This window comes from Bos taurus, chromosome 1 (genome assembly GCF_002263795.3).
Source record: "Bos taurus isolate L1 Dominette 01449 registration number 42190680 breed Hereford chromosome 1, ARS-UCD2.0, whole genome shotgun sequence".
Lineage (NCBI taxonomy): Eukaryota > Metazoa > Chordata > Mammalia > Artiodactyla > Bovidae > Bos > Bos taurus.
In genome coordinates this window covers 119,671,438-119,815,616 of record NC_037328.1, presented here as the reverse complement: position 1 = coordinate 119,815,616, position 144,179 = coordinate 119,671,438, and the positions used below count along the sequence as shown (strand labels likewise).

At 37.9% G+C, this 144,179-nt stretch overlaps 1 protein-coding gene across 1 annotated transcript; it reads right to left on the bottom strand.

Annotated features, from left to right (window-relative positions):
- Positions 1-36,221: 36,221 nt before the first annotated feature.
- LOC104968807 (pre-mRNA-splicing factor SPF27) lies at positions 36,222-95,719 on the bottom strand. The gene is made up of 3 exons (XM_059890658.1): positions 95,692-95,719; positions 46,855-46,980; positions 36,222-36,765 (listed from the first exon to the last, which is right to left on the bottom strand). Exons 1-3 carry the CDS (start codon positions 95,717-95,719, stop codon positions 36,227-36,229), a joined length of 693 nt encoding a protein of 230 aa, XP_059746641.1. The 3' UTR covers positions 36,222-36,226.
- Positions 95,720-144,179: the final 48,460 nt, after the last annotated feature.

The window sequence follows — 144,179 nt, the reverse complement described above, 5'->3', positions numbered from 1 at the left end:
AGAAAAAAAAATACTTTAAAGTTTAATAGGATAAAGTTGCCAATATTCCCTATTTCATTGCTGATGGTATTTTAATTCCCCAAGTTTTCTTTTATCATTTGGACAGATTCTAGGAGTGAGGAAAGGGAGTTCTAATGCAATTATGTTTGGCTCCATCTTTTTGAAAATTTAATTTTGTTTTTCATCTGTTCTGTTCAATGTTTTGGTTCTGTAATGCAGTCAGTTTCTAGGAACTAAACTGTGCTCAGGAAAGCATAGATGAGCTTTCTCTTCTCTTGGAAAAGAAGAAAAATATCTAAGTAATTCATGGTAAATGATTGCAACTCAAAGAAATGAGGTAATTAGAAGCCATATTATCATAAGCTAAAGATTTTTTAGAGATAATGGACATTGTATAAGGATGCAATCTGCTTCTTTTATTGAAAATCAATCCAGTCTCTCTATTTCCAAAGATCATGTGGTAGGAACTCTGGTAAATTCAGGATTGTTTTCAGTGATGAAACCCAGTGAGGAAATTGTTCTGCTGTGAATGGTAACAAATTAAAACTACAAATTAACATGAATTCACAGAAAATATTGAATATGACTTTAACTTCATCATCTAGCTAGCAGTATTCTAAATTATACTGGATTTACAATGGTAGAAATAGGAATAGCCACTGCCATACCTCTTATTGTCTTTACTACTAGAAATAAAAATTGTAGGATTTGGCTTTTGTAATATTTCCACATAAGATGAGTTTCCTCATAAATTCATTTGTAAAAGGAATTTTCATCCATTTAAACAAACTCACAACTTCCAAAAAATGGCTCTTTGAGGATTATCAAACTTAAACGAACATTACACCACATTGCTTTAAATATTAGCATTTTACTTTTCTTAGCTTCCACATTTCATTTGTCACACACACAGAGAGACACACACATATTTTTGCAATGATAGATAATAAAGTTTGTAAGACACACTTTTCATTTTCCCCTAATATATCTACAATTATAAACAAAAAAGATTTTGGCACAAAATTTCAACAGGTTTGAGAGCTAAGCAAGCTATATTATCAATTTTCTCTAAAACTAAGGCTTTTGATTTGTTTTTCAACCTAAAAGCAAGTGAACACCAACATATTTAATAGAAATGCTTCATTCATAGCTGCATATTTTATATAATAGCAAGACTCAAATATATATATCAATGCAATTTATTTCTCCAATCAAAGTTGTACTTGCTATCCTTTCATAGCTCTAAGTATACATGTGTGTCTGTGTGTGTCTCTCTCTTTTCTTAATGTCTTCTGCTCATTCCATCAATTAGTCATATCAATCTAGAATTCTTTAACTTTAGTTACTAATTATTCTACTTATCCTGTGTACTCACCCATTACTCTGCCATTTTACTTAACGTGTATATAGATATAATATATACTTAATTAATTTACATCTATATATATAAAATATGTATGTCTATCCCTCTATAATTATAGCTAATGATTTAAGTTTTACTTGTTTTGACTATGCATTTCACTAAAGATTATATCAGTAGTAGTGTCCATAGCATTTGTTTTTAGATGTCCATTATCAAAGTTAATTATTTGTTTAAGTAAAAAGACCTCTTCTAATTACAAGACTCAGGTAAAGGCAAGTAGTTAGTATTTCACAAGTCTTACATTTCACACCAATAATCCATGTTAATACCTTTGATCTAGGTAGAAGGCCTTAATTAAAATAAATGTATTACGATAAAAGTGTTCACAAAGCACTATTAATGAATCTGTTAATTGGTTTTTACTTTGTTGTGGACACAATAGCATTAGTTCTTATTTGTAAAATAGAGTTCTTAAGGTCAGGCACTCTGTCTTACTCTTTAAAAATTTGTAGCTTCTAGCACAGTGTTTGACATATAGGAGACACACCTCAAGAATGATTAAATTAAATTTTAATGACTCTATAATATAAATACGAAGATCCATCCTGTTTTCTTTGTTAGAATATGAGCTTAAGCATAATGATCATGCTTCCTACTTCCTCTACTACAGTGCTCATTTCCAATAAATAACTGAGTATTTTCAAATAAAATAAATTCTAATTACATTTAGGAGCATTTTAAATCGGGATCTTTAAAAGAAAAAAAGTCAAAAAGAAAAAACAAAGATATAGGCAAACAAAAACAAAAATCTTGATATAAATTTAAATATTAGCAGCTCAGTTTGAGGAATAATATAAAACTGTACCTTATAGTCCAGAGTTCTCACATAGTATATTATTTCTAGTTCATTTCATGACAGAGTAAAGGCATTAAAAACCAATCATCATTACTATTAAGGCAAAGTAGAAACAAAGTTATAACATATAGGCAGAGAATTTAGGAAAAGTTCAAACAAGTAATTTTGAGAATTCCAAGATAAACCTGGACTTTTCCTTTTTTTTTTAACTTAAGCTTTCCAAGCAGATCCAAACTGATTACTGAGGTTGCTCCATGCTTAGGACTTTTATAGAGGGGTTAATGTTATACAGTTAAAACCAGGTATTTAAATTATTTACTAAAATATGACTTATTCTGGATGTTATTGGGATAAGGGATTTGTATTTACAGAAAAAAAAAGAGCAATCCTAAAGTTATTAAACTGCATCTGCAAAATGTGATTTTACCAAGATTAGAACCCATCTGACCTTTTTGAACTGGCTTTAAATCTTTGGGGAATTACATTTGTTTATCCGTAGAAAAATATGACTTCCTGTTTAAGAAGAATGTTTCTAAATAAAAATTCAAAAGGTTTCTTGGAGATCAGGTAGTTAGTGTTAAAAATAACTTTCTCAGGAGCTGTGCATGAATTAATTATAAATATGTGGATTTCATTTCCTCTAAAAATTGTTTCTGATTTTCTCAATAAGAAAAAATCGTGGCAAAATGCCTTTCAAGTTTGCTACACATAACACTGAAAAAAATTTTTTGAAACAGAACACATCCATCAACTATACTTGAAAAAAACATGCAATTCACCTTGAGTAATTGTGGCGTGTCAAAACTACAGTCATACACTAGGGTTACCTAGGATTCTTATAGCTCTAAATTTATGGTGAATGCTCTAGGCTTGTGACATTTGAAAATTTAAAACTCTTAATTTCTACTTTTCCCCACTAATCTGAAAAATCAGTGTCATGCTGTAATTATTAGTTTTGCTAGAGTCAAATGTAAGTCAGGAAATTAGTCCCTGATATCTTCATCTCTATGAAACTTCGTGGTTTTTCTCCTCATCCTCTGACAGCAGCACTCATTTACTTGATTCTCCAGGTAAGAATACTAGAGTGGGTTGACATTTCCTTCTCCATGGATCTTCCCAATCCATGGATTGAACCCAGGTCTCTTACATTGCAGGCAGATTCTTTATCATCTGAGCCACCAGGGAAGTGAAAGATATTTTGTCCTTTAAGAAAAGTGTTCATGAAGAAATACAAGTGTCAGTTGAAAAAAAAATAATAATAAAGAAAAAGTAAATTGTTGTAGGAGAAAATGAACAGGAAACTTCATGACTCTTCACAAGGGGGTTGAAAAAGCTGGGAACCTCTACCAATATTTCCACTTTTGCAAATTTGGAAACAGCTGTTCTTAGGAGGAATTACTCCTGAAAGCCCATGGACTTCTCCCACTTCTTACTTTCTTTGGAAGCAATTGAATGACACTGACATTTCAAATTAGAAGAGATGAATTTAAAATACTGACATTTAAAATGGATCCATTTACCATGAGATAATAACACTAACAGCTGTTTACTATATACTGTGTGCTCACTGAGTTAGAACTTCATATAATCCACATAATAACCTGTAATGCCCCTTATTATACACATGGGAATAAATAGGTTCAAAAAGTTTATAAAGCCTCCTAAGAAAGGTTAAGGTCATCCGAGCTCATCAGCCAAATCTGCTGGATTCCAGTGTTCATGAGTTTTAGTATAAAAAATAGATATTTTAGATATGAGATACAATGATTGTACAAGGCTGAGCTTGATGTACTGGGTTCTATGTGAAATATATTTAGGATGGATGGAAGGCTTAATATTGTTACTGAGTTGACAGTAGGTTAAGTGAGTGGGCTTTGGAAAGTTGAGTAGACAAGCCCTTGGTCCACCTTTTATAGACTGGGTCATTTTGAGTATGTTCCTTATAATCTATGGCTTCAAGTTTCTCACTTGCGGGATGTGGATAATGAAATGGGTACCTCAAGAGTATAGGCACATGGAAAGCACTTAAAATAATGCGTGCCAGATAGGGCTCCATGCTGTTAAGCATTATTACACACAACATATACCATGGTCATAGCTTTGAATCTAATTGATATCTAGTTCTTTTGATATCTAATTCTTTGCTATTGTTTTCCTCACTCTCCCTAGAATTTAATCAATCTGGTTAGCTATGTTGTATGTTGTTCAGTCGCTAAGTCGTGTCTGACTCTTTGTGACCCCATAGACTGCCAGGTCTCCCTGTTCTTCACTATCGCCTGGAGTTTGCCCAATAATTAGCCATGGAAACTTTATATATGGTTAAATATAATAACCAATAAATTAATATCTATTCTGTTAGGTTTAGGGCTTTGTAGAGAAAGATGTATCTTTAAAAGTTTTAGATGTAATTTTGACTACCTATTTGCTGTAATGTTTTCACTGTATATAGCAATATTTATTTTTCAAATTTGTCATAGGCTTACATATGAAAATAAGATTTAAATAAACACCATTAATAAGTTACTGTGAATATAACTGAATTGAAAATAAGTTTTCAAGTTCCACAAAAGGAAGAATCACTCCATTTGATACAATCTGAATTAAGTAATTTGAATCCCTCTTTAAAATGGCATTTAACTAGCAGACAGAGAGACAAGGAAGCTGAGTCAACTTCGAAACTTCCTGTATTTTGCAGCGACGGTGTTGTGATCCTTCAAGGAAAGGGAGATCAGTTTGATGCCATTTTGAGCTCATTGTGCATTGGAGCATAAAAGGAAGAGGTGGGTGGCAGCAAAGCTGAGCCAGGAGCCTACTGAAATGAGACCCGGCAGGAGGCACATGGAGCAGTTAGACAAATGGGTGGATGAAAAGGCCGAGGGCACAGAGGAAGATGTTCAGTGATGACGCAGATAAGAAGGGGGAAAAGGTTATGATGTGACCCAATTACCACAAATAACCAAAGAAATAATAAGTGGGAGAATAGAATGCAAAAGGAAGGATGAGAGATTCACTGGGATCTTTTCTGGAATTCCTTTTGCAGCCCTCCTCAGATGAAGTCACCCAACTATAATTACCTCAGTTGATCTGGCAATTCCTTGCTTGTGTTCATGTATCAGTACAAATAAATAAGGTTATATAGGAATATAATTTTTGCTTCTTTTTAATTGAATTACAAGTTGACAAAGGGCTAAAACTATATCTTTTATTTCAGTATTTTTCCACACTTACATGAGCTTTAAAATTCTGTTACTTGCCAGTAAGAGACAATATTTCAAATACTGATCAGAACTTTTTCATCATTGCGGGTTATTTAAGTTGGATTCAAAGATGAAGAGAAGTAATTTTATACTCTGATATTGCTAAAAATAAATGCATATTTTAGAGACTGCCTTTCTTTGTTCATAATGAATAGTCATATTTTAATAACAATATTTAATATTAATATTAAATAATTAATATCATTATTAGTAGCAGTGATAGAATATGTAGAACACCTGTTGGTATTAAAATTTCAGTCCTTTTATGAACTTATTATTAGACTCCTCATCAAACTTCTCTCACATAAATATTTTTAATGTATATATTTTGCAAATTACCTAGCTAATATACAAATCTTACACACTCAATGTATAATGTTCTGCCAAGGTACTCATGACTCCATGTTTGATATTCAACTTTAGTTTAAAAATTAGATGAAGACACATTTCCAAATTCCTAATACAATAGTTGCATAACTAAACTCAGTGGTCCCCAACTTGTTTGGCACCAGGGACTGGTTTTGTGGAAGACAGATTTTCCATGGACCAAGGTGGGGGGTGAAGGGGACTGGTTTCAGGATGATTCAAGCACATAACTTTTATTGTGCACTTTATTTCTATTATTATCACCTCAGCTCCACCTCAGATCATCAGACCCCAGAAGTTGGGGACTCCTGACTAAACCTCCCTATCTAGTTCATATATTTATTGTCATAATTTAATGATTTTTGTATGTTTGTTTCTTATATTAGACAATGAGATGCCTTAAGGGAAAAGCTGATTTTATTATTTGTAATATAGAGTATATAGGGCCAGGCACATAGTAGTATTCAATAATAATTGGTGAAGAAAAGAAAGAAAGAAAGAGGAGAGTGGAGAGGGGAAGGGAAAGGGAAGGAGGAAGAAAAAAGAAGGAAGTCATTATATGTGAATAAGAAAAAATAAATGATGTTATACAACCTGCTTCCATAATCTATGCAGCAATAATTTTGTGGGACAGGGTTCCATTGAATTTAGTGCTCCATGAGGGGTCAAAAAACAAATACACAAATAGTGTCTTGCATGTATACAGCACTTTATAATTTTGACAGTTCTTTCATATGCTTCAGTTATTTGATCTTCATGGTAACTCCATGAAAGAGAAATCAGTCCTGCCCTCTTTTACAAAAGAAGAAGCTGAAGTTCAGAAAGTTTAAATAACTTGCCCAATTGTACCCAGATAATAAACAGAAGTGTTAAAACCAAAGTAAAAAAATCTTCTAAGGCCACCATCTTCTCAGGAACAAGTTTAATTTTAATTTTATTAAATTAACTGTACACAATGGTACATCTTCCTTGAGAAGATGCTTAATGTTTGTTTTGTAGATACCAAGGAATAATAACGTAATAAAGACAACAACAAAACAGCTAACATATATTGACTGCTTGCTTCTTGCAGAAACTGTTCTTGTGCTGTTGTTTAGTCACTAAGTCATGTCCCAGTCTTTGCAACCTCATGGACTGCAGCAAACCAGGCTTCCTGCCGCTGCTGCTGATGCTAAGTCACTTCAGTCGTGTCCGACTTTGTGGGACCCCATAGATGGCAGCCCACCAGGCTCCCCCGTCCGTAGGAGTGCCCAGGCAAGAACACTGGAGTGGGTTGCCATTTCCTTCTCCAATGCATGAAAGTGAAAAGTGAAAGGGAAGTCGCTCAGTCATGTCCGACTCTTAGCAACCCCATGGACTGCAGCCCATCAGGCTCCTCTATCCATGGGATTTTCCAGGCAAGAGTACTGGAGTGGGGTGCCATTGCCTCTTCTCCTGGAGTTTGCTCAAATTCATGTCCATTGAGTTGGTGATGCTATCTAACCAACTCATCCTTTGCCACCCTCTTCTGCTTTTGCCTTCAATCTTCCCCAGCATCAGGGTCTTTTCCAGTGAGTTGGCTCTTTGTATCAGGTGCCAGAGTATTGGAGCGTCAGCTTCAGCATCAGTCCTTCCGATGAATATTCAGGGTTGATTTCCTTTAGGACTGACTGATTTGATCTTCTTGCTGTCCAAGGGACTCTCAAGAGTCTTCTTCAGCACCACATTTGGAAAGCATCAATTCTTCAGTGCTCAACCTTCTTTATGGTCCAACTCTCACATCCATACATAACTACTGGAAAAACCATAACACTGACTACACATTCCTTTGTTGGGAAAGTAATGCCTTTACTTTTTGATATGCTGTCTAGGTTTGTCATAGCTTTTTTCCCAAGGAGCAAGCCTCTTTCAATTTCATGGCTGCATTCACCATCCACAGTGATTTGGGAGCCCAAGAAAATAAAATCTGTCACTGTTTCCACTTTTTCCCCTTCTATTTGCAATGAAGTGATGGGGCTAGATGCCATAAAAGTGAAAGTGAAAGTCTCTCAGTCATGTCCGACTTTTTGCGACACCATGGAATTCTCCAGGCTAGAATTCTGGAGTGGGTAGCCACTCCCTTCTCCAGGGGTTCTTTCCAACCCAGGCACTGAACCGAGATTTCCCACATTGCAGGTGGATTCTTTAACAGATGAGCCACCAGGGAAGCCTGGATGCCATGATCTTGGTTTTTGAGCGCTGAGTTTTAAGCCAGTTTTTTCCACTCTTGTCTTTTATCCTTATCAAAAGGCTCTTTAGTTCCTCTTCATTTCCTGTGATTAAAATGGTATCATAACTGGACATGGAAAAACAGACTGGTTCCAAATAGGAAAAGGATTACATCAAGGCTGTCTATTGTCACCCTGCTTATTTAACTTATATGCAGAGTACATCATGAGAAATGCTGGACTGGAAAAAACACAAGCTGGAATCAAGATTGCCAGGAGAAATATCAATAACTTCAGATATGCAGATGACACCACCCTTATGGCAGAAAGTTAAGAGGAACTCAAAAGCCTCTTGATGAAAGTGAAAGTGGAGAGTGAAAAAGTTGGGTTAAAGCTCAACATTCAGAAAACGAAGATCATGGCATCTGGTCCCACCACTTCATGGGAAATAGATGAGGAAACAGTGGAAACAGTGTCAGACTTTATTTTGGGGGGCTCCAAAATCACTGCAGATGGTGACTGCAGCCATGAAATTAAAAGACGCTTACTCTTTGGAAGGAAAGTTATGACCAACCTAGACAGCGTATTCAAAAGCAGAGACATTACTTTGCCAACAAAGGTCCATCTAATCAAGGCTATGGTTTTTCCAGTGGTCATATATGGATGTGAGAGTTGGACTGTGAAGAAAGCTGAGTGCCGAAGAATTGATGCTTTTGAACTGTGGTGCTGGAGAAGACTCTTGAGAATCCCTTGCATTGCAAGGAGATCCAACCAGTCCATCCTAAAGGAGATCAGTCCTGGGTGTTTATTGGAAGGACTGATGCTAAAGCTGAAACTCCAGTACTTTGGCCACCTCATGCGAAGAGTTGACTCATTGGAAAAGACTCTGATGCTGCGAGGGATTGGGGGCAGGAGGAGAAGGGGACGACAGAGGATGAGATGGCTGGATGGCATCATAGACTCGATGCACATGAATCTGAGTGAACTCCAGGAGTTGGTGATGGACAGGAAGGCCTGGCATGCTGTGATTCATGGGGTCGCAAAGAGTTGGACATGACTGAGTGACTGAATTGAATTGAACTGAACTGATACTTATTTTATACATGAGAAAAATGAGATGCAAATAAGGTGCAGTGACATATCTAAGGTAAAACAGTAATAGTAAAGTTGAAATCTAGCTATTACTAACTATAGTAAAATGTCTCTATCCTTTATATAGTACATATATGCATTTAAAAAAAGAGAAATCACAGTTAACTCATAATCCAACCTGAAACATTATACCAGTCTTTGAAGAAAGTTAGCTGTGGTTTTTGGCAAAGCACTACACATATTTTGTATCTGCTTCTTACCCATAAAATAAGTTTAAAGGGAATGATGCCCCAGCTACCCCTGAAAATCTAACAGGAAAATCCACACACAATCTTCATAGCACTGCATTAGCAGACCATGAAAGAAGAAATCAGACTGGCAAGTCAGCATATCAATTAAGAAAATGATGAGTCAAGAGGAAGATTAAGTATCAAAAATAAAACATCTATATATTCTATAATTAGATTCTAATATTTATTCTGAAATAATTATCTCTAGCCATGCAGGGTAACTGCTTTTAAGAACATATTTGTGATCTTTTATTTCAACTCTGACTGACTCTAGAAGTTTGGGTCTCAGACCAGAGAGCAGGTCACAATATCAAGTGTCACGAACAGGCAGGAGAGACACATCATGGAGGTCCAAGTGACTTTCAGACACCCTGGGTGAATTGGCTCCACTGCAACTCACCTCATTGTTAGTATTTCATGCTCACTGAAAGATAGCCTCTCTGAAACTACTTTTTCTCACTGGCTTTTGAAGTATAGAATTCCCTTTATTTTTATCTTTCTTATCAACTCCTCTGCTGCTTGTTTTGATTTCTCTTCTCTGATTTCTCCATTTTTAAATCTCATTTTTAAAGATGAGAACCCTCTAAGGTTTAGTTCATGACCCTTTGTCCTTCTTTTGCTTAACTGTTCCCTTGGGAAACTTGCACAATCTAAATGACTGACTAGAATTCATGAGATTTTGAGCCAGATCTCTCCCTGCCTATTTGTCTATTTCAACTGGGTGTTTCAACATCACTCAAGTTAAATAGGTACAAACTCTGAAACAACAATTTTTTTCCAAACCAGTGTTGTGTCTGCAATACCCTAGATGGTTCTGCAACTCATCTTTAACTTCTTCCTCTGCTTTCCACAAGCCAGTCCCTTAATTTTTTTGAAGAATAAAAACTGATGAATGAAATAACAAAGACATTATTTTTATGCTGTATTCTATTGATCTACATAATTATTTACAAATCTTTTGCATTAGGAGACTTGAAGAAAGAACTTATCAAACATTGGCTAAAACTTTTTTGAAAATAAAGGTTCTTAAATAAGGAAAGAATAATTGGAAGAGTAGCTTGCACTGCCTCTCCTGAGTTGTCTCTTGTACATCTACATTGACATTCAAACATAAGGAGGGAGAATGCCTGTCTTAGTTAAAGAGCATTTTTGGAACATATATAAATAAATATATATATATACACACACACGCATATGTGCCTGCTTGTCCAGCTGTTTGCGATTGTATGGACTGCAGCCTATCAGACTCCTCTGTCCATGGGATTCTCCAGGCAAGAATACTGGAGTGGGTTGCCATGCCCTCCTCCAGGGGATCTTCTCAACCCAGGGATCAAACCTGTGTCTCTCTTATATCTCCTGCATTGGTAGGTGGGTTCTTTACCACTAGCACCATCTTGGAAGCCCCGCCCCCAATATATGTATATTTATCTATAAAATATTTATATTCTATGAACATATACATACAAATCTTTATGTTGCTATTTCTCTTTCTTTCTCAGTCTGGCTAGACCAACCCAACTACTGCTTCACATACTTTCAAATTACTGTGATTGTTGAATAACAGTGAAGCTTAAGTGATAGACTTAAACTTAGTTTATAAAATCTAGTTTGAATTGTGCTCACTGCCTCAACTCTATGAAAGGGCTGACATCAGCTTGAGCTCTGCACCCTGAAACTCTTGAGAGAATTTTAAAGTTGAAAAACACACTGGGAATTAGGTATTAGTTCTTGATAGATCACAACTGAGTTTGATGATTCGTTTTTCCAAAGAGTACTAAACTGTATTAGTTTCACTGTTCTCGTGTGTAAACTGGGATGGTGGGTAAAATGACTCCTCATGAATTTATGATTTCTAGGATGATGTGCTTTTCAGTCTGGTTTTCAGACTGATCTTACTGAGAGCAGTGAGTGAATACAAATAAAGGAACTGAATACAAAAAAGTGAGTGAATACAAATAAACGTTGATGTGAAAAGACTATTTTAAATGCTTAAAACATGAATTATAAATAGATATTTAGTGCCTCTCCAGAAGCGACTTTAGAAAGATCAGGTAAGATACATCATTATCTGTAGACTTTTAGAACTGTTCTTGAGTACTCAGTAGGGAGAAAGTACTTAACGTATGTTTAAAAATTTCTCATCAGCTTGAGGATATATTCAGTTAAGGTGTCATGTCTCATCTCAAGTGGAAAAACAAAGGTAAAAAGCCTAGTGGTACAATAGCATTTAACAGCTGACAGTAGTGTTTCTGCTGATTTGGTGTAATTACCCAGATTGAACATGCTCAGCTTCAGAATTATAGGCAACCATTAATTACCTGTTCCCTATCCTAAAGTGTATATATTTTTCATTAGCTTTTAGGGTTAGGAGAGAAAAGGAAGTATAGCAGTTTGTCAACCTTAACTTTAGTTTGTAGCATATTTTACAAGACTTTGGGGAGAAAAATCATTTATAATACAAGACTACTAACTTTATCAAGTACTGGGAAAGAAGAAAAATACCAGCTTAACTCATCAACTCTATAGACTTCAATGATATCTGCAAATGAGAATTTCTATTCTTAAAAATCACAGTGTATTAGAACATTCCTCATCTTCATTTTACATATAAATAAAGCCAATTCCTACAAAAATCTGATGACTTAAATCACTGGGACAGGAAGAAACATTTCTTCCACCTCCACCCATCCGTAGGTATGAAATGTTGAAAGACACACACACACACACACACACACACACACACACACACACACAAATACAATTAAGGAGTTCTGTTATATGGATTCTTTTGAATCAATGCAATTTCTTTTGGCACTTTCTCTAAATAGTACAGTAAAAATTTAAATTTCTGTTCAACTGTTATAAATGCTAGATTCATTTTCACTGAATGTAACAACGATCCAAGACATGGTCACTTGGCTTTATACACATAACACAAAATTTTGAGGTTTCACTAGTTCATACCACACGATCTTCCATGATAGCAGATCCAAAGGTAACATTATAACCTTCAATTCAGGGTCTCTAAGGACAGTGGTGCAGGTTGTACTGTACACAGAGGTACCTTGATAAGGAAATGTGATTTTGGCCCAAGTTTAGCTCTCCAAGTCATGGGTGTGGCATCAAGCTTGAACTACCTGGCATCCCATCCTATAAGGCACAGCTTTCTCTAACATCTCTACCCTGAGAAGGAATCTTTTCCCAATGTTCACCAAGGAACTGTCTGTGAAAGCAAAGGGCCTTGCATCTGTTTTTCTCTAGCATAATTTCCTATCTAAAATTTTTATTAAATTATACACAGCATTAGAAAAGGGATGGTATCACATTTGTTTTTGTTTTCCCATCATTTAGAACAGTGCCAGCTTCTTTGTTTGTTATTAGTAGAATCTGGAGACCAGAAAGTAATTGACTTGGGTTCAAAGCCAAGTCTTTGAACAACTAACTACAGGGTATGCCATGTACATAGAAGGCTATGAATATGACACTCCCTGGAGTTGTGCACAGTCGTATACCTTAAGATGGACTCCCAATTCTATAATGATGTACAGTGACATGATTTTTAATAATCAGTTCAGTTCAGTCACTCAGTCATGTCCAACTCTTTGCAACCCCATGGACTGCAGCACACCAGGCTTCCCTGTCCATCACTAACTCCCAAGGCTTGCTCAAACTCATGTTCATCAAGTCAGTGATGCCATCCAACCATCTAATCCTCTGTTGTCCTCTTCTCCTCCTGCCTTCAATTTTTCCCAGAATCAGGGTCTTTTCCAATGAGTTGGTTCTTTGCATCAGATGTACAATAAGTGCATTAAATTAACATCAGATAAAATAATTTTCATGCACAATATCTCTCATTTATAATTCACATCAAGTAAATACTTTTATCACTATTTTTTAGATTAATTAACTGAGCTTCAGAGAATTAAAATTGGGCTTCCTATGTGGCTCAGTGGTAAAGAATTCACCTGCCAAGGGAGGAGATGCAAGAGATGTGGATTTGATCGCTGGGTCAGAATCCCCTGGAGTAAGAAATGGCAACCCACTCCAGATTCTTGCCTGGGAATCCCATGGACGGAGGAGCCTGGTGGGCTACAGAACATAGAGTCACAAAGAGTCAGACATAATTCAGCAACTGAGTATGTACACATACAGAGAATTAAAATTACTTCTTGCCTAAGATCACACAACAAGTATTTTTCAAAGCCAAAATTCAAACAGATTATTGTGATGACAAGATATACAGATTATAAATTATCCTCTTTTATATAAATATTTGAAAGAATTTTAATGAAAAACATGGTCTATATGTGATTGAGTCCTAAGGGAATAGATTTTTCATGACAATTACTCTAATAATACCAGGAAAGCATTTAAGTAATCATTCAATTAGTAAAATACTGTATCAAATTGTAAAAAATAAAATACACACCAACATATCTTGACTATGACTTTTGGTAAAAACAAAATTAAGTTTTGGATTATTCATTAAAGTTAACGTTCAGCATGGAGCCAAACAAGCAACAAATAACCACTTAAGGTTCATTCATTTTAACTTTGTAAATATTCATTTAGGTAAAGGAAGTAAAGGTTGTGAAAACACAAGAGATTCTGTTAGTATTTTATTACACTAATGGTATAATATTTTAAAAATACCTCTTTCACATTATCCCCTTCATCCCACTTTACAGAAGGTAGAAAATGAAGAGAAGCTCAGTTCCTTCTGAAAGATGATGATGCTACTAAGAGGAACCAATAACAAGACTTGAACACTGGTGGCCTGACTCTAAATGAAGAACAATGCCTATTTCATCAAGAAGAGTTTTGGCTGCTACTGACCATAGAGCAGACTGAACAAATGAAATATGTTTTCTAATACACATTGCTTTTTTTATTAGCAAAGATGCCTACCGAGAGTTAGGCAATCACATCTCTTTAGATTTGACTAGAAATCTTATATTAATCAGGCAAAGCAAATGTTATTATCTTGCTGACTTTTCATGTCTAATGAGGCAGTGGAAGTAACAAAGGTTATATCTGCTATAGATTTAGTAATTATCAAAAACAATTTATTGATGTATTTAAGTGGCAGGAAGCTTACAAATCATCTTGTCACTTTAGCCAAGAAGAGAACCCTAGATCTGGTCTCCCATGCATCTTCAGTTCAGTTCTGTTCAGTTCAGTCACTCAGTCATGTCCGACTCTTTGCGACCCCATGAATCGCAGCACGCCAGGCCTCCCTGTCCATCACCAACTCCCGGAGTTCACTCAGACTCATGTCCATCGAGTCAGTAATGCCATCCAGCCATCTCATCCTCTGTTGTCCCCTTCTCCTCCTGCCCCCAATCCCTCCCAGCATCAGAGTCTTTTCCAATGAGTCAACTCTTCACAAGAGGTGACCAAAGTATTGGAGTTTCAGCTTCAACATCAGTCCTTCCAATGAACACCCAGGACTGGTCTCCTTTAGGATGGACTGGTTGGATCTCCTTGCAGTCCAAGGGACTCTCAAGAGTCTTTTCCAACACCACACTTCAAAAGCGTCAGTTCTTCGGCTCTCAGCTTTCTTCACAGTCCAACTCTCACATCCATATATGACCACTGGAAAAACCATAGCCTTGACTAGACGGACCTTTGTTGGCAAAGTAATATCTCTGCTTTTTAATATGCTATCCAGGTTGGTCATAACTTTCCTTCCAAGGAGTCAGTGTCTTTTAATTTCATGGCTGCAATCACCATCTGCATTGATTTTGGAGCCCCCAAAAATAAAGTCTGACACTGTTTCCACTGTTTCCCCATCTATTTCCCCATGCACCCACGCAACTTAGACTTTAGAAAAATTGATATCCAGAAATGTAGGGGATGAGAAGGCTTATTGTTGTTATCAAATATACTCAGAGACAAGATATTTCAGTTAAAGAGGAAAGGTAATAACGGTCTATGATCCTAATAAGGATAAACCACAGGAGAAGAAGGCATTATTTTAAATTAATTTTAAAATAAAAATTATATATATTTAAGGCATACAAATGATTTGATACACATAGGGAAATGATCATGCAGTCTAGCTAATTAACATATGTGAGGAAAGCACTTGAAATCTACTCTCAGCAAATTTCTAGTATTCAATACAGTGCTATTAACTATAGTCATCATGCTATACATGAAATCTTTAGATTTATTCATCCTACATGACTGCAACTTTGTACCCTTTGACCAATATCGCTCCATTTCCCCTACCTTCTTAACCATCATTCTACTTTTTATCTCTATGTATTTGACTTTTTACATTCCATATATTAGTGAGATTATGTAGTGTTTTCCTTTCTGTGCCTAGTTTATTTCACAGGTACCCAGAGATATTTTTGATGACTTCAGGTAAAGGAAATGTGGATAAGTAGAAGAAGGAACACATTGAAAAGGGGGGAAACCCATAAATTCATGATAGAGATGTTGAAATATATAGAAAGAAAAGATCACTGTGAATAGTCTTTGGATTAAAAAAAAGAAAAAAGTAAAGGTTATTTACAAGTATGCTTAATGCTAGAAAAAGGAGGAGGAAAGAACATTCCCCGGGATTGAAAAAGGCAATGTAATATTATATTTCTATTAGTATAGCATAGTCATATAAGTCCACTGATGGAATTAGGATACACCCATGTATGACAGAAAGTAAGCATGACTTCTGAATGCAACTTTGTTTCTAGTTTTTCTGTTAAGAATGACTTTAAAATCCAAACTGGCACTGTCAGTGGGGTTAATAAGAGAAAATTTCAAATTAAGTAAAGGCTAATGAGCTAGAGTTATACTCTGATGTGAACACAAACTTTAGATTTAAATACTAACACTTCTGCTTATGAGTTGTGAGGTCTTCAATACTCCTTGGAGCTCTCTGTTCTGTGGACTCTTCTATGAAATCAATGGAATCATCCCCATGACACCAAGAGGAAAAAAGGGATATTCAGGAGTCAAACATCTGATAAGTAGTCTTGCAATGCTCAATTCCTTTAACTATTATTATTATGACACAAATTCTTAGCAAGCAAAATCTGTATCTAGTTGTTATAGCCCCGATCCCAACTCTGAACCAAAACACTTCAGGCTTGCATAAATATTTGGTAAACAAACAAGCAAACAAAAAATCAAAATAATACAAAAGCACCAAACTGTTTTAAATGACTTTAAGATCCTGGAATCTAATCAGTTACACTCTAGGACACAAAATCTACATATATGATCATGGAACTACCTGTTAGTAATTATTGAATTGTGACAAATATGACAAGTTCCAGAACAATAGAATAAAGGAAAACTCCAATTTTAAGACATGAGATGAAAGATAGATTCCAGAAACTACCAAACCACAATTTAGACATTGATTTCCAGTATAATTTAGAGTAAAGTGTTGAATACAAGGCTGTGAGCATTTCAGGAAATTGCGTATTCGCTAAAGGAAGCCAAACACTGGAGATAACCAAAAGAAATATAATTGAACTTTAGTTAAAAAACGTGATAATATCTCAAGATATCTTTATAAACACAAGAAAACCTAGACAGGACAATAGAAGTGACAGGGATTCATGGGTGTTTCCATAACAATAAACAGACTGGCTTCATTATATTTTCTTACCAGGAGTGAGCTCTCACATGCTAGCGTACTACCTATGCTCTGCCTTTATAAATGCTTTATTGATGATTAAAGCCATACAAAGATAGAAATCACACACGGACATGACAGACATCCGTCACTATTCCTATCAAGCCCAATCCTATTGTGATGGAATTTTCCATGTCAGACACACAATTGCACTGTCTCTGGCCAAGAGGCACCTATGAAATATTGAATCTCCCCAGTTCTTGGCTTTCCTTTTCTCAAAACTTTATTTTTTATCATTTTTTTCAACTATAGAGCATAATTAAGCTACTGACACAAAAGTGATCCAGAGGTCTTCAAACATTCTGGGGATGGTTAGATCATTTAGAACATGCAGACACGTTGTGGTTGGCCTCTTAGTGTTAATTTCTTTTGTATTTATTGAAACCTATTTCTAAACCTGAAGATAAATGAACATATGGACAGTATAAAAGAGCAGTTTCCTGGATTATACAGTTGGCTGGAGCTGAACTCTTTTTCTTCAATAATAAAAATTGTGTATTTTAATGTAAAAACATATTTCAATTGATCATATTGTTTATGCTCTGTGCATGGCAATAGCTATTAGTGTGATATACTAATTTGTGATCTTCATTCCTCAAATCATAGCTGTTTTAGCTCCACAATCCAGTTTATAGGGAGCAGGAAGGAGAAGGGGGTGTCTCTTCCCTTGAAAGGTATTTGAGGAAGTTGCGTATGCTATCTCAGCTGATATCTCACTTATCAGAACTCAGTCCCATGCCAGTCAATTGTAAAAGATTTGGGGAAATATCCTTAACTCTGGGTGACTATGGCTCAACTAAAAAATGGGCATTCTGTTATTGCAGAAGAAAGGAGAATGAATAACTACAGACAGCTGGCAGCCTCTGACCATGGACCCAAAACCCAGACTAGAATTTAAGTAGGGCTTGGAAGAATGACAAGCTTCCTTCTGCTGGTGAAAGCTGCCAGGAAGATGATTCCCTCTAGGAAGAGCCAGTGCTCACTTAAGAGACATTGTTGGGAAGGATCAGTGAGGTGATTGAGGATGAATGGGAACCTAATAATCAAAGGACAGAAGTTTCTCAGAGAGCACATTTGAAATTTGGGGAGTTGACCAGGGAGAACAGTGGTGGGTTGAGAAAGCTAAAGAGAAAATGGATGATCTAAGGGTCTTACATCTTTAATGATCGCGGGAGGAAATAGGACCATAATTGGGTCAACTTGCTGCAAGCGTGTCAAGATAAAAGAACTGACCTACACCCTCCGCTCTCCGGCTGCATCTTGGAAGGGCACTGAGAATGTGAGATGTGAGAGTCTGTGCATGTCTGAGAAGAGCTCTGCACGGTAGGTCTACTAGAAGCTTAGGAGTGAGGAAAGTCAGGGCAGCTGAAACAACCCAGGTTGTGGCTCAAAGGTATTGAGAAATGTCTCAAGAAAAGTTGACAAAATTGATAGACCCCAACAGAATCTGTAGAATCTAGTTTCTAATTCTCAAACGCGTGGGTAAAGAAAAGTTTGAATTTTCTTACTTCCTGTTAGCAGAAATATCCTCAAACAAAAAAAAAGCAGCATTCCGCACATCTATGGCAATCATGAGCACGATATATAAGCAGATCTAGACTAAATCATGTAGGCTAACAATCTGGTTCCTCTTTTAACAGATGTTGTGTAAATATTGGAAATATTTACTTAGAGAGGCGACTGAGCGTGTCAAGTCAGGTGGAACCAAGGAGGGCTGCTGTTGGAGCTCATCTCACTCTTGCTCTTCTGTCACCATCCTCTTTGGCAAACCTTCCACTGTTGAACATGAGAGCCCTACAATTTAAAAATATTCCTCAGATGGCAATTTGCTGTGGGTGCACGCACGCTCAGTTGCTTCATAGGTTGCTTTGCAACCCTATCTACTATAGCACACCAGGCTCTTCTGTCCATGGCATTCTCCAGGCAAGAATACTGGAGTGGCCTGCCATGTCCTCCTCCAGGGGATCTTCCCAACCCCAGGACTGAACCCATGTTTCTTTTCTCTCCTGGATTGGCAGGAGACTTTTTAACCTTTGAGCCACTAGGGATCTGGTAATTTGCTAGTCATCTATTATTGTTTGAGCATATTCATTGCGATCTAGCTACCCACCCTGAGGACGTATCAATGAAACCCTTCTCATAGAATACAATGGTCTTCCTAAGAGGAAGCAAAATACATTCTTTTCCCCATCCTATTGGCATTCCCAGTGATATCTAAGCACCCATACAGAAGTGGTACTTTAGCACTTGGTATGTAGACATACTGTTGGTTTGTATTTACAGCTCAACTTAACTCCTATAAACACAAAGAATAATATGTGGTGCATTCTCAGAAAATCCAGTTTTCCCCAAATAGATCTTGAGACTGTTTTTCCCTATAATAATATAGCAGTACAGAAATTTATTTCTTTTGTCTGTTTTGTAAATAATCTAAAGTAACCTGCTTTTTAAAAAAAGTACTATTATTTAAGCTAAAGCTTTAAAGTAATTATTTTTGGACATCATACTAAATTTTACTATTCAACCCCATCATTTCTGATGGTTTGTTCACAGTGAGAACTTCTCAGGTGGCTCAGATGGTAAAGAATCTGCCTGCAAGGCAAAGATGAGGGTTTAATCCTGGGTTTAATCAGGAAGATCTCATGAAGGATGAAACAGCAACCCACACCAGTATTCTTGCCTGGGGAGTTTCATGGACAGAGGAGCCTTGCAGGCTGCAGTTCATGGGATTGCAAAGTGTTGGACACAACTGAGTAACTAACACCTTGTTCACATTGAGTATATTTTTTCTTTAGATTGAGTATATTTTTCTTTCTCCAAATTTCCATCCAATATTGTTTGCTGCTTTTCTCCTCTAAAAGAAAGGTTTCTATTTTTCTCTTCCGAATACCATTTTCAGAGTTTTCATCAACTATTCTATTTTTTTTTTAACTTTCCCCTTCTCTCCTCATGGAATTTTGTCATAGGAAAGGTCACTTATAAACTTTTGGAGACTCCAGAGAGAAATTTTCCTAATTGGAAAATATATCTTTTCACCATAAATAAAAGTGACATTAGCAACAATCTTCTAGAAAATACTGTATTTCTCTAAAAGGTAGCATTGGTAGAATTCAGATCAGCAAAATCTTGCTAAATACTCAATAGAAACTTTTCTAGAATGAATTTGTTTATTTCTATAATGTGAAGCAAAAATAATGCCATCTCTAGGCTACTTGGTGAGAGAGAGAGAAAAAAAGTCTTGTTTATAGTTATAATGAGTTGGAACTAATTCTGTTTCTTTGTTTCTGGTTTGCCATACCCAGTCTAATTGTTAGGATATGTGTACCCTTCTAAATACACTGTCTGCTTTGAATAAGATCTGAGTGAGAAAGAGTCTCAGTTCACAGCCTATGGAATCTATTTGCATCTCCAAGGAAATAGTTGTTTACTACTCTGTTGTCATTGGTTCAGGGCACAACACAGAAGTGAATTCCCATCAATATTCATAGTCCTTGTAGCCTCCAGAGGCTCCCTGTGTGATTGTGCTCCATTTAGCTCTAAATCTGTATTCCCATATAGATTTAAACAAGAGAGCTAGGGAAATTTTGAAGTCTTTTGTTCTCAGTCACAGTAATATTTAAACAGTCCACTGGGTATGCAAATATTGCCTATTCCTTTATTGCTTTGTTATATGGCCTACCATAAAAAGAGATCTACCTTAGGGAAACATAACACTTTTTTGCTTTTTTTCATTTCAGATTCTGAAAAATCTTTACCTCTACATTTACTAGTTTATTTGGAAATCAATTTGGTGTCTTAAATTCACACAAGGTCAGGCATATATAGTTCCTTTCAATGCTGAGGTTATATTCTGTAGTTCTACCCTCATTCCAGTGTTCTTAGGCTCACTCAGCAGATTAAACCTGAACTTGCCTATAGACTTATTATTATTAAACACCACAAAATATATGGTATACCTGTGATCAGTCAGTGAAAAATGTATGTAATGAGTTATGATCATCATAAGATTAGAGAAAAACAAATCTAGTATCTGTATCAAGTCAATGAGAAGAGCTTACCTAAAAGTCAGCATTCTGCACTTGTATGTTATTTTGAAGCATAGATTCAGCAAACTCTGTGAACTGTATATGTACATCCAACAGGTGGAGATGTAGACTGCTCCTTTATAGGAGGGAGACATTAAAACCTTTTTTCCTTTCATTGTGCCATTGTTCTTTGTTGCTGTTATTTAGTCACTAAGTCAACTCCTTGCAACCCCATGGACTGTAGCCTGTCAAATTCCTTTATCCATGAGTTTCCCAGGCAAGAATACTCATGTGGATTACCATTTCCTTCTCCAGTAGATCTTTCCACCCAAGGCTCTGACTTGTGTCTACTGCTTGGCAGACAGATTCTTTAACACTGAGCCACCAAGGAAGCCCCTAGTTCTTCTTAAACATGTGTATCTACCTATAAGAATTTTTATTTAAATAGATTAATTCAACTAAAATTCTAAATTTCTCTAAATACTGATCTAACAACTTCTTATATAGAAAATGATATGGTATGCTACAAGTAGGACTAGAGAAAATAACCTTAAAATTGGGTGAAATAAGATAAACTGATTCTTGGTGATAAGATAAAGAAAGCATGAGGCTAAATAATAATACAAGATCAGGAATGTTGTTCTATGAGGGATTTTTTTTTTTTTTCCAAAAAGAATTGTGCCATTTGTCTAGAATTGTTTAGAAAATAGAAACCTAAAAATATGTGGGGGAAAAGAAATACATGAAATAGACGTAAATAATAAATAATCTATTTTAATACAATCTTTTCAATATGCATTTAAGGTTCTGGTACCAGTTGAGATAAAAGTAAAGGTACTTCATCCTCTCTCCAACTGAATACAACTAAAACCTAGACAGATGCATTGAACAGCTATTTGAAGACTCTGAAAAGTTAAAAAGTAGCACATAGAATAAGAAAGAAAACCAGAACTCAAAGTAAGACCAATATAAGAGTGAGTTTCTTTTGCTTTTTCTCTCCAATATCTCCCAACCTGGACTAAAAAGCAGCACAAAAGCCAGAATTGCAATCTGGGTATAGGCAGAAAATGCTCCAAGAGAAGATCTTTATTTCTGATGTGAACACTGGAGAAAGGAGCCCCTGGGGTCAGAGACAATGGGAAAATTCACTGTTTCTGTTTGTTTCATTCTAGTCCCACATAACCCCGTGGCAGTGTGGCAGAGTTGGACAGTGGCAGTTGGGTTGGCCCAGAACTCTGAGGGAAAGGAACCATTCTTTCTAACAGTACTGTTGGGAGTATACAGTCTAGTGGGAAAACTAAAGCCCTAGTTTTCTGGATGGAAGAGAAGGGTGGGACTCTCTGAAAGCCAGAAAGTGTCAAGGAGACTCAATGAGAAGGGGATTCAAGAAAGTGATCCTAAAAAAAAAAAAAAAAAAGTGATCCTATAGAAGTGTGTATAATCTCAACTACACATACATGAATATGACCCTAAACAGTGTAGCAAAGGCTCTGAAAATTGAGGTCTTGGTTAACCATCCTGAAGGTCTCAGACTGAATGGCATAAACATGGGAGAGAGTTGCAATTAGTACTGCAAACTCTTAGAAAAATGAACCAAAATCAGAACCATAGCTCACAGAAGGTAGTTTGGAAATTTCAGCCTCAATCTGTCTAGATCTATTAAGTGATAAAACATGCACACAGAGACATACACACAGAAATCTCTACAATAACTAAACAGACTCAAATTCTCATATTCAGTTCAGTTCAGTCTCTCAGTCATGTCCAACTCTTTGTGACCCCATAAACTGGAGCACGCCAGGCCTCCCTGTCCATCACCAACTCCTGGAGTCCACACAAACCCATGTCCACTGAGTTGGTGATTCCATCCAACCATCGCATCTTCTGTCATCCCCTTCTCCTCCTGCCCTCAATCTTTCCCAGCATCAGGGTCTTTTCCAATGAGTCAGCTCTTTGCATCAGGTGGCCAAAGTACTACAGTTTCAGCTGCAACATCAATCCTTCCCATGAACATCCAGGACTGATCTCCTTTAGGATGGACTGGTTGGATCTCCTCACAGTCCAAGGGACTCTCAAGAGTCTTCTCCAACACCACAGTTCAAAAGCATCAATTCTTTGGTGCTCAGCTTTCTTCACAGTCCAACTCTCACATCTATGCATAACCACTGGAAAAACCATAGCCTTGACTAGATGAACCTTTGTTGACAAAGTAATGTCTCTGCTTTTTAATATGCTGTCTACGTTGGTCATAACTTTCCTTCCAAAGAGTAAGCGTCTTTTAATTTCATGGCTGCAATCACCATCTGCAGTGATTTTGGAGCCCAGAAAAATGAAGTCAGTCACTGTTTCCACTATTTCCTCATCTATTTGCCATGATGATAGGACCGGATACCATGATCTTAGTTTACTGAATGTTGAGCTTTAAGCCAGTTTTTCACTCTCCTCTTTCACTTTCATCAAGAGGCTCTTTAGTTCTTCTTCACTTTCTACCACAAGGGTAGTGTCATCTGCATATCTGAAGTTACTGATATTTCTCCCGGCAATCTTGATTCCAGCTTGTGCTTCTTCCAGCCCAGCGTTTCTCATGATGTACTCTGCATATAAGTTAAATAAGCAGGGTGACAATAGACAGCCTTGATATACTCCTTTTCCTATTTGAAACGAGTCTGTTGTTCCATGTCCAGTTCTAACTGTTGCTTCTTGACCTGCATACAGGTTTCTTAGGAGGCAGGTCAGGTGGTTTGGTATTCCCATCTCTTGAAGAATTTTCCACAGTTTCTTGTCATCCACACAATCAAAGACTTTGGCATAGTCAATAAAGCAGAAATAGATGCTTTTCTGGAACTCTCTTGCTTTTTTGATGATCCATCAGATGTTGGCAATCTGATCTCTTGTTCCTCTGCCTTTCCAAAACCAGCTTGAACATCTGGAAGTTCACAGTTCTCGTATTGCCAAAGCCTAGCTTGAAGAATTTTGAGTATCACTTTACTAGCGTGTGAGATGAGTGCAATTGTGCGGTAGTTTGAGCATTCTTTGGCATTGCCTTTCTTTGGGATTGGCATGAAAACTGACCTTTTCCAGTCCTGTGGCCACTGCTGAGTTTTCCAAATGTGCCGGCATATTGAGTGCAGCACTTTCACAGCATCATCTTCCAGGATTTGAAATAGCTCAACTGGAATTCCAACACCTTCACTAACTTTGTTCATAGTGATGCTTCCTAAGGCCCACTTGACTTCACATTCCAGGATGTCCGGCTCTAGGTGAGTGATCACACCATCTTGGTTATCTGGGTCATGAAGATCTTTTTTGTACAGTTATCCTGTGTATTCTTGCCACCTCTTCTTAGTATCTTCTGCTTCTGTTAGGTCTTGGGTGACCCCACACTGCATGGCTTAGTTTCATTGAGTTAGACAAAGCTGTGGTCTGTGTGATCAGACTGGCTAGTTGTCTGTGATTGTGGTTTCAGTCTGTCTGCCCTCTGATGCCATTCTCTCAGTGCCAACCATCTTACTTGGGTTTCTCTTACCTTTGATGTAGGGTATCTCTTCACAGCTGCTCCAGCAAAGCGCAGCCGCTGCTCCTTACCTCAGACGTAGGGTAGCTCCTCTTGGCCACTGCACCTGACCTCTTGAGAAACCTGTATGCAGGTCAGGAAGCAACAGTTAGAACTGCACATGGAACAACAGACTGGTTCCAAATGGAAAAAGGAGTATGTCAAGGCTGTATTTTGTCACCCTGCTTATTTAACTTATATGCAGAGTACATTATGAGAAACGCTGGGCTGGAAGAAGCACAAGCTGGAATCAGGATTGCCAGGAGAAATATCCATAACCTCAGATATGCAGATGACACCACCCTTATGGTAGAAAGTGAAGAAGAACTAAAGAGCCTCTTGATGAAAGTGAAAGAGAAGAGTGAAAAAGCTGGCTTAAAACTCAACATTAAGGAAATTAAGATCATGGCATCTGGTCCCATCACTTCATGGCAAACAGATGAGGAAACAGTGGAAACAGTGGCTGACTTTATTTTTCTGGGCTCCAAAATCACTGCAGATGGTGATTGCAGCCATGAAATTAAAAGACGCTTACTCCTTGGAAGGAAAGTTATGACCAACCTAGATAGCATATTAAAAAGCAGAGACATTACTTTGTCAACAAAGGTTCATCTAGTCAAGGCTATGGTTTTTCCAGTGGTCATGTATGGATGTGAGAGTTGGACTGTGAAGAAAGCTGAGCACCAAAGAATTGATGCTTTTGAACTGTGGTGTTGGAGAAGACTCTTGAGAGTCCCTTGGACTGCAAAGAGATCCAACCAGTCTGTCCTAAAGGAGATCAGTCCTGGGTGTTCATTGGAAGGACTGATGTTGCAGCTGAAACTCCTATACTTTGGCCACCTGATGAGAAGAGCTGACTCATTGGAAAAGACCTTGATGTTGGGAAAGATTGAGGGCAGGAGGAGAAGGGGACGACAGAGGATAAGATGGCCAGATGGCATCACCGGCTTGATGGACATGAGTTTGGGTAAACCCTGGGAGTTGGTGATGGACAGGAAAGCCTGTTGTGCTGCGATTCATGGGGTTGCAAAGAGTCGGACATGACTGAGGGACTGAACTGAACTGAAAGAATCAAAACCCGAAAAACACATATCATGTGGTTTAATTTCTTTGAAATATCCAGAATAAGTAAATCTATAGAGAAAGAAAGTAAATTTCTGGTTGCTTACGACCTAGGACTAGTGGGAGGTGGGGAAGAAGGATATGGGGTTGATTGTTTAAGGCTGATGGTATGTGGTTTCTTTTAAGGAGGAGTGAAAACTAAATTGTGGTGATGCCTGCACAATGTTTTAAAATATATTTTAAAACATTGAATTGTACATTTTAATAGGTGAATTTTTATGTTAAATGCATCTCAATGAAATTGTTTAAAAACATGTTTGATATTCTACTGTAAAATATATAAATAAATGAAATAATTTCTGTGTCCCCTTAAGTTTTAGAAGTCTAGGCTCAAAGTTATGGCCTTTACATGGAACCTTTAATTCTAACAGAGCCAGTTTGTTGTCATCAGGATCACCCAAAATTCTGAATTATACAAGTCAAAATTGATATGTTGGTAATAAAAGATATGTGTTAATTTTTAAGTTAACGTAGACTATTTAATCCTCCAGTACAAAGAGAGAACATGGAAATGATATATTTAATGCAAAAATATTTTAAGTGACACTTTCATATAGTCATTTCAGCATTGTAACTGAGCAACAAATATTTTTACAGTTAAACTGCTCATGTGCAGGCTATTTACAATACAAACTTTCAGGAAGAGTAAAAGTATAAAGGAATCTAGCATACAGAATAAAAGCCAAACATCATGATCTAGTCTTGCACAATACCGGAAAGAAGACACCCAATATATGTCAAAGATTGGCTTCAGGGATGGATTTAATCTCATAAACAATAGACTTTCTTTTATTCTTTAACATTATTAGTATCATTCTTAGAGAATGCTAGCAAATAAAAAATAATTGACCATCAAGTGACAATGTCTACACATAATAGTGATTGATCCACTAAAGATTAAGGAATCTACAAAATTCAGAATGCTAGATTGTGAAGATTTAGAGGAGAATCAAGGGTACCTGATTACTTCTCTGATTTTCCTTTAATCAGTCTCATACTGCCTAATTTGTTAAGTCCACTGGGTGAAAAAGGAATGTAACTAAACCTTAGCATAACTTTAGAATTGACCCTGTCAGCTATTTTTTCATTGTATGCAGCTGCTTAAATATATTGTCTTCAGCAAAAAAGCAATGTAAGTAATTGCATAGCATAAAAGTAAATGTTAAATTATAATTAAATTATTCTGCAGGCCTATCACACTAAGTTTATGGCCATTTCATCATAGTGCAGCAGCATGCAGAACAACAATTATACAGAAAGAAATGTTCTAAATTGAGATCTCAACTTTCTGAAGATTCGTCTCCTTGAAGGCATCTCCTAACATGGTTTATGTTGTTACTTTTCATTTTAGTTTCTCAACTGTCAGCTTTTCTTTTATAATACATTTATTGTGATCCTTTTTCCTTTAGCAGATAGCCAAACACTGGAAGATTCCAAATTAAATGCCTCTCAGTCTGATTTAGTACAGAAAGGTCCTGATTTATTATTCAAGATTTTCTCAGTGCTTTTCCTTGTCTCAGATTCTTGCAATCATTTATTAGCTTTTCCTGAGGACTATCCTGTGAAGGTCATTTTTAGCACATTTATTTGACAAATGAGAACCCAGACCTTAATTGAGAAAATTATTTTGACTGAGGTGGCAAAAGAAGGCTAGCTCAGAGCTCAGAATAATGTCCAAGGTCATGTTAGCACACTTAGTTTCACATTTTTCCCTCATCTCTCCAATCTTCAACAAAGATGTACAACCTATTCATTCTGTGAACCCCTTTTCTCCCAGATGTTCTTCTTACAGCCCAGACTTTCCACAGGAGCCAGCCAGCACTGTGCAGTGTCTTTGCTGCTACTGCTGCTGCTAAGTCGCTTCGGTCGTGTCCGACTCTGTGTGACCCCAGAGACGGCAGCCCACCAGGCTCCCCCGTCCCTGGGATTCTCCAGGCAAGAACACTGGAGTGGGTTGCCATTTCCTTCTCCAATGCATGAAAGTGAAAAAATAAAGTGAAGTCGCTCAGTCGTGTCCAACTCCTAGCAACCCCATGGACTGCAGCCCTCCAGGCCCCTCCGTCCATGGGATTTTCCAGGCAAGAGTACTGGAGTGGGGTGCCATTGCCTTCTCTGGCAGTGTATTTAACCTCAATAAAATAAAGCTCTGCAAGGTAAACAGAATTGTGAGAGCCATATTTCCTAGAAAGTACATGTGTGTGTGTGTGTGTGTGTGTGTGTGCATGGACATGTGCGTGTGTGTACATAAGTAGGGGGTAATTTATTCAAAATATATTCACTCAAGAATAGTGTTAGAAAGCTACCATGTGACTGCTGCAATATGAGGTTCTGAGGTATTAAGACACAGTTTCTGCCTTAGTGAACAACCTACTGGGGAAATAGAACAATATGGTGATAAGCAAACAATTATATATGTGTTTAAGGAAACAAGCATACTATGTGACAGTAGCATTAAAAGGTACAGGATGTTTACAGGAGTTCAAAGAAGAGGATAGGCCAAAAATCAGTCACATCTTTGGGAAGATGCAGGCATTTCTGTATAGCCATAGGCTGGCATACTTTGTGAGTAAAAATTGTGGCAGAGGAGTGGCTCAGACCATTTCCTCATGCATCTCCTTTCTGTGTTACTGTGCACTAGCAGCATGAAAAGGTGAGGGAATATAAAATAATAGCAGGCATACACGGTGCCCACCTCAAATGTAAAGAGAACAGTAGATTCTCAGTCTTGTCTTCCAGGGTCACCACTGATTGCAAGAAGAGCAAGTGATTTTGTCCTCTAAACACTGAATATCACAAATGAAATGATAAAAAAAGTAAGTGCTAGGAATGGAGTACATATTAACTGCTTAGCATATTGCCAGAAACAAGCCATTGCTTAATAAATGTTAGATACTTTTAGTTACTTTTGATATTGTAACCAATTGTATAAACAGCTCTTTTCAAACTTACTCCATGCTGCCATCTTGATACAAGGAACAGAAGGAGGAAAAAACAAGGAAAACAGCTAGAAAATGTTGGTACTGGTGTTTTAAGTGGGAAAATAACACAAGACAGAATCTATCATTTATATTACCCTATTTTTCTGCCATCTGTGCTAGATACATTGTTTTATTTACTTCTTAAACAATGAAGAAGGTATGTAGACTTAACTCTATTTTATAAGTAAGAAAAATAAGGACATTTCGCTACAAGGTCATATAGATTAGTAGATTTAGTAGTAGGTTAGTAGGTTAGTAGATCCTGGCACCAGGACTGGATCGTCTGTCCAAACTCCAGTTTTTCTATTTTTATACACTCTTTTCTCAAATCAGAAGATAGTAGAACCATGGTTTAATTCAACAAGTATTTTCTGAGTTTCTGAGACAGGAGCCATATTCAAGATACTACAGAAAGAATCATGATGCTTCAGAGGGGTCTCTGACCTGAGATCAGAACAGATCAGATCAGTCCCTCAGTCATGTCCGACTCTTTGCGACCCCATGAATCGCACCACGCCAGGCCTCCCTGTCCATCACCAACTCCCAGAGTTCACTCAGACTCACATCCATCGAGTCAGTGATGCCATCCAGCCATCTCATCCTATGTCGTCCCCTTCTCCTCCTGCCCCCAATCCCTCCCAGCATCAGAGTCTTTTCCAATGAGTCAACTCTTCGCATGAGGTGGCCAAAGTACTGGAGTTTCAGCTTTAGCATCATTCCTTCCAAAGAAATTCCAGGGCTGCTCTCCTTCAGAAGGGACTGGTTGGATCTCCTTGCAGTCCAAGGGACTCTCAAGAGTCTTCTCCAAACACCACAGTTCAAAAGCATCAATTCTTCGGCGCTCAGCCTTCTTCACAGTCCAACTCTCACATCCATACATGACCACAGGAAAAACCATAACCTTGGCTAGATGAATCTTTGTTGTCAAAGTAATGTCTCTGCTTTTGAATATGCTATCTAGATTGGTCATAACCCTCCTTCCAAGGAGTAAGCGTCTTTTAATTTCATGGCTGCAGTCACCATCTGTAGTGATTTTGGAGCCCAGAAAAATAAAGTCTGACACTGTTTCCACTGTTTCCCCATCTATTTCCCATGAAGTGGTGGGACCGGATGCCATGATCTTCATTTTCTGAATGTTGAGCTTTAAGCCAACTTTTTCACTCTCCACTTTCACTTTCATCAAGAGGCTTTTGAGTTCCTCTTCACTTTCTGCCATAAGGGTGGTGTCATCTGCATATCTGAGGTTATTGATATTTCTCCTGGCAATCTTGATTCCAGCTTGTGTTTCTTCCAGTCCAGCGTTTCTCATGATGTACTCTTCATATAAGTTAAATAAGCAGGGTGACAAAATACAGCCTTGACATACTCCTTTTCCTATTTGGAACCAGTCTATTGTTCCATGTCCAGTTCTAACTGTTGCTTCCTGACCTGCATACAGGTTTCTCAAGAGGCAGGTCAGGTGGTCTGGTATTCCCATCTCTTTCAGAATTTTCCACAGTTTGTTGTGATCCACACAGTCAAAGGCTTTGGCATAGTCAATAAAGCAGAAATAGATGTTTTTCTAGAACTCTCTTGCTTTTTCCATGATCCAGCGGATGTTAGCAATTTGGTCTCTGGTTCCTCTGCCTTTTCTAAAACCAGCTTGAACATCAGGAATTCATGGTTCACATATTGCTGAAGCCTGGCTTGGAGAATTTTGAGCATTACTTTACCAGCGTGTGAGATGAATGCAATTGTGCAGTAGTTTGAGCATTCTTTGGCGTTGCCTTTCTGTGGGATTGGAATGAAAACTGACCTTTTCCAGTCCTGTGGCCACTGCTGAGTTTTCCCAATTTGCTGGCATGTTGAGTGCAGCACTTTCATAGCATCATCTTTCAGGATTTGGAATAGCTCAACTAGAATTCCATCACCTCCACTAGCTTTGTTCATAGTGATGCTTTCTAAGGCCCACTTGACTTCACATTCCAGGATGTCTGGCTCTAAGTCAGTGATCACACCATCATGATTATCTGGGTCATGAAGACCTTTTTTGTACAGTTCTTCTGTGTATTCTTGCCATCTCTTCTTAATATCTTCTGCTTCTTTTAGGTCCATACCATTTCTGTCCTTTATCGAGCTCATCTTTGCATGAAATGTTCCCTTGGTATCTCTGATTTTCTTGAAGAGATCCCTAGTCTTTCCCATTCTGTTGTTTTCCTCTATTTCTTTGCATTGATCACTGAAGAAGGCTTTCTTATCTCTTCTTGCTACTCTTTGGAACTCTGCATTCAGATGTTTATATCTTTCCTTTTCTCCTTTGCTTTTCGCTTCTCTTCTTTTCACAGCTATTTGTAAGGCTCCCCAGACAGCCATTTTGCTTTTTTGTATTTCTTTTCTATGGGAATGGTCTTGATCCCTGTCTCCTGTACAATGTCACGAACCTCATTCCATAGTTCATCAGGCATTCTATCTATCAGATCTAGTCCCTTAAATCTATTTCCCACTTCCACTGTATAATCATAAGGGATTTGATTTAGGTCATACCTGAATGGTCTAGTGGTTTTCCCTACTTTCTTCAATTTCAGTCTGAATTTGGCAATAAGGAGTTCATGATCTGAGCCACAGGCAGCTCCTGGTCTTGTTTTTGCTGACTGTATAGAGCTTCTCCATCTTTGGCTGCAAAGAATATAATCAATCTGATTTCAGTGTTGACCATCTGGTGATGTCCATGTATAGAGTCTTCTCTTGTGTTGTTGGAAGAGGGTGTTTGTTATGACCAGCACATTTTTTTGGCAAAACTCTATCAGTCTTTGCCCTGCTTCATTCCATATTCCAAGGCCAAATTTGCCTAGTACTCTAGGTGTTTCTTGACTTCCTACTTTTACATTCCAGTTCCCTATAATGAAAAGGACATCTTTTTGGGGTGTTAGTTCTAAAAGGTCTTGTAGGTCTTCATAGAACCGTTCAACTTCAGCTTCTTCAGCGTTACTGGTTGGGGCATAGACTTGGATTACTGTGATATTGAATGGTTTGCCTTGGAAACGAACAGAGATCATCCTGTCATTTTTGAGATTGCATCCAAGTACTGCATTCCAGACTCTTTTGTTGACCATGATGGCTACTCCATTTCTTCTGAGGGATTCCTGCCTGCAGTAGTAGATACAATGGTCATCTGAGTTAAATTCACCCATTCCAGTCCATTTCAGTTCGCTGATTCCTAAAATGTCGACATTCACTCTTGCCATCTCTTGTTTGACCACTTCCAATTTGCCTTGATTCATGGACCTGACATTCCAGGTTCCTATGCAATATTGCTCTTTACAGCATGGGACTTTGCTTCTATCACCAGTCACATCCACAACTGGGTATTGTTTTTGCTTTGGCTCCATCCTTTCATTCTTTCTGGAGTTATTTCTCCACTGATCTCCAGTAGCATACTGGGCACCTACTGACCTGGGGAGTTCCTCATTCAGTATCCTATCATTTTGCTTTTCATACTGTTCATGGGGTTCTCAAGGCAAGAATACTGAAGTGGTTTGCCATTCCCTTCTCCAGTGGACCACATTCTGTTGGATCTCTCCACCATGACCCACCCGTCTTGGGTTGCCCCAAGGGCATGGCTTAGTTTCATTGAGTTAGACAAGGCTGTGGTCCTAGTGTGATTAGATTGACTAGTTTTCTGTGAGTATGGTTTCAGTGTGTTTGCCCTCTGATGCCCTCTTGCGACACCTACCGTCTTACTTGGGTTTCTCTTACCTTGAGCATGGGGTATCTCTTCATGGCTGCTCCAGCAAAGCACAGCCATTGCTCCATACCTTGGACAAGGCGTATCTCCTCTCCGCCGCCCTTCCTGACCTTCAACGTGGGATAGGTCCTCTAGGCCCTCCTGCGCCCGCGCAGCCACGGCTGTCTACCTCATGAGGCTACAAATACAGAGCGGGTGTGCACGATGAAGAGGCAACTGTAAAGCAGAAACATGGGCTTGTGGGAGATTTTGGCAGGAGCATTTAACCCCTAGAAGGTTGAGAACAATTCTCAGGAGTAATATCTTAGCTGAGACAAGGAGCATGAGTTTAAATTAGTTTGATGAAGTACAAAGAGGTAAGTGATGTAGGAACAAAGAAAAATAGCTTGTGAGGTAGCTCAGAGACAAAACTGGGTATGATGATTTTGAGAATAAGACTATCGACCATAAGGGCAAGACTGTGGGACTTCTCTGGCATTCCAGTGGGTAGGAATCTGCCTGTCAATGCAGGAGACTCGGGTTCAATGCCTGGTCTAGGAAGATTCCACACACCATGGAGAAACTAAGCCCACGCACCCACAACTGCTGAAGCCTTCATACCAAGAGCTTGTGCTCCACGATAAAAGAAGCCATGGCAACGAGAAGCCTGTGCATAGCAACTAGAGAGTAGCCCCTGCTTGCATCAACGAGACAAAGTCCACAGGCAGCAACACAGACCCAGTGCAACCAAAAATAAATGAATAATTCTTTAAAAAAAAAAAAAGGATGGGGCTTGGAAGGGACACATGATAAGGTTGACAGGTCCGGGTCATGCAGTCCCCTTAAGCAACATGATAAAAAAATAATCACCTGATCCCAGTTAGGATATGGTATCTATGACACATTTTAAGCAAGAGGATGAAGTAATTAGACATCACGTTTTTCTTTTCCTGAATTTAGCTTTTATAAAAGCTATTAGGCTTGTGTAAATAATGAGTAGGTGAACAGCCTTACAGTGAAATACAGTCAGGCCAGTGAAAACTGCTATGACTTATGCCACCTTCGAAGCTAAACAGACTTGGCCTGACAAGATGTTCTGGTGAAGTTAACTGTGGAAGGCCATCTGTTTAGTAATCGTTGAGGAAGTTTTAAAGAAAAGCATGCATTTAGCACTCAGTTGGAATTCTGTGACAGGTTGCTTGCCATGGCTTTCTATTTGTGAGGAAAGATTTACAGCAAGGAAGGCAGTTCAGGTGGTTGAGACATGGCCATTAACTAAGCCTCTTGAAGCTGGGCCCATTCCAATAAAGAAGAGAAGGCCATTTTTTTGTTGTTGTTGTCGATTTCAAACTTTTATTTCTATTCTCAAGCTCCTAAACTGACACCTTACAACCTTACATTCAGCAGATGACTTTGCCTCCTAAGTCACAGAGAAATAAAGGCAATTCCACCATATAAATTCCCTCGACTCCTCTCGCTGCTACATACAAATGTTTATTCCCCTCCCTCTCGCAATTTGTCCTTTTTATTACACTTGAAGATAATCTTGCCTCTTGGTCAGGTCTAATATCTGATCTTAATTCTACTCTCATCCCCTCAGTCTTAGATCAGAGCCTCACTAAACCAATTTTCTCCCTCTCTCTTTCTCATCTTCAGCTTCTCCCTTTTTGCATAATTTATCCTCAAAGCCTATTAATACAGTACTCATCTTCCTCATCTAAAAAGAATTATTTTAAAAGTTTTCTTGCCATATAAGTACCACACGCTAACCGATTGCACCTACACAATGGAGTATTACTCGCCATTAAAAAGAATACATTTGAATCAGTTCTAATGAGGTGGATGAAACTGGAGCCTATTATACAGAGTGAAGTAAGCCAGAAAGAAAAACACCAATACAGTATACTAACGCATATATATGGAATTTAGACAGATGGTAACAATAACCCTGTATACGAGACAGCAAAAGAGACACTGGTGTATAGAACAGTCTTTTGGACTCTGGGAGAGGGAGAGGGTGGGATGATTTGGGAGAATGGCTTTGAAACATGTATAATATCATATATGAAACGAGTTGCCAGTCCAGGTTTGATGCTTGATACTGGATGCTTGGGGCTGGTGCACTGGGATGACCCAGAGGGAAGGTATGGAGAGGGAGGAGGGAGGAGGGTTCAGGATGGGGAACATGTGTATACCTGTGGCGGATTCATTTTGATATATGCCAAAACCAATACAATATTGTAAAGTTAAAAAATAAAATAAAAAAAATAAAAGTTTTCTTGCATAAAGTTGGAAATGTTGGCTAGAGTTCAGTTTTATAGAACTCAAGATGGTACCCAATTTGGGGTAAAAGTGGGAAAGTGATGAAGAGGAAGGGAGAAAATTATTTTCATGATCTCATAGCTTCCTATTACTATTCTCTATCTTGCTTTCTCTCCTTAAATACCTTGGCTATGGTCTAAACTTTGCTACTATCATTGCCCTATCTTCCACCACTCAATTCATCCCACCAAAATCTAGACTCTGCCATCCTGACAGTTCCTTCTCTCGCAAAGATTACTGCAGATTGTCCTTCAGGTGGCCATTTTTGAATCCTAGCTGGAAGAGTATGATTACAGTGGGCTAGACTTGGTAGTTCCCTTGCCCCTGGTCAGTTAGGCTCTAGGGAACCATTGACTGAAACCATTCACCTTGGTCAGGCACGATATAACAGCTCACATGAGCTGTCTCAAAATAGGAGGTCTCAATAAGGAACATGTTCCTGCCACCAAAAACCACAAGAATTCAGGAGGGGCCTAAAGGAAGGAGGAGATACCAGTCCATAATATGTCCTCCCACCTCCCAGAAAGCCTTGCACTGGAAACCATCTTGGCTGAGAGATGAACATTCACCACCAGGAAGGACCTGAGTCACACCGAGTTCAGTTCAGTTCAATTGCTGAACTGAATAGCTTGTGTCCGACTCTTTGAGACCCCATGGACTACAGCATATCAGGTTCCCCTGTCCATCAGCAACACCCAGAGCCTGCTCAAACTCATATCCATCAAGTCAGTGATACCATCCAACCTTCTCATCCTCTGTCATCCCCTTCTCCTTCTGCTTTCAATCTTTCCTAGCGTCAGGGTCTTTTCTAATGAGTCAGTTCTTTGCATCAGGTCAGACCAAATATGGGCAGGCACAAATAAGATGACTCGCCAGAAGCAACCTGGAAGGCTAACCCCATTACCATAAAATGTGAGACTGTGAGTCAAATGGCAGAACCAATCTTCTATTTACCCATACCCTGCTATTCTTAGCCTGGGCACACCTTTCCAATAAAGTTTTTTGCTTTGTCAGCATGGGTGTCTCATTGGACAATTCATTTCATAGAGTTAGACAAGAACTTATTCTCAGGCCCTGGAAGGGCCTGATTTTTTTTTTTTTTTTTTTTTCATGTTTAAGTTTTTATTTTACTAAAATGTACAAATAGAATACAACTACCCACATTTTATGGTTTCTAAACATATAACCACTGATGGTTTCCAAAAGATGCTGTTCTTCATAGCTAAGATGCCCGATCTGTGAAAGCCCAGCGTACCTTCCTCTCTACCCACCGAGCCAGTCTATTTCAGAAGTCTTGCCGTATGTTTTCTTTGTTTGCCTCTCCGTGTTGCTGCTTCATTTGAAAGAGCTCATTTTCTAATTGTACAATAGTCCTTTCAATCTCATAATTCTTACTGACCAGGGATACCCAGGTTGACTCCATTTCTCTTAATTTAGATCCAGCTGTGAGTTGCATGTTCTTTCATTGCCAGTTTAAGTCTTGAATATGTTTCCTTAACTTCTGAAGCTCTTTCTGGGCGTGCTCAATCATATGAACTAGATTTTCATTATACACTTTCCAGGCATTGCATCCATGCTGGGACATTAGTTCCAGATTCTCGATTCGAACTGCCTGATGCTCTAACTGCGCCATAGAATTGTTTACGCACTCTTGCCATGCAGTGATGTCATTTTTCTGACCAGAGGAAGGGGCTGGAAGTTCGTATCGTTTCATACTGAGCAATTCAATTGGTTGTCGAGCAGCCAATCTTTCAAATTCATTTCTCATTATGTCTGTCTCAAAAGCAGAATAATCCGGGGCCGTCAGGTAGCTTAGATAGTTCTTCGTAGGTCGGTATCTGCGAGTTTCCTCTTCCACCAACGCCGCAGCCGCTTCGCGAACACCAGGCGCTTCATAACCCTGATCAAAATACGGCAGCGCATCCACCACAACCTCCCCAGCTACCAAACCAGTACCCGCCACCCTTCCTCCAACAAGACTTTTATTTCTTATAATTAACCCTTAAAATTTTTGTGCCTTTTTTTCTCTTATAACACTGTTCAAGACTTTTAGTAATATTACAAATAGGTGGACAAACTGGAATCCTTTCTTATTCTTTGCCTTGATAATGATGATTTGAGAAGATTTAAAATAGAAAGTTTTAGTTATTTCCATGGAATAGACACTGCTTCTATAACTATGATATTAGAAGAAAAGTCCCATTAACTCATCAATGAATGTAGATAAATACAGCTTCCATCTTTTGTACCCTGGTGATCTTCAAACTAAAGTCAAGCTAAAATGTTCAGAGTTCCTAACATGATCTGCAGTAAAAAATAATTCTATGGACATATATTTTAAGGCCAACAGCTGACACTCTTCTCTATAAAGGCCTTCCCTGGTGGCTCAGATGGTAAAGAATCCGCCTGCAATGCGGGTGACCTGGGTTCAATCCATGGGTCAGGAAGATACCTTGGAGAAGGGCATAGCTACCACATAAATATCCTTGCCTGGAGAATTCCATGGACAGAGGAGCTTGGTGCCCAGAGGAGCTACAGTCCATGAGGTTATAAAGAGTCGGATAAGACTGAGCAACTGACACATTCTCTATGAAGGCTTAAGAGATATTATAACTACTCTACATAATCTCTCACTGGGTTTCTGTCAGTATAATAAGGAAAGTATCCCTTGGAAATAACTATAGTAGAAATAAATTTCACTTCAGTTCAGTTCAGTTCAGTCACTCAGTCGTGTCTGACTCTTTGCAACCCCATGAATCGCAGCATGCCAGGCCTCCCTGTCCATCACCAACTCCCAGAGTTCACCCAGACTCATGTCCATCGAGTCAGTGATGTCATCCAGCCATCTCATCCTCTGTCGTCCCCTTCTCCTCCTGTCCCCAATCCCTCCCAGCATCACAGTCTTTTCCAATGAGTCAACTCCTCACACAAGGGGGCCAAAGTACTGGAGTTTCAGCTTTAGCATCATTCCTTCCAAAGAAATCCCAGGGCTGATCTCCTTCAGAATGGACTGGTTGGATCTCCTTGCAGTCCAAGGGACTCTCAAGAGTCTTCTCCAACACCACAGTTCAAAAGCATCAATTCTTCGATGCTCAGCCTTCTTCACAGTCCAACTCTCACATCCATACATGACAGCTGCATGCTAATTTCCCAGGTGGCAATAGTGATATAAAACGTCAGTGCAAGAGACTTGAGATGCAGGTTTGATCCCTGGGTTGGGACAATCCCCTGGAGAAGGAAATGACAACCCACTCCAGTATTTTTGCCTGGAAAAATCTCATGGGCAGAGGTTACTGGTGGGCTACATTCCATAGGGTCACAAAGACTTGGACACCACTGAGCATGCATGTACAATAATATCAGAAGATAATAAATATTATCTTAGTTTTTCCATATACCTCTTTTTCTACTGCTATTTTTACAAATGAAAAAACATCCCTGCACAAAAATAAGTGATGATTTAATACTGATAATAAAATACTTGTCTTTCTTATTTTTAAAAAATATACTAAAATATGATAGTATTTTAGTATCACAAGTACTAAAAATAGGAAAACATTCAAGGAAGGATGCTCACCTACTGGGGAAAAGTTGGATTTGGTGTGGTCAAGCAAAGTACTTCCATGAGAAATGTAATGATTTATTATTTTATAATCTGCATAATCAATATATGGTGTTTGCTTACTATGGTTATATAACTCTTTAATAACAATAACATGTAGAATAAAATTCCATGTTTAATATTTTTCCCTTCACAGTTGTGACCTTTTTCTTGCTTCCAGTGTCACTACAGAAAATTCTGAGATTAATATAAGTCATTTTGTTTTGTAAAGATCTCATCTATCCATAAGCTTTTGGAATTTCCTCAATATTGTTGATGTTCTTAATGTTTACTATAATGTGTTTACATCTGAGTTTTTCTTTATTTATCCTCCTTTCCATCCTAGGAATACTTTCCATACAATTTATTTAACCTTGCTTTAGTTCTGGGAAATTATGCATAATTATTTCCTCAAACAATTTTCTCTCCATCCAATTTTTCCTCTCTTTTGTCTCTTTATACTTAGATTTTGACATCTACAACTTTCACACATCCTAACTTTTATCATTTTTCTATCTTCCCTACCTTTTCATGAGAGTTTCTTGACCTGATCTAGTTTACTCATTCTCACTTGTAATAATTCTGCTTTTTTATCTAATCTATTATCTAATTCTAATTATTATCTTTTTACACTCAGTTTTTGCACTTTGTGTTTTTTATAATGTTTTTTTTTTCATTTTACCATTTTCTCTCATATATTAGAAAATATTATTATTTTTAAAATTCTATATGCCTATTTCATTTAGTCTGTTTCATCTAGTTTTCACCCCAGAGCCAGTGTCTCGCTCCTTTTGGCAATGAGGACTTCTCATTGGGTGTACCTAGACTGGTGTACGTGGGGGGAGGGTAGAGCAATGTGTGTTGCTCCTGGCTCTGGTAAGGTGGGAAGACTGTAGCTCAGGGTAGTGGCTAGTGGCTGAGAAGCCACAGTCTAAGCTTAATTCTCTCTTCTCTGTAACATTTGCTGTCTCCCCATGGGCTTCCCAGGTGGCTCTAGTGGTAAAGAACCTCCCTGCCAATGCAAGAGAAAGACATAGGAGACACAGATTTGATCCTTGGCTTGGGAAGATCATCTGGAGGAGGACATGACAACCTACTCCAGTATTCTTGCCTGGAGGATCCCATGGACAGAGGAGCCTGGTGGGCTATACAGTTCATGGGGTTGCAGAGAGTAGGCCATGACTGAAGCAACTTAGCATGTATGCATGTACAACAGGTGGCACTGCCCCTCCAGAAACCTCTGCTCCATCACTGCACTCTCCCTAGAGCTCTTCTTCATGAGGTTGGTTATCTAGAGCTCAGAGGAGGAGTTGGAAGAGGACAGGGCTACATAGAAGTCAGCACTCAGCTTGAGGCATCTTGAGCCTCTCTGATGTCACCATGCTGACCCCAGTAGTCCTGGGCAAGTGCAGCTGCTCTTCTATCAGTAATGAGGGGGCGGGTGGGCATCCAGGCAGGCAGCATGGCACTGCAAGAAAGGAACTCAACTCAAAAGCTCTTCCCCTCAACCATGTGCCATGCTTGTGCATGCAAGCCTCTCCAGCCTGCCAGTTACTGCCCTCTACAACAGCACAGAGCCAGTTGTCTCTGCCCAGCTTTTTCTATGTCCTGACTTCAGTTCTTCAAACCCACTCTTTTTGTCTTTTAGCTTCTGCATCATTTCCAGATTGAACTAGAGGAGAAAGTCAGGTAAACAGACCACAAAGTCTGATCAGGATTTCAACACTGACAAACAAGACGACTTGGACTTGGCTTTATTTGTGTGTGGTTTGTTTTGCTGAAACTGAGACGCAAGCAATACAAATAATTCATGTGAATGGGAAAGGGAATACAGTTCCCCAGGGCCTCTCTCATTTCTCATGATAGGTATCTACACAGGGGAGTCTACAAAGCGGGGGAGAGTGCCAATTCAGCCAGGGCAGCCCAGGGCCAGGACTCACTACCTTTTGTGTTTAGGCTGAAGGAGGTGCCACACCTCCAGACAACGGTCTACCTACATATAAGATAACCCCTTGATAACCTTGTGCTATGTCTTCCTGCTTCATAAAGCCTACTGCAGTCATATCTGTAGCATATTATTTCTTTCAACTGGGAGAGGAGCCATAATTCTTTTTTCCCCGCATTTGCATCCTTTACCTGTCACTCAACTACAGAAGCCTATCTATGTCTGTATCTTCAATAGTTTGTACAATGTTAGTGCTCAATATACGCTTGTGAGTTATTATTGTTTTGTTGTTTATGAGCAAATGGAGAAAAGCAATGGGTTAAAATATGTGATAAATAGTTGAAATCACAATTCACAAATGAGATGTTGATCTGTGGAACAGTTCACATCTGGGATGTCAGTCTTGGCATGAGTTTTGCTTTAGAGTTACAAAGGGAGGATGAGCCACAAAACCAAGAAGGGAATCCAAAGGTCCCAAACAACTTAGGAGCAAGGGGAACACCAGTAGGAGCAAATCTAGGCCAGTCGTCAGGATTCTGTGCAAAAGTGAAAGAGAATTTGTTCAAATCAATTCATAGAATCTTGGGACCTCAATTGATTGACTGATAATAGAAAACAAGCATAACATATAGCATAACCAAAGCTGCCCTAGCAATACTTGAGGCGACACCTGATTGTTCTTTTTATCAGTGCTGGAATGGGTGACCAATGAGTGAGCAGACCTCTCCCTTGAAAGAAATGAGTGCTCATGTGCTCAGTCGCTCAGTCGTGTCCCCTCTTTTGTGACCCCATGGACTATAACCTGCCAGGCTCTTCTGTCCATGGGATTTTCCAGGCAAGAATGCTGGAGTGGGTTCCATTTCCTTCTCCAGAGGATCTTCCTGACCCAGGGATTGAACCTGGGTCTCCAGTGTTGCAGGCAGATTCTTTACCATTTAAGCTACAGGGAAGGACTTTTGAATATGGGCATATTTATATCAGTTGTAATGGAAGATTTCTCCATTAATATTGTTAAAGAGTGAGACTAAAGTACTAAAGGAAAAATGAAAACTTAATTAGTTGCTTTTGACTTGTGCTGGGCTTGATGGTTACACAAACTTTTGAGGTCATCTTTAGAAACAGGATATTCATGTGTCTATGGTGCTAAGCCCATCCGCTTGCTCTGGGGGCTCTAATTAACTTCCATGCTGGTTTGATTAACACTGGCATTTGTTTTTTCCTAGTGGAAAGCAGCCAGTCTATGAAAAAGCTTAAGTGAGTCACCTTTTTGTTAGCAGGTTTGACAATCGTGGGGTTTTATCTATATGGTGTCAAACTATTTTTGGTCTGGACTTTGAAATACATGATTTCTTAGTTGTAAGGGGTTATATAAAATTCATATTTTGTTTTATTTCTTCTCAAAAAGTAAAGAGGAACTATTTTATATTTCTATGAACAAAGGCTTAATGGGTCATTTCATTTATATCTAGTTCATTATAATATTAAATAGTCAGCATGTTTTATACTTTTTATCCACATGGATAGCTTGTGCAACATCGTGATTTCTCAGTTAACTTGCATCTAAGATCCTTTGGGTCCTTTATTACTCCATCCCAGCCACACATTCTAGTGGCCCTGCCCTGGACACTATTGTCATCTAACCAACTCTGTAACCAAAGCTACCAGATTAAACACTCCACTATATAACTGCAGTGACTTTCTTCTCCTCCAGCTTCAGGGTCATGTTCAGGATTCCAGTGGTTCTTAGGGTGAGCTAGAGAGACCACTTAAAGGTCATTTCAGTAACAGGAAAGTGAATAAATGTAATACTGAACCAAAGTGGTAGCGATGATAAGATGAAAGATGAGAATAAGAAACATTATAAAGGCAGACGAGACAGAATTTGGTTAAAGAACAAATGTAGAAATTGAAAGCAAGGAAGTATATTAGTCTCTTATTTCTGTATAACAAATTGTCCCCAAACTAGTGACTTAAGCAACACACGCTTATTATCTCTAGTTTCTGTACGTCTGAAGTTTTGGCATGGCTTTGCTGACTGTTCTGCTCAAGGTTTCACAAAGCTGAAAACTGAAGTAGTAGATGGGCTGAGTTCTCATCTGGAGTTTTGACTAGGGAAGGATCCACTTCCAAGTTTCTTCAGGCTTTTTGCAGGATTCACTTCCTTGCAGCTGTATCATTCATGGCAGCTTCTTTCTTCAAAGCCAGCAAGGGAAGGAGTGTTTGCCATTTCCCGTATCTTATTTCAGAGAAGGACAAGGCTCTCTTTTGGAAGGCTCACATGATTAAGTCAGGCCTGCCGAGGATAACTGTTCCTTTGGATTAACTCAAAGTCAGTTGATAGGGACCTTAGATACATTTAAGCAACCCTTTCACCTTTGCCATATTTTAGTGGCTAGAAGTGAATCACATGGGGACTTGCCTGACAGTCCAGTGTTGAGTGTAGGCAGTGTAGGTAATGCGGGTTCAATCCCTGCTCAGGGAACTAGGATCCCACATGCCACAACTACTGGTCCCACATGCCACAGCTGAGATCCCATGTACCACAACTGATCCAATGCAGCCAAAAATAAATAAATAGATAGACACTAAAGGAAAAATAAGTGAATCACAGGTTCTGCTTGTTCTCAAAAGGATGGGATAGAATTACCAAAGGTATGTATTTCAGGGAGTAGGAATCACCGGAGCCATTTTAGAATCCTGCCTATCACAAAAAGAAATAAGCACAGGTCTAAAAACATAATCCTGGGGACTGGAGAAATTGTCATACTAGTACAATAAAACCATAAAAATGAATGTGTAATAGAGTGGACTTTCTTTATGTTCCAGTGGCTAAGACTCTGGGCTCCCAACATAGGGGACCTGAGTTCAATCCCTGGTCAGGGAACTAGATCCTACATGCCACAGCTAAGACCCTGGTGTAGCCAAATAAATAAATAAAGAGATTGGGAGAGCAGCTAAGTTCAGTTTTGTTCATTCTTTTATTAAGATGTCAAAAATATAAGAGGAATTGCCCAGGGTAACTGAAAATATAAGATGAAACAAAAGATAAAAGTCCAAATTAGAAATGTTGATTTATCAACAGATGTTTACATTTTCAAGTCATGAGATTAAGTTGCTTCATTAAAGGACAAGATAAAGAAAAGAAATACTCAGGTGAGTAGAAGTCAATAAAAAAAAAAAGAGGAAATCTGAATAAAAATGAGGAGAAATATAGGAGGAAATGTAAGAAGGAAAATAGTACACAGCATGCAAGCAAATAGTACACAGTAGGTTTTAGACTTGCTTGTGCACATGGATTGACCACCTCACGCGAAGAGTTGACTCATTGGAAAAGACTCTGATGCTGGGAGGGATTGGGGGCAGGAGGAGAAGGGGACGACAGAGGATGAGATGGCTGGATGGCATCACTGACTCGATGGACGTGAGTCTGAGTGAGCTCCGGGAGTTGGTGATGGACAGGGAGGCCTGGCGTGCTGCGATTCATGAGGTCACAAAGAGTCGGACATGACTGAGAGACTGATCTGAACTGTGCACATGGATGCCTGGTAGAACTTTGAAAGATACAGAATCCCAGACCCCATTTTAGAGATTCTGCAGTGAGTGCTGATAAGCACTCCAGATGATTCCTAGTCAACATTTTCAGAAATATTGCTCCAGGGATTAGTAAAATAAGATCAGCATTACCGGAAGGGATAGAGGCTTCTTAGAGAGCACATCACAAAGTTGTAGTCTAAATGCTCCCTATAAAAGGCATCAAAGGGGTTTTGAGAAATTCAGACTCTTGGACTCTACTTCAAATCTACTGACTCTAAATCTGCATTTCAACAAACTTCACAGAAGATTTTTATGACCTGTAATTTTGAGACCAAAATTTTGAGAGTGGTCTGTGAGCTAGTACAGATCCCTCTGTCACTGGTCTGGAAAGAGATAAGTAAAGAAAATGAAAACAAATGTTTAGAAACATTTATAGCAATTCAGCATTGTTATGACACCCAAATGCATGACAAGTGACCTCATCCCATTGAGCATTACATGGACCGCACTGGGTGTTGTAATACTTACATGTTGAGCCACATGTGGCAGTGATACAATACATGACGTGTTAAAGTAAATTCATCAACTATGATGTGAAAGCACACCAAACTATGAAAAAAGTAATAGTTTAAATTTTTATATCTAGTTATTTTTATAAAAATTTTAATTTTTAATCAAATCTGCTTTAAAATTTGTAGTTCAACATTAGTAAATGAATTAGGAAAATGAAATTTGTATTTATTTTTACCATAATTTACAGATTAAAAAAGCTTCACCAGACTTTTTTGTCAAGGAAAGACACAGCTTTTATATATGTAGTCTTAATAACAAACCAACTGATGTCAGTGGAAGTAACTCCCCAAAATGAAGATCAATAGAGTTCATAATGGTTTACCACAAACTTTATACAATTCCTTGTATACTGAATTTCATTTTTAGCGAGTATTGATGGCAAAGTGTTAAAGTATATTATTTTAGAGATATACTGGCTAATCAAGGATTAAAATTATTAAAAAATAAAGAACATAAGTAAATTTAAATTAAAAGAATTATTTGAGTGTTGAATTCAAAAGTTGACAGAGATAGATGTTTAATAATTCTCACTTAAACTTTATAATTTAATAACTTTTTATAGAGAAGTAGTTTGATTTACCATGAATAAAAATCTGTACTAATTCCCAAAATATATGTAAAAGACTACATCAGAGATGTTTATTTGAAAATGTGAAGTGTATCTGTGACAAAGAAGTACTCAAGTACTGCTTTCCAGTGATAACATAGCTCAAAACTGAGAACTGGCAAATGGTAAGAGCAGGTAATTGACCAAATAAAGATAGAGACACATTCTTAACTTCAATTTATTGAACGCACAGATATTGCTAAAATGGCACTTTTTTTGAGTAAAACTGCAACTCAAATATGATGCTAATATGAAGATGGTTGCTGTTTTTTTTTTCAACCTCATTGCCAACAAATACAATTAGCTCTGAAATGTATAAAAACAGTCCGCACATGTGGTTTGGAAAAAAAAAATATGTGGTTTGGGGTTAAAGTTTTATTTTATAAATATAATGTAAATCTGATTTTTTTTTTAAATAGCTATTGTGTGGTGAGGCACAATATTTATTAAGAGGAAAAGTTTTGTTGAAAATGTGTAAGCTAGAGTATAAACTCTTAGTGTATATTCAGCTGGGCCCCAAACTTCTAAAGATATGATTTTACAGCCATGCTTGCTCATTTATCTGATATCTTTGATATTTTATCTTTGGCATTTTTGATTATCCTAATACTCCCATGGAATGAAGGAATGGAATGTATTTTTTGATGATGGATGAATCAAAGGAAAAAAATCTAAATTTAGAGGGTTGAAAGAACAGAATTTATACAGGCTGTAATATGTTCCATTGTTTAGCAATAAATATCACTGAAAATAGTGCTAGTCTTGATATTTCTCATCTTTACAAAGTTATAATTAAACACCTCATGTGCTTGAATATTGTGAATTTCATCTTCCATAAAAGGATGCATAGAAATTTCTATACATGGTAAATTCATGGCCCTGGAATTTATTTCTTTCATCTAAGCATAATTTGAATTTAACTATAACTTTATAGGATAAATGATTAAAATCAGTTATTGATGAAGAATTTAACAAAAATTTTTAAAATACAGCGTAATTTACTTCATTTTAAAGTTAAAAACAAAATCATAAACTTCCTGAAATTACTTTAAATCTCTTCCTGCCAGGATACCTTTGTGAGACTAGTTCTTTATAAGTGTTATGAAATGATAACACAGCAACAATTTAGTTATGAACTATTGTCTACAAGTACATAGTTATCAATATGCTCTAGATTAACAGGAAAGAAGCAGGCTTATTTTTCACATTAAAGACAAAAGTTTTATATTTATCGTGCTTCTTCAGAGTGAATTTTCGGGGGTTAATATGGGGAGTTGCTTTTTCACTTACAATGTTTTCTTCTTGTGTTGAGTTCTTGTAGAATGCCACACAGCTAATATAGCTATACTCCATGATAATCATTTAATGAGGACATTTCAATGCACTATGCTGGATTTTTAAAATTCCTTTATTTCATCCTATTTTATTTGCTTTGCATGTACTTACTGAAATATATTTTTTTCTGTTGAATCTTACAGTAAACATTTGCTTTGTATTTAGTATTGTTTTGGTTTTTTAATTGTAATTCCAAAACCATGCACATTTGTTGTATTTTACTAATATTAGTTGACAGCAGGTTTGGAAATAAACAAATGGTCCTTCACCTCACAGGTAGTTTGAGAAGCGTTGCTCTGTATTATTAATAAAAACATACAGAAGAGGCTAAGATATAGAGATAGTAGAAAAGGTAAGAAAGAGTCAGATGAAAGTGAAGAACATTAATGAATAAGAGGAGGAGAGACATTGAAAGGGAAGAAGGATAGAGCACCAAGTGGAAACTTGGAGTGTATCATCTTCCATCTAGTCAGTTCCAAGGAATTTCCAGCTTACAGATGTTGTCATACTTAAGGAAGGCTCTGGGGTCATGACAATGGAGGTCACTGGTGCTGAAGGTGAAACTATTAATGACAGCTACATGGACAAAAATGTCTCTGAGAGAAACAATATCTGCAAGTTCTAAAAATAAAATGATAAAGAAAATGAAAAACACGAAGATGTGGTCTTAGAAGCAAACAGATCATGTCAAGAATGGGGAGAGGAAAGTAACCATCAGTTGTCATCAACTTCAAGGGAAAAGAGTTTTTTTTAACTCCCTTTTATTTATATATTATTTTCAAACTTAAGCTTTTTATTTTGTATTGGGGTATAGCCAATAAGGGGCTTCCCTAGTGGCTCAACAGTAAAAAATCTGCCTGCAATGCAAGAGACCCAGGTTCGATCCCCGGGTCCGGAAGATCTCCTGGAGGTGGGCATGGCAATCCACTCTAGTACTCTTGCCTAGAGAATCCCCAGGGACAGAGGAGCCCAGCAGGCTGCAGTTCATAGGGTCGCACAGAGTCAGACACAACTGAAGTGACTAAGCAGCATCAACACCATTAACAATGTTGTGATAGTTTCAGGTGAACGACAAAGGGACTCAGCCATACATTCACATGTATCCATTAGGGAAGAGAGATTTTTAAATGGCAATGGTGGAATAATGGTCTGGAAGAGGCATCAAGGAATAAGGAGGAGGCTGTCCCTCTTACACCTTGAGTAGGAGAGGGAAAAAAAGAATTTACTTCTACCGCACGTGCAAAGTCGCTTCGGTCATGTCCGACTCTTTGCAACCCTATGGACTATATAGCCCACCAGGCTCCTCTGTCCATGAATTCTCCAGTCAAGAATACTGGAATGGGTTGCCATTTCCTCCTCCAGGGGATCTTCCCAACCCAGGGATGGAATATCTGTCTTCTGTGGCTCTTGCATTTCAGGCAGAATATTTACCACTAAGCCACCAGAGAAGCCCCTTACTTCTACTGTAAGGTCCTCTCATAGAAAAGGCACCTCAAGGAGAAAGTTGCACTTGAGTTTTAGGGAACTGAAGCAGCACTAGGAAAAAATACTCAGGTTGAAGAAGTTTGTGCTACAAGTAGTTTCCACCTCACGCAGGGGAAAGAGTAAGTACAGTCCCAAAGTACATCTGTCTGGGAAGACTTGGGCAAGCTGTATCAGTGTTAATTTCATGTACACACAGGATGGCTCCCTAAGGTAATAGGTGAACTGTAGTTCCTGAACACTGAAGTTCAGGAGAGGTAAGAAATCACAGGAAGTATTGCTAAAGGGAGAAGTAAGTAGTGTGAAATTTATTATTAGAAAATTTTGTGCCACTAAGAGGCCTAGAGTAAGCAAAATGATAACTTGCCCGCCCAACCCCGCCACAACACCTCCACCAAAGGTGTCTAGGTCCTAATACCAGAACCTATGAATATATTACTTTACATGGCAAAAAATGACTTTGCTGTTGTGTTTAAATTAAGAATTTGGGAACTTCCCTGATGGGCTAGTGGCTAAGACTCTGTGCTACCAATTCAGGGCCTGGGTTCAACCCCTGGTCAGAGAACTAGATCGCATGCCACAACTAAAGATCTTGCATGTTGCAATGAAGATGGAAGATCCCGTGTACCACAACTAAGACTTGACAAAGCCAAATAAATAAACAAAAATAATTAAAAAAAAAAAGAGAGAGAGAATTTTGGGGTAGAGATAAGAAAAGACCCTGGATCACCCATGTCAGATGAATGAAATCACAAGGTCGGCCTTTTGGCTAAGATCAAGTGCTATACGGGGGCGTCCCTGCTGGCTCAGTGGTAAAGAATATGCCTGCCATGTTCAGTCCCTGGGTCAGAAGATCCCCTGGAGGAGGAAATGACAACACACTCCAGTATTCTTGCCTGGAGAATCCCATGGACAGAGAAGCCTAGTGGGCTATAGTCCAAGGGGTCACAAAGAGTTAACATGTCTGAACAACTCAACATATAAAAGGGAGGCAGGAGGAGTCAGAGTCAGAGGAGAGGAGAGTTGCTGATGGAGACAGGCCAGAGTGATGCAGTTTCTGGCTTTGAAGATGGAGGAGGGAGCCATGAGCCAAGGAATACGAGCAACCTCTGAAAGTGAAAGTGAAAGTCGCTCAGTCGTGTCTGACTCTTTGTGACCCCAGGGACTATATACAGTCCATGGAATTCTCCAGGCCAGAGTACTAGAGTGGGTAGCCTTTCCCTTCTTCAGGGGATCTTCCCAACCCAGGGATCGAACCCAGGTCTCCCACACTGCAGGCAGATTCTTTATCAGCTGAGCCACAAGGGGAGCCCAAGAATACTGGAGTGGGTGGCCTATCCCTTCTCCAGCAGATCTTCCCGACCCAGGAATCGAATCAGGGTCTCCTGCATTGCAGGCAGATTCTTTACCAACTGAGCTATGAGGGAAGCACCTCCAGTAAATGGAAAAGGCAAGAAGAAAGAAAAAGTTCTTCTGTAGGGTCTCTTGAATAAAGATAATCCTGCTCACACCCATTTTAGTGAAAGCTGTTTTTGACTGCTCCTCTCCCAAAATCAAAGTAACAAATGTGTATTATTTCTAGCCACTTTGTGGTCATTTGTTTCAAAAACAAAAGGAAATGAATATACTGCCACCATGTTTTAATTAAAAACTGTAATTATAATGATAAAATACATTATATTTTATACACACACATACACACAAATACATGCCCAATGCACATATATAATCACAGAAGAAGATTTGCAAAACCTGCATAACATACAAGATGTAAGCAGGTACAAAATTTCACTATTTTACTTACTGATTTGCTCTGAATTTTCATATCTTGTATAAAGCTGATAGATTAAAAAATTGACTTCTATTATGTAATCTAACTATAATGAAAATAATACTGAAAGGATGGGTACAAAACAAATGTAATCAATCTTCTAGTCGTAAAAGAATGATTAAAGTTAAAGTATAAATACACAACATTATCATTTCAAAGAAAAACCTTCCAAGGGAATTCATTTTGATATAATAATATTTTTAAAAAATCATAAGGAGATGATTTTTAGAGGTGAAAATGGAGAAAAGTCATTGCTGAGGACTCGGAAGTCTCAGAAATTTATTGATTTCAAAAAATGAGCAGGAGTATCCCTACTAAGACAGAAACTCAAGAGGCTTTCCACAAACATCTGTTTTTACTAACCTTGTTAAATAGCAACGAAACTTCCAGTTGTCCTAAGGCCAGGCCTAAGGACATGCCCAACAACAATTCAAGTCATTACACATGTACTGTGTTCTCATCCCTACCCTAATGGAGTTTTACAGCCACCCAGTACTTCTTTATTTACATGCTTATTAAAGTCACACAGGTAAAACATTTCTGAATGTGTTTTCAGAACACGTTTTATTTTAGTGCTTTCAAATGTTTTGAGGATAATTGTTAGAGGGATGGAGAAAAAAAAATAGACGAGTTCAGACTGAGAATAAAAATCTGTTTTGGCATTTTAATGTCTGAAGACTCGAGAACTGCCAAATGTTTGCTAATCAAGAAGCACTAGACATTCACAATCAGTCCCCAAAATATAAAACAATTCTATTCACTGTAAAAATATGTTTACTGCATTTACTTACCGGCTGTTTAGCACAAATGTTTTTTGTCCCAAAGTGGAAAAGCTGGCAATTCTTTAATTTCCAAAGTGCTCATTGAGTGCAGCTGTAGATATACAAGGCTTTTGTTAATGGCCTATCCAGGTACCATTTGCTTCTCTTTTGTCAGATACCGCCTTTATTTGAAGTCAACAGAAGCCCTTTCCCCTTTTCCTCTGGCATCATTTGTAGTCATTGTGTTCACAGAGAATGCACATGCATTGGGGCATGGACTGATTTTGCTCTGAACCCATTCAGAGGCCGTGTTGACATTTTGGGGATAACTATATTGTTTGCTTTCTATGTACCATAGTCTTCAAAAATAACCCAGAGTATTGCATTTGGGATTCGTAGGCATTAAATTATCCACTACCCAGAGTAAAACTCCAACAATAAATAGTTTTTAATAGCTCAAGGAACACACTTTGTACTTGAAGGATTTTCACTGTCATTTTTCAAAGGCAGTTTCTTTGGTTGAACCATAATCTCACCTCCCTTCTTGGACCCCAAATTTCCCTTTCAAGTATGAATCTTAAGGGATCAGTGGACCAGCACTGGCTGATGTAATCTCAGGTTCTCCTTACATGTTTAGTCATCAGAGGAAAAGATTGCCTTTGATGTGTGGGAATAACGACTCCAGGAATCACTAAAATAATTCTGTTGCCCATAAAACTAAATCAAAATTATAGCTGTCTTATCTCCCCTTTTGGAACAAGGAGGTTGAATGTTAAAGAGAGATTTAAAAATAATAAAGGAGTAAATATTTTAGGAGTCCCAGCGTTTAATAATACAAAATGTGTGTACAACTATTTTAAAAGGAGGAAAATAATGAGAAAAGGACCCTGAAGAGTTCAGTCTATAAACGTACTCTTGGGTGGTATGAGCCAGAATTTATGAATTACAGGGACATCACCATGTCACATGGGCTCAGCCTGTCAGTAAAACAGACAGTAGCTAGAGAGACGTTCAGTTCAGTTCAGTTCAGTTCAGTCGCTCAGTCGTGTCCGACTCTACACGACCACATGAATCGCAGCACGCCAGGCCTCCCTGTCCATCACCAACTCCCGGAGTTCACTCAGACTCATGTCCATTGAGTTGTTGATGCCATCCAGTCATCTTATCCTCTGTCATCCCCTTCTCTTTCTGCCCCCAATCCCTCCCAGCATCAGAGTCTTTTCCAATGAGTCAACTCTTCGCATGAGGTGGCCAAAGTACTGGAGTTTCAGCTTTAACATCATTCCTTCCGAAGAAATCCCAGACTCCTTCAAAATGAGAGGACCTTTCTTGGAAACTCAATGCTCTCAGCTTCCATCAAGTTAACCCTGCTTTCACTAACATTTTGCTACCACCTCTTCCTAAAAGTCTTAAAAGAAATCACTTAAATAACCACCACCTAAGTCTTAGAAATTGTTACCTAGAGTGAATATCACATTCATCCCAAAGAGTTTATATATCTGATTAGCAATGTTGCTCTGAGTAAAATAAATTCAAAAAGATGTTTGATGGAATAGGTATTTTGGATACTTACTTTGAAGGCCACTTTAAACTTCACAATCACCCTCTGAGGGAAATAAAACTCCTATTAAAGGCTTAATTAAGTTAAAAAGAACTCTAACAGGAAAACATAAAACCACACAGTGGCTGCTGACTCCAGGCAATGAGACCTATCAGTTCAGTTCAGTCGCTCGGTCATTTCTGACTCTTTATGACCCCATAGACTGCAGCACACCAGGCTTCCCTATCCATCACCAACTCCCAGAGCTTGCTCAAATTCATGTCCATTGACTCAGTGATGCCATCCAACCATCTCACTCTCTGTTGCCCCCTTCTCCTCCCACCTTCAATCTTTCCCAGCATCAGGGTCTTTTCCAATGAATCAGTTCTTCACATGAGGTGGCCAAAGTATTGGAGTTTCAGCTTCAGTATCAGTCCTTCCAATGAATATCAGGAGTGATTTCCCTTAGGATTGACTGGTTGGATCTCCCTGCAGTCCAAGGGACTCTCAAGAGTCTTCTCCAACACTATAGTTCAAAAGCATCAATTCTTCGGTGCTCAGTTTTCTTTATAGTCCAACTCTCACATTCATACACAATTACTGGGAAAACCATAGCTTTGACTAGATGGACCTTCGTTGGCAAAGTAATGTCTTTGCTTTTTAACATGCTGTCTAGCTTAGTCATAGCTTTTCTTCCAAAGAGCAAGCATTTTTTAATTTCATGGCTGCAATCACCATCTGCAGTGATTTTGGAGTGCAAGAAAATAAAGTCTGCCACTGTTTCCATTGTTTCCCCAACTATTTGCATGAAGTGATAGGACCAGATGTCATGATCTTAGTTTTTTGAATGTTTAGTTTTAAGCCAACTTTTTCACTCTCCTCTTTCACTTTCATCAAAACGCTTTTTAGTTCTTTGCTTTCTGCCATAAGGGTGGTGTCATCTGTGTATCTGAGGTTATTGATATTTCTCCCGACAATCTTGATTCCAGCTTGTGCTTCATCCAACCCAGCAATTTGCATTTGCATGATGTACTCTACATATAAGTTAAATAAACAGGATGACAATATACAGCCTTGACAAGTCTGCTGTTCCATGTCCAGGTCTAACTGTTGCTTCTTGACCTGCATACAGATTTCTCAGGAGGCAGATCAGGTGGTCTGGTATTCCCATCTCTTTAAGAATTTTCCACAATTTGTTGTGATCCACACAGTCAAAGGCTTTGGTATAGTCAATAAAGAAGAAGTAGATGTTTTTCTTGAACTCTCTTGCTTTTACAGATTCTGGCAATTTGATCACTGGTTCCTCTGCTTTTTCTAAATCCAGTTTGAACATCTGGAAGTTCACAGTTCATGTACTGTTGAAGCCTGGCTTGGAGAATTTTGAACATTACTAGCGTATGAGATGAGTGCAATTGTGCAGTACTTTGAGCATTCTTTGGCATTGCCTTTCTTTGGGATTGGAATGAAAACAGGACCTTTTCCAGTCCTGTGGCCACTGCTGAGTTTTCCATATTTGCTGACATATTGAATGCAGCATTTTCATAGCATCATCTTTTAGGATTTGAAATAGCTCAACTGGAATTCAATCACCTCTACTGGCTTTGTTTGTAGTGATGTTTCCTCAGGCTCACTTGACTTCGCATTCCAGGATATCTGGCTCTAGGTGAGTGATCACACCATCATGGTTATCTGGGTCATGAAGATCTTTTTTTGCATAGTTCTTCTGTGTATTCTTGCCACCTCTTCTTAATATCTTCTGCTTCTGTTAGGTCCATTCCATTTCTGTCCTTTATTGTGCCCATCTTTGCATGAAATATTCCCTTAGTATCTAATTTTCTTGAAGAGATCTCTAGTATTCCCCATTCTGTTGTTTTCTTCTATATCTTTGCATTGATCATTGAGGAAGGCTTTCTTATCTCTTCTTGCTATTCTGTGGAACTCTGCATTCCAATGGGAATATCATTCCTTTTCTCCTTTGCCTTTCACTTCTCTTTTTTTCCTCAGCTATCTGTAAGCTTTCCTCAGATGACCATTTTGCCTTTTTTGCATTTCTTTTTCTTGGGGATGGTCTTGATCACTGCCTCCTGTACAGTGTCAGGAACTTCCATCCATAGTTCTTCAGGCATTCTATCTATCAGATCTAATCCCTTGAATCTATTTGTCACTTTCACTGTATAACTGTAAGGGCTATGATTTAGACTTATAAAAAACATTTAAGAAGCAGAGGTGAGGCTGGAACTTTCAGAGATATATGAATTTAATTTTCTGCTTCCACATTGCATTTTTAGTCATTATGTTGGTGCAAGACTGAAGACTCTATAACATCCTGAAGAATTAATCCTTCAACAATCTCTGTGGATTTTGTTCCCCATCATTTTTTTTCTTCTTGGCCCAGAAGCTTAATCATCATAGAATGTGCTGATGGGAGGTTACATATGGGAGGAAGTATTTTAGGTTAGTGCCAACAGGTCAGGAAGGAAGAAGTTCTAAAACTAAATAAACTTCCAGTTATAAAATGAAAAAGTTCTGAGATCTGGCATACAGCATGGTAGTTATAGTTATGAATACTGTATTATGTACTTGAAAGTTGTTAAGAGTAGATCTTAAATGTTCTCACCACACACACACAAATGATAACTGTGAAGTGATGGAACTGTTAGCTTACACCATAGTGGTAATCATTTTGCAATACATGAGTGTATCAAATCATCACATTGTACACACTAAACTTACACAATGTTATGTGCCAATTATATCTCCATAAAAGAGGGAAAATTAATTAAATGTATGTTACCATGGTCCAAAAAAATATGTACTATTCAGGAAACACTTATCATCAACAATTCCTTAACTTTCTGATCTCATTTTCCCCCAGCTTTCCTTAAAGATAATGAGCAGAACACATTTTGAAAAATTGATGGCATAGAAAAGAATCAAATTTGCTGCTGCTGCTGCTAAGTTGCTTCAGTCATGTCCGACTCTGTGCGACCCCATAGATGGCAGCTCACCAGGCTCCCCTGTCCCTGGGATTCTCCAGGCAAGAACACTGGAGTGGGTTGCCATTTCCTTCTCCAATGCATGAAAGTGAAAGGTGAAAGTGAAGTTGCTCAGTCGTGTCTGACTCTTAGCGACCCCATGTACTGCAGCCGACCAGGCTCCTTTGTCCATGGGATTTTCCAAGCAAGAGTACTGGAGTGGGGTGCCATTGCCTTCAATCAAATTTGAGTAGAACCCAAATTCAACCTTCATAGTGAGGTGTGGTGTGGTGTGGTGTAGTGTGTGTGTGTGTGCATGTGTGATGGAGAAGAGCTGGAGGTGGGAGAAAAGAGGGACAGGATGTGAGTTCATGTCGTTGTGATGAGAGCTGGACACCTCAGTTAGCTCTAACTGATGAGCAAATGGGAAACCGTTGTACTCTGTTTCAGAACTGATTGACAGTTTTAATTATTCTACAGCTGGAAGTGTTAATCACACCAGAGAATGAGAGGATAATTCCCAGCTGGTAAAAATTCACACAATAGCTTGGCAGGCACGAATGTGCAGATAGTTTAAATTATTTGTTAAAGAAAGAAATCAATATTTAAAATCCTTTCACAAATTAAACCAGCAACAGTTGGTTTTTACTTAAAAATCTTAGCTACGGTCTGGACTTCTTATATATGACTGTTAGAGTTAAAACATTTATGAATCTGAAGAAATTACAAATTTAAATATAACTAATTTGAATAGTGTGTGGTGATTAAATGAAATTAAGATAATTAACTTAGTTTTGTTTACAAAATGAAAATTTTATTACTGTTCAAACTGGTACATTCTTCTTAACACAAGCGTCTCTCTTAGAAAGCCCATGTTGTCTTTAACTGATTAAATGTCTCAAAAGACATGTTTAATTCGGAGAAACACTTAAGTTAGTTTATTACATACTTAAGTTTATTACATATTTATCTGATCATAAGGATCACCTAGACTGTTATTATAAACTGTCTTGAAGCTTCTAATTTCATAGCCCTGGAATGAACCCTAGGAAACTGAATTATCAAAAATAACTCTGGCTGATGCTTAAAATCAGATGAGTTTGGAAATATTGGAATGCATATCTGGATTTTCAAACTTTATTTAGTTCTATTTGCACATATAGAAAAGATCTGTTTTTTCCCCAAATTTAGTCTGTCTTTTCTATAAGAGATAAAAATAATTCCTGAAATTAATTAAAATACAAAATTTCTAACTATAAGTTTTGATGATAAAAAATAAACTGGAAAATTTTTCCCATCAAATTATTATAAACTTTCTAGTTTTGACATGTGGTAAAACTTTCAACAATCAAATATTTTTCAATTATTAACTTATCTGGAACTCCCTAGAATGTGAATGTGGTTTCCTTTTAACAGAGAGACATTTTCAACAGAAAACACATTCTAAGAGGAATGCTATTAACTTAGATATTAACATTTTGTCTTCAAAGCAAGTTCTTCTCTAGATTTTCCTTAATCTGTATGAAAGTGTCAAGCTTCAAAAATAACTGCAAATGTGATTTGATTCCATGTGTAATACACAGCAACCAAAGTACACAGGTGCCCCCAATTAATCAGGGAAACTTTTTAAGGAAAGAGGTGAACTGTCCAACATTTGTGCACCAGGTTTTATGCTAAGTGGAAAGAAACCTTGAGGTAGATATTACTATTATATTATTATAATTCCCCTTTTACATACAAAGAGATGGAAATATAATGAAAATAATTTATCCAAGATTACACATTTATCAAGTTATTAACTAGCAGATCTGAGAATTGAACCTATGAAGTATGGCTTAAAAAAAAAAAGCCCACCCAAAATCTTGTATCTCTATAATACACTGCTACTTCATTTTTTATATTTCTCCTAAATATGTTAATAAAATGCAGTCATTGTTAAATTAGTATCCTTGAAATCCAATAGATCTTTCTCCCTTCAATTTCAAGATAAAAATCTTAAAAAAAAAAAAAAACCTGACGGCTTTCAGTTTGACAGACTGTGGAGCCCTCATGTGTCAGAAATTGTCTAGGATACTCAGCAGGCTGCTGCTGCTACAGCTGCTGGATTTAAACCTAGGAAGGTAAAGAAAGAATGGTAAGGCAATAAATAGAACTGACTTTCAGAAGGAGGTTTAAAAGATATTCTCAGAAAGTCTTCATGTTGTGAAATAAATAGATTTGGTTGGATTATGTTTCAGAGATCTTGTAAGTAAATCGAGGAAGCAGGCACTAGATTGATGGTCACCTCCATACCTGAACAGGATCACCTTCCCATGCCACACCCACTTCCTCTCCCCATCCCTTTGCTTCAGCTTCTAATCACAGAAGTGCATTCTTGTCCTGTCATCTATCTTTTAAAGAGAACAATTATTTTAAAAATTAACAACATCATTATACCAATGTTGTTCTATTTCAACAAAGAAGTAAGCTCAGCCTGACTTTTAGAAGAAGATATACTTTCAGGGAAAAAAAAAAAAACTTCCTAATAAATGTTGTACATCCTGAATTTGTTTTTTAAGAAAATTGAAACAAATTCTGCTCAGGGCTTCCCTTGTGGCTTAGATGGTAAAGAGTCTACCTGCAATGTGGAAGATCTGGGTTTGATCCCTGGGTTGAGAATATCCCCTGGAGGAGGGAAATCTAGTATTCTGGCCTGGAGAATTCTATGGATTGTATAGTCCATGAGGTCACAAAAAGTCTGACACAACTGAGCGACTTCCACTTTCTCTCTCAGGTTGTAAAGCTCTTAGGCCCTTGGGTTGCTGACTTACAAGCTTGATGTCTACATGCTATATCTTTTTATGTTCCAGTTTATAATACAGTTATGCAGACCTCTTAAGCTATTAAGACATCATCATTGACGCTGCAATTTGTGTATGTTTTATACCTCATTAAATTCTCATCTTTCTAGCTTACAGCAATAGGTTTCTGGCCTATGGTACAACATAATCTCAAAGCATAACGAAAAATGTAAAATCATCATGGAGAAAGTTGATGGTTGAAATCTTTACTCCAATCAATGATTTATTGGTAATGATGGCTTTATAGTCAAATAGAAATGTGTCCACAATACAATTCAGATAATTTCTAAAAGCAGAAGTTTAACATTCCATCAATAAATCTTCCTGTTTCAAAAAAGAGCTGTATAAATGGCATATAGAATAATAGTATGTGCTGATTCTTTATGATATATTTTAGGTTATCCCATGGAAGGAGGAGCCTGGTAGGCTACAGTCCATGGGGTCACAAAGAGTTGGACATGACTGAGCAACTTCACTTTCACTAAATGGATAAATTTTTGTAATCAATGTTATTTTCCCATTTCTGCAGTTTATAATTCACCAAGGCAACTCTTCCCTCTCAATCTTATGCTATCATGTCTCCTGTGATTCCAAACACTAAAGATTGTTTGGAGTTTTACATGACCAGGTGATTAATCCCAGCCCCTCACTTAGTGCCTCAGACACAGTGGGAGACCAAGAAAGATCTATTGGCTGAAAATAGACAATTCATTTAACTGAATTAATTGTTACCTAAAATAAAAAATCATTGGCCAAAGTCCATAGGAGGAAATAACAATTAAGAAATTAAGAGATTCATTAATTAACCTTGCATATTTCTATTTACAAAGCTATTCTTCTGTTTGTTTAAGTATATATATATATATATGTTTATTTTTAAAGAAAATAATCTTACAAAACATCTATAGAGAGGAGCCTGAATTCTCTACATGAAGTGAAAAAAGTTGTTTTCATAATTAAAATGTTAAAATAACAAATTTATTTTCAAATATAAAATATTTGTATTGGTAATAGACATAAAAAAAGAAATCCATTATAACCTTTTATAAGAAAATACTTTTTTCTAATTTGGCTATAAAGTGATAAATGTTTGTCTCAAGACCTTGACCTTCTAGTTCCTTCCATCAACTACAAAAATCACTATTACTATATTGAGATTATGAAAATTTTGTAAGATATTAGCTACATCTTATGTATAAACTGTTATATGTACCAGACTTGTGTTTGCCAAGAATGGAGGGGGAGGTTGGGGTTAGCATATGTCAACTATTATATATAGAATGAACAAAGAGCAAGTTCTGACTATATAGCATACAGAACTATATTCAATATCCTATACTAAACCATAACAGAAAAGAATAAAGGAATCACATCTACATATATGTATGTGTGTGATTCAGAGATATTTATATATGTATATATATTTCTTTGCTGTACAGCAGAAATTAACACACTATAAAACAACATTATTTCAATAAAAGATATCAATAAAAAGTTATAGGTATCAATCCTAAAAATATAACAGGGCTGCAGAGATTGGTTTCTCCTTCAAGATACTGATCAATCCTAAGTAGTAATCAGAGGACAGAAATGAAGGAAATTTTTCTTAGGAGCCATGTTCTGAGAGACTCAACCTCAAATCCATTTTGCTGCAGTGCATACACAGGTTAAAATAATATATTGGGTAAACAAATGATAGGAAATGTCAACAAAATAGTAACACTTGAATAAAAAAAAAATTTAAAAACAAACATCAGTCACTCAGTCCTGTCCTACCCTTTGCAACCCCATGGACTGCAGCCCCCAGGATCCTTTGCCCATAGAATTCTCTAGGCAGGAATACTGGAGTGGATAGCCATTCCCTTTTCCAGGGGATCTTCCCTACTTATGGATCTAACCTGGGTCTCTTACATTACAGGCAGATTCTTTACCATCTGAGCCACCAGGTAAGCCCTAACAAAGAATAAGCCAATGGCAAAAAATAAACATTTGGCAAAGAATAAATGCCAACTTCAGATAAATCAGATTTAGAGAAATATTTAGGAGAAAAAGAGAATAGGAGACAATAAGGCTTTCTTCGCAGAATGGTTCTTCATGAAAAATCTGTTTCTCACTTTTTTTTTTTCTTTTCTACTACTTCTAACCCAGATTTTTCAGACAGGGCTCAGAGTTAAAGGAGAGCATCAGTTGGCTGCATATAAAACACCCATGACTCCTTCACAGCCAGGATCAACCCCTGATTGTTTAGTGCAATGCCAAGGGAATAGTAGCCAATCAATACACATTTGCAAAATTAAAAGTGAAATATGTATCATGTTGAGGAAGAAAGCTACTGCCAACAAAACTCAGCTTTAGCAAGGTGATCAGAGATGAAAACTACTGGCCCAGAAGTATCTTTTACTCATATAACCTATTGAATTTATTTTAGTATGGTCTCACCAGTGGTGAGTTTTTGTTTTGTTTTTGTAAGAGAAAAGTTGGTTCATACATCTGATTTATTTCTGATTTGATCAACAAAGGTAATTTATGAAGGTCACAAAGGCCCATGTGGATTTTTTAAAAAGACTTGTTTATGAACTATTTAAAGAATTGTTTTCTTATAGACTAGTATGATCTTTCTATTACCATAAACAATTTTACTGTACACATTACAACATTACATTTTGTGTCTTAAAGGAATCTGAACTCCAAAGTTAACATATGTTTTGTCTTTTTCATTAGCTTGTCTACAAAGAGTGAATGTGACATGAAATATAGACAGCTACTGGCAGGAGCCTGACAATACTTGGAACATGGATCTTACAGTCATAATGGAAAGATAATACCATTCTTTTCAAACTCTTGAACATTCAAGATGCTAATATTTGTATAGCTATGACATATCGTATCTCATAAAGCACTAATTAATGTACTCTTCAGTTCAGTTCAGTTCAGTGCAGTCACTCAGTCATGTCTGACTCTTTGCAATCCCATGAATCGCAGCACACCAGGCCTCCCTGTCCATCACCAACTCCTGGAGTTTACCCAAACTCATCTGCATCAAGTCGGTGATCCCATCCAGCCATCTCATCCTCTGTCGTCCCCTTCTCCTCCTGCCCCCAATCCCTCCTAGTATCAGGATCTTTTCCAATGAGTCAACTCTTCGCATGAAGTGGCCAAATTATTGGAGTTTCAGCATCACTCATAGCAAACACCCTCTTCCAATAACACAAGAGAAGACTCTACACATGAACATCACAAGATGGTTAACACCAAAATCAGATTGATTATATTCTTTGCAGCCAAAGATGGAGAAGCTCTATACAGTCAGCAAAAACAAGACCAGGAGCTGACTGTGGCTCAGACCATGAACTCCTTATTGCCAAATTCAGACTGAAATTGAAGAAAGTAGGAAAAAACCACTAGACCATTCAGGTATGACCTAAATCAAATCCCTTATGATTATACAGTGGAAGTGAGAAATAGATTTAAAGGACTAGATCTGATAGACAGAGTGCCTGATGAACTATGGACGGAGGTTCGTGACATTGTACAGGAGACAGGGATCAAGACCATCCTCATGGAAGAGAAATGCAAAAAAGCAAAGTGGCTGTCTGGGGAGGCCTTACAAATAGCTGTGAAAAGAAGAGAAGCAAAAAGCAAATGAGAAAAGGAAAGATATAAGCATCTGAATGCAGAGTTCCAAAGAATAGCAAGAAGAGATAAGAAAGCCTTCCTCAGTGATCAATGTACTCTTAAAATATTGTATTACATAGAAATAATTACATATGCAGCAATCATTGTAAATTGAATCAATTACAAACTTTAGAGGGAAAAATAGGAGTCTTATGATTGAAATGTCAATATGTATGATCCTACTGCTTCTAGCTTTCATCTTGGACCACATGCAAATGAAGCATGAATTATAAGCAGGATGGATGAGAGCACTCTGTTCTGGATAAAGGGTAATCAGTCATCTGGAATTGGTATTAATAATAAAAGAACTGAGGTATTTCACAATTGGCATCTGGAGAAAGTGACAAGAGAGAAAGAGCTACCCAGGAATATGTTTATTTTCAGCGTTTTGAGAAGTGGGTGGGAAACATGTCCTCACATTTCTCAAGAGCTGGGTATCTTCGTGTTTGTTTGAACATGAATAGGAATGGCCAGTTAGCATTCAGACCAGAGTGTCCCAGTTGGGTAGGGAGGAACTATAGAGATGCCACCCTGCACCCAGTTTCTACAAGGGCAGTGTAAGTACAGGACTGATCTCATAACAAGGAAGGCACTGAATTTTCTAAAAATTAAACCAAAATTAAGAGGGAAATCAGTGGAAAATGATGAGCTTCCCTGATAACTCAGTCACACAAGGGTTTAAACCCCCCTACATGAGAATTAGAATTTTAATCTCATATTCTAGAGAGAACTCATCCCATAGTAAGCGTGGAAATGAGGAGAAGGGTACCTGAGACAGAAAGGGGAGTTCAGGGCAAAAAACTACTGTTATCTTCACCCTCAACTCCTTTATTTCCTTCTTCTTTGATTTCTAGTCCAGTTTATAGCAGTTTCTTCAACCCAGGCTTCAATAGTATGTGAACCATGAACTTCCAGATGTTCAAGCTGAATTTAGAAAAGGCTGAGGAACCATTGATCAAATTGCCAACATCTGCTGTTCTAGAAAAACATCTTCTGCTTTTTTTTTAATTTTTATTTTATTTTTAAACTTTACATAATTGTATTAGTTTTGCCAAATATCAAAATGAATCTGCCACAGGTATACATGTATTCCCCATCCTGAACCCTCCTCCCTCCTCCCTCCCCATACCATCCCTCTGGGTCGTCCCAGTGCACTAGCCCCTAGCATCCAGTATCGTGCATCCCAACCAGGACTGGCATCTCGTTTCATACATAATATTTTACATGTTTCAATGCCATTCTCCCAAATCTTCCCACCCTCTCCCTCTCCCACAGAGTCCATAAGACTGTTCTATACATCAGTGTCTCTTTTGCTGTCTTGTACACAGGGTTATTGTTACCATCTTTCTAAATTCCATATATATGCGTTAGTATACTGTATTGGTGTTTTTCCTTCTGGCTTACTTCACTCTGTATAATAGGCTCCAGTTTCATCCACCTCATTAGAACTGATTCAAATGTTTTCTTTTTAATGGCTGAGTAATACTCCATTGTGTATATGTACCACAGCTTTCTTATCCATTCATCTGCTGCATCTTCTGCTTTATTGACTATGCCAAAGCCTTTGACTGTGGGTATCACAACACATTGTGGAAAATTCTTCAAGAGATGGGAATACCAGACCACCTGATCTACCTCCTGAGAAATCTATGCAGGTCAAGAAGCAACAGTTAGAACTGAACATGGAACAACAAACTGGTTCCAAATCGGGAAAGGAATATGTCAAGGCTGTATATTGTCACCCTGTTTATTTAATTTATCTGCAGGGTACATCATGCAAAATGCCAGGCTGGATGAAGCACAAGCTGGAATCAAGATTGCCAGGAGAAATATAAATAACCTCAGATATGCAGATGACACCACACTTATGGTAGAAAGGGAAGAACTAAAGAACCTCTTGATGAAAGTGAAAGAGGAGAGTGAAAAAGCTGGCTTAAAACTCAACATTCAGAAAATGAAGATCATGGCATCTGGTCCATCACTTCATGGCAAATAGATGGGGAAACAATGGAAACAGTGAGAGACTTTATTTTAGGGGGCTCCAAAATCACTGCAGATGGTGATCGCAGCCATGAAATTAAAAGACACTTGCTCCTTGTAAGGAAAGTTATGACCAACCTAGACCACCTATTAAAAAGCAGAGACATTACTTTGCCAACAAAGGTCCGTCTAGGTAAAGCTATGGTTTTTCCAGTAATCATGTATGAATGTGAGAGTTGGACTTTAAAGAAAGCTGAGCACCAAATAATTGATTATTTTGAACTTTGGTGTTGGAGAAGACTCTTGAGAGTCCCTTGGACTGCGAGGAAATCCAGCCAGTCAATCCTAAAGGAAATCAGTTCTGAATATTCATTTGAAGGACTGATGTTGAAGCTGAAACTCCAATGCTTTGGGCCACCTGATGCAAACAACTGACTCATTTGAAAAGTCCCTGATGCTGGAAAAGATTGAAGGTGGAAGGAGAAGGGGGAGACAGAGTATGAGATGATTGAATGGCATCACTGACTCAATGGACATGAGTTTGAGTAAGTTCTGGGAGTTGGTGATAGACAGGGAAGCCCATGTGCTGCAGTCCATGGGGTTGCAAAGAGTTGGACATGACTGAACGACTGAACTGAACTGAACTGAACTTCTAGCACTCGTTTAGGTCGTGTCTTAATTCTAAATCTAATAGCACTTTTTTTTCTTTTAATTGGGAATTAGTTGCTTTACAATCCTGTATTGGTAGAATGAACTAAATCATCTGTATGTATACACTTATCCCTCCCTCTTGAACCTCCCTCCTACCCGTTTCACGTCGCCCCTCTAGGTTACCACAGAGCACTGAGCTGAGCTCCCTGTGCAAGTTCCCAATAGCTATCTATGTTACACATGGTAGTGTATATATGCAATCCCAATCCCCCAATTCATCCCAGTCCCCACTTAAACCCTGCCCCTCGTGTCCACATGTCCATTCTCTGTATCTGCGTCACTATTCCTGCTCTGCAAATAGCTTCATCAGTACCATTTTTCTAGGTTCCACATACATGCATTAATATATGATATTTGTTTTTCTCTTGCTGGCTTACTTCACTTTGAAAATGCCAAATGGCAACTTGGTATAAAGAGTATGCCTAGCTTCTTTAAGAAAAGCTATGACAAACCAAGACACTATATTAGAAAGCAGAGACATTACTTTGCCTACAAAAGTCCATATAGTCAAACTGTGGTTTTTCCAGAAGTCATGGAAGAGCTGGACAATAAAAAAGGCCGAGTGCCGAAGAATTGATGGCTTCTAACTGTAGTTAGAAGTCTTCTAACTGGAGAAGACTCTTGAGAGTCCCTTGGGCTGCAAGGAGGTCAAATCAGTCAATCCTAAAGGAAATCAACATCAAATATTCATTGGAAGGGCTGACGTTGAAGCTCCAATACTTTGGCTACCTGGTGCGAAGAGCCAACTCATTAGAAAAGACCATGATCCTGGGAAAGATTGAAGGCAGGAGAAGAGAACAACAGAGGAGGAGATGCTTGGATGTCATCACGGACTCAATGGATATGAGTTTGAGCAAACTCTTGGAAATAGTGAAGGACAGGGAATCCTGGCGTGCTGCAGTCCAAAGTCGGACACGACTGACTGAACAACAACAAGCCTCTTTAAAAGGAAAAAAAAAAAAATTCTTCCACACTGCCTAATTTTAGTGGAGGGTGGAAGACTTGACAGGTGACTAAAGAAATGCTAATATTGGGATGCTATTACTTCTGAGGGATTTACCAGAGTTCTAGTACCCTTAGGAAATAAAAGGAAACAATGGACCTTCCATTCAGTAAATATTTCTTGAGGCTGTCACATTGTGCTGGATACTGAAAGAGCGGTGAACTAGAGTCAAGCTTCCGGAACTTCCAGCAGGGAAGGTAAACAAACAAAGAGGTGGTTTCAACCATTTGGATACGGTAAAGACACAGTTCTGCAGGCGCACACAGCTAGGCACTTTGTCTGCAGAAAAAGCCAAGGGGGTGAAGGAGGCACCAGTGTGGGAAGAGAGGCAGCGAAGAGCATTTCAGGCAGAAAAGACATTTTATGTGGAGATCTATAGCCAAGAGAGTGAATGGTACCCTGGAAGAACTGAAAACTCAGCCTTCCTAAAACTCAGAGCACCAAACAGGTTGGGAGACTATTGGAGGAAAGGCTCCAGGATCAGGTGGGACCAAGTCGGATTCTGCTTTAGAATCTGTGATGGGGTCCAGATATCTGCATTTTCTAAAGTCTATTCTAACATTTTAAGGAATGGAGAGTCTGTTCTTAACAAACTCCTTTCATGACAAAAAATTCCTTAACACACACACACACAACACACACACACATTTATTTATCTTTGGCTATGCTGCATGTGAGATCTTAGTTTCCCAACCAGGGATGGAACCTGTACCCCTTGCTTTGGAAGTGCAGAGTCTTATCCACTGGACTGCCAAGGAAGTGAGAGAGTCATTTCCTAGGCAGGTTGATAAGGAGTCTAGTGGTCCCCAAGGAGAGAGGGGTCTGGAATTCTCAAGGAGGAAGAAAGGACAAACATTTTTTCCTTCTCTACATTCCTTAGGATTATATAACAATAATGCATCCTGTCTGAGGACAGTCTCTGGATTAAGGACAGTCTCTGGATTAAAACTTCTGGCTAATATTGTTATCCTAAAATGTAAATTATGGGAGTAGGTCTGGTGAGGTCTTTACAACCTCCAGACATTCTTTGGATTCATTGCAGAGGATATAACTTCATTGCTAACACTAGCAAGTGGGTACTCTTTCTGACCTCTTCCGATGCCTATGTCAGAAGCTTTCTCTATCTCCTTTATACTTTAATAAAACTTTATTACACAAAAGCTCTGAGCGATCAAGCCTCGTCTCTGGTCCCGGATTGAATTCTTCTCCTCCGGGGGCCAAGAATCCCGGTGTCTTCGTGTGATTCAACAACAACCTTTCAGAAGTCCCCTGAAATTCTTTCTTTAAAGGTTTAAACCTATTACTCACTGACATTTTACAGTTAGCTGCCTTTTACTGTCTATACACAGCTGTCCTGGTCTTCATGAGCAGACTCAATGAGCTGGTGGGAATGATATTCTGGGTGGTATTTCAATCACTGTGGTCCCTAAAGTTCTTATGACAAGACACTTTGGATCATAAATCACCAGGTTCCACCTACCTTATTTAACAAGCATCCCCAGTCCATTGTGATTCTGTTACTAGAGGACCAAGGTGTGAAGCACTGACTCACATTTGAAATAGGTTAGTGATATTTATGCCTTTTAAAGCATATTTATTTTTTAAACTCTCAATTGTTTTTTCCATAAGAGAAGTGAAAAGCAAAGGAGAAAAGGAAAGATATACCCATTTGAATGCAGAGTTCCAAAGAATAGCAAGGAGAGATAAGAAAGCCTTCCTCAGGGATCAGTGCAAAGACATAGAGGAAAACAATAGAATGGGAAAGACTAGAGATCTCTTCAAGAAAATTAGAGATACCAAGGGAACATTTCATACAAAGATGGGCTCGATAAAGGACAGAAATGGTATGGGCCTAACAGAAGCAGAAGATATTAAGAGATGGCAAGAATACACAGAAGAACTGTACAAAAAAAGATCTTCATGACCCAGACAAGCACAATGATGTGATCACTCACCTAGAGCCAGACATCCTGGAATGTGAAGTCAAGTGGGCCTTAGGAAGCATCTCTATGAACAAAGCTAGAGGAGGTAATGGAATTCCAGTGGAGCTATTTCAAATCCTGAAGATGATGCTGTGAAAGTGTTGCACTCAATATGTCAGCAAATTTGGAAAACTCAGCAGTGGCCTCAGGACTGAAAAAAGTCAGTTTTCATTCCAATCTCAAAGAAAGGCAATGCCAAAGAGTGCTCAAACTACTGCACAATTGCACTCATATCACACGTTAGTAAAGATGTTGGAGCTGGTTTTAGAAAAGGCAGAGGAACCAGAGATCAAATTGCCAACATCCATTGGATCATCAAAAAAGCAAGAGAGTTCCAAAAAACATCTATTTCTGCTTTATTGATTATGCCAAAGCCTTTGACTGTGTGGATCACAACAAATTGTGGAAAATTCTTCAAGAAATGGGAATACAGACCACCTGACCTGCCTCTTGAGAAACCTATATGCAGGTCAGGAAACAACAGTTAGAACTGGACATGGAACAACAAACTGGTTCTAAATAGGAAAAGGAGTATATCAAGGCTGTATATTGTCACCCTGCTTATTTAACTTATATGCAGAGTACATTATGAGAAACGCTGGGCTGGATGAAGCACAAGCTGGAATCAAGATTGCAGGGAGAAATATCAATAACCTCAGATATGCAGATGACACCACCCTTATGGCAGAAAGTGAAGAGGAACTCAAAAGCCTCTTGATGAAAGTGAAAGAAGAGAGTGAAAAAGTTGGCTTATAGCTCAACATTCAGAAAACTAAGATCATGGTATCTGGTCCCATCACTTCATGGGAAATATATGGGGAAACAGTGGCAACAGTGGCAGACTTTATTTTTGGGGGCTCCAAAATCAATGCAAATGGTGCCTGCAGCCATGAATTAAAAGATGCTTACTCCTTGGAAAGAAAGTTATGACCAACCTAGATAGCATATTAAAAAGCAGAGACATTACTTTGTCAACAAAGTCCATCTAGTCAAGGCTATGGTTTTTCCAGTGGTCATGTATGGATGTGAGAGTTGGACTATAAAGAAAGCTGAGCACCAAAAAATTGATACTTTTGAACTGTGATGTTGGGGAAAACTCTTGAGAGTCCCTTGGACTGCAAAGAGATCCAACCAGTCCATCCTAAAGGAGATCAGTTCTGGGTGTTCATTGGAAGGACTGTTGTTGAAGCTGAAACTCCAATACTTGGGCCACCTGATGTGAAGAGCTCACTCATTTGAGAAGTCCCCGATGCTGAGAAAGATTGAGGGTAGGAGGAGAAGGGGACAACAGAGGATGAGATTGTTGGATGGCATCACCAACTCAATGGACATGAGTTTGGGTAAACTCCAGGAGTTAGTGATGGACAGGGAGGCCTGGCGTACTGCAATTCATAGGGTCGCAAAGCGTTGGTCACGACTGAGTGACTGAACTGACTGAATTGTTTCTTCCATATAGCCTATTTGAAAATTTTAAATCCTGATGGAAAAATAATTAAGGCAAACATAGAGAGTCCCTTAAGTTGAAAGACCACCCCCACCAAGTCACTTTCTTTTGGAGAAAAAAGTGTTTTTGGAATAGAGAAATAAAATTTCAAAATCCTGTATTTGCCTTTACTTTTTTTCATCAGCATTTAAAATTTTCAAATAGGCTATTGGAAAAAACAATTATGATTTCTAAAAAATAAATATTCCCTGCTTTAAAATTTAAGGGATTGTTTTAGATTGCTTTAAAGAGATTGCTTTAAGAATATTAATAAAATATGTAGTAAACATTTTTAGTAATAATTTTTTTTAAATATCTGTCTTTACTCTTTTCATAATTTTTTTTTCCTCCATGACAGTTGAAACACTTAATCCACTCAGGGGATTAATTTCATATAAAATTTTATATCTCAAAACTGAATTCATTTTTTAACTGGCACTGAACACAACATCTGCAAGCTATTAAAAGAAAATTCCTTTGGAAAGCATTATAGTTTGACTATGAGTGATTTTTCACTTGGAATGAAGTCATTCGTATGTTTCATGATGTCTTAGAAGCAGCTATAACTTAATAGGAACAAATTTAGGCCATACATTATACATCAGGTTTCACAAACTATTTTTCTATTACTTGATATATTCTTGAAAGATTTTGGATGCTAATTTTTATATTACATGTATCTCTTAATTATTGTTATTAAAAGTTCCCTTATTTTAAAAAGACACTCTAAAATAGTAAAAGAATTCTTTGAAAAATCTTATCCCTCATATCACCAGCTAGAAAAAAAATTCTGCATGATAGCATCCAATGATTTTTCACAACATAATGTGCTTTACATAGCTCTACAGGGCCTCCCCTAAAAGGAGGGTATGTGAGTACGTGTGCTGTCATTCAGTCGTGTCCAACTCTTTTCCACCCCATGGACTGTAGCTTGCCAAACTCATGAACATGCAACAAAATCTTTTTTTCCCATGTTTCAAAGCTAGTTGCAGAGGTGTGTAGATTTTGAAATGTCAGAAAACAGGATTTGTGGCATGTTCTCCTTCTAAGGCCCTATATAGCTATGTAACTGTGGAGCAGATAATGGCAACCCATTCCAGTATTCTTGCCTGGAAAACTCCATGAACAGAGGACCTGTTAGGCTATAGTCCATGGGGTCGCACAGAGTGGGACAGGACTGAGGGACTGAACATGCATGCAAAGATATGTAAAGCATATTATATTGTGGAAAATCATTGGATGTTATGAGGCAGAATTTTTTCCTAGCTGGTGACATGGGGGATAATATTTTGCAAAGAATTCCATTACTATTTTAGAGTGTCTTTTTAAAATAAGGAAACTTTCTAATTTTATTAAATCTTCACCCTAGAATACAGTTTTTTTCTTTTTATAAAATCATTTTTTTTATCAAAATGAATCCACCACAGGTATACATGTGTGGTATTAATTTATTAAATTATTAAATTATTAAATTTATTAAATAATTAATTTAATAAAATTAAAAAGATGAAAAAAAATAAATAAAATAAAATAAGGAAACTTTCTTTAACAATAATTGAAAGACAGGTAGCACTGGTAGTGAAGAAACGACCTGCCAATGCAGGAGACATAAGAGACACAGGTTCAATCCCTGGGTTGGGAAGATCCCTCTTGAGGGCATGACAACCCACTCCAATACTCTTGCATGGAGAATCTGATAGAGGAGATTGGCGGGCTATGGTCCAGAGGGTCACAAAGAGTCAGATGTGACTGAAGTGACTTAGCCCATATGTACATACATTTAATTATGCCCCCAGATTATGTTAAAATCACCTATGTGGTTGATGTTTAATTGCTAAGTTGTATCTGACCTTTTTGTGACCCCATGAACTGTAGCCCACCAGGCTCCTCTGTTCATGAAATTTCCCAGGCAACATTACTGGAGTGTGTTTGCCATTGCTCTCTTCAGGGACACTTCCTGACCCCAGGGATCAAACTCATGTCTCATATGTCTCCTGCATTGTCAGGTGGATTCTTTACCACTAAGCCACAAGGGAAGCCCAAAAGTCACTTATACAAAATTTTAATATTCATTAAGCCTGACAATAATTAATAATATTTTAAATAGGAAACACTACGTTTTAGAAATGTAGTAAACTTTTTTGAATCTTTGTTCCTTAACAACAACAAAAAATAGTACTAAAACATATTCTTTAAGCGAAGTTTCTTTCTTTAACAATCTCATTTTAAAATCCTTATTTCCCTACAATACTGCCTGAATTTTGTGTCCCTCTGCATGTGTGTACTAACTAAAGACAAGCATGAAACACATAAAGAGATTTAAGAAGAAATCAATCATCTCTCTTGTTTACAACAGCAGAAACATACCATTTCAAGAAATCATTTCAGATCAGATCAGATCAGTCGCTCAGTCGTGTCCGACTCTTTGCGACCCCATGAATCGCAGCACGCCAGGCCTCCCTGTCCATCACCAACTCCCGGAGTTCACTCAGACTCACGTCCATCGAGTCAGTGATGCCATCCAGCCATCTCATCCTCTGTCGTCCCCTTCTCCTCCTGCCCTCAATCCCTCCCAGCATCACAGTCTTTTCCAATGAGTCAACTCTTCGCATGAGGTGGCCAAAGTACTGGAGTTTCAGCTTTAGCATCAGTCCTTCCAAAGAAATCCCAGGGCTGATCTCCTTCAGAATGGACTGGTTGGATCTCCTTGCAGTCCAAGGGACTCTCAAGAGTCTTCTCCAACACCACAGTTCAAAAGCATCAATTCTTCGGTGCTCAGCCTTCTTCACAGTCCAACTCTCACATCCATACATGACCACAGGAAAAACCATAGCCTTGACTAGACGAACCTTTGTTGGCAAAGTAATGTCTCTGCTTTTGAATATGCTATCTAGGTTGGTCATAACTTTTCTTCCAAGCAGTAAGCGTCTTTTAATTTCATGGCTGCAATCACCATCTGTAGTGATTTTGGAGCCCAGAAAAATAAAGTCTGACACTGTTTCCACTGTTTCCCCATCTATTTCCCATGAAGTGATGGGACCAGATGCCATGATCTTCGTTTTCTGAATGTTGAGCTTTAAGCCAACTTTTTCACTCTCCACTTTCACTTTCATCAAGAGGCTTTTGAGTTCCTCTTCACTTTCTGCCATAAGGGTGGTGTCATCTGCATATCTGAGATTATTGATATTTCTCCCGGCAATCTTGATTCCAGCTTGTGTTTCTTCCAGTCCAGCATTTCTCATGATGTACTCTGCATATAAGTTAAATAAACAGGGTGACAATATAAAGCCTTGACGAACTCCTTTTCCTATTTGGAACCAGTTTGTTGTTCCATGCCCAGTTCTAACTGTTGCTTCCTCACCTGCAAACAAATTTCTCAAGAGGCAGATCAGGTGGTCTGGTATTCCCATCTCTTTCAGAATTTTCCACAGTTTGCTGTGATCCACACAGTCAAAGGCTTTGGCATAGTCAATAAAGCAGAAATAGATGTTTTTCTGGAACTCTCTTGCTTTTTATGATCCAGCGGATGTTGGCAATTTGGTCTCTGGTTCCTCTGCCTTTTCTAAAACCAGCTTGAATATCAGGAAGTTCATGGTTCACATATTGCTGAAGCCTGGCTTGGAGAAATTTAAGCATTACTTTACTAGCGTGTGAGATGAGTGCAATTGTGCAGTAGTTTTAGCATTCTTTGGCATTACCTTTCTTTGGGATTGGAATGAAAACTGACCTTTTCCAGTCCTGTGGCCACTGCTGAGTTTTCCAAATTTGCTGACATATTGAGTGCAACACTTTCAGAGCATCATCTTTCAGGATTTGGAATAGCTCCACTGGAATTCCATCACCTCCACTAGCTTTGTTCGTAGTGATGCTTTCTAAGGCCCACTTGACTTCACATTCCAGGATGTCTGTCTCTAGGTCAGTGATCACACCATCGTGATTATCTGGGTCGTGAAGATCTTTTTTGTACAGTTCTTCTGTATATTCTTGCCATCTCTTCTTAATACCTTCTGCTTCTGTTAGGTCCATACCATTTCTGTCCTTTATCGAGCTCAAGTTTGCATGAAATGTTCCTTTGGTATCTCTAATTTTCTTGAAGAGATCCCTAGTCTTTCCCATTCTGTTGTTTTCCTCTATTTCTTTGCATTGATCGCTGAAGAAGGCTTTCTTATCTCTTCTTGCTATTCTTTGGAACTCTGCATTCAGATGTTTATATCTTTCCTTTTCTCCTTTGCTTTTCGCTTCTCTTCTTTTCACAGCTATTTGTAAGGCCTCCCCAGACAGCCATTTTGCTTTTTTGCATTTCTTTTCTATGGGAATGGTCTTGATCCCTGTCTCCTGTACAATGCCACAAACCTCATTCCATAGTTCATCAGGCACTCCATCTATCAGATCTAGTCCCTTAAACCTATTTCTCACTTCCACTGTATAATCATAAGGGATTTGATTAAGGTCATACCTGAATGGTCTAGTGGTTTTCCCTACTTTCTTCAATTTCAGTCTGAATTTGGCAATAAGGAGTTCATGGTCTGAGCCACAGTCAGCTCCTGGTCTTGTTTTTGCTGACTGTATAGAGCTTCTCCATCTTTGGCTGCAAAGAATATAATCAATCTGATTTCGGTGTTGACTATCTGGTGATGTCCATGTGTAGAGTCTTCTCTTGTGTTGTTCAAGAGGGTGTTTGTTATGACCAGTGCATTTTCTTGGCAAAATTCTATCAGTCTTTGCCCTGCTTCATTCTGTATTCCAAGGCCAAATTTACCTGTTACTCCAGGTGTTTCTTGACTTCCTACTTTTGCATTCCAGTCCCCTATAATGAAAAGGACATCTTTTTTGGGTGTTAGTTCTAAAAGGTCTTGTAGGTCTTCATAGAACCGTTCAGCTTCAGCTTCTTCAGCGTTACTGGTTGGGGTATAGACTTGGATTACTGTGATATTGAATGGTTTAGTAGTTTCATTAAAAACTTCTTAACTTTAGGAAGCATTAACAAATGTCCAAAACCAAAAACTTGCTCACTTGCATAGAACTAAACATTTTAAAATCTTTTTTGAAATGTTCTGCAATCTTTGACATTTACTCATTTCACCACCTAGTCAGGAGATAATTGTTGTTGTTCAGTTGCTGCATTGTGTCTGACTCTTTGCAACCCCATGGACCACAGCACACCTCAAACTCATGTTAAGTTGATTATACCATCCAACAATCTTGTCCTCTGTCGTGCCCTTCTCCTCATGCCTTCAATCTTTCCCAGCATCAGGATCTTTTCCAGTGAATTGGCTTTATATATCAACTGGCCAAAGTTGGAGCTTCAGCCTCAACATCAGTCCTTCCAATGAATATTCAGGACTGATTTCCTTTAGGATTGATTGGTTGGATCTCCTTGCAGTCCAAGGGACGCTCTAGAGTCTTCTCTAACACCACAGTTCGAAAGCATCAATTCTTCAGCGTTCAGCCTTCTTTATGGCCCAGCTCTCACACCCATACATGACTAGTAAAAATACCATAGCTTTGATTACATTTACCTTTGTTGCCAAAATAATGTCTCTGCTTTTTAATATGCTGTCTAGATTGGTCATAGCTTATCTTCCAAGGAACAAGTGTCTTTTAATTTCATGACAGCAATCACCATCTGCAGTGATTTTGGATCCCAAGAAAATAAAATCTTTCACTGTTTCCATTGTTTCCCCATCTATTTGCCATGAAGTGATGGGACCAGATGCCATGATCTTAGTTTTTTGAATGTTGAGCTTTAAGTTAGCTTTTTCACTCTCCTTTTTCACCTTCATCAAGAGGTTCTTTAGTCCTCTTCACTTTCTGCCATAAGGGTGGTGTCATCTGCATATCTGAAGTTATAATTTCTCCTGGCAATCTTGATTCCAGCTTGTGCTTCATCCAGCCCAGCGTTTCTCATGATGTACTATGCATAGACGTTAAATAAGCAGGGAGACAATATACAGACTTAATGTACTCCTTTCCCAAATTGGAACCAGTCCATTGTTCCATATCCAGTTCTAACTGTTGCTTCTTGACCTGCATACTGGTTCCGCAGGAGGCAGGTAAGGTGGTCTGGTATTCCCATCTCTTGAAGAATTTTCCACAGTTTGTTGTGATCCACACAGTTAAGGGCTTTAGCAAAGTCAATGAAGTAGAAGTAGATGATTTTCTGGAATTCTCTTGACTTTTCTATGATCCAATGGATTTTGGCAATTTGATCCCTGGTTCTTCTGCCTTTTCTAAATCCAGCTTGAACATCTGGAAGTTCTTGGTTCACATATTGTTGCAGCCTAGCTTGGAGAATTTTGAGCATTACTTGGCTAGCATGTGAAATGAGTGGAATTTTGCAGTAGTTTGAACATTCTTTGGCATTGCCTTTCTTTGGGACTGGAATGAAAACTGACCTTTTCCAGTCCTGTGGCCACTGCTGTTTTCCAAATTTGCTGGCAAACTGAGTGCAGCACTTTAACAGCATCATATTTGAAGAGTTGAAATAGCTCAGCTAGAATTCTGTCATGTCCACTAGCTTTGTTCCTAGCAATGTTTCCTAAGGACTACATGACATCACACTCCAGGATAACTGGCTCTAGGTGAGTGATCACACCATCATGGTTATCTGGGTCATTAAGGTCTTTTTTGTATAATTCCTCTGTGTATTCTTGCTACCTCTTCTTAATATCTTCTGCTTCTGTTAGGTCCATACCATTTCTGTCCTTTATTGTATCCATCTTTGCATGAAATGTTCCCTTGGTATCTCTAATTTTCTTGAAGAGATATATCTAGTCTTTCCCTTCTATTGTTTTCCTCTATTTCTTTTCATTGTTCACTTAGGAAGGCATTTTTATCTCTTCTTGCTATTCTCTGGAACTCTGTATTCAGATGGGTATATCTTTCCTTTTCTTCTTTGCCTTTCACTTCTCTCTTTTTCTCAGGTATTTGTAAGGCCTCCTTCGCAAACATTTTGCCTTTTTTCATTTCTTTTTCTTAGGGATGGTTTTGATCACTGTCTCCTGTACAATGTCACAAACCTCCGTCCATAGTTCTTCAGGCACTCTATCAGATCTAATCCCTTGAATCTATATGTCACATCCACTATGTAATTGTAAGGGATTTGATTTAGGTCAGATGATTTAGGTCATACCTGAATGGACTAGTGGTTTTCCCTACTTTCTTTAAAAGTCTGAATTTTGCAATAATTTTTTGATCTGGACTTAATACACAATATAATTTAGGACTAGGATTTGTGAGTTCAGACTAAGAAAATAAGGGTGAAATGTGACTTATAATTTGATCTAAAGGTAACATAGGTAAATACTGACACCTCACCCTGAGAAATATATTAATTTTTAAAAACAATTAGTCCTTTTCATTAATATATTGGAGTGTTCATAGAAAATAGAGAAAATTTTATATATATCATAAAATAACAAAATATACGTATATTACCCATTATGAAAAGAGCTTGGCCTGCCGTAGTCCATGGGATCTCAAAGAGTTAGCCTCGACTTTGAGACTGAACAGCAGCAAAAACCCTTCTACCATGGATCAATGACTGTTAAAAAAAAAAGAAAAAGAAAAAGTGTTTTACTTCTTACCTGAGTCTTATAGAGAAAAGAATTACTGGGAATACTCTTTCTTCTTTATTGTTCCAAGGAGAGAGGAGCAAAACAGTTTTTATAGGTGCAAAGTGCTTTATTCTATCTCAGGATTTCAGGTTTTCATAACAACACCACCATCTGCTGGAATTTAAGAATATTATTGCTGAAAGCTTTGGAAGCCCTGGGTTGCATTTTTACAACTATTGGCCTAAAATGATTTTTACTGTATATTTTTAAACGGCACTGACTATTTCCAAAATGGAAGCAATCCCCCCATACCCAAGACACACACACTGTGTGTGAGAAAAAGAAAAGAATAGCTTTGGGACTTCCCTGGTGGCCCAATGTTAAGACTCTACTCTCCCAATTTCAGGGGCCCATGTTCAATCCCTGGTTAGGGAATTAGATCCTCCATGCCACAACTGAAGATCCTGGCACAGCCAAATAAAAAAAGAAGAAGAAGAACTTTAACTTATCCTCTCAGTTAACTTTTTGGATTCCCCTTTACATTCATAAATATACAAAATAACCCATTCAATCAAAAACTATTCACCACTGACCACATGCTAAAATATATGCCACACAACAAGGAAACACAGTTGAATAAGATATTGTTCTCCAGATTTTGGAGAAGGAAATGGCAACCCACTCCAGTATTCTTGCCTAGAGAATCCTGTAGATGGAGTAGCCTGGTGGGCTGCTGTCCATAGGGCTGCACAGAGTTGGACATGGCTGAATCGACTTAGCATGCATGCATTGGAGAAGGAAATGGCAACCCACTCCAGTATTCTTGCATGGAGAATCCCAGGGACAGAGGAGCCTGGTGGGCTGCCGTCTATGGGGTCTCCCAGAGTCGGACACGACTGAAGTGACTTAGCAGCAGCAGCTCCAGATTTTAGTCTACTGGTAGACAGGGACCTATAAGCAAACATTGGTGTTACAACATGGGAAAAACCACCATCAGGGCACTGAGTCTTGAACAAGAAGCCTTACCTTCTGACAGACTAGGGTAACACCTGGATATATATATTGGGAGAAGGGTGCATATCTCAAGTCTTGTAATTTGAGTTGGAATCAGACAGACAAGGCTAGGATAAGCCACCCATGTATTTTACATCTTACTTATTCTTCCATTTATTCAATGGGTGATTTTGAACATCATCAGAGCCAGGAATAAGAAAAAGACTTTAAAATATATAATTTCAAAACATATGGTATGTATGATAAAAAATGTGTACAGTAATAACATTCATTTATGTGTTCAGTTATAACCCGAGAAATGTCCAGGCACTGGGGATAAATGATATCATCCATGCCTTCAAAGAACACATGTATACCTGTGGCGGATTCATTTAAATATTTGGCAAAACCTATACAATATTGTAAAGTCTAAAAATAAAATAAAATAAAAAAAGAAACTAGCTAAAAAAAAAAAGAACAGGAGAAAGATTTCTAAATAGTCACATAAAATACAATGTGATGACTTCATCAGACTCTATACAGAAAGGGAAAAAAGATGAAATGTCTCTAATATCAAGGGATGTTATGCTCTATGAAGGAATAGTTAGCCTTGAAGAATTTGAAAAATCTGCATTCGCTAATTAGATAAGACATGATGGTACAGTTAGAAACTTGAGATCTACAGTCCAGTGACAAGGACTGAATCAGTCTCCGCTCAAGTTGAAAGTTCGTTAATCTGAGAGCCTTAGTTTCTTATATGGGACTAATATCAATAATAATACCTGCCTCAAAGGGTAAGTATAAGGTTAAATGAACAAATGAATGTCAAGTGCTTAGCCCAGTGCCTTGCTCAGCTGATTCTTGAAAAATATTGGTTATTTCCCCTTCCTTCCTCCTCTTCTAACTTTATTCAGCTCTTCAAAGCACTGGCCAATCAGAAAGAATACATAAACAAAAGCACAAGAATAGGACTTAATCCAGGATGCTAGCCTGCTGAGGAAACTGCCAGTGATCAGCTATCCATCCAGACAGTCCATGCCTGTCCTTCAGTCAGCAGATAACAAATGCCTATTTTGCTATTTTGTATCAACTCCAACCTCAGGCCTTCAATGGACTGTGGTTAAAACTGTGCAGAGTACAAAGAACCAAATAAATGAGTGACCAATTTGCCTGGTTAGGAGGTTGCTAAGGAAGGCTTTGCCAACAAAGGTCCATTTAGTCAAGGCTATGGTTTTTCCAGTGGTCATGTATGGATGTGAGAGTTGGACTGTGAAGAAATCTGAGCACCGAAGAAGTAATGCTTTTGAACTGTGGTGTTGGAGAAGACTCTTGAGAGTCCCTTGGACTGCAAGGAGATCCAACCATTCCATTCTAAAGGAGATCAGCCCTGGGTGTTCTTTGGAAGGAATGATGCTAAAGCTGAAACTCCAGTACTTTGGCCACCTCATGCGAAGAGTTGACTCACTGGAAAAGACTCTGATGCTGGGAGGGATTGGAGGCAGGAGGAGAAGGGGACAGCAGAGGATGAGATGGCTGGATGGCATCACCGACGAGTCTGAGTGAACTCCGGGAGTTGGTGATGGACAGGGAGGCCTGCGATTCATGGGGTTGCAATGAGTCAGACACGACTGAGCGATTGAGCTGAACTGAACTGAGGGCTTCCTTGGTGGTTCAGTGGTGAAGAACCCACCTGCCAAGCAGGAGATCTGGGTTCAATCCCTGGGTTGGGAAGATCCTTTGGAGAAGGAAATGGTAATCCACTCCAGTATTCTTGCCTGGGAAATGCGATGGACAGAGGCCCTGGCAGGCCACAGTCCAGAGGGTCACAAAGACTCGGACACAACAGCAACTGAACAACAACTTCTAGTCAGCAGTCGCATTCCTATAAAACAGGGGGGTGGGGAATTAAACACAGGTTCCAATTTGTATTGTACATTTACAATAATAACTCCTTATAAATTTACATAATCCAGGGCCAAGAAGCTAAGAATGATTACATTCTAAGAAAAGATTACTTAAGACTTACCTTAGAAGAAAGGTTCAAACCAGTTGAGACAAAAAGTAAAAAGGCATTTAATGTGGAAACACGGGGTGTTTTTGTTTTCAACAAGTGTGTGTCTGTCCCTCATGCCTTGAAGGAGCTTACATATCTCCTTCCATCTCACCAGCAATTCTTGGTCCCTTTTTCTTTTTGACCCTCTGCTGAGTTGGAATTTTCTGTCCATTTGCAACTAAGTGTGGAGTTGCCATTGTCAGGGTTCAGAGCCAGGAAGTGGGAAAGTGGAGGCTTCATTATGGTGTTGGCTAACTTGACCTCTGGGGAAGAGGAAGGCATGAATCACCTCTGGCTTTGAAATCAAACTTTATCATTCCAATGAAAGCAGTTAAAGGAAGTTTACCATTTTCTACCTTCTTTTCTTCACTGTAGAACAGCAAATAGGAGAAGCATTTGAGGCAAAATTCAGATCAATAATAAATTAACCAGCGTTTTACTACAAAGAAAAGTAAGACAATGAATAGGAAATAAATGGCTGAAAGGGTTTCTTCAAGCAGCAGAAATCCAAGAAGGCAGAATGCATAAAAGAAGAACATAAAGAAGAGAGATACAAAGAAAATATGTGAGGCACCATGGAGATGCCTGTGAAACAGAGTCTTAAAAAATACAAAGACAACCAAAGGAAGAGTAGTGTTGTGAAGGACTTTGGAAAGCCGGGGGAAGGGGGGGAACCAAATCAAAAAGGAAAGGAAAAGTATAAAAATTTAAAGAAATAAAGGGAACATTGAAAGATACTGAGCTCTCACATGAGGCCACCACTGCACCAGAAAGCCCTATCTTTTTGCCAAGACTTTGAAAATATAAAATAGCTTAAAATGTGTTGTCATTAGGCATCAGGTTGAAGTTCCAGAAGCCTTCAGATACACATGCTTTTAAATATCAAGATAAATTATGTATCTATGACACAGATTGGGATGGCTTGGCCTCCAAGTAATCAATAATTTAAAAACTATGAGCATGAACCTAATCTAAACAGGAGTTTCAAAGTTGTATTCTGAAAGGAATTCTACCATCAACAAGAAGGATATGCCCAGCCAACTATTTCCCTTCTCTCATAGGAAAAAGGAGTAGCTTTAGCACTTGTGAATAAAATGCTGGGGTATTTCAGCTGAACATTTTGTGCTACATTGTCAGATGAATTATTCATGGATTTTCAAAACTTTGTCTTTTTTTTTTTTTGATTGTAAATTTTCCATCAAGATTCTGGAATCATCAACTACATGACATCTCATAGATGATTTCCATTTCTTGGAACCACGCCAGTGTGAATGTTGAGCAAGCCCGTTGAAGAAAGGAGCAAGAGATTTTAAAGCCTAGCAATATGTAGGATATGGCTAGACGTTTTTTCTAATATGTGGATGTGTCAACATCAGGAAAATATGGTGACACTACTAGTTATTTAGCAGCTTCTATTTCTACTCAAAATATTTTCCTCTAGACTTAAACAGAGTTAAGCTATTGCCAAATGATGTGCAAGACAATTGCCATGGTTATATGAGATGTTGTATAGACTTTAAATCTGACACTTAAAATTGCTTCTAATTGAAGAGCTGCAAGCTGTAGTCTAAATAAGATATGCACAGTCAAACACTTTTCTTGGAAGGCTAACAAATGGAAGATACTTTTTTTTCCCCCAAATTAACCTCTGCTATCTTCTGGGATAACAGCATTCAAACTTAATTTTAGGCTACATATTTTAGCCAATAAGTGGGTATCTTATTTTTAAGGAATGTCTTCAACTCTCTAAATCATGTTACAGTCAGAAGCATTATTTCAAAACCACAGGCATAGACTAATAGGAACATTGTAAATTGGTCTTACAAAATATTTGTTAAATATGCAAATTAAACCAGTCTCTCTACCATCACTTTCCCTAGCATAAATCTCTCAGCTTAACTGCCTAAGTGCAGGTATGGTGATTTTCTCTATGTCTCAATTTCCAGCAGTTAAATTTCTATTTAACTAGGGCATTTTAGCTGCTCAATAGCATACTGATGCAATTGCATTACAGAAATTATGTACTAAGGATGCAGTGATTAAAATTGATATTTGACTTAATTACAGGGTACAGTACATGGATATTTGAATGTAACTTAATGGAAAACAAGATGCTTTATTTGTAGCTTTTATCCTTGCAGGAAACTTGCTTGTTAGTAGCTGTTGAGCCAAATCTCAAGCTATTGACTCTCTTCAGGAGGAATACAGAAGAATGTGCATAAATATGAAGTTAATGATGTAGTTATCCAGCTAAATACATGAAATATTTAATATATTCCCTTATAAATAGTGTCTTTTGCAGTGTATCATCTTAATTCTATTATACATAACTAAAGTAAACACATTCTGTTAGCTGACAAATTTTCATGGCACTACACATCAAAGAGCAAATATATTATGTGAAATATGTCAGCATTTGACTAGCAAAGAAAGAAGTAGAAAAGCCATGACTACAAGAAGGGAAAGCATATTCCCCTAATTACATGGAATTCAATTGACAAGTAACATCTAGAAGTCATTCTTTCTTCAGTGAAAAATGATCTGGTTCTAGAAATGCAATCATTTATCTTTTAATTTCTTTTCTTTCTTTTTTTTACCAAAGCCACATTCAAATCAGTGCTTTACACTTAAAAAATAATACATTGTTTAAATTCTGGTTAACTGTTTCAAATAGATACTTCTAAAACATTTGTTGTTTTTAATAACTGCCACTGTTAACCGCAATTGGGTTTACAGTATCAAGTTCTGCTTTTTCATTATATATATATATATATATATGTATGCATATGTGTGTATACATTCCAATTATGCTAATGCTTGGAGTGCAGTGCAATAATAAATTTTAAATAAATTTGTATATGGATTTATTTACATATGCCATAAGCATCGGATTCCAACTGATAATATAACTCTTGCAAATATGAAAGAACTGAACCAGCTTCAACATAGGGAGAAGCATGAAAACAGAAACAAGAAGAGGCAACTTCATTCAGCAGGAGTTGTGATTCAAATGAAATTTTACTCTGCAAAAATATTCAATGTCTCTCTTCCATAAGTCACTTACCCAGCAGCCTCAACTATAAGAATATATCTGAGAAAGAGTTTGAAGAATCTAAATAAATGTTACAAAGTCATCACATGGCAACCACATATTTATTCTTATTTTATACACAAATAAGCTTAGTCACCCAGTCCATCAGACTCAGTACATTAGAAGAGGCAAATATAAAAGAGTGAAAAAAGGGGTATGAGAGGTATGAACATGGGTTCAGCATCAAGAAAATGTAGCAATAGGCTCGACACTGAGGGAAAAAAGAGAAACTGGAAGAAAAAAACAAAACAAAACACAAAAAGTTCTGCCACTTCCAAACTCTGGGGCTCTGGACATGCACTCACATCTCTGGGCCTCAGTATCTTCATTTTATCCCATAGATACCTCACGTTACTTCATAAGGTTGCTGAAGATTAAGTGTACTAATATATGTAAAGCACTTGTAGCCATGCCCAGAACATATTGAAAACTCAGTAAGTGTTAGTTATAAAAAGCCTAAGAGTCTAAGATTACTTGAAATAGAAGCAAGCAGCCGTCTGGCCCAGTAGTCCAAAGGGATGGAATGCTGACTTTTTTTTTTTTTTCAATTGAAGCATAAGTTGAAGCTCCAATACTTTGGCCACTTGATGCAAAGAACTGACTCATTGGAAAAGACCCTGATGCTGGGAAGATTGAAGGCAGGAGGAGAAGGGGACAACAGAGGATGAGATGGTTGGATGGCATCACCAACTCAATGAACATGAGCTTGAGCAAGCTCCAGGAGTTGGTGATGGACAGAGAAGACTGGCGTGCAGCAGTCCATGGGGTCACAAAGAGTCAGACACAACTGGGAGACTGAACTGAACTGAATTGAATAACTGATTTAAATGTTGTCTAGTTTCAGCTGTACAGCAAAGTGAATCAGTTATACATATATATATCCACTCTTTTTTAGATTCTTTTTCCTTAAAGGCTATTACAGAGTACTGAGCAGAGTTTCCTGTACTACACAGGTTAGACTGCTGATCTTTTCCATTGCTTCACGTGACTACCCCATGCCACTGTAACTTTTGGAAATTGCAAAACTCTTGCAAAAGAAGGAATGAAAGTATATGATATTGTGATTTATGATAAGAAATACATATTTGGTTTTTGTTTGGCATAGAGCCCCTAAAACCCCTGGATTCCCTAAGTGTTGAGAGCTATAAAGTGTCTTTTGTTGTGTTAATGAGTCAACTTTGAAACTCCATTTAGGAAGCTGCTTGCCAGGAAAGCCAATCACTGATTAGAAGATGGTTGGAACTTCAAGTTCTGCCACTCTGACCACTGGGGAAAGCAGAGGGATTGGGGGTTCAGTTAATTGTCAATGGCCAATGATTTAAACAATCATGTCTGCATAATGAAGCCTCCATAAAAGCCCCCAAAACAAGATTCAGAGAGCTTCTGATGAATGTTGGAGATGTAGAGAGAGTGGAGAGGACTTGGAAGCTCCATATCCTTTCTTCATACCTTGACCTATGTATCTTTTCCATCTGGCTGTTCCTGAGTTATATCCTTATATAATAAACCAGTAACCTAGTATACAGAATGTTTCTCTGAGTTCTATGAGCTGCTCGGGCAAATTGATCAAACCTGAGGAGTGGTCACAGGAACCTTTGGTTAATAGCCAGTAAGTCAGAAGTTCAAGAAATAACCTGGACCTCTGTCATGTATGTGCGTCATGGGGGAAGGAGAGTCTTGTAGGACTGAGCACTCAACCTACAGAATCTGACACTATCTCAGGTTAGATGGTGTCAGAACTGAGTTAAATTGAGGGATACCCAGCTGTTGTCTGAGAATTGCTTGGTGGTATGGTGAATAAAAGAACAACAAACCCACATGGGAAATTGATCCCAGGATCTTTAGACTGCCCGCTCTGATTGATCATTGTGTTCATATTGATCAAGTAAAGCTCAAAACCAAGAGACAATACAAGACATTTTTTCAAATAAAGTGATTTTAAAGCTTTTTTTTAATTGAGGTATAATTTATGTACAATATCACATTCATAAGGAGTATAACATCGTGATTCAAAATTTTGAATGCAAACTAGTACAGCCACTATGGAGAACAGTGTGGAGATTCCTTAAAAAACTGGAAATAGAACTGCCTTATGATCCAGCAATCCCACGGCTGGGCATACACACTGAGGAAACCAGAAGGGAAAGAGACACGTGTACCCCAATGTTCATTGCAGCACTGTTTATAATAGCCAGGACATGGAAGCAACCTAGATTTCATCAGCAGATGAATGGATAAGAAAGCTGTGGTACATATACACAATGGAGTATTACTCAGCCATTAAAAAGAATACATTTGAATCAGTTCTAATGAGATGGATGAAACTGGAACCTATTATACAGAGTGAAGTAAGCCAGAAAGAAAAACACCAATACAGTATACTAACGCATATATATGGAATTTAGAAAGATGGTAACAATAACCCTGTGTACGAGACAGCAAAAGAGACACTGATATATAGATCAGTCTTATGGACTCTGGGAGAGGGAGAGGGTGGGGAGATTTGGGAGAATGGCATTGAAACATGTATAATATCATGTATGAAATGAGTCACCAGTCCAGGTTCGATGCACGATACTGGATGCTTGGGGCTGGTGCACTGGGAGGGTATGGGGAGGGAGGAGGGAGGAGGGTTCAGGATGGGGAACACAGGTATACCTGTGGTGGATTCATTTCGATATTTGGCAAAACTAATACAATATTGTAAAGTTTAAAAATAAAATAAAATTAAAAAAAAATAAAGTAATTATACAATATTGGTTACATACCCTGTGTTGTACAATATATCTGTGTGTGTGTATGTGCGTGCATGCATGCATATGTGCATGCTCAGACATGTTTTACTTTCTGTGACCCCATAGACTGTAGTCCATCCTCAAGAAGAAGAAATGCAAAAAGGCAAAATGGTTGTCTGAGGAGGCCTTACACATAGCTGAGAAAAGAAGAGAAGTGAAACGCAAAAGAGAAAAGGAAAGATATACCCATCTGAATGCAGAGTTCCAGAGAATAGCAAGGAGAGCTAAGAAAGCCTTCCTAAGTGATCAATGCAAAGAAATACAGCAAAACAATAGGATGGGAAAGACTTGAAGTCTCTTCAAGAAAATTAGAGATACCAAGAAAATATTTCATGCAAAAATGGGCACAATAAAGGACAGAAATGGTATGGAATTAACAGAAGCAGAAGATATTAAGAAGAGATGGCAAGAATACAGAAGAACTATACAAAAAAGATATTAATGACCCAGATAACCATGATGGTGTGATCACTCACCTAGAGCCAGACATCCTGGAGAGGAAAGTCAAGTGGGCCTTAGGAAGCATCACTAGGAACAAAGCTAGTGGAGGTGATGGAATTCCAGTTGAGCTATTTCAAATCCTGAAAGATGATGGTGTGAAAGTGCTGCACTCACTATGCCAGCAGATATGGAAAGCTCAGCAGTGGCCACAGGATTGGAAAAGGTCAGTATTCATTCCAATTCCAAAGAAAGGCAATGCCAAAGAATGTTCAAACTACCACACAATTATATTCATCTCACACGCTAGCAAAGTAATGCTCAAAATTCTCCAAGCACAGCTTCAACTGTATGTGAACCAAGAACTTGCAGATTTTTAAGCTGCATTTAGAAAAGGCAGAGGAAGCAGGGACCAAATGGCCAACATCCGTTGGATCATAGAAAAAGCAAGAGAATTCCAGAAAAAACATGTGCTTCACTAACTGCACTGAAGCCTCTGACTTTGTGGATCACAAGAAACTGATAAATTCTTCAACAGATAGGAATACCAGACCACCTTACCTGCCTTCTGAGAAATCTGTGTGTAGGTCAAGAATTAACAGTTACAACCGGACATGGAACAACATGCTATTTCCAAATTGGGAAAGAAATATGTCAAGGCTGTGTATTGTCACCTTGCTTATTTAACTTATATGCAGAGTACATCATGAGAAATGCCAGCAAACTGAATGATGAATAAGCTATAATCAAGATTTCCGGAGAAATATCAATAACCTCAGATATGCAGATGACACCACCCTTATAGCAGAAAGTGAAGAGGAACTAAAGAGTCTCTTGATGAAAGTGAAAGAAGAGAGTGAAAAAGCTGGCTTAAAGCTCAACACTCAGTAAACTAAGACCATGGCATCTGGTTCTATCTTTTCATGGGGAATAGATGGGGAAACAATGGAAATCTTGAGAGACTTTATTTTGGGGGGCTCTAAAATCACTGCAGATGGTGATTGTAGCAATGAAATTAAAAGACGCTTGCTTCTTGGAAGAAAAGCTATGACCAACCTAGACAGCATGTTAAAAAGCAGAGGAGTTACTTTGCCTACAAAGATCCGTAGAGTCAAAGCTGTGGTTTTTCCTGTAGTCATGTATGGATGTGAGAGTTGGGCCACAAAGAAGGCTGAGCACTAAAAATTGATTGCTTTTGAACTATGGTATTGGAGAAGACTCTTGAGCGCCCCTTGGACTGCAAGAGGATCAACCCAGTCAATGCTAAAATAAATCAGTCCTGAATATTCACTGGAAGGGCTGAAGATGAAGTGAAGGTCCAGTACTCTGGCCACCTGATGCAAAGAGCTGACTCATTGGAAAATACCCTGATGCTGGAAAAGATTGAAGGCAGGAGAAGGGGACGACAGAAGACGGGATGATTGGATGGCATCACCAACTCAGTGGACCTGAGTTTGAGCTAACTTTGGGAGATAGTGATACACAGGGAAGCCTGGCGTGCTGTAGTCATGGGGTCACAAAGAGTCGGACATGACTGAGTGACTGAACAACAACTGCATCTTTAAACATATTTTTAAGCTATTTGAAATATATACCTCTAGTATATGCAAAGTGTTTTGTTTTGTTTTTAAGTACAAATGAGTAGCACACATTTTAGAACCTTGCCCTTTTTCCCAGTGTATCTTATTATAGTACATTACAACCTAACTTCCAACTGCCTGATGGCTTTCACTGACTTCTGGGGACTCCTATGCTCACATGCCAATCAGGCCAGATAATTTTAGATTTGATTCCAAGGATGTTCCTAGAAACACCCCTTAATTTATGATTGATGGGACTTGTTGCATGAATACTCACAGTTTTCTTGCCCACTGGGTGTAGTAACACAAGAGTCCTTTGTTGTTCATTGGATATCAGAGTTCTCCAATGTGATTAAGCTCTAGTGGCTCCTGTGGTGGTAACTGAGTTGGTAATAAATACTACGTATTGTCCTTCTTCCCCACTCTTATTTTCCTTGTCCCTATTTGTGGTTTTCTGGGGTCAACCTCAAAATAAACTATTCACACTGCCTTGTTACAAAATCGCATTATAGCAAAATTCAAACTATTCTGTTCCAGAAGTGGTTCAAGGAAGCAGATTCTTAGAATGGGAATTTGGCATTAAATATTTACCAGCCACATGGCATAAAGGAACCATGATAATAAAAGATAGTGTTAAACCCTGGCATATTAAAACATCACAATTACTAAATCACTCCTGTGTAGTGAATAAAGATCGGGTACAGGAGAAAGAAGGTACATTGGTTTGTGCAATATCTTTAGCATTTTAAGTCAGATGGGGCAAAGTGATAAGGGACAATGGAGGTGATTAGTTGTTGTTAAGTGCCATCAGAGTCTTGAAGAAAGAAATTGACAAATTTAGATCAGTCAGTTAATTCAGGGTATCACATCTCCTATAGCTGTAACCAGACCGTTCTTAAGATTAGTGATTGTAACAGTAACAAAGTTACAAACTAAGGTGAATTCCAGTATGCCATATGCCTATGTAAAGTCAGAAAGCAAGTAAGTAGGACTGGGATCCTGTGACCTGAGATTGGGTTGTTGCTGAATGATTTTTGAGGTGGATCCTGTAACTCAGTAAAAGAACAAACAAACAAACAAAAATGTTCTAGCAGCCAGAGAAATTCCTCTTCCTAGAGAAAAACAGCTTTCCCTCCCCTCAAAATCATGCAAAGCCTATACCTGAGGTGGATGTGCTGCAAAATGATGCTGTGAATAGCCAGTGAGGAACTGAGGGCTGCCACCAATCATGTGAGTGAAATTAGAAGTGCCTCAATTGGTCCCAGTTGAGCCCCTGGATTTCTGAATCTCTGGCCAATATCTTATGTGAAACATCATGAGACATAATGAATTGGAACTACCCATCTAAGTTGCTCCCAGATTCCTGACCCACGGTAACTGTGAGATAATAAATGTTTATTGTTTTAAGCCACCAGTTTATTGGGTAGTTTGTTACATAACAATAGATACCTAATATAGATGAACAATATGCTGCAATAGGAATATCATGATCAGTTGCTCAGTTTCCAGACCTGAGCCAGTTCTCTGACCCAGAGCCCATCATTTGAAGAGAAGGTCAGTTCTCTATGTAAGACACAGCAAGGCTCCTCAATGCTGGATTTTTATGGACATGTACCAAAGCAATTGAACATTGAGGAAAGGGAAATATCTAGATTTTTAAACAGCTGTTGAAAACAAGTTCTGAACTGACACCAGTGGATCCAAAATGCTATCATGGCAACCTTGTTAGAATGAGGAAGTAGAAAGGACTAGTGATAAAGACCCAATTCTGTTTCATAATGCACCCAATATGGGTCTATGACATTATGCTATGTCCATGTCCTCATTACCTGAGTACCTAATTGAGACAGATATACTTAGCAGTTAGAAAAAAAAAAAAAAACTCTCTTGCATTGGTTTTGTCACCTGTGGAATAAGAATCATAATTATAGGAAAGGTCAACTGTGTCTCACCCCAAACCAAAGAAGTGTATCGAAAGCAATCATAAATTCATGCTGAGTAGAAGGACAGAGATAAGTACCAACCTCAGCGACTTCAAGGCTGCAGTGATAGTGATCCTAATCATATTTCCATTTAATGAGCCTGCAGAGTCCATGAAAAAAATCTGATCCAATTCTTTTAAGGCAGATGGTAGTGGACTATTGCAAACTTAATCTAGTGGTAGCCCCACTTGCAGCTGCTGAGTTCAGTTCTTCACTGCACAAATCACATACTCTTGTCACTGGGCTTGTATCTATCCATCCCCTACACACATGCTTTTGGTCCCCAAGAAAAAATCCTGTTTTAGAAGCAGTTCACACTCATATCCAATGGACAGCAGTACATATTTTCAACCTAGTCACTGAAATGTGTTAGTTTTCCTGATTACAATATAGTCTGAAATGATCTTGATCATCTGAACATTCCATAGACTTCATATCTGTCCGGTATATTTCTGACATCAAATTAATCAGATCTGGTGACCAGGAAGTTGTAAGTTATCTGAATGTGTGTCAGAATATGGGAGAATATCCACTAAAGATTCTAGGGCCTTCTCTTTTGAATAAAGTTTTAGGAATCAAGTGATCTGGGTCATGCTGAGATATATCCTGAAAAACAAAGGCTAAGTTACACTTTGCATTTCCTATCACTAATAAAGAAATATAGTATTTGGTAGGTCCCTTTAGATTTTAAAGATAACACATAGCACTTTGGTTATATTGTTAGAAATATTTGGTTATACTGCTCCAACTGTTGACTGAGTGACTAAGAATATTGCTAGTTTTGAGTGAGGTTGAGAGCCAAGGAAGGGTTTTGTAGCAGGTTTAATTGCCTTGCTGCTTGGATCATATGACCTGGCATGTCCCATACGTGCAGTACACAAGGACGCTACGTGGAGTCTGTCTAAACCTCAGTGCAAGAGTTATAACGTCCCTCTTCCACACATTTGGCCACCATCCTAGCTTGAACATCTAGAAGTTCTCGGTTTTTGAAGCCTGGCTTGGAGAATTTTGAGCAGTACACACTAGCGTGTGAAATGAGCACAATTGTGCAGTAGTTTGAACAGTCTTTGGCATTGCCCTCTTTGGGATTGGAATGAAACCTGACCTTTTCCAGTCCTGTGGCCACTGCTGAGCTTTCCAAATTTGCTGGCATATTGAGCGCAGCACTTTCACAGCATCATCTTTTAGGATTTGAAATAGCTCAGCTGGAATTCCATCACATCCACTAGCTTTGTTCCTAGTGATGCCTCCTAAGGCCCACTTGACTTCACACTCCAGGATGTCTGCATTAAAGATGCAGATGTGTATGTAATTAGATATTGATATGTTTACTTTTGTTCAGGTGCATTTTGCTTTTTTCAAATATAAGTATTTAAAATCTCTGTGCTACTGACTGAAGAAAGTTTATAAATCAATGATGTTATAAAATTATGGTCATAGCAATAGTATATATTGTATGGTACAAGAAAACATAGTTATTGTTTTGTAATAACTTTAAAAGGGATATAATCTATAAAATATTGAATCATTATGTGCTATTCCTAAAACTAATTTAATATTATAAATAAACTATACTTCAATTAAAAAACATACAAAACTGTCATAAAGAGGCAACAACACTCAGTAGGAATATATGTTTCATTAACATGCATATCAAAATGGGAAAATACACATTCTTTTCAATGCACACAAAATAATCACTAAAGTAAACAATTCTTTGAGTCATAAAGCAAACTTTATTGAATTTTTCAACAAATTTCAAAGGATTGAGATTATATACAGCATATTCTGTGACTATACAAGAATTAAATTAACAAAAAAAGGGAACTAAAATGTTACTAAAATATTTGGAAAATAAGCAGGACACATTTAATTTTGAATTAAGAAATAAATTGCATTAGAAATTCAAAATAAGCAATGGAAATACAGCTAATTAAAATGTGTGGAAAGCAGCCAAAGCAGTAGTTAAAGGAAAATACACAGCTGTAAAATGCACCTATTCACATTGAAAAAGACCTTCAAGCTGTACAATGAGGGGATTAGGGAACTCAGTCCCCTCAGTTCAGTTCAGTTCACTTCAGTTCAGTTGCTCAGTTGTGTTCGACTTTTTACAGCCCCATGAATAGCAGCACGCCAGGCCTCCCTGTCCATTACCATCTCCGGGAGTCCACTCAAACTCACGTCCATTGAGTTGGTGATGCCATCCAGCCATCTCATCCTCTGTCGTCTCCTCTTCCTCCTGCCCCCAATTCCTCCCAGCATCAGAGTCTTTTCCAATGAGTCAACACTTCGCTTGAGGTGGCCAAAGTACTGGAGTTCCAGCTTTAGCATCAGTCCTTCCAAAGAACACCCAGGGCTGATCTCCTTTAGAATGGACTGGTTGGATCTCCTTGCAGTCCAAGGGACTCGCAAGAGTCTTCTCCAACACCACAGTTCAAAAGCAGCAATTCTTCAGTGCTCAGCTTTCTTCACAGTCCAACTCTCACATCCACACATGACCACTGGAAAAACCATAGCCTTGACTAGATGGACCCTTGTTGGCAAAGTAATGTCTCTGCTTTTCAATATGCTATCTAGGTTGGTCATAACTTTTCTTCCAAGGAGTAAGCATCTTTTAATTTCATGGCTGCAGTCACCATCTGCAGTGATTTTGGAACCCAAAAAAATAAAGTCTGACACTGTCCCCATCTATTTCCCACGAAGTGATGGGACCAGATGCCATGACCTTCGTTTTCTGAATGTTGAGCTTTAAGCCAACATTTTCATTCTCCTCTTTCCCTTTCATCAAGAGGCTTTTTAGTTTTTCTTCACTTTCTGCCATAAGGGTGGTGTCATCTGCATATCTGAGGTTATTGATATTTCTCCCAGCAATCTTGATTCCAGCTTATGCTTCTTCCAGCCCAGCGTTTCTCATGATGTACTCAAACCCCTAGCAGTTGAAAATCTGCATATAACTTTACAGTCAGCCCTCCATATCTGTGGTTCCACATCTGTGAATTTAACCAACCTCAGATCATGTAGTACTATAGTACATATTTACTGAAAAAAAATCATATATAGGCAGACCCATTCAATTAAAATGCATACTGTTCAAGAGTCAACTATATATCTAATTTTTGAGAAAGATGTATTCAACTAAAATAATTTCTATTACACTTTCAAGCAAAAGTTGCCATTATAAACTGAAAAGTTTCAGGTAGTCAATGGAGTGCTATACTCATGTCAAATGCACTATTTCTAGGACAACTGTGGAAAAAGATCCCCTTCAACTCTTAGTTGCCCTCCAATTTATAATCCCAAATTTGAAAGAAAGAAAGTGAAAGTGAAAGTTGCTCAGTCATGCCCGACTCTTTGTGACCCCATGGACTAATATAGTCCATGGAATTCTCCAGGCCAGAATACTGGAGTGGGTAGCCTTTCGCTTCTCCAGGAGATCTTCCCAACCCTGGGATCAAACCCAGGCCTCCCTCATTGCAGGCAGATTCTTTACGAGCTGAGCCACAGTAAAGCGCAAGAATACTGGAGTGGGTAGCCTATCCCTTCTCCAGCGAATCCCCCCAGCCCAGGAATCAAACTGGGGTTTCCTGCATTGCAGGCAGATTCTTTACCAACTGAGCTATGCAGGAAGCTGCACTGAGCTATCGGGAAAGCCGCAATTTTATTTCCCCATAATTCTACAAAGAGTATCTGTCTTACCCTGCCTCCTTCCATCACTGGTTATTTGATAGATTCTCAAGATTTTGAAGTTTACCTGAATACTATGTATATGGCATCACAATGACAAATATAATAATGCAACACACGTAGTTAACTCAGAAAATTATTTGTTTATTGAAAACAATCTATACTTCTTAGTCCATTCCAGAGTCAAATCTAATTTGGTTCAAATGCTTCTTGTTGGTCCTTCTTAAATGCTTGACATTTCAGCTGTTGCTTAACCTAAAATTTAATTTATTTGCCCTTTCTTCCCCTAAGTAAGAAGAAATATTTCCAAATTAGATATAATTTGAATGTGATCCTTTGATTTTATCTTTTACTGCAATGTACAAACCAAGATACTTTCTTCTTCCTCCTTCATCCATTAATACGTATTTCTTGTTCTTCCTGTTTTTCCATCAAAAAGTATAAAGACAATTTATCTAGTGGCACTTGCCTGCTTACACAGGAATATCAGAACATGAACAAAGAAATATAACTTTCAAGAACAAATTAGATAAGTAGATCACCATGTTCCACTCATCTGGAACACAAAAGAGAACAATTTCTTAACTTCAAACTTGAGTTGCCATTCATAGTTGTGAGGGAAATCTAATATCTGAAATATATCCCAGAACATTTTGTAAAAATGAAAGCAAAAGTCCATTTTGTAAAACATAACCACAGCTTAAAATACTAGTCATTTGTAAATTGAAAAATTCTCCCATCATGGGGCTCTTGAGTTTCTATTCAGTGTACTCTGAATCACCTGAATGGTTTATACACAGACCACCATTAACCCACTTCTGCATTTCCGGCAAATGCATAATAACCAGTATCAGAGAAAAAACAGTTCCCCAGCCAGTGGAGAAAAAGGCATCAGCTAAATATAAAAAATAAACATTATCTCTTGAATATACTCACATTATACACAATACAACATCCAAAAGAAAAATTAGAAATTTTCTATGTTGTTGTAAAACATTATTGATTTGGATTTTTTTTCTTTCTAAAAAGTTTAATCAGTTGTTCTATTATAAAAGAAATAAATTCCCATTATAAGCAAGCTAGATAATACAGAAAAGCTGACAAACCAACCATACATACTTCCATCATCTAGAAACAGCTGCTATTATGTTAATTTTAAATGCTATTCCTTCCTATTCATTATAATATGGTGTGGGACATGAGGTTTTTACTGCAATGGTTATGATTGCATTGTTTATACCATCTTTATCACTTAGATTTTTCATGTTAGTATACAATATTTCATAAACTTCATTTATATGGCTTTATATTTCATCACTATTAGCTATGCAAGCATTAAGTCCAACTCTTTGCAATCCCTTGGACTGTAGCCCACCAGGCTCCTCTGGCCATGGTATTTTCCAGGCAAGAATACTGAAATGTGTAGCCATTCCCTTCTCCAGAGGACCTTGCTGACCCAGGGATTGAACTCGTGTCTCCTGAGTCTCCTGCTTTAGCAGGCAGATTCTTTAACACTGTGCAGGTTCTTTACCACTTAAGCATTTCTCTATGTTTAAATTCTGAATTTGTTTCTACTGCCCTCTTATGACTTAAAGCTTTTCTTATATTTCTAGTTTTTTTCCTTTTAATTATGCACTCTGCTCCCAAAATTTTAATCATTGCTAATTTGGTATTGAAATATAGTTAGGCATCAATGTTTTGTTTTTGCATTTCACTAACAGGTGATAACTTCATTAGAAAATTACTTTTAAATGTTTTAAAGTTTATATTTACTATTTTCTAATTTGGTAATGAAATGCAGTTAAATATCAGTGTTATTCCTCACGTGGCTTGAGAAACTACCTCATATGAAGGTAAAGCATTGATAAAAAGCCTAATCATTTAACAAACTTCTTCCACAAGACACAGGTTCAATGCCCTTTCTAGAATTTACCCAAAGTTCAGTGACTGCCCTCAGTTAGACATAACAAAGAATTCAGATCCTTAAACTCCTTTTCCTTTTCAGCTCTTCAAAAAACTCAGTAAAAAATGTACACAGTTTAAAGGAAAATACTCATGGTCTAGGTTTCCAACTGCAAAAGCCAACAGAAATTACATCAGGAACTCCAGGTATTCTATTCTAGCAATGTTGAAATTGAAACACCATTATTTATATGCTTATTTATAACAATTTTTTATTCATTTGAGTTATACCCAACCATTACTAAAAAAAAAAAAAAAAATTCTCAACACAATTCAAAGCCATGTAAAGTTTCTATTGTCCCTAACTGGCATCCTGTAGAGAAGATAACTATCTTATTCCGTGGCAAAACAGTACCTTAAGCAGTTGCTACAATAACTCATGTCTCAAAAGTAGTCTTTGAAATATTTCACATAATCTGTTTGTCTCCATGTAGTGAGCACACACACCTGTCTTCATTTGCTTAGCTGACAAAATAAAATCCTACTCAAATGATAGCATACTTCCAAATGAGACAGAAATGGGTTAACTCTTCCTTTTATAATTGAAACTTGACATCCTTAAGTGCCTAAATGGAATTATAGAAGAAAAGAAATTTCCTCTGCTTATATACAGAAGAATATTTTACTGCAGTAATTAGTCATTTTGAATTGAAGTGCATTTGCGTGTGCAGTGTGGATGACCAGCATGCATTTTAATCCTATTTCCTGTATAAACAGTGATTCAGAGTCTATGACAAGGAGGCAAAGTTTCTGTAGTGTTACCCAAGTACAGCATTTTGTTCACAAAATACCCTTCTTGCAGGCATCACAGCTCATCCTTGTTTCATGAAAGCTTAGGGAATATGCTGATATAATTTTCAGTCCACTGGCTGGAGTTTACCATTTTTAATTGCATCAGAGTACTTGGACTTAACATTTTTAAGATTTATTAATACCTTCTGCTTTTTGGGGCTTATTTGTCATCGTTATTTGTGCATTTTTCTATCTGCTCCATATTTTAAGAGCCAGTTTGGCTTTGCATTAAAATAAGCATCAGTTTCAATGACTGAACTTAAGGCATGGAGGAGGAACAAAGATGAGGAGAAAAGAACTGTGAATACAAATATTGCTTCATTCCTAAACTTTCTTTGAATGCTTTCTAAGTGTGTGACTACCTCAGGGAAAGTGGTCCACTGTTTTTTCTCCATGTTTTCTCTTTGGTCATTTGCTTTATTTCTGTTACCAGTATTTTACTTTTTATTATTGTTACCAATTTTGAGCAATAAAAACAAATACTAAAGCATCATGCACAGTGAATATGCACATTTCACCAGTTTAGGAAGTGAAAATTTCTGCTCCAGCCCATTTTTCACTTCCTTAATAAATAACCACATTCCTGAATTTTCATCTTATTACTCCCTTATTTCTTCCAGAGCATTTTACCACTTTTGCCACATACATTTATTCCCTTCAATGTGATACTCTTTAATTTTTAGTAATACATAAAATTATGTTTTCACTTTTTATTTTCTGCCTTATTTTGACTGATTATTGTATTTCTGAGATTAATGCATGTTGCATTCAGCTATAATTCATTCATTTCACTGTTATACAGTATTCATTTATAGCCTCTATTACTAATAGAAACATAGATTACTTTTTATATTTTGCTACTATACATAGAGATGCCATAAACCATGCATTTATACGTGTCTCCTGGTACATATGTGCAAGTCTTTCTCTAATGTAGTGGTTCTCATATTTTAGCTTTTATCAGTCACCTACAGATCAGATCAGTCGCTCAGTCGTGTCTGACCCTTTGCGACCCCATGAATCACAGCACGCCAGGCCTCCCTGTCCAATACCAACAGGGCTTGTTAAAACATGATTGCCACACTTCAGTCTCAGTGTTTCTCACTCAGTAGGTCTGGAATGGGATGTGTATTATGGCTCTCCAGTGAAAAAGAACCAACAGTATACAAACATGGATAAATGTATATATATACATATACATAGAGAGAGAGAGAAAGAGAGAGGGAATCAGGAAAGCTGGTATATAATTGACTTCAAGACAGAAGGCCTGAGAAGTGGAAGAAGGGGTGAAGAATTCTAGGGAAGTCCTGAAGTTGGAAGACCCAAGAACCAGAAGCTGCCATGTCTAAGAACAGAAGATGAATATCCCAGTTCAATAAGACTGTAAGAGAACTTGCCCTTCCTCTGCCTTTTTGTGCTATTTAGGCCTTCAGTGGATACTTTTTATACTGCTTCAAATGTTCATCTTTTCCACCCCATCCTCAGAAATAACAGTTTATCAACTATCTGGGCATCTATTAACCTGGTTGAAACATACAATTAATCATCACAGAGCCTAAGATTTTGCATTTATGACAAGTTCCCAGGTGATGCGGATGCTGCAGGTTCAGGTACCAACTTTAAGAACAACTGCTGTAGAATATCATAGCTAGGAACAGAATTGCTGGGTCATGGGGAAACAGCAATTTCAAATATATTATATAATGCCATATTGTATTACAGCATGTTTCTACCAATATAGACTTCCACTTGCAGTGTGTATAAATGCTTTGAATTCCCTATATCTTCACCAATACCTGTTAGTTGTTAAGTTTTTAATTTTTGCTAAACAGGTGAGTATGATATTATCTCTTTGTCTTAACTTTAATTTCCCTGATTAAACAAGTTAGATTATATTTTCATATGCTTATTAGCCATACATTCTTACTCTTAGTTCTTTTTCTCCATTTCTCCAGTGTTTTTTTATTTTTTCCTTTTCCTTTTTCTTGCCAGTTTATAGAATTTCTATGGTCTCTTTATGAAGACTCTTACACAGCTATTTTGATACCTTCCAATTTTCTCTTATAAAGTTCCAGAGAAAATTATTTCTACTTTATTCTGTTTGGCTAATGACTGAATATATGGTTGCTTAGTACAGACTTAATGATAATAATATAATTATTTATTAAAACCTTGTCCCTACCAAGTCTTCTGTTATCTAATGATGGCTCATTCACTCTATGGCTACTCTCAAGGCAAAGCTGCAGCTCTGACTCACATCCCTATGTTAGCTTCTCCCTCATTCCCGGTCCACTTCCCCTCCCCCCCAACCGCTTACACATCTGCCTCCCCACTCAACAGCCAGACTAAACTTTGCAAAGCACAAATCACTTTATCTCCTCCCCTGTGTAAATTTCTCTGGAGTTTTCCCTTTATTGCACTTAGAATAAAATCTAAACTAGTTACCATGGCAACAGATCTAAAGGATCCTCTTGCATGCTCAGCTTTGCCACTCTCCAGTTAAGTCATCAAAGTGTGGCAACTCTTGCATTGTTGCTATCTCTCAAACACTCTATAAAAAATGTCCTCTTTCAACAATGCCCTTTTCCCAGACATTTCTCCAAAAGGCCACCCAAACTATCCTATCTAAAGTAGATCCCTTGCCTCTTCTTCAAACTCATGCATTTTCTATCCTCAATCCTGCTTTGTCTTCAGAGAATTCATCAAAACTTGACATTATTTTTGACAGTGTAATTCTTAATCATCTATTTTTGTCCCCTACTAAAATGTATTAACCATAGGGTAATGGGATTGTCTTGTTCATCTCAATAGCCCAATGCCTAGAAGAGCTCCTAATAACAATGATGCTCTCAAGTATTTGTTAAATAAATGAATACATTCTTCACAGTACATTTAGCTATATAACCCTTGAGGGCAGAGACTGGATATTATGCACATTTATACCCTCAGAATCTTAATATATGACCTATAGTACACTGTAGCCACAAGATAAAAGTGTATCAAATAAACTAATAATGTACATAAGTAGAATTTTACAGAGAAGGAAACTGAGAAACAGAGTTCTTGCTTAAAAAGCCAAGAATCTGCCCATCTCCCAAGTTATTCCACTGTGTCTCGCTCTTTCTCAACTCAACATCACAACACACTGGTGAGACACTATAAATGAATAAATGGATTAGTTCACACCAATAACACAGACTACAACACCAGTGACACCAAAGAGCCCTGGAGATTAATTCGATTCCCCAGTTCTTTGAATTTCTCAAGGAAGGTCTTTTCCCCATCTTCTACCACTTGGAACCCCCTTAAGAGGAGAAGAGTTTGGCATTTGCTCAAATAGCCATATCCACTTACAGTATTTGGAGAGAATCGTATGATTAACAATGCTTACGTTTTATTAAGACACACTTGTTGTTTGCAATGGTGATTTGCATGCAGATATTTAACTCCTTTCCCTTCCAGCTTTCTACTGAAATGACAACCACAAAAAATATCTATTAAAAGTCTATATAAATGGAGTCACACACATGACAGAAATTTCAGGGACTTTTAGTTAAAAATATTTCACACAAGTCCAGATTAAGGTCATTGTTAATTCATCCATGGTTAAGAACATGCCAGTGAACAGGTTATTTAATACAGGTATAAAAGGTATCAAGATCAAGGAGAAGCAATAATCAAAGAAGGAAAAAAAAATCCCTAAAGAGACAGAATTGAAGCCCCAGATCAAGAAACTTCTTCAAATGATGGGCTAAAGCTTTCATTTTGTTTGTTTGTTTTTAATTTTATTACCAGATTTGAAAATAAAGTCTTCACACATCCAAGCGGAAAAAGTAGCCCTTAAAAGAAAAGAGTCTATTTCTCGTTGGAATTATCTTTCTTATGTAAAAAACAAAATGCTAAGAAAGAAAAGAGTAGTATATTAAGAATGTGCCACCTACCTGAGGGAACATTTGTGAGAAAAGAAAAAAAATAAAAACTGTAATAAAAGTGCTTGAGAATGGCAAAGAAGTGCTATAAGAAATGATGGTGAGTAATAAAATTAGTGAAACTTTACATGAGGTTAAGATTTCTTTTGGAACTGTTTAAAAACATTTTCCCAAAATATTGGAAAGAAATAAGACTCTAATAAAAATAACAAAGCTATTAAAGGAGATCATCTGAAAAAACCTTGAGATAATGAAAGAAAAATGAATAAAACCGTCAAACTTATCATCTGATCCAAAGGGAAGGACACTAGGCCAATTTGTTTTCAGAGCCATTGCTTTTCTTTACCCCAGTCTGCTTATACTGCAGGAAGAATGACTACTGCACTTCTGGCTGGGGTTAGCATAGTAAAGACTATAAAGGAGGTTGGAAGGAGAGAGGAAAGGAAAAACCTCAGAAGCTTCTCCCCTACCTGTCCGTCCTGATTGGCAACTTCCACAGCAACTGCATCCCCTTCAGAGCTCCGATTCCTGCCAGACAAGTCCATCATGGTGCCAGTTTTGACCAGGTAACCTAGACAAAGGTAAAAACATGTTCTCTTTAGATAAAAGAAAAGGCAAGTTACACTATCTCTCCAAATATAATTATGTAGATAAAAATACTATGACTCAAATATTACATCTGAAAGTTATTTCTATAAATACAAGAAAATTGATAATGTAAGATACCAAAAAATCAATATTATTGTAGATTGTTAGAATTTTATATAGAAGCCCTCATTTCTCATTCTAAATAAGTCTTTGCCACAACAATTAAAAAAAACTCCATCTCTTAAAAAAGAATAAATTAATATTAAAATATTTTCTTTGATATATAAGTCTTACAACAATTTTACACTGAACAAAGAATCTGTTAATAACACTTGTTTTTTATCTGTTTACATTTGTTCCTAATTTTTACTATGAAAAATAATATGTAACAGTCCAATAAGCATTCTTAATTATGTATATGCGTGCATGAGTGTACAAATCAATGCAGGTGATTTTATGTTGTATTTTCAAGAGTGGAATTGTTATTTCAAAATAGCATATTTTATATACAATATATTACATATTATAATATATATTATATATTTATATGATATTATATATAACATGTATAACATAAATAACATATTTTATATGTATTTTAAAGCTTAAGAGATATTGCCAGATCATTTTTCCAAATTGCTGACATTTTTCACCTAATCACAGCAATAAATGAGAATATTCTTCTCTTTGCCTCCTTATCTGAAATAGACTTCACTGTACTTTTTCATTTTTGCCAGTTTTATGAGTATAAACAGATATTAAGCTTTTACTTCCATTTGCATTTTCATGATTACCAAAAAAATCCCCAGTCTTTTTACATTGGTATTTTAGATATGCAATTTTGTGAATTGTGTTTATACTCAATTTTCTATTGAGCTATTCAACTGTTTGATGATACACAAGACTTCTTTATATGCTATAGACCAGGTCTTTCCAGAGCTTTTCACTTCATGACACTCAGAAAACTACTGTATGTTATCATGATATAAACTTACTAAGAAGCTGCCAGTGATTATAGGCCGGTCCACCTGGGGATTCTTGCTCCCTCCTTGCTACAAGGTAGTCTGAAAGAAATGAAACCCATATCTAGTTCAGCTTGGACCAGATATGATAACTCCTATTGATAATGTTAACTTTGATATAGTGTCTATTTTCCAAATTTATTGTTTAATTATTGAGTTTGAGCTTTATACTATTTAAAGTGTATCTGTTTTTTGTTATGGCTTCTAGATTTCGTGTTTTAAAGAAATCCCCTGAATTTTATTGTAGTTTTTAGAATTTTTTGCCCAAGACTTTTGCAAATCATATGTGATGAAATTTTAACACTATTCTTCTTGCACGTGAACATTATAGAAGATACCAAAGCGAAAAACAAAACTACAAGATGCTTCCAAATTCTGACCAGTTATGCATTATGTACTGGCTGAAATAAAATGAACATGAAAAAATTTCTCTGAAATGTTTTCAATTAAACAACATCTTAATGATAGTTTTCAAGAAAAGGAACGTGATGTCATCTAAAAATCCTTTTCTTGGGATTTAATCATCTTCTAGGTGCAGCTGAGTCCTGCCTTAGCAAACTGATAGATTCTCTTGATCTCAATGTTGGTGTTGTTAAGGAGGTATATTGGATTAAACAGCAGGGACATTTCTTTCTATTCTAATATTCTACAATTCTACTGTATTTCTCAGAGTTACATGCATAAATAGTGAGAAAAAATCAAAGGAAATATATTTTTCAGCATATTGGTGGCATTTCCTTTGGTAAAGCCAGATGAAGATAACTCCAGTGTTAGAAAATTAAATTTATTTTTTTCTCTTTCTTTTTGAAGAAAAATCTTGATGAGAGGCTTTTAAGGAATACGTCAATTGCTTGAAGTGAGCAAGATTATGGTTTTGCCCATGGGATTTCACAATCTTTAGAAATTACTATCACAGGGATATGTATTTTAAAAGGGGGAAGTATTTCAGAAGAAACTAATTATGGAAAACAAGGCAGCTTTTAAGGTTATTTTGTCAGTTCTTTCCATGTTATGCAGTAGGGTCTTATGAGTCAAGACCAGGGTTTAAAACGAGACATCAAAGCCATACAAGTGAACTAAAAGTTACATATGTTCTTAAGGATTAGTGGAACTTAGGGTGATTAGTTTTTTAAAATAAACTGAGATACTTTGTAACATTGACCAGAATCCCCCCTCACTTGATTTTGATAATACCCCATTAATCTTCCATCTACTTAAAAGTCTCACTGATTTTGTTTAAAGCCCAAATTTATTATTTTCATTACCTGACTTAGGGAAAAATGATAAATGGGACCTTATTCCTATAAAAACATATTCCCATAGATATTAGCATCTGAACAAAATCTTGTTATAATCATAGCTGATTATATGCCTATCTTCCCCTTTCCTGTTCAGGACATGCCTATCTTTCTCTCTGAAGGATCTTTCTTAGATATCTTGCCAAAGGAGATTCATTTAAACACAGTGGCATGGATGACCTTAAGGGTAAAACTCAAGATATCTGCTTTTAACATCCTAATTCTCGTCTTGATCCCTTCCCTCTTTGGACTCTTTACAGCTCACTCAAATCACAGTGTTGTTTATCTGAATCTTAAAACTAGTTATACGTACTGTGCATTTGGAAATTAATCACAGATTCTCCTGTTTTCATATTTACTTTCATGACAGACTTGATTTCATGTTTTGCTTTCAGATTTAGTTTTCTATTTAACTTTCCAAACTTTTATACACACACACACACACACATACACACACATATATATGGGCTTCCCTAGTGATTCAGTGGTAAAGAACCGGCCTGCCAATGCAGGAGACGTGGGGTTGCTCCTTGGGTCAGGAAGACCCCCTGGAGAAGGAAATGGCAACCCACTCCAGTATTCTTGCCTGGGAAATCCCATGGACAGAGGAGCCTGAAGGGCTACAGTCCATGTAGTCGCAAAAGAGTTGGACATGACTTAGCAACTAAACAACTAAAGTAGTAAGAACAGAACTTTTGTTCCAAGTATCAAACCCTTGTCTAATCAGTTTAAATAATATTAGAACAACAGAAAAGCTAAAGGGTCACGGGTCCAATAGATGTTCAAAGTTGGAATTTAGAAGACACAAAGGCTCCTCTCTTTTAACTGCAGTCTTCTTTTAAGTGGCTTTAATTCTTTCCTGCTGCAAATAGCTGGGAGGTGAAGGGAACCAATAGAAAGAAAAATAGCCACTGATGATTGCAGATTTATTTATTTAAACAATTCATCAGGGACAAAAGAGATCTTATTAAAATGAAGTTCCCCTGAAGTAGAGCTCATCCTCTGAATTTATCATTAACCTCTCTCCAAAACTTTATTCTGTTTCTTGTCCTGTACCAGTTCACCCTAAAGACTGAGGAGTATCAAAGAAAATTGGGGATTGTAACAAAGAAGGACTCATAGGACCTTCTAGGAATAGATCCCCTCACTCCATATCCTCCGCTTGCCTCTTGTTTGTAGAAACTTTCCCCTAGGCCTTCCCCAAGTCCCAAAGAACAAATCATAAAAGTGAGAAAATCCAGAAACAAAAGAAAACAGTCAAGCACAACAAAATAATAGTTTAGCATTTAAACAAAGTCAAGAAACTTTAGTTCCTTCAGGGCTATAGATAATATTCTGAACCACATTCTTGAGCTATTTTGCAGATATTGGAACCCTCACTGAGTGGAAGAAGTTAACTGCATGCTGACCACAAGCACACAGACTCCAGACCAGCTGCAACCAGAAGGCTGATGAAGGTGCCTCCCAGTTACCTCAGTACCAACCAATCAGAAGAATGTCCATGAGCTGATTCCCTACCCCACAACTTGCCTCCTTCATCCTGGCTTTAAAAACCTTCACCCGAAATCCATCAGAGAGTGCAGGTCTTTTAAGCACTAGCTGCCTAGAATGCTTGCTTGACACCCTGCAATAACAGCTGCACTTTCCTTCACCACAACTCAGTGTCAATAGATTGGTTTTATAGCACATTGGCAAATGGATCCAAGTTTAGTTTAATAGCATTACTTCTTGCTCCATTCAGAAAAATCCGTGCACAGAAGATTGACTGGTCTACCTCAGAGTACATCCTCATCTGTAGATGGAGTACTATGGACCAGACCATTTGATGGCTCAGCTGCAGCATCTAACCTGTGAGGGGTAGGGGAGAGGAGCTCACTTGACATGGCTGTAAAAAAAGATTTTCCAGGAAAATGTTATTGCTTTGGACAGACAAAGTAATAAGTGTTTAGCAATAATTGATAACTAACACTATGCTTTTCACACATGAAATGCTCAAAAACTACTTACTGTTATTCCACTATCACACTACTAGGTTTATAGATACATTTTTTTAGGTATAATCCATATACCATGTGCGCGTGTGCATGTATGTGTGCTAAGTTGCTTCAGTTGTGTAGAGCTTCCAGAAGGAATGCTGTCCTGTTGAATATATGACATTGTGATTTTAGTCCAGTGAGACGTCCAACCTACAGAAATGTATACATGTACACATTAGAAATGTATACATGTACACATTAGAAATGTATACATGTACACATTAGAAATGTATACATGTACACATTAGAAATGTATACATGTACACATTAGAAATGTATACATGTACACATTAGAAATGTATACATGTACACATTAGAAATGTATACAAATGTATACATGTATACATTAGAAATGTATACATGTATACATTAGAAATGTATACAGTTATGTATAAATATATATGTGTATATATACGCACATATACATGTATGTGTGTATAATACATTATACCTATGTATACATTTACATACATACATGTATGTATATATTTAACATACATGCATATATTTATATGTATACATACGGAGAAGGCAATGGCACCCCACTCCAGTACTCTTGCCTGGAAAATCCCATGGGTGGAGGAGCCTGGTAGGCTGCAGTCCATGGGGTCGCTAGGAGTCAGACGTGACTGAGCGACTTCACTTTCACTTTTCACTTTCATGCATTGGAGAAGGAAATGGCAACCCACTCCAGTGTTCTTGCCTGGAGAATCCCAGGGACGGGGGACCCTGGTGGGCTGCCATCTCTGGGTTCGCACAGAGTCGGACACGACTGAAGCGACTTAGCAGCAGCAGCAGCAGCAGCAGCATGTATACATAACTCTATACATTTATACATAGATTTCTATAATTGGAAACCTAAACTGATTTAATCTCTGAGATTCTACTTTCTTATCTTTAAACTGTACATAATAATGCCTGTAAAAATAAAAATATTTTACAGGTCATATATTTGAATATCCCATGAAATGATTCCATAAAATATAACATTTTCCAAAAATTGTGCACAACTGAGCTTTCTACCATCCTTAAATAATGAATCCTTTGAGATAACTCGGTTTTCTGATAATTGGGAATTAAGCACCATTTGTTTTAATTCTAGATGTTTTATAAAGAATCATCTTGAATTGTATTATATACATTTCAATTTTCTTACAGTATATGCATGTGTGCTAAGTTGCTTCAATTGTGTCCGATTCTTATGGACTGTAACCTGCCAGGATCCTCTGTCTATGGGGATCTTCCAAGCAAAAATACTGGAGTGGGTTGACATGCCCTCCTCCATGGGATCTTTCTGACCCAGGCATCAAACCCATGTCTCTTACATCTCCTGTATTGGCAGACAGGTTCTTTACCATTGGTACCACTTGGGAATCCCCTTCTTAGAGTATATCAAATATAAATTAAATTTTTTTAGTGACCTGTTTTTGTGTTCAATCACTAAGTCATATTTGACTCTTTGTGACCCCATGACTGCAGTACACCAGGATTCCCTGTCCTTCACTACTCAAATTAATGTCCATTGACTCGGTGATGCTACGTAACCATCTAACCCTCTGCCATCCTCGTCTCCTTTTGCCTTCAATTTTTCCCAGCATCAGGATCTTTTACAATAGATCTAAATGACCGACAAATCTTCACATCAGGTGGCCAAAGGATTGGAGCTTCAGCTTCAGCATCAGTCCTTCCAATAAATATTCAGGAATGATTTCCTTTACGATTGACTTGTTTGATCTCCTTGCTGTCCAAGGGACTCTCAAGAGTCTTCTTTAGTACCACAATTCAAAAGCATGAGTTATTTGACGCTCAGCCTTCTTTATGGTCCAACTCTCACATCTGTACATGACTACTGGAAAAACCATAGCCTTGATTATATGGACCTTTGTCAGCTAAAGTGATGTCCCTGCTTTTTACTATGCTGTCTATGTTTGCCACAGCTTTTCTTCTAAAGAGCAAGCATCTTTTAATTTCATGTCTACAGTCACCATCTGCAGTGATTTTGGAGCCCGAGAAAACAAAATCTGTCACTGCTTCTACTTTTTCCCTTCTATCTGCCATGAAGTGGGGGTTGTCATGAGCTTCCCAGGTGACAGTAGTGATAAAGAGCCTGCCAGCCAATGCAGGAGACATAAGAGATGAGGGTTTGATCCCTGGGTCTGGAAGATCCCCTGGAGGAGGGCTTGTCAACCCACCCCAGTATTCTTGCCTGGAGAATCCCCATGGACAGAGGAGCCTGGTAGACTAAGGTCCATAGGGTTGCAAAGAGTTGGACACAACTGAAGTGACTTAGCACGCAGGAGGGCTGTTATATTGCATACCCACTAATACACACTTGGCTTTAATACTGTTTACTGTCACAGTCTAGAAGTTCTATACACATATTTTCTCCTACACAGCATAAGCCCAAGATCTCTGTGCTTTTCAAAGTTATGATGTCTAATTTTTTAGGTTTTCTGACCCCCACCTTTCTGTGAGATTGTAGTTGTCAAATGTTAGTAGCTATAGTGTGTCTACTTCTATTGTGTCTTCTATTCACACTACTTCTAGTGTGTCTACTAGCTACAATAGTAACTAGCAATTACTGAGTGCTTACTCTTTGCCAAGCAATACCTAAGTATTTTATAATATTACTTCATGGAATGTTTACAACCAATCTATTACATGGGCACCATTTCACAGATGAAGTAACAGAAGCACAGAGAAATGGGAGCTCTTGACCACTATGCCATGTGGCTACCTCCCTTCCAACTGACCTTTTAAAGTTTCTCTGGGTTTAAAAACCAAATGAATAGGCTCTGGGTTCATCCACCTCACTAGAGCCAATTCAAATCCATTCTTTTTTACAGCTAAGTAATATTCCATTTTATATATGTATTTAAGCACATATATATGGAATCTAGAAAATAGTACTGATGAACCTATTTGTAGGAAAAGAATGAAGATGCAGGTATAGAGAACAGGCTTGTGGACACAGCGGGGGAATGGAAGAGTGGGGCGAATGGAGAATATAACATTGACATATATGTGTGAAAAAATCCACATATATGTGTTAAAAAATGACACATAAGTATAAAATAAAATCTAGGCATAAAATAGATAGCTGGTGAGATGCTGCTATATAATACAGGGAGCCCAGCCTGGCGCTCTTTGATGACCTAGAAGGGAGAGATGGGGGGAGGGGAGGGAGGCTTAAGAGAGAGGTGATGTATGTATTATTATGGCTGATTTGCATTGTTGTACAGCAGAAATCAACACAGTATTATCAAGCAATTTTCCTCTAATTAAAAAATAAATTTAAAAAAGCAAATGAAAAAATGAGAGAAAATTTCATGTCAAATATGCAGTTAAGTAAGGAACGAGATTTAGGAGATTTTCTGTGAATGATGTTCTATAAACTGTATGGAATGTACTCTGTAGGACCTCTGCTCTGATGAATAAAGTATGAAGTGCTAGAGAGCTGAGTTCTGAATAGCCAAAGTACTAGACACAGATGGTCAGGTGTCTTTTGTAAAAATTGCCCACTCAGATGACTTTGAAAAATAGTTATATCATTAATCAGAAATCAGATCAGATCAGATCAGATCAGTCTCTCAGTCATGTCCGACTCTTTGCAACCCCATGAATCGCAGCACGCCAGGCCTCCCTGTCCATCACCAACTCCCAGAGTTCACCCAGACTCACATCCATCGAGTCAGTGATGCCATCCAGCCATCTCATCCTCTGTCGTCCCCTTCTCCTCTTGCCCCCAATCCCTCCCAGCATCAGAGTCTTTTCCAGTGAGTCAACTCTTCGCATGAGGTGGCCAAAGTACTGGAGTTTCAGCTTTAGCATCATTCCTTCCAAAGAAATCCCAGGGCTGATCTCTTTCAGAATGGACTGGTTGGATCTCCTTGCAGTCCAGGGGACTCTCAAGAGTCTTCTCCAACACCACAGTTCAAAAGCATCAATTCTTCGGCACTCAGCCTTCTTCACAGTCCAACTCTCACATCCATACATGACCACAGGAAAAACCATAGCCTGGACTAGACGAACCTTTGTTGGCAAAGTAATGTCTCTGCTTTTGAATATGCTATCTAGGTTGGTCATAACTTTCCTTCCAAGGAGTAAGCATCTTTTAATTTCATGGCTGCAGTCACCATCTGTAGTGAGAAATAGTGTCCTGCAAAAACTTTTTAAATGTTTATTTATTCAAAAAGAATGACTAGTCCATAGTATTTGCAGGTGTTGAATTTTATGTGTATAAAATATTCTCTCTAGATTGAAGAAGCAGAAGTAAAACTCTGGCTTGACAGTCACAAGACATATTATCATCATGATTTTTCCAGGAAGGAAAGACACAGACTATCACACTTTAAGATGATCTTAAGTTTGTACCATGATGGTAATAATAGCTGGGCACGCCATTCAACATGCTGCTGCCAGATAAGTGGCCCAACGTGTTTACAAAGATCACTAAAGAAGTCTGGCCACCTATTTGATCTATTTATTCAGTAAGACCAAATTTTTTTAAATGTTTAAGGATAGAGTGAATTAACCACTCTAACTCCAGTAGAGATTTGGGTAGGCCAAGTATGACTCATCATGGTTCACATGTCACCATTACAAAGAGTAGCTATAACAAATTTCTATATAACCAGAATTTTTTCTATGTTGATATAAACACATATATGCATACTATATAGGCAAACTTGTAAACTTTTTAATACACACAAATATCTTCATGCAGATATAGCTGTCCATATGTATTTGTCCTCACTTTTATACAAAAATTTGCTTTGTTCTGCAGATTGACTTCATTTTTCAGATGTTGCCACTATTGACAATACTGAAGTATCCATTTTTGAGACTATATTATATTATTACATTTCACTTTTTCCATTGCTATTGAAGATAAAGCATCAGGATTAAGATTACTTGATCAAAGAACTATGTGTATTTCTCATTTTTTGTATATGTTACCAGATTTCTCATTTTTTGTATATTTTGCTTTTTGACTTTTTTTCAGCATTATTGTGGGAAATAAGTATTATAGCCTTAAAATGTTTTCTAGTCTGATGAACATCCAAAAAAAAAAAAAATCTCATTATTAACTTAATTTGCATTTCATTAATTAATAGTAAAACTAACCATCTTTTTACGTTTGTTGGCCATGTAGATTTGCTCTTCTCTGAATTGCTACTTCATATTCTCTGACAATTTTCCTATTGGTTTGTATCATTTTTTAGAGAATTCTTCACATCATGTTGAATATATTTTAATCACTTGACTGTTATCTGCTTTGAAAACTTTTCCCCCAAAATCTATTTATCTATTGATTTTTGCTAATGTTTCATATTTTAAGTGTTTTTTTAAATAATGTCAACCATTCCTATACCTTTTAAATAGCTCTCATCTTGTTTAAGATCTAACTTAAAGATTGTATATATAGCCTGTAAGATTTTTTCTAAGATATCTATTGTTTCATTTTTATATTTAAATATTAATCCATCTGGAAGGTGTTTCTGGCAATGATATGAAATGGGCACGATTTTACCTATTTAATTTTTATGGAAGCCACTTCCGCCACATCATTTGTGCCTGTGCCATTCCACTCAAAAGTTTACCTCTGTTATACGTGAATTCTCATTTATGCCTGGATCTGTTTCTGAACTCTGTACTTCATTCCACTGATCTATTTGCTTATTCCTATGGATTACTACTGATTTGATTATAATGGCTTAATAATATGCTCTAGGTCTATAAAGAACACCTGTCCTTATTCTTCATCTTTTTTACAAGCTTCTTGTTTATTGATAACTTTATGACCCTATAGGAAATTCAAGATCATTTTACTCACTTATGAAAAAAGCCCTCGTGATAGTTCTATAGGATTTATAGAGAAGGAACATTTTTATTACATATATTTTTCACAAAGTTAATTTTGACCTTAGTTTTAGTTTTCTTTTTCTTATGCTCATTTGGAAAAACCCATACAAACTGGTCCACAGGGAGATGTCTTTATCTGAAGTCTAAAGCAAAATATAAATCCTTGGAATAATTCTGGCATCGTGACATTTATTCCTTTGTGTACACACAGAAAACAGAAGGTTAAGCTTCCATAGAAAACAAAAATGGAAAACGTTCAGTTTTATTCCTTCCCTTGTGTCTCAAGAGAAAAATCTTTCAGTGTCTGGGGTTAATAAGAGAGACATAGAGGAAGAAGATGTTATATTTTCCTTATTTTCATAATTGACACGTATATTATTTTACATCCTTTCTTGCTATGGTCTGGCATAAGTTACTGTTAGACATAGTGATTCACATTTCAGGTATATTTTAGGCTGAGACACTTGGCCAAATACCTGTACAAAGGATATTCTATCATTGAATATGTCTTTTCCAGAGGCAGGTAAGGATAGCTCCATTTTCAAATTTTCATTAAGATTACATACATTATTTTACAAACAGCTTTCAAATTCTGTGATATTTTGCATCTTTGAACACTAAATTTAATTGCAATGAAGACTATCATTTTGTGGTTTAATGGAAAGGCCATACATTTAGCACCTTACCAACCTGGATTCAAATTAATGGATTTAAAAAGTATTTATAATCCAAGGGAAGAGACCCTGAAAATGTACTCTCTGACAATTTGTAAACGTCTGGACTGCAGCCCACCAGGCTCCTCTGTCCATGGGATTCTTTAGGCAAGAATACTAGACTGGGTTGACACGTCCTCCTCCAGGGGAACTTCCTGACCCAAGGATTGAACCCTTATCTCTGGCATCTCCTACACTGGTAGGCAGACTCTTCACCACTGTTGTTATGGTGAAGTTGTGCCCAGTTGTGTCCAACTCTTTGCAACCCCATGGACATTTGGTTGCAAAGAGTCAGACATGACTAAGCAACTCATGGTACATCAGTGTCTCCTGGTTCCCCTGGCCTGTGTGTTCTCATAGTAGCTGCCTTAGATTACATCTCTATCACTCCTATCTAGGATTATAGCAATGTGCCCAATTACTTTCTCACATCAATTCATGCTTTACAGTCTACTTCAGCTAAATTTTTATTGGCAGTATATGACAGTATTACCCTACCTATTATCTCCTTCAAAACAAAACAAAAAAAATTCCAAACTGTGGTCATGCCTTATATATGGTCATGACAGAAAATTAAAACATTATTTTATGTCCCTTCTGTTCCATAATTCTAACACAAGCTACTTTTCATTACTGCAGAACTCCCAAGAATTTCATTTTTACATGGAATGTTCTCAACTCACTTAGCCACCTCAAAAAGTCAGATGTCAAGAAAGTTTAAATATCACCTCCTCTGGGATGCTTTCCTCTAGTCTCAAGCAGGGGCTGTTTCCTCTGGGATCACACTGCAGCACATTGATTTATCAGTACTTTTGTCTGCTTCAACATCTATATGTTAAGTGTTTTATGGATAGGATCTATGTTTGGTCATCTACTAGTTAGAAAGAAAAAGTTCCTCATGCCTCACCCAACTTAAAAGATCATTACAATACAAAAATAAACACAAGGACAACTCATACCTTGATGTTTGGAGTCAATTACCAGTTACAAAGAAGGAGAAAATGACTTTCAGCAGGTCTTGCTGCTGACTATGAACCATGAAAATTGACTTTTGCCATCACTAGAAACTATGGAATTAGTGAAGCAAGTCTTCTGGACTGGGGACTACCCCTGCAAAATGAAGATATAGTCAATAGACAGTAAATGCACAGTAGGACAATAAAGAACTTTTCTGATAAACTACAATTTCCCAGTGGCATTTCAATTTAAAAATATGTTTAAAGATCAACTTCCTTAACCATTTGTGGGTGCACGCTAAGTTGCTTCAGCTCTACCTGAATCTTTGTGATCCTACGGACTGTAGCCCACCAGGCTCCTCTATCCATGGGATTCTTTAGGCAAGAATATTAGAGAGAGTTGCCATACCTTCCTCCAGGGGATCTTCCTGACCCAAGGATTGAACCCTTGTCTCAGGCATCTCCTGCACTGGCTGGCAGGAAATGCCTTTACCTCTGTTGTTGATGTTGTTTAGTCACCCGGTCGTGTCCAACTCTTTATGACCCCATGGACTGCAGCATGCCAGGTCTCCCTGTCCCTCACCATCTCCAGAAGTTTGTCCAAGTTCATTGCATCAGTGATGCCATCCAGCCATCTTATCCTCTAATACCCTCTTTTCCTTCTGCCCTCAGTCTTTCGCAGTATCAGGGACTTTTCCAATGAGTCATCTGCTTGCATCAGGTGACCAAAACACTGGAGCTTCAGCTTTAGCATCAGTCCTCCCAGTGAATACTCAGGGTTGCTATCCCTTAAGATTGACTGGTTTGCTGTCCAAGGGACTTTCAGGCGTCTTCTCCAGAGCCACAGTTTGAAGGCATCAATTCTCCAGCATTCTGCTTTCTTTACCATCCAGCTCTCACAGCAGTACACTACCACTGGGAAGGCCATAGCCTTGACTGTACGGTCCTTTGTTGGCAGAGTAATGTCTCTGCTTTTCAACACACTGTCTAGGTTTGTCATCGCTTTCCTGCCAAGAAGCAATCGTATTCTGGTTTCATGGCTGCAGCCACGGTCCACAGTGATTTGCAGACCAAAAAGAGGAAGTCTGTCACTACTTGCACCTTTCCCCCTCCTAATTGCCATGAAGCAATGGGACCAGATGCCATGAGCTTAGCATTTTTTTTTTTTATTAGTCTTAAGCCAGCACTTTCACTCTCCTCCTTCACCCTCGTCAAGAGGCTGTTTAGTTCCTCCTCACTTCTCCCATTAGAGTGGTATCATCCACATATCTGAGGTTGTTGATGTTTCTCCCACCTATCTTGATTCTGGCTTTTAACTCATCCAGCCCAGAATTTCTCATTATGTGCTCAGAATATGGGTTAAACAAACGGGGGGACAGCAGACAGCCCTGTCATACTCCTTTCTCCTTCCTGAACCAATCAGTTGTCCCATACAGGGTTCTAACTATTGCTTCTTGACCCTCATTCAGGTTTCTCAGGAGACTTTACCACTAGTGCCACCTTAACTGCCACCTTAACTGTATAGCAAACCATTTTTAAACATTATAAAAATAACATCATAGTGACTTTACATATAGGGTCACAGTGCATATCTTTTCATTCCCATCAAGATAAGGGTAGCCAAGAACATAAATGGACACATTTTTTGCAAGGTCTTAGATGGAAAATCACTCATGGTGACATGTGGATCACTTTATTATTGTTGGTGTCACTCAGTCATCTCTGACTCTTTGTGACCCGATGGATGTAGGGGATCTTCCTGACTCAGGGATTGAACCCAGGTCTCCTGCAGGGCAGGCAGATTCTTTACTGTCTGAGCCACCAGGGAAGCCCTAAAGAGTCCCTCAGTTCTGCCTGACTCTTTGCGACCCCACGGACTGTAGCCCTTCAGGCTCCTCTGTCCATGGAATTCTCGAGGGAAGAGTACTGGAGTGGGCAGCCATTCCCTTCTCCAGGGGATCTTCCCGGCCCAGGGATAGAACCCAGGTCTCCTGCACTGCAGGAAGATTCTTTACTGTCTGAGCCACCAGGGTTTTTATTATTAAAACCAAGGAATTGTCTCACTGCTCCACATTCAAAAGAGAAGGAATCTGTTTTACCCACTTCTCATCATGTTAGTCTCAAGGGAAAATGAAAAAACAAAGTTCTAATAAGGCTACATCTTAGGTCCTTCATAAATGATATCATAATAGGATGAGGATTTTCTCAGGGAAAAAACTCAGGAAATATTTCAGAAAGCAAATATAATGAATTAGCACATTTTAAGATGTCTATCATTTTCCAGAACTTGAATGGTTTTATCCAGGAATAAACCAATAATGTGAGCAACACATTTTCAAATGAAGAACAAAATGTTAAATGCTGGGCAGTTTCCCCTCTCTATTTTATATTTATAAAATCTTTTTCTTTCATATATGTATTTCATCTTATATATTAATTCCTTTCTACATCTAAACTGTTCACTATAATACATTTTCTCTTCATCCCTCTAGTCAGTCTAGGACCTGGCAGAACCTTATTTAGAATATTTACTTGTGTTTTTCTATTTTTAATAAAAAACTTTCCTTTCTCCATAAAAATGAAAAACAAATGAGCCCCAAACCTTCTAATAATTCTAACAAATCCATTTATGGTGGATTTGGAAAACCTATATATCAACATTTTCCCTTTTTAATCAAAAGGGAAAGCGGAACAAAAATTAATAAATTAAACTATTTAATACTTTGATAACAAATTACTATTTTAAAAATACCAAGACAGAACTTCCCTGGTGGTGCATTGGTAAAAATCTGCCTACTAATGCAGGGACACAGGTTTGATTCTTGGTCCAGGAAGAGTCCATATGTCACAGAGCAAATAAACTCATGTGCCACAACTATTGAGCCCACGCACCCTAGAGTCTGTGCTTCACAACAAGAGAAGCTACTGCAATGAGAATTCCGCGCATTGCAAAGAAGACCCAGAGCAACCACAAATAAAAATAATAAATAAATATTAAAAAAAAAACTAGATGACATCAAATACATTAAAAAAAAATACTAAGGCATACACTGACCCAAGCACTTTCTGCTTCCCAAACTTCTACTCAAGTTGTAAATGAGGGTCTCATTAACCCACCTTTACTTATTGTACACACTGAAATTGCCCCCATCTGCACTAAGCATTATGTTCAGAGCAAGCATGGTTGCAATAAATACATCTGACTGAGATTAAATATTTCATTTTCTTTCAGGTATCTATTATTATATTATAATGGGCTTCTCTGGTAACTCAGATGGTAAAGAATTCGTCTGCAATGAGGGAGACCTGGGTTCAATCCCTGGGTGGGAAGATTCCCTGGAGGAGGGCATAGCAACCCACTCAAGTGTTCTTGCCTGGAGAATCCCCATGGACAAAAGAGCCTGGCGGGCTACAGTTCATGGGGTCGCAAAGAGTCGGACACAACTGAGCAACTAAGCACAGCACACATTATTAATAAAAAAAAATTGCCAACTCGTGCATTATCAACAAAATGTACTTAAGAGTAAAAGTCAATTTAATTGGACCAGGGTGGGGCTTTGGAATTAGCATTTTTAAGTTCCTCGAATGATTTTAATAAGGAAAATATCTGCTCTATAGGAAAGACTTTTGCAGATTGCAAAGTGTGTGCTGATGTATTTTAATGTGGTTAGTTTTGTCTCAAAAACTCCTTGTTTAATATCCTATCAAAGGCTCTTAGTAAACAAACAAATGATGTTAAAAAAAAAAAAAAAAACCTGAGTTTATATTTCATTATTGCAATTGACAAGGATGGTCTACCTTAGTTACTAGAAGGAATTTTTTAAGAGGGACAAGAACTGGAGGCTTTGAAATATATTTCACTTTGAGATTTTGATTTAAAATGTATTTCTTTCAATCACATTTGACATATATATTCTGTTACTACATTTTCTTCTTGTTCCACTTTAATTAAAACACTTCAGGAGCTTTTGTTTTGCAAATAACTTACTAAGTAATAATTTTTGAAATGAACATTTCTGCAGAAAAAATTATGTTTGATTTTCTGAAATATGTGCATTTTTTATATTAAGCATCAGGAGTAGAAACGAAATCTAAATATTCTTAAAATTTGAGATTTGTTTTTCAGGGTTAGCTTTAGGGTAGTTTCTCAAAAGTGTGTTTTTATGACATACATCCCTCTTTGGTTAAAATCAGAATAATTATTTTATCACATTTATGCTTTGAATGATCAAACTAAACTAATATTACTGGATTACCTACCTGACCAAGGCAGTTTCTGGTATATTTTTTTAATGATTTTAAACATAATATTCTGTTACAAAATGTGAATGTAAAGTGAATCAGTCCATGCAAACTAATACATTTAAAATGGATAAACAAGGTCATATTGTATAGCACAAGGAATTGCATCCAATCTCCTGGGATAAACTGTAATGGAAAAGATTATAAAAAAGAATATGTGTGTGTGTAACTGAGTCACTTTGCTGTTCAGCAGAAATTAACACAACACTGTAATTCAACTATACTTCAATTTTTAAAAGTCCAGCTCACAGTGAGTTATTTCCAGTTCACTATTTTAATCAGAGTAAGTTAGTGAAAAATTACTATGCAGATGTGAAGTTTAAAAGTGGGTTAATAAAGGAAATAAAATTTTGCAGCCTGAGATACTGTGATATCTCATACATGAGACTTGATTCACACTGGATGTAATATTCTACATATTATATTAGAGCTACACCTTGAGTGATTTAGAGTGATTTCTTCATACAATGTATCACTTCAATATTGAGATAGAAAACACAGCAAAAGATCCTTCCCCTTACTTCTTGCTTCCTCAGTATAGAGTATATGAGTTCATGTTGTTATATTGGGCATGCATTCATTTGTGCACTACTTCCACAAAATTCCTCCCCTGATAGCTCAGTTGGCAAAGAATCCACCTGTAATGCAGAAGACCGGGGCTTGATCCTTGGGTTGGGAAAACCCCCTGGAGAAAGGAAAGGCTACCCACTCCAGTATTCTGGCCTGGAGAATTGTATGGACTGTACAGTTCATGGGTTTGAAAAGAGTTGGACATGGCTGAGCTACTTTCACTTTCAACATCCCACAAAATCAGCACCAATTACCAGAAACAGTCCTGGGAAAAGAAACAACAGAGAAAACAGGCAAAACAAATTTGAAATGTATTTAGTATTGCACATTTCAGATCATAGAGTTTCAGTGGATCTAGTGAACTAGTGGCACATACATTCTCATTCAAGGACAATTTCATAATAATTGTAAAGTCATCTGCCTCTGTTAATTTATTTGACTAAACTGTAACTCAAAAGCCCAGGTTTATACACATTTGCCAAATACTTCTGCATCTTCAAATCACCACTAGCCCATTTAGAGGAACAGGTTGTGGGTATAAAGAGGAAGAAGAAGAGAAGAGGAAAATAAGGAGAAAGAAAGAAGAATGATTGTACTTTCTGTTTGTGGCAATATGGTAGACTAGCCCCAACCAAAAGACAAAGACTGGCTGAATGGATACAAGAATAAGACCCCTACATATGTTGTCTACAAGAGACCCACCTCAAAACAGGGGACACATACAGACTGAAAGTGAAGGGCTGGAAAAAGATTTTCCATGCAAATAGGGACCAAAAGAAAGCAGAAGTAGCAATACTCATATCAGATAAAATAGACTTTAAAACAAAGGCTGTGAAAAGAGACAAAGACGGTCACTACATAATGATCAAAGGATCAATCCAAGAAGAAGATATAACAATTATAAATATATATGCACCCAACATGGGAGCACCGCAATATGTAAGACAAATGCTAACAAGTATGAAAGGAGAAATTAACAATAACACAATAACAGTGGGAGACTTTAATACCCCACTCACATCTAAACAGAAAATTAACAAGGAAACACAAACTTTAAATGATACAATAGACCAGTTAGACCTAATTGATATCTATAGGACATTTCATCCCAAAACAATGAATTTCACCTTTATCTCAAGTGCACACGGAACCTTCTCCAGGATAGATCACATCCTGGGCCATAAATCTAGCCTTGGTAAATTAAAAAAAAAAATAGAAATCATTCCAAGCATCTTTTCTGACCACAATGCAGTAAGATTAGATCTCAATTACAGGAGAAAAACTATTAAAAGTTCCAACATATGGAGGCTGAACAACACGCTGCTGAATAACCAACAAATCACAGAAGAAATCAAAAAAGAAATCAAAATTTGCATAGAAACGAATGAAAAATGAAAACACAACAACCCAAAACCTGTGGGACACTGTAAAAGCAGTCCTAAGGGGAAAGTTCATAGCAATACAGGCATACCTCAAGAAACAAGAAAAAAGTCAAATAAATAACCTAACTCTACACCTAAAACAAGTAGAAAAGGAAGAAATGAAGAACCCCAGGGTTAGTAGAAGGAAAGAAATCTTAAAAATTAGGGCAGAAATAAATGCAAAAGAAAAAAAAGAGACCATAGTAAAAATCACAAAGCCAAAAGCTGGTTCTTTGAAAGGATAAATAAAATTGACAAACCATTGGCCAGACTCATCAAGAAACAAAGGGAGAAAAATCAAATCAATAAAATTAGAAATGAAAATGGAGAGATCACAACAGACAACACAGAAATACAAAGGATCATAAGAGACTACTATCAGCAATTATATGCCAATAAAATGGACAACGGGGAAGAAATGGACAAATTCTTAGAAAAGTACAACTTTCCAAAACTGAACCAGGAAGAAATAGAAAATCTTAACAGACCCATCACAAGCACGGAAATTGAAACTAATCAGAAATCTTCCAGCAAACAAAAGCCCAGGTCCAGACGGCTTCACAGCTGAATTCTACCAAAAATTTAGAGAAGAGCTAACACCTATCCTACTCAAACTCTTCCAGAAAATTGCAGAGGAAGGTAAACTTCCAAACTCATTCTATGAGGCCACCATCACCCTAATACCAAAACCTGACAAAGATCCCACAAAAAAAGAAAACTACAGGCCAATATCACTGATGAACATAGATGCAAAAATCCTTAACAAAATTCTAGCAATCAGAATCCAACAACACATTAAAAAGATCATACACAATGACCAAGTGGGCTTTATCCCAGGGATGCAAGAATTCTTCAATATCTGCAAATCAATCAATATAATACACCACATTAACAAATTGAAAAATAAAAACCATGTGATTATCTCAATAGATGCAGAGAAAGCCTTTGACAAAATTCAACATCCATTTATGATAAAAACTCTCCAGAAAGCAGGAATAGAAGGAACATACCTCAGCATAATAAAAGCTATATATGACAAACCCACAGCAAACATTATCCTCAATGGTGAAAAATTGAAAGCATTTCCTCTAAAGTCAGGAACAAGACAAGGGTGCCCACTTTCACCATAACTATTCAACATAGTTTTGGAAGTTTTGGCCACAGCAATCAGAACAGAAAAAGAAATAAAAGGAATCCAAATTGGAAAAGAAGAAGTAAACTCTCACTGTTTGCAGATGACATGATCCTCTGCATAGAAAACCCTAAAGACTCCACCAGAAAATTACTAGAACTAATCAATGAATATAGTAAAGTTGCAGGATATAAAATCAACACACAGAAATCCCTTGCATTCCTATACACTGATAATGAGAAAACAGAAAGAGAAATTAAGGAAACAATTCCATTCACCATTGCAACGAAAAGAATAAAATACTTAGGAATATATCTACCTAAAGAAACTAAAGACCTATATATAGAAAACTATAAAACACTGGTGAAAGAAATCAAAGAGGACACTAATAGATGGAGAAATATACCATGTTCATGGATTGGAAGAATCAATATAGTGAAAATGAGTATACCACCCAAAGCAATTTATAGATTCAATGCAATCCCTATCAAGCTACCAACGGTATTCTTCACAGAGCTAGAACAAATAATTTCACAATTTGTATGGAAATACAAAAAACCTCGAATAGCCAAAGCGATCTTGAGAAAGAAGAATGGAACTGGAGGAATCAACCTGCCTGACTTCAGGCTCTACTACAAAGCCATAGTCATCAAGACAGTGTGGTACTGGCACAAAGACAGAAATATTGATCAATGGAACAAAATAGAAAGCCCAGAGATAAATCCATGCACCTATGGACACCTTATCTTTGACAAAGGAGGCAAGAATATACAATGGATTAAAGACAATTTCTTTAACAAGTGGTGCTGGGAAACTGATCAACCACTTGTAAAAGAATGAAAGTAGAACACTTTCTAACACCATACACACACACAAAAAAAAAACTCAAAATGGATTAAAGATCTCAACGTAAGACCAGAAACTATAAAACTCCTAGAGGAGAACACAGGCAAAACACTCTCTGACATACATCACAGCAGGATCCTCTATGACCCACCTCCCAGAATATTGGAAATAAAAGCAAAAATAAACAAATGGGACCTAATTAAAATTAAAAGCTTCTGCACAACAAAGGAAACTATAAGCAAGGTGAAAAGACAGCCTTCAGAATGGGAGAAAATAATAGCAAATGAAGCAACTGACAAACAACTAATCTCAAAAATATACAAGCAACTCCTACAGCTCAATTCCAGAAAAATAAATGACCCAATCAAAAAATGGGCCAAGGAACTAAACAGGCATTTCTCCAAAGAAGACATACAGATGGCTAACAAACACATGAAAAGATGCTCAACATCACTCATTATCAGAGAAATGCAAATCAAAACCACTATGAGGTACCGTTTCACGACAGTCAGAATGGCTGTGATCCAAAAGTCTACCAGCAATAAATGCTGGAGAGGGTGTGGAGAAAATGGAACCCTCTTACACTGTTGGTGGGAATGCAAACTAGTACAGCCACTATGGAGAACAGTGTGGAGATTCCTTAAAAAACTGGAAATAGAACTGCCTTATGATCCAGCAACCCCACTGCTGGGCATACACACTGAGGAAACCAGAAGGGAAAGAGACACGTGTACCCCAATGTTCATCGCAGCACTGTTTATAATAGCGAGGACATGGAAGCAACCTAGATGTCCATCAGCAGATGAATGGATAAGAAAGCTGTGGTATATATACACAATGGAGTATTACTCAGCCATTAAAAATAATACATTTAAATCAGTTCTAATGAGGTGGATGAAACTGGAGCCTATTATACAGAGTGAAGTAAGCCAGAAAGAAAAACACCAATACAGTATACTAACACATATATATGGAATTTAAAAAAATGGTAACAATAACCCTGTATGCAAGACAGCAAAAGAGGCACTGATGTATAGAACAGTCTTTTGGACTCTGGGGGAGAGGGAGAGGGTGGGATGATTTGGCAGAATGGCATTGAAATATGTATAATATCATGTATGAAACGAGTCGCCAGTCCAGGTTCGATGCACGATACTGGATGCTTGGGGCTGGTGCACTGGGACGACCTAGAGGGATGGTGTGGGGAAGGAGGAGGGTTTGGGATGGAGAACACATGTATGCCTGTGGCAGATTCATTTTGATGTATGGAAAAACCAATACAATATTGTAAAGTTAAAAAATTAAATTAAATTAAAAAATATATATGGTAGACTAAATAACCTGAAATGTCCAAATGATAAAACATCTAGGAATCCTGGAAAAATAATAGTTAAACCATTACTGTTAACCATCTCATTTAAGAAATGGTTGATCAATAAGAAAGTAAAGGGAATCCTCAGAAACTGTATCAAGGAAGGAAGTAAACTCCAGAGAGGGGAGAGAAAAAAAAAAAAAAAACCTGATTTGGGGAATATCCTGGGGAATAAGACTGATCTCAGCACAAAAGGGCTTAGAAAAGGAATGAAGCCTTCAGTCCAAGCAAGCAGAAGATTGAGATAAAACTCTCTCAAAAGCTAGAACCTTCCAAGAACTAGAGACTCAATGAAAACTATAATGAATAAGCAAACAAATAAGAAATTGGTTTAAACAGAGAGATGAGAAGGAAGCTTGTCTCCCTCAGCCTACACTCCAGGGTCTGAAAAAGGCTCTCTTAAGAACTCATAAGGCTAGGCTAGTCAAATTCAGGTTTAGATAAAGAAATTGACAAATTTGTGGAGAAAGCTACACAAGCATTTACTGATAAAGCAACAATAATAAGCTCTAATTTGAGGAGTAAAAACAAAGTTGAGACAAAATGCTGGAAAACAATAGCATATGATAAAAGAGAAAGACTCAGAGTTCAGGATCTCTGAAAACTTTAAAAAAATTTTAAAGAGGTTATTAATATTAACTTTGAGTTTTAAGCATTTAGATTAAATTTTAGGTATAATTTTAAAGTGGAAAAAGAAATAACAAAAAATTCCAAGAGAAGGCAGAAAGTGAAGAGAAAAATGCATAGAAAAAAGCAAATTAAATAAAAGTTTCTAAAAGATGGTAGAAATAAATCCACATATAAGTAAGCACAATGAATACTATAGACAACACTAATTAAAGGGGATTATTGATAAGATTAAATTTACTGAGCTATACGTAACATAATATATATATATATATATATATGTTTAAATATAAAGCTATAAATATGTTAAAAAGTTAAAAATAAAGAAATGTAAAGGAAATGTATCAGGCACCAATAAGTATCAAATAATACTGATGACATTCTCTAGGAAAATTTAATTTAAGACATAAATGCATAATAATAAATAAAAATACACTTTTGAATTTTTTAATGTAATTCTAGATAACAAAGGGATCAAGAAAAATCAGAACAAATTAGAAAAGTTATGAATGAACAGTAATGAAAATATTGTTTCCAATATACTGCTACAATGGTACTCAGTTAAGAATTTATAGATTTAAAATATTTTTTAGAAAAGATGAAAAGCTTGAAAAGTGTTATTTTCAAAAGTTAGAAAAGAATAATATGATGAGTCAAAGAAAGTACAAGGAAAGGGATACAAAATAAAACCAGTTCTGTTTCTGGTTATATGGCAGGTCCAACACTTTTTGAAAATAACTAAGATAGAAGATCATAGATAGATAAATAGTATAGATAGATAGATCATCAATTCTTTCTTAAAATCACTAAATTCTAACAATGAATTACCAGCTAAGAACTGCATAGGAAAGTAAACCTAACTCACTTTTGCTTTGAGGGCTTTTGCTCACCCAGGCATAATCAAGCCACACATTGATGGCTTCATGGGAAAAGAGACCTAATACAAAACCCAGAGCTTGCCTAGTAATAGTAAATAATAAAATTAAACACATAGCACTTCCTAAATGGGCTTCCCTGGTGGCTCAGTGGAAAAGAATCTGCCTGCCAGTGCAAAAGATGCGGGTTCAGACCCTAGTCTGGAAAGATCCCCTTGAGAAGGAAATGACAACCCACTCCAGTACTCTTGCCTCGGAAATTCCATGGACAGAGTAGCCTGGCAGGCTACAGTCCATGGGGTTACAGAGTCATATATAACTTAGTGACTGAACAAATGAACTTGCTAAATATGAGGTACTGTTCTGAACACATTATATAATTTTTATAATCTTCACCAAAACCTAATGAGTTTTGCTCTATTAATATCTCCACCTTACAGATGAGGAAACTATTGCATAGCCTTGGACAATACTCAAGTATTAATTATCCAGAAAACCCCAGGTACTGTGATTCCTTCTAATGTATTGTTCATCTCTGTTTCTCCTTTAGTTCTTCTAGAACTTTGATAAACATTTCTTGCATCTTCTCTATTCTTCTTCTGAGACGGTGGATCATCTTCACTATCATTATTCTGAATTCTTTTTTTGTGGGGGAGGGGGGTTGGGGGGAAGGCTCTATATCTTCATTTCATTTAGTTGTTTTTCTGGGGATTTATCTTGTTCCTTCATCTGGGACATAATCCTACATCTTTTTATTTTGGTTAATTTTCTGTGATTATAGTTTTCATTCTGGAATCTGTGGGATTGTAGTTCTTCTTGCTTCTTCTGTTTGCCCTCTAGTGGATGAGGCTAAGAGGACTGTGCAAGCTTCCTTGGGGAGAATATCCTTGAGAGTCTAAAATCACAAACCAGCCAATGGTAACAAGGATATCTTGTTCCAAGATTTTAACAACTCTCATAAAAAAAAAAAAAAAGTCCAAGAAAAATGATTAGCTCTGAGCCACATATAAAAAGGCACAAGTAAACAAAGCACAATAAGTGAGAAAAAGTAGAAACAGCAGGCAACAGAAAGTGAAGATGCTGAAATTGCCAGATAAAAATTATAAACACCAAGTTAGAAAATTTTTATACCCAGAAATTCCCTGGAAGTCTAATGGTTAAGACTCTATGTTTCCACTGCAGGGACCTGAGTTCAATCTCTGGTTGGGGAACTAAGATCCCACAAGCTGTCAGCATAGCCAAAAAAAAAAAAAAATTGCATCAAATAAGAAACATAAATCTTAAAATTAAAATATGTTTATAAAATAGCATAGAATGATATTGGTATGACCTCTGGATGGGGATGCAAAAGTATAAACCAGAGAGGAAATAACTGATTAATTTCATTAAAATTAAGAATTTGTGTTATTCAAAGGACACCATAAAGAGGGAATGGACAGCTTTTAGAGACAGTACAACTAAGCATGTGTGGGACTTGGAGATCAGTTGGATGCAGAGAGTGATATAGAGTTATGAACCAAAGATGCTAAGAATTCTGGCTTGGGTGACTGGTAGTACCATAACTGAGAGAGGCAATAAAGCAGGAGAATACAATTTGTGGCATAAAAGACTGGTTTCACCTTTGACAGGCTTAGGGGATATCCAGGGGAAGGACTCCCAGGAAAGGTGGAAACATAGCTCTGGAGTGAAGAACAGAAGTCTGGACTAATGACATATATCTGTAAAATGTTCAGTAATTGCTTCAAAGTCCCAGATTGGTAATTTTGGATGTTAGAGAAGATGAAATTCTCTGGTGTAAAGTAAAAATGTCTGCCCTTCTCGTTCAGGGAAAATGTTCCACTCTGCTCACAGGGAAATGCCAGTACTTCAGGGTTTTATTGCTTTGGGAAGTTTTGTTTCTCTATTCGTCTGGTTTAGGTTTTAGCAGACTCAATCACCATCAACCCATCCATCTCCCACAGGCAAACACACTGATATCGAATATTTTAATGAAAAATGCTTGCCTGAAGCTACTCTACAACTTTGTTAAAATTTGACTGTTGCTTTACCTAATGTGATAGGAACAAGAAATAGCACTAGAATATAACCGAGCCATTGGCATATTGTATCTGTGCTGTGGAAACAAAATACAACCGATAACAACCCAACCAGTTTTAAATTTCCCAACCTCTCTAACAAATATTCCAATCATTTTCCTCAGAGATCTTGGAACCCAGAAAATCATCTGTAATTGAAACAACTTTCTTAAATCTGTCACTTTAGAACAGTTGTTTCGAGTAGAAAATTAAAAAGAGTAAGCTTCCCTCGGGTGGAAGAAAGATATGCTGTATCTGAAACGAGTTTATCAAGAAACTGTGGTATAAAAAGCAGGGAAATAAGTGTCTCTATTGGAAATGCAGATGAACTGAGTGTATCTTGAGATACACTGGGAGTAAGCGGTTCTATGTTACACTGTTCATTCTTCTATTTTTATCCTTCTTCTCCCTCACTAAACGACATGTGCCTAATTGAGTTCTTACAGGATTCTCTGTGTAATGAAGGAGATCATTCTATGATGGCATTTTGCTTTATTCCAGTTGTAATTGCGAATCAGGATATTGTTAAGTGTCTGAAACCAGCCTGTATTATATAGCTACTCGAGAGGTTAGAGTTAACAGAGGAAAAAGTCAACATCTCTCTTGCATTCTGCTAAAATATTTAACCCAACCCCAGCTGGGAGGGATGGTTAGTTTTTACTTGAGCCTACCTTTGTACTCTTTTTAACTTAAAGAACAGAGTCACACTGGTATTATATGTGTATATTGCGCTTGAAGACTAAATTGTCATGTTGTGAAAGTTTGTGTGTTTTTAATGTTTTTCCCTTTTCCTTTCATTTTTTTTTTAAACTCTTCCTTTTTTTTTTTTTGTTTTGTATGACCAAGAGGTTAAAAGTTTGGGTTTACTTTGTACATGTCTATCTTCAGAATTAGCCATCTGTGAATCCTCAATCTCACTTCATAAAATTAGGTTAATTCATGCTGATATTTTTAAAAAGTTTTTCATCTTTATCTACATATTACTTCTCTCAGAAGCTTTATAAAAATAACTTTACATCTCTTTTCTCCAAAGAAACAGAAATGAAATAACTATACACATATGGGTGGGAAAACAAACATTTCTCATGCTTGAACTAGAATTCACAGTTCAAATAAACAGTGATGTACAAAGTTCATTGAGAGTTATTTGCCACTGAACATAAGAAAGGTCAATGCTTCATCAGAGTAACCATCATTAAATATTTGTTGCTACTGAGCAATTTGCACTGAAGAGAACATAAACTCTACTTGTGAATATTTATGTTTTTCTTTTTTAAGAAATTATCTTGGCACTTGACATTTAAGCTAGTTTCAGGAAACAAAAATGTAAAATTTGAATGTAAAGAATGATAACATATCAATATGGAAAACTCATTGAAGGAAAATTCATTGAAGAAAAATGGAAATAGTCATCAATAGGCAATTTGGTCGGGGAGTGGGGGAGACAGACAAAATAAGGCAAGGAGACAAAAGGAGAGAAGAAAGTGAGGCTAGTGGTAAGAGAATGTGTGAATGAATGAAAAAGATGAATAAAAGATATTTTAAAAGTGGTAGCTTTGTTGTAGAAGAGGAATTAAGTTATTTTATCAAAAGAAATATGAATTGGAAAAGATAAAAGGGAAATAAATTATATTAAAATATATTTCTATACCAACCTAAGTTTATAGTAAAATCTGGTTACCCTAAGTCATTTGCAACATCCCTGGTATTTGATGACTGAATGCAGAGGTAAGTGCAAAGACAGTGGGATGATGGGATAATAGACACCTGTTAACAGCATTTGGCTTCATGTTTAAATTTCATGCAGAATATCATAGTGGAAAATCCCAAAATGTGAAAGCAAGACCACTAAACAAGTCTTGATCATTAAGACTAGAAATAACATGAGTAAGGATTTTAATAATTGAATTTGACTCTGATGTATCATCTCAAGTGAGAAAATTGTGAAAAATTGCTAACAAACACTAACAAATGCACATACTATATCTGTTCATTAGGCATTTTTTTTGTTTGTTTTAAATCAGCACAAAGTAATTATTAGCACCAGAGACTGAATTATTGCAATGGCTTCATAGTTCATCTTGCTGCTCCAACAGCCACCAGTCTTCAAATCTGTTCAAGCTTTTAATATTTACGAGATCACATCATTTCTCTCTCCAAAACATCCAGCCAGGAGAAAAGGCAAGTTCATCCACGTCCTTTAGGGTTCAGTCCCAGTCCCCTCTGTGACCTAATCCCTTATCACTCCCCTCCTGGTCACTCTGTCCCAGTCACACTGGCCATAGTCATTCCTCAAATACTCTACCATCTTCTTGCCTGAGGCCTGTGCACTTGCTATTCTCTCATCTAGAACAATGCTTTCTTAGCTATATTTGCCATTTTCAGTAGATATTTTCCCAGAACATCCTGCTTAAAATACTAGTCCCTCCATTCCTCTCCCCATTCCCTGCTCTAATTTTCTCCATAGAACATGCCATATTTTATTTATTCATTGGTTTATATTACAGTGATAGTATTTGTCACATAGAAGACATCTGATATAATATTTTCTTAATGTATAATCCACATCTGCATTTGCTTTCTAGTGGCTCAGGGGTAAAGAATCTGTCTTAAATGCAGGAGACTTTCAGGAGACGTGAGTTCAATCCCTGGGTTGGGAAGATTACCTGGAGTAGGAAATGGCAACCCACTCCAGTATTCTTGCCTGGAAAAGCCGAAGGACAGAGGAGCCTGATGGGCTACAGTCCATGGGGGCAAAAAGAGACCCAACTGAGTGACTAAACAAGCATACAGTGTTTGTTATGTGCCAGGCCTGTTTATGTGCATTTTGCATAATTAACCCATTTAAAGCCTTACAACAACCCTCTGAGATATCAATTCAGTTCAGTCACTCAGTAGTGTCCGACTCTTTGCAACCCCATGGACTGCATCCTGCCAGGCTTCCCTGTCCATCACCAACTCCCGGAGCTGACTCAAACTCATGCCCATTGAGTCAGTGATGCCATCCAACCATCTCATCCTCTGTCGTTCCCCTTCTCCTCCTGCCTTCAATATTGCCCAGCATCAAAGTCTCTTCAAATGAGTCTGCTCTTCACATTAGGTGGTCAAAGTAATGGAGTTTCAGCTTCAACATCAGTCCTTCCAATGAACATTCAGGACTGATTTCCCTTAGGATTGACTAGTTGGATCTCCTTGCAGTCCAAGGGACTCTCAAGAGTCTTCTCCAACATCACAGTTCAAAAGCATCAATTTTTCAGTGCTCAGCTTTCTTTATAGTCCAGCTATCATGGGTTGGCAGTGGTCTGCCACAGGGACAGGGCTCTGGGTGTGGGAATGGTATAAGTTCTCTTTGAGGAGGTTGCCAATGACCCCAAAACGGAGCTGCCAGAACTTGCATAGGACTGAGAAATAGACTCTTGGAGGGAAAAACAGAAACTTGTGCACCAGGACCCAGGAGAAAGGAACAGTGACCCCACAGGATACTTGCTGTGGATGTCCGGGAGCCTCCAGCAAAGGCGTGGGTTGGTGGTGGCCTGCTACAAGATTAGGGGCATGGACTGTAGCAGTGCATGCAAGGGATCTATTGAGGGAGATCACCATTATCTTCATTACCTCCACTGTAATTTGGCCCCAGGTAAATAGCAGGGATTTCATTCCAATCCCAAAGAAAGGCAATGCGAAAGAATGCTCAAAATTCTCCAAGCAAAGCTTCAGCAGTACGTGAACTGTGAACTTCCAGATGTTCAAGCTGGTTTTAAAAAAGGCAGAGGAACCAGAGATCAAATTGCCAACATCTGCTGGATCATCGAAAAAGCAAAAGAGTTCCAGAAAAACATCTATTTCTGCTTTATTGACTATGCCAAAGCCTTTGACTGTGTGGATCACAATAAACTGTGGAAAATTATGAAAGAGATGGGAATACCAGACCACCTGACCTGCCTCTTGAGAAATCTGTATGCAGGTCAGGAAGCAAGAGTTAGAACTGGACATGGAACAACAGACTGGTTCCAAACAGGAAAAGGAGTACATCAAGGCTGTATATTGTCACCCTGCTTATTTAACTTCTATGCAGAGTACATCATGAGAAACGCTGCACTGGAAGAAGCACAAGCTGGAATCAAGATTGCCGGGAGAAATATCAATAACCTCAGATATGCAGATGACACCACCCTTATGGCAGAAAGTGAAGAAGAACTAAAAAGCCTCTTGATGAAAGTGAAAGAGGAGAGTGAAAAAGTTGGCTTAAAGCTCAACACTCAGAAAACTAAGATCATGGCATCTGGTCCCATCACTTCATGGGAAATAGATGGGGAAACAGTAGAAAGTGTCAAACTTTATTTTTGGGGATACAAAATCACTGCAGATGGTGATTGCAGCCACGAAATTAAAAGACGTTTACTCCTTGGAAGGAAAGTTATGACCAACCTAGATAGCATATTCAAAAGCAGAGACATTACTTTGCCAACAAAGGTCCGTCTAGTCAAGGCTATGGTTTTTCCTGTGGTCATGTATGGATGTGAGAGTTGGACTGTGAAGAAGGCTGAGTGCCGAAGAATTGATGCTTTTGAACTGTGGTGTTGGAGAAGACTCTTGAGAGTCCCTTGGACTGCAAGGAGATCCAACCAGTCCATCCTAAAGGAGATCAGTCTTGGGTGCTCATTGGAGGGACTGATGCTGAAGCTCAAACTCCAATACTTTGACCACCTCATGCAAGGAGATGATTCATTGGAAAAGACCCTGATGCTGGGAGGGATTGGGGACAGGAGGAGAAGGGGAAGACAGAGGATGAGATGGCTGGATGGCATCACCGACTCGATGGATATGAGTATGAGTGAACTCTGGGAGTTGGTGATGGACAGGGAGGCCTGGCGTGCTGTGATTCATGGGGTGTCAAAGAGTCAGACAGGACTGAGTGACTGAACTGAACTGACTGATATAGAAGGGAGGGAACACAGCTCCATCCATCAGCAGAACATTGGATTGAAGATTTACTGAGCATGGCCCAGCCCATCAGAGCAAGACCCAGTTTCCCCCTCAGTCAGTCTATTGCATCAGGAAGCTTCCATAAGTCTCTTATCTTTCTCCATCAGAGGGCATACAGACTGCAAACTACAATCACATAAAACCAACCAATAATCACACGGACCACGGTTCAGTTCAGTTCATTTCACTCTCTCAGTCCTGTCCAACTGTTTGTGACCCCATGAATCGCAGCACACCAGGCCTCCCTGTCCATCACCAACTCCCAGACTTTACCCAAACTCATGTCCATCGAGTCGGTGATGCCATCCAGCCATCTCATCCTCTATCGTCACTTTCTCTTCCGCCCCCAATCCCTCCCAGCATCAGAGTCTTTTCCAATAAGTCAACTCTTCGCATGAGGTGGTCAAAGTATTGGAATTTCAGCTTCAGTATCAGTCCTTCCAAAGAACACCCAGGACTGATCTCCTTTAGGATGGACTGGATGGATCTCCTTGCAGTCCAAGGGACTCTCAAGAGTCTTCTCCAACACCACACTTCAAAAACATCAACTTTTCGGTGCTCAGCCTTCTTCACAGTCCAACTCTCACATCCATACATGACCACAGGAAAAACCATAGCCTTGACTAGATGGACCTTTGTTGGCAAAATAATGTCTCTGCTTTTCAATATGCTATTTAGGTTGGTTATAACTTTCCTTCCAAGGAGTAAGTATCTTTTAATTTCATGGCTGCAGTCACCATCTGCAATGATTTTGGAGCCCAAAAAAATAAAGTCTGACACTGTTTCCACTGTTTCCCCATCTATTTGCCATGAAGTGATGGGACCAGATACCATAATCTTAGTTTTCTGAGTGTTGAGCTTTAAGCCAACTTTTTCACTCTCCTCTCTCACTTTCATCAAGAGGCTTTTTAGTTCTTCTTCACTTTCTGCCATAAGGGTGGTGTCATCTGCACATCTCAGGTTATTGATATTTCTCCCGGCAAACTTGTTTCCAGCTTGTGCTTCTTCCAGTGCAGCGTTTCTCGTGATGTACTCTGCATAGAAGTTAAATAAGCAGGGTGACAATATACAGCCTTGATGTACTCCCTTTCCTATTTGGAAACAGTCTGTTGTTCCATGTCCAGTTCTAACTGTTGCTTCCTGACCTGCATGTAGGTTTCTCAAGAAGCCGGTCAGGTGGTCTGGTATTCCCGTCTCTTTCAGAATTTTCCACAGTTTATTGTGATCCACACAATCAAAGGCTTTGTGTAGTCAATAAAGCAGAAATGGATGTTTTTCTGGCACTCTTTTGCTTTTTTGATATTGCAGTGGATGTTGGCAATATGATCGCTGGTTCCTCTGCCTTTTCTGAAACCAGCTTGAACATCTGGAAGTTCCCGGTTCACGTATTGCTGAAGCTTTGTTTGGAGAATTTTGAGCATTACTTTACTAACGTGAGAGATGAGTGCAATAGTGTGGTAGTTTGACCATTCTTTGGCATTGCTTTTCTTTGGGACTGAAATGAAAACTGACTTTTCCAGTCCTGTGGCCACTGCTGAGTTTTCCAAATTTGCTGGCATATTGAGTGCAGCACTTTTACAGCATCATGTTTCAGGATTTGAAATAGTTCAACTGGAATTCTATCACCTCCAATAGCTTTCTTCGTAGCGATGCTTCTAAGGCCCACTTGACTTCACATTCCAGAATGTCTGGCTCTAGGTGAGTGATCACACCATCGTGATTATCTGGGTCATGAAGATATTTTTGTACAGTTCTTCTATGTGTTTTTGACACCTTAATATCTTCACTTCTGTTAGGTCCATACCATTTCTGTCCTTTATTGAGCCCATTTTTGCCATGAAATATTCCCTTGGTATGAGATCTCTAGTCTTTCCCATTCTCTTGTTTTCCTCTATTTCTTTGCATTGATCACTGAGGAAGGCTTTCTTATCTCTTCTTGCTATTCTTTGGAACTCTGCATTCAGATGCTTATATCTTTCCTTTTCTCCTTTGCTTTTCGCTTCTCTTCTTTTCACAGCTATTTGTAAGGATGCCTCAGACAGCCATTTTGCTTTCTTGCATTTCTTTTCCATGGGGATGGTCTTGATCCCTGTCTCCTGTACAATGTCACGAACCTCATTCCATAGTTCATCGGGCACTTTGTCTATCAGATCTAGTCCCTTAAATCTATTTCTCACTTCCACTGTATAATCATAAGGGATTTAATTTATGTCATACCTGAATGGTCTAGTGGTTTTCCCTACTTTCTTTTATTTAAGTCTGAATTTGGCAATAAGGAGTTCATGATCTGAGCCACAGTCAGCTCCCAGTCTTGTTTTTGCTGACTGTATAGAGCTTCTCCATCTTTGGCTGCAAAGAATATAATCAATTTGATTTCAGGGTTGAACATCTGTGATGTCCATGAGATATAGAGTTGTAATTCAAACACTAAATTTTGCTGTCTTTTTTTTTTTAACCTCTAAACTTGTGATTAGCAATAAAACTAATCCTATTTTATAGTCAAGGAAACTGAGGAATAAAGATTTTAAACACCTTGCCCAAGACTACATAGCTAGTAACTGGTATAGCTATAAATTCCAGCCCAAACATAGAGAGGAAAGTCCCATGCCCTCAGAGTCTAAGTTTCACTGCCTCTCCATAAATGAGTTAATCAGGCCAATCCAAAATACCTGACATGTGTGCAATGCCTAATGATTTTAAAAATCTGTTCATATGCATGATCCCAGATGTTATACAGAGGGAGTCTAGTGCCTTGGTTATTTCACTGGTAAAGAAAGAATGTATTTTATCTTTTCCCAAACTCAGTGTAAATTTTAAAGCATAATCATTTAATACTTAGGAAATATCCTGATGTTCAAGCTGGTTTTAGAAAAGGCAGAGGAACCAGAGATCAAATTGCCAACATCTGCTGGATCATCGAAAAAGCAAGAGAGTTCCAGAAAAACATCTATTTCTGCTTTATTGACTATGCCAAAGCCTTTGACTGTGTGGATCACAATAAACTGTGGAAAATTCTGAAAGAGATGGGAATACCAGACCACCTGACCTGCCTCTTGAGAAATCTGTATGCAGGTCAGGAAGCAAGAGTTAGAACTGGACATGGAACAACAGACTGGTTCCAAATAGGAAAAGGAGTACATCGAGGCTGTATATCGTCACCCTGCTTATTTAACTTATATGCAGAGTACATCATGAGAAACGCTGGACTGGAAGAAATACAAGCTGGAATCAAGATTGCCGGGAGAAATATCAATAACCTCAGATATGCAGATGACACCACCCTTATGGCAGAAAATGAAGAGGTACTAAAAGGCCTCTTGATGAAAATGAAAGAAGAGAGTGAAAAAGTTGGCTTAAAGCTCAACATTCAGAAAACGAAGATCATGGCATCCGGTCCCATCACTTCATGGCAAATAGATGGGGAAACAGTGGAAACAGTGTCAGACTTTATTTTTGGGGGCTCCAAAATCACTGCAGATGGTGATTGCAGCCACGAAATTAAAAGACGCTTACTCCTTGGAAAGAAAGTTTTGACCAACCTAGATAGCATATTCAAAAGCAGAGATATTACTTTGCCAACAAAGTTCTGTCTAGTCAAGGCTATGGTTTTTCCTGTGGTCATGTATGGATGTGAGAGTTGGACTGTGAAAAAGGCTGAGCGCCGAAGAATTGATGCTTTTGAACTGTGGTGTTGGAGAAGACTTTTGAGAGTCCCTTGGACTGCAAGGAGATCCAACCAGTCCATTCTGAAGGAGATCAGCCCTGGGATTTCTTTGGAAGGAATGATGCTAAAGCTGAAACTCCAGTACTTTGACCACCTAATTCGAAGAGTTGACTCACTGGAAAAGACTCTGATGCTGGGAGGGATTGGGGGCAGGAGGAGAAGGGGATGACAGAGGATGAGATGGCTGGATGGCATCACTGACTCGATGGACGTGAGTCTGAGTGAACTCCGGAAGTTGGTGATGGACAGGGAGGCCTGGCGTGCTGCGATTCACGGGGTCGCAAAGAGTCGGACACAACTGAGTGACTGAACTGAACTGAACTTAACATATAACGGATGCCAAGAAAGTACCTGAAGGAGGAAGATGTAAGAGTTCATGGAACCAAGTTCCATTCTCAGTATACTTATATTCCATTGGTTGAAACAGAAAATGCAACATGTAAATTGATACATTCTGGGTTAAATGCTCTAACGGAAGCTTATATGATGTTCTACAGCTTGTTTAAAACTAATCTTGTCTTAGGGTAAGTGAAGAAGACTTTATAAGGGGGAAGGAGGGCAGCTTTAGAATAGAGAATGAAAAGACATTTGTTCTATAGAAAGATGAAAAAAGACACCCCAGATGGACAGCTTATTCTAAGCCAGCATGAAATAAAGAGCTTGGTGTATGTTGGTGAAGCACATACTTCTCTATGGGGAAATTGCTGAGTGAGTGTGAAAAAGTGGTAAAAAAGAATACAAAAAAGTAGACTGGATCCAGTTTATGAAGGAGGTAGAATACACTCTTTCTCCTATATACACTGGGAAGTCGTCTAAACAAGAACAAATTTACTCTTTAGGATTGTAGAAGATTGGTGTTTACACCAGATTTACATGGAATTTGGCAAGATTCAAGGATGAGCCTAAAAACTCCTTGTACTTTGGGGAATGTCCTGGGTGAAATCCTGATGTGAATATCATTAAGGAAGCCAAGGGCTTCCACAACACCGGAAGTTCTTAAGATTTTGCACGGAGTTGGCAGGAAGCCAACTTCAAAATAGTCCCCAGAGTGTGATGTGTCCCCTCTTGGGGAGCACTAAGGGAAGAAAGGGAAATACAGACAGGGTTACAAACCAGTTATGAAGATAAAGGCCAAAGTTAAATTATTTGACCCCAGTAGGCAGGAGAGCCATGAAGGAAACTCACTTTATTTTTGTGAGTGCTTCAAAAGAAACATTTGACTTTTCCCTTAAGCATTAAGCTTTGTTCTTTGTTTTATTTTGTTGTTGTTTTTTTTCCTTCTCATACATGTACTGTGTGTGCTAAGTCGCTTCAGTTGTGTCTGACTCTGGGCCACCCTATGGACCGTAGCCCTCCAGGCTCCTCTGTCCATGGGATTCTGCTGGCAAGAATAATGCAATGAGTTGCCAGGCCCTCCTCCAGAGGATCTTCCCAACCCAGGAACTGAACCCACATCTCTTGTGTCTCCTGCGTTGCAGGCAGGTTTTTTACCACTAATGCCACCTGGGAAGCCTACTTATATCTACTAGCAACCGCTATGAAGACTAAACTCTTTAGTAGTTCTGTGGGGAACGGATTGGTAATTTAGATGGTTAGGAATCATGTTCGATAATCATGAACTTTTTACTTAAAGTTCATTTTAAGTCATATGCTCAAATTGTTGAATTATTTGTTAGCATTATCCTTCAAAATATGTTATTCTCATAGAGATCTCCAAACCAGAAAAGAGGGCAGCATTGTAGATGATCAATAAATCTCTATTGGTTTGATACTATTTCCAGAATAGAATCCTTATTTTCAGGATAAGGTTGGTACTTTTTTTTCTGAATGCCTTTAAAAAAATTAGAGAATCATAATAGTATTTTATAGTTTGGGTAACAAATTTCCTCTTAAAATTCTTTCATTTACTTCATTTCATTTGATCCTCAAAAAACTCCAAGCGGAAGGCATTTTGGGGTCAATTCAGCAAGTGAGAAAACTTAAATTTAAAAGTCTTTCAACTGGTGCCTGAAAATCATTTTTTAGTGACCTAAAGTTATTTTATTTTTAGTGGCCAAAGTTATAAATTTTTAAAAATGTATTTCCCATCTTAATATGTGACTGGGACTCATTATTTACTCAAACTGATTTACAGAGGTTTAAATGGCTTCTTCAGCCCCAAAGCTGACTTTTGAGTCTAAGCCTGTCATTTTTCTCCAGTATCACACCTGACAAAAACCCATCAAATTTACCAGTAATTTGAGTTGCTGCCATAATCAATAACTGATCATACTTAACACTGATATTGTAACCATTCATATTGTATTGCATGTATATGTGTATTCATTCAGGTGACCTCAGTTAAATCATCTAGTATCCAGATGCTAGTCTGAACCAAGCTTTACCACTTTATATCTGGAAAAAAAGTGCTTCTTAATCAACCGCTACAATATAGAAGGCAAGTAATGCTTTCATGTTTTATTGTCCAGAGTTCCATGTCCTCATAAATTTAAATAATTTCTGCTCTTCTACCGTAGTAAAGGCAATTTCATCCAAGAATCTTTTAGCAGTTTCTTGGATCTGACTTCTCTCAAGCATAAGGAAGAGGTATAAATCATTTAGTACTCTTATTTGCTTCTTAAAAATAACTTCCTAATAAGAATTTAAGCTTATGGAGAACAAGACTGCTATCTTTGTTCTCTCTAGAATTCTCCACATCCACTAGGTTAGTACCTATGCATGGAGGGTTGACATTTACTGCGTTTGAGTTCTTAGCAAAGGCATGTTCTACACAAATATGGGGGTCAGTTGATCAATGATGTGAGTTATAAATTATCCATTTAGCAAAAATATATTCATGCAGGACATGTAATTAGAAACAGCTAATTGCATGTTATTTTATTTCATTGCAAAGTAATAAAATCAGAATTCCTTGTCATAATGTTTGATTCAGACTTATTACTAATTCACATTGTCCTTGGATTTAATTAGTAGATTTTATTATGTTTTTTTTAACACATGTACAGCCAAATTCCAAAGATGTGTCTTTTTTTTTTAACAGTCATTTAAACTATTCTCTGCTTATCACTAAACTCAGCATCTCATAATTCTTATAACTATTATGGAGCATGCAATTGGCTTGTTTTTTGAAGAACTGAAAATAGGGAGTTATCCTGTTGAAATAAAGACTTGAAACTCTGGAGAGAGTTCTGTCATTGCTTTCTATTTCACTTGATATCTTTACACTGTGGTGATTAGGTTGTTTGAAAACCTCCAAATCAGCATAAAGAAACCAGAACACTCTGTGTTCTGTCAGAGACACTTATAGCATCTCTCTGATTTAAATTGTACACCCTGAGGGCAGAAATAGAGGTTTTTCTATCCTGGATAAAATATAACTCAGGCACCAAATAATATATAATAAAAGTAATGACAGCACTTCCTCATCTCCTGTTAGTGTTTGAAACCACATCAAGGCGATGGTGTCTTGGGAATTTTTTTAACATTCATTTGTCTTGAAACATATTGTACTCTTTTCTTTAGAACATTTTATATATATTTTTGTTCAATTTGAGAAAATACTGTTATAGTTATTTCTAAAGTTAGAAACCACTTGGGGAATATGACCTTTACATAGATTGGTTTACTTATCTTCCAAGGTCTTTTTGTTCCCCTTTATAAGAAGTGTTAGATAAAGCTACAGGGAAAAAAATGTACATCTGTATGCGGACGCTGACAGTATTCCCTGCCTCAATGACTGCAGCCGTTATCTTGGAAGAATGATGTTTCTGTTACTATGTCTGCATAACAAATCAACCCCAAATTGAATGGTATAAAGTAACAACAATTTTATTATGCCCACAGATCCTGTGGGAATGGGGTAAGGGACCATTGGGATGGTGTGTTTCTGTTCCTTGTCTGGGGCTATGAAGAATCTGAGGCTAGGGAGTCAGGATGGCTGAGGACTGAAACCATCTAGAGTGCCTCTATCTCTATATGGCTGGTGCCTGAGCTAGGCTGACTTATATATTGTAACTGTTAATAAGAGTACCTACATGAAGTCTCCCCACATGGCTTGACTTCCTTGCTACATCTTACTTACTGTTGCCCTTATGTGTCAGCCCATGACTCCAAGACAGTGTCCAGTGAATTCAAGCAAAATTTAAAACTCAGCCTAAAGAATCACACAGCATCATTTCTACTGTATTCTACCAGTCAAAACCAATTCAAAACCCACACAGATTCAAGAAAGGGAACTAAGACTCTATTTTTGTTGGGTTTTTTTTTCCTATTGGAGTACAGAAAGTGAAAGTGAAGTCGCTCAGTCGTGTCCGACTCTTTGCGACTCCATGGACTGTAGCCTAACAGGCTCCTCCATCCATGGGATTTTCCAGGCAAGAATACTGGAGTGGGTTGCCATTTCTTTCTCCAGGAGATCTTCCCAACCCAGGGATTGAACCCGGGTCTCCCTCATTGTAGGCAGACACTTAACAATCTGAGCCACCAGGGAAGCCCAAGTATAGGAGTATAATTGTTTTTAATGCTGTGTGAGTTTCTGCTGTAAAATAAAATGAATCTGCTCTGTGTATACATATATCCCCTCTCTCTAAAGCCTCTCTCCCCCCACACTCCATACCGCTCTTCTAAGTTGTCACAGAGCACTGAGCTGAGCTTCCTGTGCTACAGGGCAGCTTCCCACCTGCTATTTTATACAGGAATGGCAAATTTGCATTGCAACAGATCATATGGTATGGCCATCTCTGGGAAATGAAATCTTCCACAAATAGATTCAGTCCTTCATATCTGTCTCCACTGGCTGCATGAGTGGAACTTGATTGATGAAGGGGTCTTGCTTGTCTGGGTTGCCATTTTGTCTCCCATATCAATTAGCACTTGCTGCATTTAGAACTCAACAAATGTTTACTGAGCCTGAATTTGAATTAGTTTCATTAGTCTTTTCAGTGAGGACCCAGGAAAACTTTCACTTAATGTCACAAGAGAAAACTTTTGTGCCATTATGAAATGACAGTGAACATCAATGTGCCAGTTATCTCCGTTGTAGGCATAAAATTGCCTGTAATTCATGCATCAGCTTCCTAAAAGGCAGTCTTGCCTGGCACAGATTCTGAGGTGAGGCATGCTTATTGTTCAGTCCCTGAGACACTACCTACAAAGGTGTGTCCTTGAGCAACTTATTTCACTGGGTTCAGTTTCCTCATTAGCAGAAGGAAAAAAACGCTGCTGATTCAAAGTGTCAGAAGTGAGCACAACAGCAAAGCCGGCTTGGAAAAGCTGTGATCGAGATTACAGATGAGTTGGGTATGATAAGTGCCAACCAGGGATGCAGATAAAGATCTATTTATCTAGCTGTTCATCTATAAATTCTTCACACACACACACATATATACATATATAGTATACATATATACCTGTATATATGTATACATGTATATGTGTATTATACATATATAATTTGTTCACCCAGAAGGGATGTCTTTTCTAATTTTCACAAAAGCATCATACCTGATAGTGGAGGTCCTCGTGGTATTTGTAAAAACAAACAAACAAAAACAAAAACGAAGCAAGCACCACTATGACTATGACTATTAAGTGTAGGAGTATCTACCCATTTTGCCAGTCCAAATAGCCAATGAGGCCTGTATAAAGTAAAAAACTCATACATAATTAGTACCAAATTTGGGTTATGTTGCACTGAGGCTGCTGAGCTGTAATATCAATAGTCACTATTTAATTATACTACATATACCTTCTACTGTGCTAGAATATATTGCTTTTTAGAAAGGCATCAGTGTCCTCTTAGGTATGAAAACACGACATCCATCTCAGAATTTGTTTTCTCAGAATCCTGAGATAAATGTAAGTAAGGGTCCAACTACACTCTCAGCAAATGAGTTAGGGTATGTGATTCTTCACAGTGAATTTACCCTTTTCAGTTCAGTCACTCAGTCATGTCTGACTGTTTGCGACGCCATGGACTGCAGCACACCAGGCTTCCCTGTCCATCACCAACTCCAGGAGCTTGCTCAAACTCACGTCCATTGAGTTTGTGATGCCATCCAACCATCTAGTCCTCTGTTGTCCCCTTCTCCTCCTGCCTTCAATCTTTCCCAGAATCAGGGTCTTCTCCAGTGAGTCAGTTCTTCGAATCAGGTGGCCAAAGTATTGGAGCTTCAGCTTCAGCATTAGTCCTTCCAATAAATATTCAGGTAAATAAAATTACCCTTTTAGGCCAAGTAACATTTTTCACAGATGTTTAAATTTTATAGATGAGAACTTGACACACTTTCATAATTCATACAAAAATAAAGTGGCCCTGTAACCCATCCCAGTCCAGGTGGAGGCAGTTGGCTTCAATGATTCTATTTGCACTAATATTAAAAACCAAAGACAATCAGAATTCAAAATGGGTCATTTTGGTGCCCATTAGAGAGCGCCAGTGCAGCTTGAAATCATCACCTAATCGAACAAAAAGCATTCTGAATCTTAGGCTTATTACTGAACAGTCTTGAGTGTATCTTAAAAGAGCTAAGAGTTTGCTCAAAAGAAATTAAAAGTGGCCATTTTCCAAAGGAGAGTTCACTTAAAGACACATACAGACTGGAATCTGCTTTTGCTGCAAATAAGGAACTTGCTGCAATTGGCTAAACAGTATTTCCTCCCCGTGCAACAGCAAACATCTCTGCCTAAAGTTTGTCTTACTAAAACATCTGATCTGCAAATTAACATTAAATTATCAAATTATCTTGAACCACCATGAATAGAATCTTTTATTCCCCATGCATGAAATAAAAATATTTCCAATAAGATCAATATAAACTGTCTTCTCCCATAGGAGTTGCAATTAAGAAAGCCAAGCCCCACCCACATCCACTTCAAACTCTCTATCAAATTCTTTACCTTAAAATTGTATTTACATTTTAGTATCTGGTCTTTGTCACTGGGGTCCTGGAAGCTTTGTCTGTGTCACAGGCATAACACATTTATAAAGACAGGAATTTTGTCGTTAGATATATTTTAGCTCCCTCTTCTCTTTCCTCTCTCAAAATTAACATTTTGATCACCTGCTCATCTGCTCAATAATTAATCATTGTAAGGGCTGGAAAGTGAAAGTGTTAATCATTCAGTTGTGTCCAACTCTGTGTGACCCCATGGACTATAGCCTGCCAGGCTTCTCTGGCCATGGAATTCTCCAGGCAAGAATGCTGGAGTGGGTTGTCATTCCCTTCTCCAGAGGATCTTGCTGACCCCAGGATTGAATCCAGCCAAGTCTCTTGCATTGCAGGCAGATGCTGATGCTTTACCGTCTGAGCCACCAGGGAAGTCAAGGCTGGGGAGTGGGGAAAATGGGGAAAGGGTACAAATTTTAATATTAAGATGAGCAAGGTCTGAGGATCAAATGTACAGCGTGGTGGTTCTAATTGATAATATACTATATTGCATAACTGAAACTTACTAAGAGAGTAGATCTTAAGCAGTCTCACCAAAAAAAAAAGGTAAAATACATGAAGCAATGGATATGTTAATTAATTCAATTGTGGGAATCCTTTTAAAATGTACACATTTAACAAATCATCATTTATGCTTTAAATATTATAATTTTACTAGTCAATTACAGCTTAATAAAACTGGAAAAAAATAACTAATAGTTATCAGTTTATCTTTGTCTCTCAAAGGTCATCAAGTAAAGGCAGAGTTATTTTTCTAATGTCACAATAGCTAATCCAGGTTTATAGCTGGCCTCTGCTTCTTTTTCTGAGTTCTAGAGCAGTGGTCTCCAACCTTTTTGGCACCAGGCACTGGTTTCATGGAAAATAATTTTTCCACAGACTTGGGTGGGAGGGTGTGGTTTGGGGATGATTCAAGAACATTACTTTTGCTGTGCACTTTATTTCTATTATTATTACACTGTGGTAGATAATGAAATAATTATACAACTCACCATGAAGCACAATCAGATCATCAGATCATCATAAGAAGCACAACCTAGATCCCTTGCATGCACAGTGCACAGTAGGGTTTGCAGCTACATAGAGAATCTAATGCCACGCTGATCTGACAGGAGGCGGAGATCAGACAGTAATGCAAGCAACGGGGAGCAGCTGTAAATACAGATGAAGCTTCACTCACTCACTCGCAGCTCACCTCCTGCTGTTCAGCCGGATTCCTAACAGGCCTGTGTCTGTCTGTGACCTGGGGGTTGGGGACTCCTGATCTAAAGGACAAGAACATGCCTCCCTCTAGTCCAATCCTCTCCCTATCTGTACTTGGAGGGGAAAATCAGGACAAAGTTCCCTTCTCTGTCCCAAATTTTGCTTTACCTCTCCTTATCTAGATCATAACACCCTGAACTTCAAAGGAAATTTTATCTATTATTGTATTTTAGCTAAATATTCCAGCAAGAACTTTAAACCTGGAGGGTTTGATGGAGGGAATTCCACTTCACTAGTGGATAAAATAAACTCCTTTGAGCCCACAAGGGTCTGAGTGCATATGCCAAGTGTTAATGATGTTTCCATAATTTTTTTTATTTCCTCCCCCTCCAAAATTCTAGCCCTGAAGTCCTTCCCAGTCATTTCCTTTTTGTGAGACACCGCCCTTTCCCACAGGATAGTACCCATACATCCCCCAATGCTGATTTGGATCATACAAATACATTTCCCATCTGAGGTGTTTTCCAGACATTTGTGGCACTCACCACCTCTCAGGAGGAGAGGAGAGAACTCTGAGTTGTGAGAGAGGAGAGGAGAGGAGAAATGTGGTGATGTGCTTTCACTTCAGTCTGTAGCTAATATTCTTGTAAGTTAATTTCTTATAAAGTGCCTGAAATCAATCACATCTTGGCACCATCGGGATTGTTATTGTTGTTATTTGGATGCTAAGAAATGTGTGGCTCTTTGCAACCCTATGGACTGCAGCACTCCAGGCTTCCCTGCCCTTCCTTATCTCCTGAAGTTTACTCAGTCTCATGTCCATTGAGTCAATGATGCTACCTAGCCATCTCATCTTCTGTTCCCCCCTTCTCCTCCTGCCTTCAATCTTTTCTAGCATCCAGGTCTTTTCCAATGTGTTAGCTCTTTGTATTAGGTGACCAAAGTATTGGAGCTTCAGCTTCAGTATCAGTCCTTCCAATGAATATTCAGGACTGATTTCTTTTAGGATTGACTGGTTGGATCTTCTTGCTGTCCAAGGGACTCTCAAGAGTCTTCTCCAACACCAGAGTTTGAAATTCTTTGGCGCTCAAAGAATTCTGAGCAAATCCATTGGCACTCAGCCTTCTTTATGGTCAACTCTCACATGTGTACATGACTACTGGAGAAATTGTAGCTTTGACAATTTGGACCTTTGTCAGCAAAGTGATGTCTCTGCTTTTTAGTATGCTGTCTAGGTTTATCATAGCCTTTCTTCCAGGGATGAGGCACCGTTTAATTTCATTGCTGCAGTCACCATCCACAGTGATTTTGGAGGCTGAGAAAATAAAATCTGTCACTGTTTCCACTTTTTCCCCATCTATTTGCCATGAAGAGATGGGACTAGATGCTATGATTTTAGTTTTTTGAATGTTGAGTTTTAAGCCAACTTTTTCATTCTTCTTTTTCACCCTTATCAAGAGGCTCTTTAGTTTCTCTTCACTTTTTGCCATTTGAGTGGTATCATCTGCATATCTGAGGTTGTTGATATTTCTCCCCACAATCTTGATTCCAGCTTGTGCTTCATCCAGCCCAGAATTTTGCATGATGTACTCTGCATAGACGTTAAATAAGTAGAATGACAATATACATTATTGTTGTACTCCTTTCCCAATTTGGAACTGGTCTGTTGCTCCATGTTTGGTTCTAACTGCTGCTTCTTGACCTGCATACAGGTTTCTGAGAAGACAGGTAAGGTGGCCTGGTATTCCCATCTTCTTAAGAATTTTCCATAATTTTCTTAAGAATTTTGTGATCCACACAGTCAAAGGCTTTAGTGTCGTCAGTGAAGCAGAAGTAGATGTTTTTCTGGAATTCCCTTGCTTTCTTTATGATCCAACAAATGTTTGCAATTTGATCTCTGGTTCCTCTGTCTTTTCTAAATCCAGCTTGTACATCTGGAAGTTTTTGGTTCACATACTGCTGAAGCCAACTTGAAGGATTTTGAGCATTACTTTGCTAGCATATGAAATAAGCATGATTGTATGGTAATTTGAACATTTTTTGGCATCTTTCTTCTTTGGGATTGGGATGAAAACTGACCTTTTCCAGCCAGTTTTCATTCCAGTCCCAAAGAAGGGCAATGCACCATAGGAATTAATTTCCTCCAA

What these genes read in the sequence shown, in the direction of transcription:
- LOC104968807 (XM_059890658.1), bottom strand. Translation starts at nt 95,719, where the DNA reads ATGACAAATAAGCCCCAAAAAGCAGAAG. An exon ending in TAAGCCCCAAAAAGCAGAAG is followed by an intron (nt 46,981 to 95,691) that starts GTATTAATAAAT and finishes TTTTATTTTTAG; the next exon opens with AACTTGCAGATATTGTTTCT. An exon ending in CCTTAAGTATGACAACATCT is followed by an intron (nt 36,766 to 46,854) that starts GTAAGCTGGAAA and finishes AAAAATTTTAAG; the next exon opens with GGTTAATTATAAGAAATAAA.